Source organism: Pipistrellus kuhlii, unplaced genomic scaffold (genome assembly GCF_014108245.1).
Source record: "Pipistrellus kuhlii isolate mPipKuh1 unplaced genomic scaffold, mPipKuh1.p scaffold_m20_p_1, whole genome shotgun sequence".
NCBI classification, from domain to species: domain Eukaryota; kingdom Metazoa; phylum Chordata; class Mammalia; order Chiroptera; family Vespertilionidae; genus Pipistrellus; species Pipistrellus kuhlii.
Genome location: NW_023425404.1, coordinates 15,590,600 through 15,734,100, shown reverse-complemented (window position 1 = coordinate 15,734,100; position 143,501 = coordinate 15,590,600). Strand labels below are relative to the sequence as shown.

Genomic DNA, 143,501 nt, shown 5'->3' with positions numbered 1-143,501 from the left:
TGAGGTGTGTGGATTGGGGCTGGACAGAAATTCTTGCTCACTTTTCCTGGGCGTGTTTTTGCTGAACCTCACCTTTCCTCACTATGGGAGTGGTAAGTAATTTTGTGAATTCAAGAGAAAAGAAAAATACTGGTTGGCTCCTTCATGGAGGCCTCCGCCTACCTTTTCTCACAAAGGGCAGCTTGGTCCACCAAGGCAAACAAGCTTCTGCAATAAAGGGTTTGCGTTTCTCTGCCCTGTGATGGGATAGGGCTGGAGGATACAGGGTGTCTAGCCGGATACTGCCATTCTGTCCTTACCCTGCTCCCACCACACACAAGTGACCTGCCCAAGGTCCCACTGCCATGAAGGGTAGAACTGGGGTTGGAACCCAGCCTCTGGACCCAGGTTCCTGATTCTTCTAGGCTTGGCACAGGGCCAACCCTGCATGGGGAGGATGGTCCTGCAGCCTTCAATATTCTGTGAGGTGCTTTGCCGGTTCCAAGTTCCTACCTGAGCTGCACACTCAATTATCAGCTTTCCTGCAGTGGCCCTGGGAGACAGGGTGGCCTGCCACTGGAAACAGCGCCCACGGTCTGACCATAGCTGTCACCCAGCATGAGCTCAAGTCCCTGGGAGCTTCTAAGACTGCTTGAGGCAGGAAATTATTCTATATCTAACTTCCCTTCCCTCTCCTCTCCATCCTTCTCTGTCCTATTCCCTTTTATCTTCCCTTCCTTCCCTCTCTCTTCCCATCCATTCACTCAAATCTAAGCAGATGGATCCCTGTGGCAAGCTGTCTGTCTTCTGTAGGATAAGAAGGATCAGAAACTGAATACTTCCCCTGAGTTGTGCGCCATGCTGAATTATTCATAGGCCAAATCCATTGCAAATTGCAGAGTGATTTTTCTTCAAGGTTGTGGTTGTGAGGCTATGAGGTGAAAAGATTAATGAACACATTCATAGAGTTTAAAAATGCCATCAGAAATCAGGCAGTCCAGCCCAGCTGGCGTGGCTCAGTGGTTGAACGTCCACCCATGAACCAGGAGATTGCGGTGGATTCCCAGTCAGGGCACATGCCCAGATTGCAGACTTGTTCCCCAGGGGGATGGGGGATGTGCTGGAGGCAGCCGAATAGTGATTCTCTCGCATCGTTGATTTTTTCTCTCTCTCTCCCTCTCCCTTCCTCTTTGAAATCAATAAAAATATAAAAAGAAAGAATCAGACAGTCCAAGGTCTCCGTTTCATGAGGCCCTGGGCCAAGGACAGTGAAGAGAAATTATATGTGCAGGGACTCACACAGCTTTGACCTTGCATGGATTGAACCCTGGTCTTCCTGAATTCTTTAATCTGTGGATTGATGAATTAAATACACCAGCAGGTAGGGCCTCACCCGACCCCTACTCCTGCGTGGAATCCGTCTTCCTCTTAGCTGGACCATTTGAAGAGAACCAGGGGAGCCAGAGTTTTCTGACGGAGACTCTAACTGGAGGTGCTGGCAAGGCTGAGCAGCCCTCAGGCATGCTGTGGGAGGGGCTCCATCTTTGGGTGGGAAGGGAGATATCTATGGATGATCCTTCAAAGTCATCCTGTTGATCAGCTTGGGAATCAAGATCATCCTCACACCTGAGCATCTTGAAATTCTAGAATGCAACTACCTGTACTAAGAATAATGTGGTCTCAAAGCAAAATCTGAACTTGGATTCTATTAGACTCAAAAATGGTTGGCTATATCAGAAGTTGCTTCTTGGATTTACCTGGCGGCTCTTATCAATCCCCTCCCTGCCTCCTAGTCTTCGTTTACTCCCTGCATGCCCCAGTGTTGGCACCGTTCTGCCAGAGTCTCCCATAGCCTCTCCTACCCTCTAGGTGGCTTTACAGAGAGGAAGTGCAGCCTTGTGGAGAGACCAACAGGTCTGGAGCTGAGTGGACTTCGATTAATATTAGTTCTACCATTACAGCTGTGTGACCTTGGAAAAATCACCTAACCTCTCTGATCTTCACTTTTCTCTTCTATAAGATGAAAATGGTGACACTCATTTTTATTGGATTACTAGAGGCCCGATGCACAAAATTCATGCAAGGGACCCAGCCCTTGCATCCCTGGCTTTGTCCTGAAGATCACCTGGAAGGACATCCGAAAGGTTGTTCAGCTGTTCAGTCTAGTTAGCATATTAGCTCTTTATTATATTGGTTGAGGTTTATTTTTTTTAATTTATTTTAAATATATATTTTATTGATTTTTTTACAGAGAGGAAGGGAGAGAGATAGAGAGCTAGAAACGTTGATGAGAGAGAAATATCAACCAGCTGCCTCTTGCACACCCCCTACTGGGGATGTGCCCGCAACCAATGTACATGCCCTTGGCCAGAATCGAACCTGGAACCTTTCAGTCCGCAGACCGACGCTCTACCTCTGAGCCAAATTGGCTTCGGCTAGGTTGAGGTTTAAAGGAAATAATATACATAAAGTACTTAGTACAGATAGTGCATAGCATATCCTTCCCCGAATCCATTGCACTCTCTTTGGATTTTGCCCTCAACTGTGGTATTTGCTATTCCACAGACCATTCTCTCCTTGCTGTGTCAGAGCTTTCTAATTTCTCACAGTGTCCATTATCCCTTTAGTTTTAGTTTGACACATGGCTACTTAGCCAGAGGCTACAGTCTCCAGCCACACTGGCAGCCAGAAGTGGTCACTGGCTAAGTGCTGGCTGGTGAGATGGAAACAAAAGTGATACATGCCACTTCTCCCTACAAGAGGAAATGGCTGGCCCCCTCAGTCCTCTTTCCCCCTAGAATGTAGACGTGGTGCTGGAGGGTTAGCTTTGATCATGCAAATAAAGAAAACGCCCTAGAAGACAAGGCAAGAGAGAAGGAAGCTGGGACCCTGGACAGCCTTGTGCCGTGGGACCATCTACTGAGCCTGGACCACCCACCTACCTATGGACGATCATGTAAAAGAAAAACAACCCTTCTCCAGCCTTCTGCCCGCAGCTTAAATATCGTGTTCCCTATGAAGCTCTCTCTGACACTCCTAGGACCAGCACTACCTGTGAGCTTTTTAATTTTATTTTAATTAAGGTATTATATGTGAACATATCTTACTAATTCTCCCCCCCCCCTCCACTCCCATACATGCCCCCCCCCCCCCCCCCCGAATTTTGCATCTATTAGTTAGGTTATGCTTATATGCCTATGAGCTTTTATCCATGTCCTCACTGGAGCACATCTCAGAGGGTCCTGTATAGGCAGCCCCCACCAGCCTGGGAGCACCTTGAGGCAGGGCCCACAATATCACCTGCCTTCTCTTCTTAGGGTCTGGAATATTGTAGACATTTAATAAATGTTGAAGAAATCAATGGTAGTACCACACCCTTGCAAACTGCCTTGGTTCTTGCCTAGGTCTGTGAGGTGCAGCGGGAGTTACCCTCACTAGTTTATTTTTGCCTTGAAAACCTGGGGAAGAAAAGAGCCTCTTGGTGAACAGTGTGAGGCTGGGGCCAGGGGGAGAATCCATAATCAACTTTAATTAAAAAGGTGTGCAAACTCCTTTAGCACTTGTTTCTAATTTATATATAGCCATGGAGGTCTGTGTACAGTCTGGGATGGGGCCGTCTGGTGCATTTCTCTGGTCACTGTGGAGGGGGAACTATGCACCGTCCAGTGGACCAAGGCCTTCGCAGCCGACGCCGAAAGCTGGAGCTCTGGCCCCAGGCCAGCTTTTCCTTGAAGACACTTCCCAAGAGCATTGGCCTTGGCATCCGTTGGATGCTGCTGCTTTTTATTAGCGCTTCCTTCTCTTTGGCCAGATCCTCCTTTGGGTTTCTGTGTACAAACCGCAGCTCTCACAGAAGGCAGGAAGTTGAGAACAGCAGTCTGCCTGCCTCCCCACCCAGCAGTCCCAGCTTCGGGGACGGAATGCACAGCACCATCCATACCCCCAAACCGACCTCCAAACACACACGGTTGTGATGCCACTGCTCCGTGGGCTCAGAAACATCGTCCGCTTTCCTTGGGGCTCAGTGGGCCCAGGGACCTCAGCCTGGGGTATAAGTAGGTCTGTAGGAGTTTGAGTTTGCCCCCAGAGTAAGGGGGCTGCATCCTTTAGCCTCCTTGAGAAGACTGAGGCTGCTGCTTTTGAGAAGATGCCACCACCTGAGAGCAGAGCATTCAACCCCCACATTATATAATTTTGCCCAAGGTGGCCCAAAGGGCAGGTGTGTCTGACGCAATAATTTTAACCACTAAATAATTTTTGCAAGAGGGCTGATTCTCAATGAAATGGGCAGAAACCAGGCTCTGCCACTTTGGGAAAGGCTGTGTCTGATGGTCCTAGAAAAACACTCCCCAACCCTTGTACTTGTGTGTAGGGAAGGAGCTGAAGGGGAATTAGATAAAGAAAAACAACAAATTAGGGTGTCTGAATTTCATCTGGCTAATATGAGTCTGGCTTTGCCACTATGAAAGTTCAAATTACTCTCAAAGTTTAAAACTCCAGAAATTTTATCTCCTGATGTTTGGCTACAGCCTCCTCTACCAGGTACAACGATTTGGACCCTGGGCTCAGAAGGGTCTTGTGCTTGGTTTAACGCTCTGTCTTGACATTGTTAATGATTTTTTTAATGAGAAGTCATGCATTTTCATTTTGCACTGGGGCTGCAAGTTATGTAACTGGGTCCTGTAACTTCGGAGATAAAAATAACCCTTTGTGACATAGAGTAGCCACAGCCATGAATTAGTTACCCCAGAGCCAAAGCTGACATGCATCCCTTGTCAATTCTGTGTGGAGAGTCACTGACCACAGAAAGCAACCCAAAGGAGATGGCTACCGCCCCACCCCGCAGTGAAAGGTGGCATTGATGTCAGAGCAGGAGCTCAGCGTTGACCCCATCAGAAGAGTAAAGGGGAACCAGATGAAGGGAGCCCTGGTCCTATTTGAAAATCCCAGGAGAATGGGGATACGTGGCTCAAGGCACCTTGAGATTGGATTTGCTTGATGCCTGGACTGGTGGCAAATGGTCTGATTTCAATGCCTCCGATGTATGTCCTTCTCATTCCATGGAGTTGAGAGCCTTTCATGAAACCAAATAAATCATTGAACCACCAACCAGTGAAGAGGGCTCTGTTTAAACAAGTGGAGTGGCCCTAACTGGTTTGGCTCAATGGATAAAGTGTCTGCCTGCGGACTCAAGGGTCCCAAAGGGTACCAGGTTTGATTCCGGTCTAGGGCATGTACCTTGGTTGTGGGCACATACTCAGGAGGTGGGCAGGAGGCAGCTGATGGATGTTTCTCTCTCATGGATGTTTCTAACTCTCTATCCCTCTCCCTTCCTCTATGTAAAAAATAAATAAAATATATTAATAAATAAATAAATAAACAAACAAACAGTTGGAGTGAAGGCTGGAGGCTGGGAGGGGGTGCAGTACGAGGAGGGAGGGAAGCCCCTGAGGCCCTGCTTCTCAGTTAGTCCTAAAGAAACTAAATGAAAGGGCAGAGTTGGGAAGGAAAATCAGTGTCATCTGGTTTGGCTCCTGTCTTCACTTCTGTTTCCAACTCACAGATAAGCCCCTACCTCGCTCCTTTGGCTTTCTCATTTGTTTATAATTTCCCTTTTTCCTTTCTTTTAAAAAAATTGGTTTTAGAGACAGAGTAAGGGAGAGAGGGGGGAATGGAGAAGGACAGAGAGAGAGAGAGAGAGAGAGAGAGAGAGAGAGAGAGAGAGAGAGAGAGAGAGAGAGATTGGTTGGTTGGTCCAATCCACAACCTAGGTCTGTGCCCTGACGGGAATGAAATCTGAGACCTTCCCACACACAGGATGGCATTCTAACCGACTAAGCCATCCCGGCCAGGGCTGTGTCTTTAATTGATGACCCACACACACTACTAGCTACACGCTGCCTCCTACAAAGCCGTGGGTCTTAAGCAGCATCTCTGCTGCCCGACATTCTGTGCAAGGTTACTGCTGTCATCCAATATTAGGGCAGGGGAGGAGAGATCCCGGTTCACAGGCTCTGGCCACGTGAGATCAGCTGCGGCAGGGAGTGAAATCAGGGGGCGGAGGGAGGCGACATCTGTCGAGACACACCATCTGGACAATACTTGAGATTTACAAAGACCCTGCCCATCACAAAGCACTGGCAGCCCTTTAACAACCCGGGTCCTTCTCTTCTGTAGCCTCATTATTCCCACCTTTTGTTCAGATGCAAAACGTCATTTAAGAAACAAGAGAAAGCCCAAGCTGCTCTGGACTATTTGGCTTCTGTGCTCACGTCAAGGTTTATGGATTATAATTGTTGGGCATCTGTACACATGTACTCACTGTTTCCCCAGAATCTGGGGCAGGTTAACCCCAGGGCTGCCTTACTGCTGAGGCCATTTTGGCATCTCCAGTTGCTCTGTGTTACCTCTGTGTTGTCTGCCCCCAGGGCCATTCACTGACTGGCTCCGAGCTGGCAGCCTGCGGTCCTGCGTTGTCATGGAGAAACTTTTAGAATACATGTTGTTGAATTGTGGGCTTATTTCTACCACCTGGAAACAAGTGGGTTTGCAGAAAAGCCACAATGGATGGAGATGAAGGGCTTTTAGAGAGCGGAGCTGGAGCTGGAGCTGGAGCCCCCGGGGAGTGGCTGCAGCAAAGCTGGGAGTCTGCTTGCTGTGTGCTGTTTGGTATTCCAGACAGGCAGCAGCTGCTCATCAGCTTGCTTCCCGCAGGCCCCATGGGAGCGTGCATCAGGCAGGAGGCGACAGCCTCTGCAGAAAAGTTTGCAGGTTCTAGGGAAATGAACTAACTGCCCTTCAGCTCAGTCTGTGGGAGAGACCAAGGGAGCTCCTATTTAGATGCACTAGCATAAATGTATGTGTCACGCAGGCAGAAAAGCTGCCCTTTGCCTGTGCATGCCAGCAGGCTGCCCTTGACCTGTCTGTAACAGCTCCCTTATAGGACATCTCTTCCCACATGAGCCTGGATGCCCCAGCCTGGACAGCTCCCTCCTACCCCTCCCCTCCCCCTTCCTGCAAGGGCTTCAGAGAATTCATTTAGGGCACCAGTCACCCCATGGTCTGCTGGTTTTTTTTTTTTAGGTCAAAAAACAGTTGTGTATCAACAATTTCATATCGTTCAGCCTAATTGAAAGTTTCCAGTCAATCTGGCATCTTCAGGACTAGATGAAAAGAACACTAAAGAAAATCAGTACCAGATTTTTCTCTTGCCTGACAAATATAGCCCGAGTCATTCTCAATGTTAGCATTGTGTGTACAGTTTAGGTCACCTTCCCAATGATGTACCTCAAGGTCACAAAGCACATTGCCTTTCCCTTGAGCTTTGTATATGTTTTCTGCTACTTGAGGCAGGCACCAGGTCACTTTTGGTGCCCACAGAGAGAGGAAATATCTTAAAAGTACCTTCTTGTAGATTTCATGGATTAGTTAACTGGTTTAATCACAAGCACAAGAGACTGTATGTTTTTGTTACTTTTGTTACATTCTTTTTTTTGCTAGGAGTTTTGGTGATGTTTAGAAAGCCCCTCAGAGTCAGCTTGCCTACCATTGTCTATGCCAGGGGTGAGGAATGTCAGCCCATGGGCCGAATAAGGCCCATGAAACCATTTAGTCTAGCTCTGCCGAGGCAGCCAAAGGCAGGACTCAAAATTCGATAAACCTAGGCGCTTTTCATAGCAACATCAAGTTATATTAAGTGGATTACATTAAGCAAATGATACGATAAACATCCAAATGGCCCTTGGCAGGAAAAAGGTTTCCCACCCCTGGTCTATGTAGACCTGACACCCATGGACTATGATCACATTTTGAGTCTCTCTCTTTCTCCTAAGCTCCAAGAGCAACTGTCAGTTTTTAAAGCGTTGGCTCACTTTTCTCCTCCCTGGACCTTGCTTCGGCCACCTCAGGGGGCTGCAGCCAGGGGCCTGTCGTTCCTCTGCTGAGGCAGTGACTTTCTCAGCCATGCTCATGCGCTCACAACATTCATATCCCGCCTGAAGTTTCCTGTCTAAGAATTCATCCTAGTATCCCACAGCTTCTTTCTCTTTTCATTCCCCTAATTTATGCGTTCATTGCATTTTCTCCTTTCTTGGACATAATAATGTTTTTACTTACTTTAATAACCATTCATAGGTCACCCCTTCCCCTTCCCAGGGAAGTTCACTTCCCTCCCTCCCTGTCATTTGTTTTCACTTCTTTTAGCAGCTGTGTGGTAAGCAGTTAGACAGACAGGAGCTGAGCAGGAATGACGGGCCAGGTACAGAAGGTCACCAGGGCAGAAAGCCCCAAGTGAGTGCCCAGCAACACGCAAAAGTGGGAAAATTAGGACCTGGCCCCCAGGGTAGCCTTTCCTCACCTAGCATGTCGCTGGTTATAGATTAGGCCCCTAATCTTTCATACTGATGGTCATGTGGTAGACCCTTGTGGAGGAGAACCAAGGGGCTGAAGAGTGGTCTCATAATGCTGGAAGTTGGGGCATCATTTAACATCAGTGGGTCTTGATCCAGCATCTAGAAGGGTTCTGAAATCTGGAGTAAGGCTGTGTAGATTAAGTAGGAGTCCAGAGAGGAAATATAATTTTGAAAGGCATTGGGGGTCAGAGGAGCTTTAGCTAAAGGAGCTAAATCCTCCTTGTCTCAGGACCCCTTGCTTTTTATTAACACAAATTGTCCTAAGGCAAGGTGGAGATACACTTCAAAGGGTAGAGTTTTATACAGAAGCATTGCCAGATTGGGGAATTCCCTCCGGCTGTTTAGGTGTTTGGCCAATAGGAGGCAACAACATGTAGATTAAGAAGCCCTGAGCTGTCTGGCAGTAAACGATCAACCTTTTCAGGTTTGGGGGAAATGCCTTTAGCCATTCCAACAGGTGATAACATATGTGACTCAGCCCTTATTGAGTCCCCAAGTTCCATCAACCTTTTGATAAAATTCTTGCAATTATGACATGCTGGAATTGGCTTCCAGCAGCCTCATGTGACTCCTATATGGGTCCTTATATGATGACTCCCTTAACCCCTAGGGATAGCATCCAGGCCTCAGTTGCTTTTCAGCTCCAGATCCAGAAAAGCAGAAAAAGCAGACAAGTGATGCCATGGCTGCCTCAGGACCAGCTACATTGACTATGACCCCCCAGTGGAGACTATGACCCTGAAAGAGCACATCTAGAAAGCTGATGAGTATTCAATTGAGATCTCCCCTAAAATCTTCCCTTAAAAGCCCTCAGGACAGAAGACCCAGCATGGCCCTCTCTATGGAGCATGCCCTGTGCCTTTCCCTACTCCCTTCCCTAGGTGTTTTCTTTTCTTTTCTTTTCTTTTCTTTTCTTTTCTTTTTCTTTTCTTTTCTTTTCTTTCTTTCTTTTCTTTTCTTTTCTTTTCTTTTCTTTCCTTTTCTTTCCTTCCTTCCTTCTTTCTTTCTTTCTTTCTTTCTTTCTTTCTTTCTTTCTTTCTTTCTTTCTTTCTTTCTTTCTTTCTTTCTTTCTTTCTTTCTTTCCATTTTGTCTCTCTCTTTCTCCTAAGCTCCAAGGGCCCCTCTTTTATTTTATGAACCCATTTCTTCAAAGGCTCACTTCTTCTACCTCTGAAACTTTCTAAATAAACTTTCTCTTCTAGTTTGAGTCTTGGATCTGAATTATTTCTTAGCCAGTACCAAGGTTGCTGAATTGAGGTGTAATACCTGGTGCTGTTTTGTCACCAACAGCTGCAGGAAGTGAGAACCCAGGCAGAATTCTCAGCTTACCTATGGCAATGGAGGCAGACTATGAACTGTAAGGCCAGAGCTTTTGGCTGAGCCAAGTATACTAGTTATAAGCATTTGCTATACAGCCGGACTTACTTGAGTCCAAGCCCAGTTATCCAAAACTAGGTGTGTGAACTTGCACAAGTTACTTAAACTTGGTGCCTCAATTTTCTCATCTGTAAAATGGGAATGAACATTTTACAGATGAGAACCTACTTCATAGAGATCTTGTGAGGATTCAGCTCTTAAAACAGTCATCTGCACAATGTAAATGCTTAGTACACATTAGTTATTATTAGCCCTGCAATCCCAGCATTAGCAAATCGCTCCCTTTGGCCATACATTTTGCTCACCCTGTGAGTTCTCTTCAAACAAGCCTGTTTGTGGGAGGCACAGTCTGCCTACTCTACTATTTTTCTGAGGGCTCAGGAGGCCTCTAAGGTTCACTGGGGCCTCCTTGTAGGGTATCCAAGGGGAATAGAAAGATGACAAAGCAGGTGAGCTCCTGGAATCTTGTCAGATTCTGAGTCCTCACTTCTCAATGCACAGTGAGAGCTAGCACAGACCAGTTGACCTGTTCAGTACCTCTGTGCATTGATACATGCCCAGAGTGGAAAACACTCTGGACATGTATCAATTTTACAAACCCCAGTCCTGCAGCTGACCTCCATGCGGCTGTTTGTAGGCTAGGGGGTGGGGTGGCAGGAAAGGAGGCTGGGGCATTTTCTCAGCCTTCTCAGAGGAAGTCATTTTTTGAGGATGAAGTGATGCTGCTGCACACTTACCTCTCCTTCCTGCTCTATTATCTGTTCCTACAGCGAGCCCATCAGCACTTTCCCACAATGGGCTTGTCGTGGACCTTCTTCCTCCCATGTGGTCATAGCTGCGATGGCTGCTCACCTCAGATTCCCTGTCAGGTGCCACATCCTGCAGTACCACAGCCCCCAGAACAGTGGTTCTCCCACAGCTTCTCCCACTTGGTTCTGCTAAAGATGCTTTCATAGAATTTGGGTCTCACCAGGACAGAAACACACCATCTTTCCCCCAAGAAAGATACGCAAATTTTAAAATTTCCTGCCATTTTAGGCTTCGTTTCAAATATTATAATCAGATGTCAATGTTATTGCCAAACACTTGGTAAACAAGGTGCGCCCTTCGCTCCCCCAGCCACAGACTACAGCACATTCCTGGGGGCCCATTTCTCCAGATCCCCTTCCTCTGGAATGGCTGGGGGAATGCCACACTGCCAGGGATACAGACAACCACAAAGGCTGTCATCCAAGCCTGGTGTCCACCAATACCCCCTGGTTGAAGTTCCACCTACTCCATTCCTTCCCTTTCCACCCTCCTAAGTTCAGAATAACAGTATCCACAAATTGAATGCTATCTGCCAGGACTGTGCTGCTTTCCGGGCATTAGCTCATTTAGCAACTCCCTACCATGTAGGATTTATTGTCCCCATTTTACAGACGAGAGGGGCATGTGGAACAGGCAGTAATCGATTGAATACATCAAGACTCTAGCTCCTTTGCCAAACGCTTTGCCTTGGAGGTATGGTGACCCCATGGATTGGGTTTTCAGAATTTTGTAGACATTAGCATTCTGTCACACTATGTTCGGCATTTTGGCTGTGAAATTCCACTTCCCGGCCAGTCTCTCACACCAAGTAGAAGGAAGGAGAAGTGTGGCAGCAGCATGAAAAGGCTTTGTCACCCATGTGGCTCAAGGTCGGGACTTGGGAAATATAGATTCCATGCTTATAGGCCAGAGCCGGAAGGGGCCTTAGGGCTGGAGGTAGGTGAATCAGAGGACCCCCACCAAGGGACAGCTCAGTTTTATCGGAGCTTACCATTCCCTGGGAGGATAAGATGGCCACAGGCATCCTCTCTCTTCAAGACTGCTGATGCTGGGATTGGTTCTTACCGATGTGTGCATGTGTGTGCGTGCATGTGCACGCTCAAATATAGTGGATCTAGATCATCTTTCTGCCCGTCCTGTGACTTGTGCAGGTGTCTGACAAAAAAAAAAAAGTGCCTTTGAATGACACCTAATTTAGTTAGAAATCACTTTGGACTAGGTTTTTATGCTCCCATGGAACCAATATTTGATGAATCACACTAGGAACAATGACTACTAGTGTTCCTCAGAGAGAAACCACTCTCTCCTTCTATAGTATGTCCTAACATACGCTGCTAACTTCACCCTGTTCCAGCCTGACCTGTGTGAAACCAAAGCTGCACCAGGCTAGGGGAATGTGGTGGTGGTGGAGGCAGGGGCTGGGAAGAGGCGCATGTGGAGACCGCCTCAGAGCTCCGTGAGACAGAGCACACACGTGAGCAGACAAGATGCTCTTCTGCAAAGCACATGACCGGGTGTAATCCTGTAGGCGCTGCATCTGACACCCAAAGCCGAATGCGTCACAGATAAGGCCTGCACAACAGTTTTAGATCTGTGAGTTTTCTGTTGGGTCCCTGAAAGCCCCTATCCAGCCTGTGCCAAGAAATGCCAGGTTTCCTTATGTCCCTCTGCCAAATGCGTCAGGGGTGGAGATGTAGTCATACGGTGAAAAAAGAGGCCGGCCTCCATAGCAACCTATGTGTCCCCCCCGTAACCTGGAAGCCTGAAGAAGCAGGGTATCCTGGTTCGCTGAACTTTCTCCTGGATTTAGTATCTATCAGAAATCTTCTTGTTGGGACTTTAAAACTGGAAATCCTTCTGAAATGTTGAGTTTCTTGTTTCAGCGAGAACAGCTGAACAATGGCTCTGATCCCGTTTTGGTGACGCAGGACTTTGCACAGCCTGAGATGTGGTTCTCAGGTCTATTTATGCTGCCCCTGCTAAAGGCAACACAGACCAATGCCCTTGAAGGTAATTAATCTATCTCTTTTGACTATAATTTAAAGCTTATGTACAAGACCTTATGGATTTGATTTGATTAATCAAGGTCTTTCTGAGGGAAAGAAAACAACAAAGACTTAAATGATGGTTGGTAGGCAGATGGAATGTTCTCGGGAAAGTGAAAATGCTTGGAATGAGTGCTTTAAGAACCATCTGGTCTGCCTGTAAATGGATACCAGGATGGGAAGGTAATTAAGCCCAATGGGGAAATAAAGGTGTTTGCTTGTGACATTGCAGCCTAAATGGTTCCTGGGGTCAATGATCAGAGACTGTCTCCCCAGCAACAAGACTAGTGCCTGGCACACAGCAGGTACTCAATACAAATTTGTTGAATGAATGGAGGCCTGTCCACGTGATCTATTTTATACAGAGTTACCCTGGTCACCATTTTTTTGTTTGTCATCCATCTATCGTCGATCCCTCTCCCCATCCGGTATTTATGTGCTTACCCTGTGTGAGTGCTAAACCGTGGCTACAGGGGAATAAATGGTAAACACGACATAGCCTCTTATGAAGAGTCAGTCACCTCTGTGTTCCAATGGACTTTTTAAAGGCGGGGGAATAGCTGATACCGGTTTGGCTCAGTGGTAGTGTGTCGGTCTGCGGACTGAAAGGTCCCGGGTTCGATTCCGGTCAAGGGCATGTACATTGGTTGAGGGCACATCCCCGGTAGGGGGTGTGCAAGAGGCAGCTGGTCGATGTTTCTCTCTCATCAACAATTCTAGCTATCTCTCTCCCTTCCTCTCTGTAAAATATCAATAAAATATATATTTTTAAAAAGGCAGGGGAATAAGCAGTAGGTGTGACAGAATGGCATGAACACACGCTGCATTCTCATAGGCCTTTTAAATACCAGTCTCTTCGCCTTTGGCAAATCCTGCTTACTGCTCCCATTGAAGACTCCAAGTTCATGTGCTTCCGAAAGCAAATTTCCATCTTCCTGTCCGGATGTGGTGGTGGTAAGAATTGTTCACTGCTTGGGCTAGCTTCATGTGTGTCTATCTGAAACAGCACCCGCTTGTTTCTTTGGTAATGAACCCAACTAAAGCTTCTTCCAACGCTTTCCATTCCTCCTCACCTCACTTCAGGATGCTCCAAGAGGGCTAAGGTGAAGGTCGTGGGCCACTTCAAAGCTATGTGGTAAGAACTGGATTGTAAGAACTTTCAGCATGGTGCCCCGAGGCAAATTCTGGGCACTTGTTACAACGGTCACATCGGGAAAAGCAAGCCATCCTCCACCTCCAATTTTCTTCTGCTGGTTTTGAGAATAAGAAACAATTTTCCTCTCTGGCATAATTTCAAAGAGAAGAATATAAATATCCTGGCCAGTGTGACTCAGTAGTTGAGGGTAAACTCATGAGCCAGGAGGTTGCTGTTCAATTCCTGGTCAGGGCACATGCCTGGGTTACAGGCTTAAACCTCAGTGGGGGATGTGAGGAAGCAGCCAATCTATGATCCTCTCACATCTTTGATGTTTCTATCACTCTCTCTTCCTCTCTGAACTCAATAAAAACATGTATTATAAAACTTATAAAAGAATATAAGTAAAGGGCCCAACAAAGAATCTTGGAAATTGCTCCTCCTCAAAGAACAACAGGACCACTTATTCCAGAATACAGAGATGGGTCTGTAGTCTAGAGCAGTGGTCGGCAAACTCATTAGTCAGCAGAGCCAAATATCAACAGTGCAACAATTGAAATTCCTTTTGAGAGCCACATTTTTAAACTTAAACTTCTTCTAATGCCACTTCTTCAAAATAGACTCGCCCAGGCCGTGGTATTTTGTGGAAGAGCCATACTCAAGGGGCCAAAGAGCTGCGGTTTGCTGACCACAGTTCTAGACTGGTGCTTCCCAAAGTGTGGTACACGTACCCCCAGGGGTACGGGAAGAGTTTGGTGCGGAGATGCACTGCACCGTGCTTAGCTGCGCCTAATTCTACGTTCTCCTGAGTACGAGGGGTACTCAGCGTCACGAAAATTATAGAAGGGGTACACATATGTCAAAAGTTTGGGAAACACTGTTCTAGAGAATCATCTGAAATTTGGAAGAACCATTCTTTACTATTTCCAGGTTTGGTTTCTGTGTTTGCTTTAATTCTACTTAGCTATATGGTATTATTTGTTTTTGTTTGTTTTTAAGAATCCCAAAGTTCTTTCCTTTACACAGTGCTTTTCTCTACGTGCAAAACTTTGGTGATATCCAGACCTGGGCCTTTGCATCCCATGTGACACTATGTTCTGCAACGTGCTTTCCAAGACCATTCCTCTCTGCACTAAGTCACAACACTATAATACATTCTCTGGGAATAGTATGGTCACATGATTCTCTCTCCCTTTATAGTGACTGTACCTACAATTCTGCAGTCATACCACTGAGAGCACCACTTTGATTCTGACTCCTCCTCGCAGTGTTTGTGTGAAACCAAGGCACAGAGACGTGATCTACCCAGTCACTCAGTAAGTCAGAAAACAAACTGAATACAGGGCCAGGTAAGATCCCCTATGTATCTTCCAGTGCCTTATCCAAAACACCAGATTGATCTTCTCATATGATTACAACCACTTTGGAAGTAAGTAGTTTTAGGTAGAACCTCCTGTTAAGTTTTCAAAAGCCCTCTTGCAAATCAGGAACCACAAGGTAATTACCAGTATCACACCAACATTTTAGTTAAATGCCCCCGACTCACAGATAATGCCAATAATTACAGCTCACTGACATCCTGGTCATTGACAAGAAGAAAATTTGAGGGAAAAATCCACCCACTCAAGAAATAAACCTTGGCATATCTCCTTTCCTGGTTTCATAACATCTTAAGTATAACACTTAAGCACAGCTGCCTTCTGCACACTACTCCTGTACCTGTTGGCACGTGATTAGCATTGGGGGAAATGACAAATTGTGTGTGAGTGTGTGTGTGTATGTATGTGAATACCAGACATTTTAAGGACAATTCTGCTCAGCAGAATATACGTGATATATGCCTACCCTGATTTTTTTTTTTTGGTAATTTTTATTTCCTGATTCTGGTTTAATGTAAAAAGTAATCGTTCCTGATGAAGGCAGAGTCATTATATGGGGGTACTGCTGGGGGCTGATTTTGGCTTCATGGAAGGGAAACTCTCTAGGGGTTTGAGTTGTCTGAAGACAACCGAACAGGACTTTTTGGACCAGGGAGCAGCATGGTCATACAAGTATTTCCCCCCTAATGACCGTCTGTGTGGGGGGCACTGCTTCTTCCTTCCAACACTAGGCATCCATTTTCCCAGAAACAGACCAAGCCAACAGCAGCCCTCCTGCCTCCCAACTCCAGGTCAAAAAAGGCACAAAGAAGACCAACAAATAATACTGAGGTGGTGCTTTGGATCTGGGAAGCCTTGAGGTACCAGGAGAAGAATACTGGCTGGTGGGAAAGGTGAGGCACAGAGAAACTAATCAAACTCTTTCAGTCATAGGTGAGACGGGATTTAAAGGAGGAGGAGAGACCGGTTTGGCTCAGTGGATAGAACGTTGGTCTGCAGACTGAGGGGTCCCAGGTTCAATTCCAGTCAAGGCCATGTACCTTGGTTGCGGGCACGTCCCCAGTAGGAGGTGTGCAGGAGGCAGCTGACCAATGTCTCTCTCTCATCGATGTTTCTAACTCTCTATCCCTCTTTTCCTCTCTGTAAAAAAATCAATAAAATATATTTAAAAAATAAAAAAAATAAAGGTAGAAGAGGAAAAGATACACTGCTAACCCCAGTGAGCACAACTCTCAAAAGCCAAGAGGCAATTCCAGCTCTCAGCCACCACATGCCCTTAGAGTCATTGCGGTGATTCCTTCACAGAGGGAATCCTACAGTCTGAACTCCTCAGGGCCAACCCTTGGGGCTGGAGATTTAGGCAGGACTGGCCTGGGCAGGCACATAAGGCAGCTCTGCTTCTTAAGGCATGGCTGCTGTCTGAGAAGTGAGCTCCACACCAAGAAGTGGGCATCAGACCCTCCTCCCCTGAAACTACCCTGCAAGAACCCTTAATCCTGTGGAACCCCGCTGCCTGAGGAACCCGCCTCCCCCAGGCACTGGGGGCTTCCGCTAAAGCTAAACAGCGTTGCCAAGTCACCTGATTTGTGTGTGTGTCACTTGGGAGAATGAGAGAGAGGGGAGCAAAAGACAAATTGATTATTATTTGTAGATGATTGTCTAACTAGAAAATTTAGGGGGACAAAAAATCTATCAGGACAAAGACCAGAATTTGCTCTTAGTGGCAAATTCAAAGTCAAGCATACAAAAATCAATAGTTTTTTTTTTGAGTCACTTGGGTGTGGCCTAACACCTTCCAGTTGTTGTGCTTTTCTGTGGGCCTCTGAGCTTTGTGAAACTTGCCATATTTTAAAAGATGGAGGAGCCAGGGAGATGCCCCCTCAGCTGCAGTAAGGGCAGTGGCCTCAGACATCAATGTACAAGAGGTGCCTGGGATGACTGCTGCGTCGAGGAGCAATCATCCCTGCGCTCTCTCCCAGGGACCCTCCCCCCCAGTCCCGACCCAGCCCCTGTCTCCCAGCTCTTTTCTATTCCAACCAAAAAGACACACAAGATGATAGCTTGGCAAAAGCTGGTGCGGGAGCCACTACAAGTGGATACGGCCAAAGATTGTGCTTTTGTCATTTCCATACGAAGTCAGTTTTTAAAAACAAAGGCTGCGAAATGACAGGTCTGGAGTGTTAGTCCTCTTATTGCCTTATTGGTCGGGAAGTTCGAGAGGTGTATGTGCTGCGACCCAACGGAGGACTCCCCAGGTTTGGTCCAAGTGGGCCAAGGGATGCCCCGCGGGGCTGAGCGTGGCCGTCTGGCTCTCGCCGGGGTGCCGGTCATTTGCGGTCCAGGCTGGCGGTCAGCTGGGCCTCGCGCACCATGCGGTCGAAGGAGCGCGTGTTGGTCTCCTCGCGCACCTTCTCGCGCACGTGGAAGGAGGCCCGGGCCGTGGAGCGCGCGCTCTCCAGCGCGCTCCGCCGCTCCCGCGACAGCTGCTCGCTGCGCTCCAGCTTGCGCCCGATGGCTTGGAGCAGCTCCTGCCGGCGGCAGTCTTCATCCCTCTCCACCTTCTCCTTTTTGGCACGCTGCGCTCGCTCCTTCTCCAGACGGCTCTGCCCCACGCGCCGCGCCTTCTGCTGCACCGCCTCCTCCGCCACTTGCGTCGCGTGCTGCAGCCGCCGCTCGCCGGCCCGGGCCAGCGCCTCCAGATGCGCCTGGTGCTCGCGGTCTTTGCGCTCCGCCGCCTCCTTGGCCCGCCGACCCTGCAGCTCCTCCCTCCGGGCCCGCTCCCGCAACTCCCGGGCGCGCTGCTCCACCAAGTGCTCGTAGTTCTCCTGCGCGCGCCCCAAGCTGGCCTCCAGGGAGCTCCGCAGGCCCTCGCGCTCCTCGTGCTCCTGGCGGGCCCGGCCCTGGAGCAGCGCCTGGTGGCGCGCCCGCTCGGCCCTGCTCAGTTTCCGCTTCTCCCGCTGCACCTGGCCCTCCTGCCGCTGCTTGGTACCAGCCGCGCGCTGAGCGCGCTCCCTGCGGACTTGCTCGGCCCGCTCGCGCCCTTCCTGCAGGCCCTCCTCCCGCTGCTTCAGGTTCTGCTCCTGCTGCAGCTTGCGCAGCCGGTCCTCGCGGGCCGCGCGCTCCGCCCGCTCCCGCCGCAGCAGGCTCTGCCGCTCGGCCAGCTCCCGGCGCCGCTCCTCGCTGAGCTCGCACTGCTGCTGCCGTAGCCGGGCCGCCTCGCGCTCCTCGCGGCCCCGGCGGCCGCGCCGCTCCTCCACCTGCGCGGCCCAGGCCCGGCGGCCCTTCTCCAGGGCGCGCTGCTTCTCGCGCTCCTCGCGCTCCCGGCGCCGCTCGGCGCACGCGCGCTGCCGCTCCCATTGGCCGTGGGCCGCGGCGCGCTGCTCCAGCAGCAGGCGCTCCTCCTGGTGCCGCGCCAGCATCAGCGCCGCGATCTTGCGGTCGCGCTCGGGGACCCCGCGCAGGCCCCGCTCGGCGCGCACTTGGCGCACGATGCGCTCCACGTGCTTGGCGGTCTGCGGCGAGTGGCTCAGGTCGCCGAGGCTGAAGCTGCGCGCCGTGAGTGGCGCCAAGGCCAGGGCCGAGGGGCGGCCCAGAGGGTGGGGGGCCGAGGACAAGGAGCCCGCGGGGCAGCTGTTCCGGGCGGACGCCCGCGGGGGCCAGCGCATGTCCCGCAGGCTCTCCCCGCTGTAGGAGGAGGACGACGCGCCCGACTCAGAACTGAGGGCGCCCTCCCGCTGCCGGCGGGACAGGGAGTCCAGGGAGTGGCTTTTCCTACCGGCCCGGGAGCCCGCGGTCGCGGGCGCAGGTTGGGGCCGAGCCGGGGACGGACTGGAGGAGGCCTTGCGGGCCGCACGCGGCGCGGGCGAGGCCGGGAGGCTGGCGCTGCTGCAGCCGCTGCCACTGCCGCTGCTGCCGCCCGCGCTGGAGGCCGGGATCGGGGCCGCGGCGGCCGCGTGGCCCAAGGGCGTGAAGAGGCGCCGCTTCTCCTCGCGCACAATGCGCTCGCGCTCGGCCCGGCATTGCTGCAGCTTGGCGCGCCGCTCCGCCTCGTAAGCCTCGTACAGGCCGGTGGCCACGCGCATGGAGCGGCCTGGGGCCTCGCGCACCAGGTCGGCCAGGGCCCGCGGCAGCAGCTCCACCGGTTTGACGGCGCAGCGGGCGCAGGCCTCGAGCGAGCGGGGGCTGGTCAGCACGTAGCGGCTGCCCTCGGCCTCGGGACAGTCGAAGTTGAAGAGGTCGAGGTGCAGCAGCGGGGACTGCTCCCGCCGCCCGCCTTCTGCTGCGCATGGGACCTCAGCCTTGCGGGGCGCCGCTGCCGCCGCCGCCGCCGCCGCCACCGAGGCCGAGGCGGAGGCCGAAGAGGCCGCGGGCTGCTCGGCCCCCTGGGCGCCGGGGGGCACGGACGCGGCGGCTCCGGCTCCTCCGGAGCCTCCAGCCTCGGCTCCCGCCTTCTCCTCTGCAGGTATGGGGTCCACCATAGCGGAAACGTGTCCTTTTGTGGGGTCTCTGCGAATGACATGGAGGGATATTGTGGGGTACATTTGAGAGCAGGCCCCCCCCCCCCATTCATATCCATCCCATCCCACCTTAAGCCGCTTTGGTATTAGGTCTAGAGGCCCCATGGAACGTAAATCATAATTAGGAAGCCCTGAAAACCCAGACAGCCGGGGGGAGGGGAATACTGATGCACAGAGAGCAGCCTCAATCTCCCGGAGTGCGGGTAGAGGCGGTGGCCAAGCTCCCCAGGGCGTCTGGCCCGTTAGATGCTTTTTCTTCCTGTTGCAAGTTAAGATGGGGGAAAAAAAAAAAAAAATGGAGGTGCAGGCAGGAGCCGGGCAGGGAGGCCGCTGGAGGATTCCCGGGAGGATTAGCCTATTTGTTTGTAGCTTAGGCGGGCAGCCGGGGATGCAGCTTTTCAAGAACAAAAAAAAGGAAGAGGCCTGTCCATCCCCCACAGTGCACTGCTGCGAAGACCCCATCTGCCTAGGGGAGAAGTTATGGTTGATTTCTCGCTGCCAAAGGAGAGCCAGGCATGGGGTCCAGAGGTGATGGAGGGGCTGAGAGAAATGCCTCCATCTCAGAAGGCCGCTCCGGGAGGGGAGATGGATCTCTCTCCTGCCTCCTGGTTAGGTTTGCTAGGAGCTGTGCCCCCCTGCATCCCCCCACTGCCACCCCCGTGTTTGCCGGGGATGAAGAAGGTCCTCCCAGTTGCACCTGATCCCCTCCAAGTCTGATGTGCTAAAGGTATCCTCCACCCCCCCAGTCTAGGCTCAGACACCTGCCCCCAGATGCCCTCCGAGTCCCCCCACTCCCCCCCCCCCCACCAATCACACACACACCGTATCCCAGCGAGGTGGATTTAAGGGGGTCTCGTAGCCCCTCCGCCGCTCCCGTCCCTGAGCCGGTCCACTCACCGCACGTCCCGGGATCCGGCCCCGCGCGGAGGGCTTTTGTTCGCAGCTCCCCGCGCCGCTCAGTCCCCGCGCCCGCGGGGTCGGATTACTGCCGGCTGCAGCCTCAATGGGAGCCCCCGCTGCCGCCGCAGCCGCCACCAGCGTCTCTCCATGGGGCCCGCACACCGCCTACTCGCGGAAGGGGGAGAGTGACAAGGCTTCCCTAAAATAACGCAGCTCCTCTCCCTTTCCTCTCACCGATTCTCAGAAAGAGAATTGGTTCCATCGCTGCCGCATCCACCGCCGCCTCTCCAGCCATGAAAGTACCGCAGGTTTTGATACGCCTAGCGCCTCCTGGTGGACACTCGAGAGTGTTGGTTGGTTTGATTAGGGGGAAGAAGAGGAATTCAAACGCGAACACACCTTTTTTCCCCCCCCCACACATTTATATATTATATACTAATTCCGATACTTTAACTGGGGAATGGTTTGGTGTATTTCTCATGGGGATTATTAAGAAGCGAAATTGATAGTGAATAATGGGAGGGAGATATGGCTCCTGATCCAAACTGTGATGATATTTTTTTAAGAAAAACTAAGGACATTCCGATAGGTTTGAGGCAGACATAAGATGTGACCAGTGTTTAATGCAACATCTTAGGACTTCCTGACTCAAGATAACACAAATCAGTGAGTATTAGTACCATTTAGTGAGTGTTGTTTTGAGACACCTTCTCCCTCCACCCCTATTTTGAGTGATAGTGGCCACAGGAGTCAGAAGGAGTCTTAGAGGGGGAGGGGTCTGGAGGTTGAGTAGCATATAACAGCAGGGTGAGCCATGTTGCTAATAACCTTCGAATTGTCAGGCTGCGAGGAGCAAGTGAAAGGCTTAAAGCAGGGAAATGATTTGAATGGATTTACATATTAGGGATATAACGCTGACAACAGTGCAGTGAGTGCTTTAAGTGGACGGAAAGGAGGCAGGAAGCCCAGTAAGCTGGACATTGCAGTCACGCCCAAAGCAGCAATGATTGGGACCTGAAGGGGAACAACAGTGTAGGAGCAGCGCGGTGAGAGTAAGGGGTACAGCTCCCTAAAATAGAGAGTAAAGCAATACTCAACGACGGCTGGGCTCTGGGGTGTGAGGAGCAGCGAGGGGTCAGGGCTGACAAACAGGAGCAATGAGGTGTCTGGTAGTATCACAGTCTGAGAGCGTGGAAGCAGGAGGGAGGATGTGGCGGTTGGCACGGAGGGCCATGGACAGATGGGTCCCTTTTGGACCACTGGAGGTGGAGGTGTTGCTGCTCAGCAGGTGGCTGGATCAGTGGTGTCAGAGGCCTGGACTGGACCTAGAGTTTCAGGCATCATCACTGTGCTTGAGGTTCCTAAAACCAGCAGTGTGAGTCAGAGCACCAGGCAGGGCTGTGGAGCCATAGGGAGGCGGGCAGGTCACTGATGGGGCTGCTCAGGGACCAGGAGGCCATACAAGGGACCCATGAGGGCAGACAGGAAAGCATGGCCTGGTGGAAGCTCATGGCAGAGCACTTCAGAAGGAGGGTGTGGCCCAGGGCTAAGGCTGCAGAGGTCCAGGAGATGTTGCCTGGAATCATATATCCACCAAAACTGGTGGTCAGAGTGTCTTTGGTGACATCAGTATTGTGCTGGGGGCTCATGCCAAACCGCAGGAAGCTGAAGTGCCACGAGAGATGAGAAAGCGAGTTTTTGTTCCTTGACGTTTGTGTGAGAGTTTTAAAGACCGAAGGGTGTGAGATTGTGTACTACTTGCATGTGAACGGGGTCATAGATGCTGGCAGTAGACATGAGAGTCTTGGATCAGAAACAAGGAACTTGGTGATGTGTGGTACAGCAAGCGGCATAAGGGTAATGTTTCTGTTGGTTCACCTTGCTCTCCAAGTCCCATGGAGCAATGAAGAGGTGGGCTCAGATAGATACTGCACGTAAGGTGTGGGTGGTGTGTCGTAGCTGAAAGAGCCTAAGCTTAGTAAACACTAATCTTTTCAAGGGGGTTTAGCCCTAGCTGGTTTGGCTCAATGGATAGACTGTTAGCCTGAGGACTGAAGGGTCCCAGGCTTGATTCTGGCCTGGGTTGCGGGCTCCATCTCCAGTAGGGGGTGTGCAGGAGGCAGCCAATCAATGATTCTCTCATTGATGTTTCTATCTCTTTATCTCCCTTCCTCTCTAAAATCAATAAAATATATTTTTAAAAAATAAAAGCAAGGCAGACAACCCTGTGGCTATAAGAAATAAATGGACATTAGGGAACTATCACTTCCTTAAAATAAATAAGTAAATAAATAGATAGATAGATAGATAGGTTTTAAAGCATACCTGTTCAACCTTTTCTTAAGAGGGAGGCTTGCCAAAACCGGTTTGGCTCAGTGGTAGAGCGTCAGTCTGCGGACTGAAAGATCCCGGGTTCGATTCCGGTCAAGGGCATGTACCTTGGTTGCGGGCACATCCCTGGTAGTGGGTATGCAAGAGGCAGCTGGTCGCTGTTTCTCTCTCATCGACATTTCTAGCTCTCTATTTCTCTCCCTTCCTCTCTGTAAAAAATCAATGAAAATATATATATTTTTAAATCAATTATTAAGAAAAAGAAAAAAGAGGGAGGCTTAAGAGTTATACACACTAGTTGTTCAAATGCCAGCTCAGCCAGGCTATGTGTTTTGAGGCAAGTTTCTTAGATCCTCTGAGCCTCAAATTCCTCAAAAGAGGAATGAATAATATAGATAGAGATATACTCCTAAAAATAACAATTAAGAACCCTCTTAGATCCTTTAATATAATAGCTCTCAGTCAGTTTGGGCTGCTGTAACGAAGTATCATGCACTGACTGGCTTACTAGTAGATAACAATTTCTCATAGTTCCAGAGATCGGGAAGTCTAAGATCAGGGGGTGGGCAGATCTGATGCCTGGTGAGGACTCACTCTCTGGTTCGAGGATGGCCATTTTCTTGTTTTATCCTCACATGGAGGAAACCAGAGAGAGCTAGTTCTCGCCTGTCTTTCTTGGACAGGACACAAATACATCGTGAGGGCTCCATCCTCATGACCTAGTCACATTCCAAAGGCCCCATCTCCAAATACCACTGCATTGAGGTTCAGGGTTCCAACATATATATTGGGGGGAGGGGGGAGACAAACATTCAGTCCTTAGCACTCACTTATTTTAGGCAAAAAAACCCCCACCTTATATAGTGTAGGCATTACTGTCATTTAAATTTCTTTTGATCAGCCCCCACCACCCACCTCAGTTCTGTGCACTTGTCTTCCATTCTCCTTCCTCTCTCTCTCTCTCTCTCTCTCTCTCTCTCTCTCTCTCTCTCTCTATATATATATATATATATATATATATATATATATATACATACGTATATATATTTGTTTGTTTTACAGAGAGGAAGGGAGAGGGATAGAGAGTTAGAAACATCGATCAGCTGCTTCCTGCACACCCCCTACTGGGGATGTGCCTGCAACCAAGGTACATGCCCTTGACCAGAATCGAACCCAAGACTCCTCAGTCCCCAGGCCAACGCTCTATCCACTGAGCCAAACCAGTTAGGGCCCATTCCCCTCTTAATATAATTCCAGTCACAGAATAGAGATGATTCACTCCGAAGTTCTAAATCAGAAGTTGGTAAACTATAGGCCGCATCCACTGGCTGTTTGTAAATCAAATTTTATTGGAACATAGTCATGCTTATTTATTTACATATTATTTATACTGCTTTTCATGAAGAAAAAAATAGTTTTGACAAAGATTGTATGACTCCCAAAGCTTATAATATTTACTATCAGGTTCTTTACAGAAAAATATTACCAATACCTGTTCTAATTACTGAGAACTGCTTGTGGCCGTTCTCTATTTTCTTACACCTCCACATTCACTCTTTACCTGCTCTGGGATAAAGGATTGTAGGCGATTTCTACTTGAAAATGAGCACGATGCTAAGGTTGGCCAGTAGAGGGAGCTGAAGGGATGTTGCAGGAGGAAGGTCCTTCTCTTCTGGTTCCTGTGTGCTGTGCTTTTTGCTTTTTCTTGCTCCTGCTGCATGATGAAAGGTGCAAGTGTGTGGGCACGTCCTGTAGCTCCTACCCCAGCTGCGTGCCTAGAGCAGTCTCTTGGTAACCTTGCAGCCCAGACCCAAGCCTAATGAGCACCTTCCTCTCTGAGCCTTCTTGAGGCAGATACCACATGCTCTAAGCCCGTGGTTGGCAAATACCACCTTCTTGAGGCAGATACCACAAGCGGCTCTTTGGCCCCTTGAGTGTGGCTCTTCTACAAAATACCACGGCCTGGGCAAGTCTATTTTGAAGAAGTGGCATTAGAAGAAGTTTAAGTTTAAAAATTTTGGCTCTCAAAAGAAATTTCAATCGTTGTACTGTTGATATTTGGCTCTATTGACTAATGAGTTTGCTCTAAACCTTGTGCGGTGTCTCCCTCTCACCAGCCTCATCCCAGCCTGGAAGATTGTTTTCTGCTTGCCTGGCAACTATGGAACAGCTATGCCCCAGACAAAATTCTGTGCTTCCCCTGTGCGCTGCAATCACACCTTCTCCAATGAGTTCTGAACCTTTGTGAGGGGCTCCCCTTTCAAGTCAGCAAGTTTGATGCTCTAACCATTAAGCAAACCAGCCAGGGCTCTTTATATATATATTTATTTTTGCCATTATTATATATTTTCTAGTGATTTCAGGTTTGGAAAGCATAGAGAGATTACCGTAGACTAGTTTTTAAATATTTTGTAATTTCAGAGAAGGAGAGAGAAATTAAAACATCAATGATGAGAATCATTGATTGGCTACCTCCTGCACACCTGCTACTGGGGATCTAGCCTGCAACCCACAACCAGGTATGTGCCCCAACTGGGAATGGAACCATGACCTCCGGGTTCATAGTTTGATGCTCAAACACTGAGCCACACCCACTGGGTGAGAGTTCTCTTTTTAGCTTTATATTAAGCAATGAACTCTCGGTTCATAGCTTAATGCTTCTTTGCATTAAGCTTCCTATTCTTAAATTACTGTGTTGTTTCTGTCTCCTGATTAGACTCAGAATAATACGTGGCGTAGAGTATAACCATTCCCAGTTCTTGTTATTAACACCTTCAGAAGGGACTTAGGACACAAATCAGCAGATAAAGGTAATATTTGTTAAAAAATAAAGGGTTTTAGCTCAGTTGGCATGGCTCAGTGGTTGAACATTGACCTGTGAGCCAGGAGGTCACGGTTCAATTCCCGATACGTGGCCGGGTTGCTTGCTTGATCCCCGGAGTGGGATGTGCAGGAGGCAGCCGGTCAATAATTCTCTCTCATCATTGATGCTTCTGTCACTCTCTCTCCCCCTCTCTCTTCTTCTCTGAAATCAATAAAAATATTTAAAAAATAAAGGGTTTTATTTAGTTCTTTATTGAAGTAATATGTGTTCATTACAGTAGGAAGAAAAAAAAGAAGGAAAAAAATCACCCAAAGACCACCAGGTTGGTGTGTAAGTGGCAGGGACTTGGAAGCTGCAGAATAGGGCTGTGCCTGTTTCTGCTCACAGCTGGTGAGGGCCCGGTACATAGTAAGCCCTCCAGCTGAATGCATCAGCGAGAGGGAATGGGCCTGGTAAGTGTGACTTCCCCCACCATGTGCACCATGCAACTGGCCTTGTCAAAATATCTTGAGCCATTAAGCCACTTTGAAGAATCCTTAGAGCCAGGCATCACATGCTCACGTTCTCAAACTGTCTTGTGGGACACGAGACCAACCTGCACTAAACTGTGGAGGTGCATCAGCAAGGGAATCTAGAGGGAATCTTACAATTCACCTAATGGGAATTTTCTCTCACTTCTATACCCCCCCCCCAAAAAAAAACAAACTCATTTTGTCTGATAATGTAGAAGTTTCTTCATTTCGGAATATACTACTAAAACATGCATTGGAAAAAATGAAAGAAAGAAAAAAGTAGTAGTAGTAAAGGAATCAGTGAACAAACAGTTCAGTTTCCCCAGATCTGAAAGCTGTGTTTCCAAATTAAAAACAAAACAAAACAAACACACACACATAAAAAAACAACAACATGCATTGGAGCTGCTGCCTATGCATTTGTCTCTGAGACATGTATGGGTCTGCTCGGCAGAGGGGCTGTCACTCGGGAGCCAGACTTGTCTCCAGGTTCTCTGCCTCTCTTACTGGGTCATCTGCCTCTGGCACGAAGCCGCCTGCCTGCTCAGTGACTTAGGTCCCTTCTGTTTTCAAAAGGGCTACACTCTGAAGTTACAGCTCCTGTTCCCCAGAGGCCTCGTCTCCCATTACTTGCCAACACACACACACACACACATACACACACACACTTTTTTAAAAATATATATTTTATTGATTTTTTACAGAGAGGAAGAGAGAGGGATAGAGAGAAACATTGATGAGAGAGAATCATTGATCAGCTGCCTCTTGCACACCCCCTACTGGGGATGTGCCCGCAACCAAAGTATACATGCCCCCAACCGGATTCGAACCTGGGACCCTTCAGACCGCAGGCCAATGCTCTATCACGTGAGCCAAACCGGTTTCAGCCACACACACACTTTAAAAAAAAAAAAAAAAAAAAAAGAGACAATTCCAACCTCAGACATGCACGCCATTGCCCTCCATAATGTCTTAGACTAGTCACCAGTCATCCAGATGTTTATATGTGGAGGTTCAGAGATAAGTCACATCCTATTGCTGGAGATGGTGGCCCCTTTTTGGTATGTTTTCCTTGATGATCAGGAATCTGCCCTCGAGCTCCTTTTAGCCTTTCAAATGTGTCAGTCAACCATACAAGAACAAAAACAACAAAATGCATTGGAAATTTATTGTTGAAGAGCACCAGGCTTAGCTCAAAAGCCTGGGAATACCGAGAAGAGTGAGGTAGGGTCTTTGCCTGAATGCCAGTTGAAGTAAAATATCCAAACGTTCAAGAAGTTAAATATTAAAAGAGTTAAATCAGTTATAAGAGTTGGTATACAAGATAAAAGAGTGATGACAAGGCAGAATGTGACTAATGTATTACTTATTAATTATTACTAATTAGTACTATGATTACCAGCCAGTGTTGGGTAAGTTCTTCAACCTCTGAATCTGATTTCCTTTCTAGCCTACTGGAGCTGCCATAACAAAATACCACAGACTGAGTGGCTTAAACAACAACATTTATTGTCTCAGAATTCTGAAGGCTGGAAGCCCAAGATCATGGAATCCATGGGTTTGGTTTCTTCTGTGGTCTCTCTGGCTTGTAGATGGCTGCCTTCTTGCTGTGTCCTTACGTGGTCATCCTTCTGTCGGTGTTTCCTTTGCCCTAATCTCCTCTTCTCATAAGCATGTTAGTCCTAATGGATTAGGATCCACCCTAATGGCCCCACTTTAATTTAATTACCTCTATAAAGGCCCTATGTCCAGAATCATTCAGAAGTACTGGGGGTTAAGTCTGTAACATAGGACTTTTGAAGGGCCACAATGCAGCCCCATAACAATGGCATGAAAATAATGATTCCTGGCTATTTTTGATCAAATATTGATTTAGTGCTTATTGTGTGCCAAGCACTCAAATCAGACTGGGTGGAGCCCTGTCATCATGCAGTCTACACTGGGGAGACAATTATAAATCAGTCACGCAGTGCTGGGAAGAGGGACTCACAGGAGATCATGTAATCAGGCAGGAGACAGTCAGGAACTAAGGCAGCAACAGTGAGGACAGCGACCATACAAAAATGTTGGAGATATTTATGAGAGAGAATCAACAAAACTGGTGAGGTATTAGGTCTGGGGTTGAAACTCTTAGGTTTCTGGCTTGGGCAATGGGATGTGGCAGTGGGGGTTAAGGAGTTGAAGAATTTACTCAACATTGGCTGATGATTACTAATTAAAAATTAGTAATACATTAATCATATTCTGCTTTGTTATCACTCCTTTATGTGGAATGCAGGTGGAAGAGGAACAAGTTTTGAGCAAAGATGAGGAGTTACTCCTTGACGTTTAATGGCTATGTTCATCAGGTGTCTAACCCAATGTTTGAGAGCATGAGCTTTTGAATTCACACATCTGGGTTCAAATCCCAGCCTTTACATGTTCTGGCTGTGTGATCCTGAGAGAGTTACACAATCTCTCTGAATGCCATTTGTTCATTATAAAATGGGTAAAATAATACCTCCTTTATAAGGTTGTTGCTGAGAATTAAGTGAGGTAAGTATGTTCAGTACATAGTACAGTGTACCCATGTACATGGTGCATAATAAGCACTCAAATAATGGCAGGTCGCCCTGGCTGGTGTTGCTAAGTGATTAGAGCGTGCCTGCGCTCCGGAGGGTCACTGGTTCAGTTTCCTGTCACATACTTGAATTGCAGGTTTGGTTCCAGCCCCCAGTCGGGGTGTGTGGGAGAGGCAACCAATTGATTTTTCTCTCTCTCACTCCTCTATCTCTCCTTGTACTCTCTAAAAAATCGATGGAAAAATAGCCTCACTCCTTGGGTGAGAATTTACAAAAAAATAAAAGGGGGGGAGCAGCTGGTGTGGCTCAGTGGTTGAGGGTAGACCTATGAACCAGGAGGTCACGGTTCGATTCCCAGTTAGGCTCAATCCCCAGTGTGGGCATGCAGGAGGCAGCCGATCAGTGATTCTCTCTCATCATTGATGTTTTCTTCCTCTCTGAAGTCAATAAAAGTATGTGAAAATAAAAATAAAATGGCAGGTCGTTATTAATCATTATTAAATCTGAATGAAATAATGAGCAAATCTAAGCTTTCTTTGGGTGATTTCCTATAGATCATGTCTCTAACCTGGATTGTAGTTCCTCTGCTCCATTTGGAACATCAGCCTCTACTCATTTTACCTTTTGTTCCTGGAGATCAAAGGATTTCCCTGATGCTCAGTTCTTTGATGGTAGAAGGCAGGACTATTTTGTTTACCTGAAGTAATGTTGAGAGGGGAACTCAATGCCTACTCTACGTTCTCACTGCAGGTGGCGCCCCTGCTCTGCATATCCGCCTGTGGTGCTAAGCCTCTAAGGTCAGAACCCAGGTCTGAAAACACCAAACCAAATCCCGAAAACCCAGAGGAGGGCCCAATGCACCTGAAGGACAATCTCACAAGGAAACTTGAAGAAAATGTCTTCTACATTTTGGCTCTAGGAATTGACTTTGCACATATAAATCTCTAAGCAGGCAATTCTGTCTCATGCTTCTGAATCTCTCTGCATGTGCCCCTTTGCTGGCAATACTTGTTCCATATGACTCTGCCTCATTAACTCCTTCTCATCTAGCAAAACTCAGCTCAGATGTCACCGCCTCCGTGAAGCCTTCCCTGATTGGTCTTTTAGTTGGGGTTGGGTGGCTCTCCTCGGCATTTTCAATATACCCTGAGCATTTCATTTGGATGGAGCTACAATATATGTTAAAACATTTTATTATAGAGAACCTCAAACATAACAGAGAATAAATGATCTATTATAATAATGCCGGTCTTACAGAACTGTAATTTCTGATTTTCGTATTCAGTTCCCCCATTTAATAGTGACGTCAGTGGACTTAGGTGTTATGACATTTTGTCCTCGGCCCCTGTGTTTGACATAGACACTCAATAAAGGTTTGAGGAATAAGTGGAAATGCGCTGGGTCCTATTTCTCTATTCACATTTCTTCCCCCGCTTTCCTCCTTTTGGGGGGAGCTGTCCTCATCTATACCTATGATCTTTGATGAGCAGCCATGGGCACTCCCCGCAGCAGTGAGGACTAACTGTGGCTTACCATGGCACCCGCCTTCACCAAAGTTTGGTGTGTCCAATTTTCAGCTGTTGGGTTGTTTTTCCTTTTCATGGACATGACAACATATTTAACATCTCTGAGCCTTGGTTGCCTAAAACGTATTTGCTTTGCAGAGCTGTTGTGAGAATTAAATACAGTAAGATATCCCATTGCGTGGCACAGAGTAGGTGTGCAATAGATGCTAGTTTCCTTTCCGGTTGGAAATAAAAAGTCTATTCTAGGAAAATGACTTCATCCCTGGGGAAGAATGGCTGTTATTCATTATGTGGCTGGAACAATGACAACATGGGTCTTTGGCAAACACTGGCTTTCCCTGCAGGGCACAGGAAATGGAACATCAGCCTCTCTGCACGCCCATACCCTCTGATTCTGATAACAGGCCAGCCTGGCCAAGGTAAAATGACAAGGGCAGCAGGACCCCTGCCCTGTGCCTCCCAGTTCTATTGGTCAGTTCCTCTATTCACTCACTCATTCATTCATTCATTCAGCACTCCATATTTTTAAAATATATTTTACTGATTTTATAGAGAGAAAGGGAGAGGGAATAGTTAGAAACTTGAGAGAGAAACATTGATCAGCTGCCTCTTGCACACCCCCACCCTTGACCAGAATAGAACTTGGGACTCTTCAGTCTGTGGGCTGATGTTCTATCCAATGAGCCAAACCAGTTAGGGGCAACACTCCATATTTTTTAGTGCCTTCGGTGTGCAGGCCCGGGGCTGGGTGCTGGAGCTCTGTGGTAGACAGCTTGTCCCAGAGCCTGTGGTGACTGTGGGTGGGGTGAAAGGAGAGACAGGTGCATATTGCAACAAGGGATAGGCTATGAATGAGAAGTGTGGCTGTAAGAGGGAATAACGGGGGCTGGGAGGGCTTCCCTGAGGAAGTGATCTTGAAGATACAAAGGTACATGGGAATTAGCAGACCAAGAGCCTGGGGAGAAGTCAGCCCTTTCATCCTTCCATCGCAGTTCATCTTCTTTCCCTGCCACGAAGCTCTACCTGTGGCAGCCCAGCTCCACTGGTCCTCTTCTCAACTGACTGCAGGAGCTAGAGCCTCCTCCTCACCAAGGAGGTCTCTCTCAGGTGGCAGCTGAGAAATGTGTCCCTTTCAAGGAGCACGTGCCTGCTCCTCAAAGATGCATACAGAGGAACTGTGTCTTTAAAGGAGATTCCAAACCCAGAGACTCTCTGGCACCTCCTTGGCCGTGTTTTGGGGAATCACAATGGCTGCTGGCTCGATCCCGAGCACAGCCTTCGGGCCCACAGGGCAGTCTTTCTTCTCTCCCTAGTCCCTGGACCCATCAGCTTCCCCAGACCAGAGCGATCCAGCAGCAACACCCAGAGTCTGTCCTTCCTGCTTTGGCAGAGGCCAGGGTCTGGGGCGGCCCAGGGGACCAAGAGGGCACACAGGTGTTTGGTTGCTGAGCAACGGGTGCCCAGCCCAGACCCGGGCAAAAAGTGAACGTGACATCAGCCCTGGGTGAAATCAGCCAACAGATGGCCCGGGAGCCTCCAAAAGATAAAGAAGGCTCGCCAAGAGCGGAGCCAGGCTGCTTTCATTTCCTTCTTATTAACCTTTTTCATTTCCTTTTCTTGAGCAGGCGGCCAGGTCAGGGCAGTGCTGCCAGATACACTTTGTGGATGGGACAGGGAAGTGTGTTCCGGCTCAGACTATAGCCAGGTGGTGGTGTCTCTAGTGGCAATGTTGTCCCAAATGCTGTGCTGTTCAAGGGTTTTACCCACAATTTGTATGTAGACAGGGTGGTCAGAATGACATTAATGTGGGCAGAGAGAGAGAATAAAAGCAATCGTAGCTAGCATTTATACGCCAGGCATATTTCACTTGGTCACATTTTTTTTTTTTTAATTAACGCCAAGAAACCTATGGCATTTCTTTCTTTTCTTTTTTAAATATATTTTTTATTAATTTTTTACAGAGAGGAAGAGAGAGGGATAGAGAGTTAGAAACAGCGATGAGAGAGAATCATTGATCAGCTGCTTCTTGTACACCCCCTACTGGGGATGTGCCCGAAACCAAGGTAATGCCCTTGACCGGAATCGAACTTGCTCTATCCACTGAGCCAAATCGGTTTCAGCAGGCAATTATTTTTTACTTTTTATGTACTTCTCATGGGGATCCAAAGAAGTAGGCATTATTTCTCACGCGCCCCCAGTTGAGGGGTTAAAATACTCAAGGTCACACAGCTAGCAAGTGCTCAGATGGGCTTGGGAAACCATCGAAAGCTCTTTACCAGGACTGACAAACTTCATTCATTCATTCATTCATTCAATCAACAGCTAATTTATTGAGCTCCACCCATGTTCTAGGCAATGTTTGAAGTAAGGCAGATAAGATCCTGCTCTTGTGGAACTTATATCCCAGAGAAGAAAACAGGTTAGAAAAATCATTTTCCTAGGTAGAGAAGATTTAGGGAGGCATGTAAGCTGTCTCCAGAAAAATCTAGGATATATGGGAAGGAGTTTTAAGAAATTTTTTTTTCCTGCTGAAGAAATGAATATGTGCAATTTGCCATTGTTACATCTGATAAGGGCTTAATCTCTAAAATTTATAGGGAACTTGTCTAACTTAAAAATAGGAAGAGAAACAATCCAATCAAAAAATAAAATGAATATGTGCAGACATTTTCTAAAGTAGGAAAATAAATTACTTTTAATCCCATTATCTAGAGGCAACCACTGATTACATTTGGTAATTGCTAAATTAGAGGCTGTCTCTGGAAAGATATGCAAAAACATCTCTGCAGTTGTCTCTGGGAAAAACAGGTGTGAAACTGGTTTTACTTTCACTTTGGTACATTGTGAATTTTATGCCATGTACATGTAATATAAAAGTATAATTTTATATAAATAATGGTAAAGAGCAGGCTCTTTGAACCATATAATAAATCACTAGTCATTTGGACTGTTGGGTACATACAACATATGGTTTTTTTTACAAATTAAGTTTATCCGTGTGCATTTAAAGTATGTTTATAAAACTTTGCCGCCTGGCCGGCCATGTCTCTGTGGTTGAGCGTCCACTTATGAACCAGGAGGTCACGGTTCGATTCCCAGTCAGGGCACATGCCCGGGTTGTGGGCTCGATCCCCAGTGTAGGGCATGTGGGAGGCAGCTGATAGATGATTCTCTCTCGTTATTGAAGTTTCTGTTTCTCTCTCTCCCTACTTCTCTGAAATCAACAAAACAAACAAACAAACAAACAAAACAATAACTTTGCCTTAAATACCTCCCTGGAGCAGACCTTGATCTAAGCAGGCACTCCTATATTGTTTCAATGTGACTCTGGGCACCGTCAGAGCAAGTTGGACCCCTGTAGGTCTCTTTTCTTTTGCACTTGCTTTGGAGTCAGAAAACTGATATTTCAACTCTGGCTTCACCACCTATAGCTACTGACCTTGAGTGAGTTACTTCTCCAAGGAGGAAGAGCCTTGTTTAACTTAGGTATATAAAGTAGGAGAGCGGAGATTGCTAATTGCTTCCCCAATATCCTGCTTAACACAGAACCCTGGTTAATTTTATTGGGACTACAAATGTGCCCGGCTAAAATATTCCACTCCCTAGCAAATAAGAGTGGCCAATAAGATGTAATTGGAAGTGGTTGGTGGGGCTTCCAAGAAATCTCCCTATTTTCTTCTTACTGCCTGGATGTGGATGTGATGGCTGGAGCTATGGCAGCTACCTTGAGTATGTTAAAGTCAGGGTAGTTACATCTCTGTTAAAGGTGGTACTAACTCAAGCAATGGTCTAGTACAGTAGTTGGAAAACTGCGGCTCTCGAGCCACATGCGGCTCTTTGGCCCCTTGAGTGTGGCTCTTCCACAAAATACCACATGCAGGCGCACATGTACAGTGCGATTGAAACTTCGTGGCTTGCCGAGACCGGTTTGGCTCAATGGATAGAGCGTCGGCTTGGGGACTGAAGGGACCCGGGTTCGATTCCGGTCAAGGGCATGTACCTTGGTTGCGGGCATATCCCCGGTGGGGGGTGTGCAAGAGGCAGCTGATCGATGACTCTCTCTCTCATCGATGTTTCTAGCTTTCTATCTCTCTCCCTTCCTCTCTGTACAAAATCAATAAAATAAAAAAAAATAAAAAATAAAAAAAAAAAAAAGAAACTTCGTGGCTCATGCGCAGAAGTCGGTTTTCAGCTCTCAAAAGAAATTTCAATTGTTGTACTGTTGATATTTGGCTCTGTTGACTAGTGAGTTTGCCAACCACTGGTCTAGTAAAATTGCCTGAGGACTTACAAATGTCATAAAAGCTCATAAGAGCACACAAAAAGAGATGTGGTACTCATGGAGATGTTCTGATGATGTTAAGGACATGCCCAACAGGAAGGAGTGAACTCGCAATCCCTGGGCTTCCATTAGAGCTTGGGCCCTTGCCATGGAAAAGAAGCACTCTGGAGTCTTCTAGCTGCTCAGTTTTCTAACCAATGATGTCAGTTTCAAGGAGAGAGAGAAGGCCTCTAGGTGTGGGTATAAGAACCTAGGAGGGTCCTGAACCCTACAGGTCCTGGGAGAGCCAGTCCTGCAAGGCTTGGGATGGAGTGTGTGTGTGTGTGTGTGTGTGTGTGCGCGCGCGCGCGCGTGCGCATGTGCATGGGGACAGAGGAACATTGCTGAGAGCCTTGGCTCTGAGGGGCCCTGGATGGACTAGACCTCTAGAGGGCTAGGGTTAGAGGGCTGGGCCCAGGCAGGCTATAGGACAGCGCGTGGTGGGGCGAAGCCTGAGAGATCCTAGGATGGTTTCCCAAAGTGGACACTTAGTGCTTCTAAAAGGCTACAGAGGACCCACTGGGAAAGAGCAGAGGGCTCTGGGGCTGGAACTGGGTAGAGCAGTCTCAAGGATTTGTGGCAGGGCGCTGAGGCCAGAGACCATGGGGATCTTGGGCCCCTGAGTTTGCTAAATTGTTTGTTGCAAGTCACTGGATTGTTAATTAAGCAGACTCTGTTTTTCTCTGCAAGATTGCTGTGACCTCTGTCAAACTGTCAGTTGTTTTTGAGCATCTGTGCCATCACTTGTTACAAAAGCCCTGTGCTCTTCCCCGGGCGCATTATAAGGAGCAATGCTTTCCGGTAATCTGCGAAGCTGGGGACCCCAGAGAGAAGTACTGCGGAAAGAGGGCTATTGTTAATGTGATCCCAAAATATCCCAGTGCCCCATAACCAGATGAAAAGGTGCACTCCCAGACATCGCTTTTAACTCCAAACCCCACCACGTATCACCAGAACCGACAACTCTTTCTGCCTGAGGGTTGGTATCAAAATTGAATGTTAAACATCTAAGTCCCATCTGTCGGTCCCCTCGGGGCTGTACACAGCCTTCAAGGCCCCGGAGCCTGGAAGGAAGGCCTGGAGCCTGAGCAAGTGTGTGCAGGCCTCCTCCTCCTCATCCTTGGGCCTCCTCCCTCCATCCCCAGGCCTCCCAGCGCCAGCTCCGCGGAGATCAAAGCCGCTCCCTAGACCGTACAAAGCCATTGCTGGAAAAGCCACAGAAACGCTGCGGCTCTTTGCTGGGAGCTGCGCCAGGCCAGCGATTTTTGGAAGGGAAGCCTTCCAAGTGCTAGCGCGAGCCTCTGGAGCAGATGTTGACCGTGAGCCGCCAGCATTCAGAGGGCTGTGCGGGCAGCAGGCGTGGGCTGGGATTTGGATAGCTCACAGGCCGGGCGGACAAAGGCCTGCAGACACTGCGCTGATGTCAAGGCCGAGGCAGGGTCAGCTGTCAGGAGTCCCTGGGGGAGCCTGCTCAGTGCCAAGGGCCTGGAATCAGTGAGTCATTTCAGACGGAAAGAAAGGGCACAGAACAAATGTCCCCTGGAGACCTCCCTGACACCTCTTCCGCGCAGCGCTCTGTGGATGTTCTTTCCTCTCCCAGCTTCTTGTTGTTAATCCTCTTCGGAGAATATTTTTCCATGGATTTTTTTTTAAGAGAGAGTGGAAGGGAGGAGTAGAGACAGAGAGACAGAGAAACATCAATGTGAGATAGACACAGTGATTGGTTGCCTCTTGCATGCACCCTGATCAGGGCTGGGGATCAAGCCTGCAACTGAGGTACGTGCCCTACCAGCATTGAACCTGGAACCCTTCAGTCTGAGGGGCCGACGCTCTGTCCACAGCCAAACTGGCTAGGGCTCCTTTCCTAGCTGTATACTCAGCCTCTCCATTTTATTTTATTTATTTTAGTTTTTAAAAAAATATATTTTATTGATTTTTTACAGAGGGGAAGAGAGAGGGATAGAGTTAGAAACATCAATGCAAGAGAATCATCGATCAGCTGTCTCTTGCACACCCCCCACTGGGAATGTGCCCGCAACCAAGGCACATGCCCCTGACCAGAATCGAACCCGGGACCTTTCAATCCGCAGGCTGACGCTCTATCCACTGAGCGAAACCGGTTTCGGCTAGCCTCTCCATTTTAAAAAATGGGAACAACATAATTCCTGAAATTTGCAAACAAGTCCGGCTTTGAGAAATGGTAGAAATAAGCCAGGTTTTTGCACACACAGCCCAGAGACCAAGACAGACCTGATCTCACTACCTTTGAGAGGAGGTGATTTGAGGGGCCAGACAGGCCAACTGGAGGACATCTCTCTCCATGGGCATGTGACAGAGCCTGAAATTCCACCACTGCCCGTTAGGGGGCGCAGTCAAGGCAAAGAAGAAGAGCAGAAAGGAGAGGCCAGGAGGCCTGAGAAGACCTGGTGAAGGATGCACTTTGCTGAGAGTAGCAAAGAATATTGGGTTTGGAGTCAGGCCAACAGGGTTTGAATCCTGGCTCTGACACTTACTGGCTGGATGACTTTGCGCTGGTTACTTGACTTTTCTGAGCCCCCATTTCCCATCGTGAAAGCAGGTTAATGGTTCCTGCCTCACAGGGCTGTTGTGAATGTGAACATGCTTTTTTACTGAGACCTTGTGCGCCCATGATTTATTGCTGCTCTCACACCAGTTCCTCTTGACTCCAGCTTTTTCTGTCCTCTTCCTTCTCTGTCCTGCCCCCTATACAAATTTGTCTGGGGGCAGCCCCAGGTCTTCCTTGGTGGTAAGAAATGCTTCTTACCACCCTCCCCGGCCATGCGCTCCCCCCGCGTCCCCCCCCCCCCCCAAAAAAAAAGCCATGGCCCCAAAGTCATCCCTGCCAGTGCATCTGGGGCTGAGATGTTCTATCAGCGAGCAAATTTCTCTCTGCTGACATTGTTCATCTCAGCCCAAACCCCAGGCTTGTTCTGGGGCCATTACTTCAGAAGCCGAGGCTGCGACACTCCCTGCAAGCTGTTAAGAGGCTGGAGGTTTGGATTTCACTGAAGGCTTTAAAAGGTATTTGTATTCTGAGGCCAGCTTCCCTTTGTCTTTTTTTTTTTTTTCCTATTGGTTCTTGGCCTTTGGGAGAAGGTTTTCATCTTTCTAGCTCCCCTGAAATGAATCTCTCTGGAAGCATTTCTTACCACCAAGGAAGACCTGGGGCTGCCCCCAGACAAATTTGTACAGGGTGGGGGAGGACAGAGAAGGAAGAGGAGAGAAAAAGCTGGAGTCAAGAGGAACTGGTGTGAGAGCAGCAAACAGTGCAGGGAGTTAGGGGTGACCCTGCAGGTGACTGACACAGGAGAGTCACTCCCTAAGTAACTGAGGGAACCAGCAGTCCCCATGGAACTTCTTTTTCCCAGGGACTCCTGTCCCCGCCAGGATGCAGAGCGGCCTGCCCCAAGAAGCTGTGCAGGGGACGCCTCTGCGTTGATTCTAAAATCAAAGCCACGTTTACCCATGGAGTCCTCTGCTCCCGTTTCCATATGCCCCCCAGCTGCCTCTGAGAGGCCTCCGATTCTTTATGAAGGCCCATCGCATGCACTGCCTATTGCTACCCAGTGCAGGGCAGGCTTCCATGTGTGCCCTCTGTATGACTGTACAAGGTCCCATGCCCAGAAGGACTCTGCCTTGGTTTAATGTTGTCATCATCTTGAAATTCTTAATAATTTTAATTTTGAAATAGGCAAATGTTTTTTAAGAGAAATCCAATGGACCAATGGAACATGCATGAGTTAATAAGGCACATGGCAGGGCAGGCAGCAGGAACACAGAGCAATGGGCCTGGTGGCCCTGTACATACATGCGTGCCTGGGACAGTCGGGGGCTCTCCTGGATCCCAATGTGTCTGGGTCAGACCTGGGCTCAGATTGGTGGCAGCGACAGTGGTGGCAGTGGCAACAGCAGCAGCAGCAATCACAGGAGAGTGGAGGGGCTCTACAGGAAGGCAGCATTAGGACCCTGGGAGGGAGGACCACTTGTGCCCCTGGAGCCCATCCTTGCAACGTCTGTACAAGTAACTCTTGGCCTGAGCTTGTGGACATGAATTGATGGCCTGCAAGCAGCAAACGTTGTCAGTAAATTATCCTATATAATAAAAGGCTAATATGCAAATCGACTGAAGTGCAAAACAAACGGTTGCTATGACATGCACTGACCACCAGGGGACAGATGCTCAACGTAGGAGCTGCCCCTTGGTGGTCAGTGCACTCCCACAGGGGGAGCACTGCTCATCCAGAAGCTGGGCTCATGGCTGGCGAGCACAGCAGTAGTGGTGGGATCCTCTCCTGCCTCCACTGCAGGTGGGTGGTAAGGTGCGAAGGGTCCAGGACTGTGAGAGCTCCAGACTGCAAGAGGGATGTCTAACTGCCGGTGTAGGCCCAATCCCTGGAGTGGACATCCCCTGAGGGGTCCTGGGCTGCTGGAGGGCGCAGGCTGGGCTGAGGGCCCCTCTTCCAGTGCACAGATTTCATGCACTAGACCTCTAGTAAGTAATAAAATATTTCTAATGGCAAAAGCTTTATATTCTAGTACTTTGAGCAGCAACTTTTTTCCTACTCTTTGAACAAGGGATTTTTATTTTGCACTGGACCCCACACATCATGTGCTATGCCCTGCCTCTGTTCCTTGAAGGCTCTCTAGTTCCTAGCAAAGCGCATAGTCATATAAACTCTTAGATTTGGAGTTCCTCTAGACTCCAAAGCAGTAGTTCTCAACTGAGGGCAACTTTGTCCCTCCCCCAAGAGACATGTGGCACTCTCTGGAGACCCTCTTTGTTGTCACAACTAGGGGGCTGCTACTGGCATCTAGTGAGTAGAAGCCAAGGATGTTGCTACAGGACAGTCCCACTACAAGGCATTATCTGGTCCAAAATACCAACAGTGCTGCAGTTGAGAAAACCTGACCTAGAGTCTTCATTGTGGTTTTGGGCTGGCAGAGCAGCATCACGGGAGGGTTGTTTGAAATGCAGACTCTCAGTCTCCATCCCGGACCGTCTAAATCAGAATCTGCATTTTAACACGATCCCCCAGGTGACTGATGTGCACATTGAAAGTCTGAGAAGCACTGAGCTAGGGAATGTGAGTCTCAATGGTATAGTTCAGATGTGGGAGGGATCCCTTCTCCGCCTCTTCAGGCATGCCAGCCCTACAGGGTCTCCAAGGACTACGCTGTTCCTGACACTTTCCTCGTGCTTCTTGCTCATCTCCCAAGCACCCTTTCCCCCCACCCCCACCAGAGGCATGTGACAGGCAGGTCCAGGCACAAGATGACTGTGAGTACTCTCTGACAGCACTTCAGTCCTGGCACTCTCTGGTGTTGAACTTGTACCTCTGTCAAGCAAGTATGCAGAGAAAAGACAGCAGACCTGGGAATGTCAAAGCTCTGGCCCGCTCCCAGCTGGCCCCAGGCCTCCCTCCCTCTGGTGTGCTGGGCTTGAGGACGCTGTGCTGTGCCTCCACACACCAGGGACTGGTCCTCCAGCATGCCACTGTTCTCAGGGCACAGCCTCTGAGCTTGCCATTTCCCTCCCAATGATCTTTCCCACTTCACCTGCCTCTGGCTAAGCCTTCAGGACTCACTTGTCTGCCCCTCCTGGAAGCTTTCCGTTTTCCTTGGGGCCCTGATAACAAGGCAGACAGATCTGTGACCGTGTCCCCGAGTTCTGGGGTCTTCTTGGGAGGGAAAGTAAATGGTCAGGTGAGAATTCCGGCAAATACTGGGTTCCTGACCCTGTATGCAAATGCAGGCCCAGTGTTTTAAGTCTTCTGATTTTCAAATACTGGCAATGAAAAATTAAAACAAACAAACCGCAAGGCGGACCAAACTCCTCTGCAGGAGGCAAGGGCCTCCCATAGACAGTTTGCTGCAGCTGGGCTGGGTAAACACTTACCATGTCGTGTTGTCACTATTGGTGAATGTCTCTGTCTCCCCACTCAACCTGGTTGGTCCTAGAACAAAGCAGTCCTCAGCACATACCTGATGACTGAATAAACGGATGAGTGAATGAATGCGTTTATTTTTCTGCCACGTGTTGTAAGGTTAACCAGTGGGTTCAAAGCCGTGGCTTGTATTAGGCAGTGTCGCCCTGTAGGGTTGTTAGGACACTTACTTGCAGGGTTGTTTTTGGTTGCTGATTAAAGGCACCATTGGCATTTAGTGGGTGGGGTGTCAGGGTGATAAGAATAATATCAGGCATCTATTTTGTGCCCATTGTGTGCCAGGCTCTGTTCCAAGCACTTTATTGAAATGAACTCATTTAATCTTAATTAATTAATTATTATTTTTAAAATTTATTTTAAATTTATTTTTTTTTCAAATTAAACTTCTGGGCTTGCAAACCTAAACAAACCCTTAATTCTTTTTTTAAAAAATATATTTTATTGATTTTGTACAGAGAGGAAGGGAGAGAGATAGAGAGTTAGAAACATCGATGAGAGAGAGTCATCGATCAGCTGCCTCTTGCACACCCCCTACTGGGGATGTGCCCACAACCAAGGTACATGCCCTTGACCGGAATCGAACCCCGGTCCCTTCAGTCCCCAAGCCGACGCTCTATCCATTGAGCTAAACCGGTCCCGGCTAATTAATTATTTTAGAGAGAGAAAGGAAGGAAGGGGGCTGGGGGAGAGGTTTGTTGTTTTACTTTATGCATTCATTGGTTGATTCTTGCATGTGCCCTGACCAGGGATTGACACTGAACCCTTGGCGTACGGGAACGCCATATGCCATACAGCTAGGGCCGTTTAATGTTTACAATCGGTCTTACAAGGCCGATGTGGCCATCATCCCCATGTCAGTGAGAGTGTTGTTGTGGGGAGGGGCGCTGGTTGGCCTGCCACAGACAGGACAGCCCCACACAGCAAGGAACCGTCATGTGTTCCACAGACTCTTGCCCCACTGGATGTTTATGTCGAAGGAAAAAACCTGCTTGTAATTATCAGAAATACAAGTATCAGTAAATTACAGGAAGAACGTGCTTCATTTTTCAGCACTCTCGCAAGAGCTCACCATTTCAGGAAAATCACACAATAGGCAGCAACATTGCTCAAGGCATCCAAGTCACTAAAACCACAAACCTACATCCATCTGCACTTAAGAGTTGCCAAAGTCATGTTGATTTTAGGTAAAAGCATTGGATCGATTAATTTTTTTTAAAAGTAAACTCTTTACTGAATAACTACATACTTTAAAAAGTGAGTCATTAAGTATTAACCTCTATGAACTTTTGCAAAGGGAACACACCCCTGTGTAACCAGCACTCAGATTAAGAAACAGAACATTCTCAGCGCCTGGAAGTCCCCTGATATGCTCTTCCAGTCACAATCCCCCATAAAGGTAACTACTGTCCTTTGTACCACTCCTAACGCCTTATATTAATTTTGTCTGCGTTTGAACCTTTTACCCGTGGAATCACATAGTGTGTGCTTTTTGTGCGTTTGGCTTCTTTCAGTAAAAATTATATTGTGAGTTTGAAAGATGAGACAGGGGCTGGAGAACCAGGACACAGGCTTTATTGGAGGAGAAGACCCCTGCCGGGCTGCCTTCCAGAGGAGAAAGAGCGTGTGTGCTGGGGTGAACATGCCTTTTTTTTATTTTTTTAAAAATATTTTATTGATTTTTACACAGAGAGGAATTGAGAGGGATAGAGAGTTAGAAACGTCGATGAGAGAGATATATCGACCCCCCTCCCCCCCACTGGGGATGTGCCCGCAACCAAGGTACGTGCCCTTGACCGGAATCGAACCCGGAACCTTTCAGTCCCCAGGCCAACGCTCTATCTGCTGAGCCAAACCGGTTTTGGCTGAATACGCCTTTTGAGGGGAGGAAAGGGAAGGGATGGGGCTTAGGTACTCGGCACACGTTGATTGGTGGTTTCATGTAAGGCACATGATTAGGGATTTAGGAATCGGGAGCTTAGGGCAGTGTTCCAAACTTTTGACATATGTGTACCCCTTCTATAATTTTCATAACGCTGAATACCCCTTGTACTCATGAGAATGTAGAATTAGGCATGGTGCAGTGCATATCCCCAGCAAACACCTGTGCAATGGGTACCCCCCACCAAACTCTTCCCTGGGGGTACGCGTACCAGACTTTGGGAAACACTGGCTTAAGGTATTTGGCAGGTGCTGATTGGTGGTTCAATGTACAGTCCATATAAGGTGCCTGGTTAGGTGTTCAGGAATGTTCGGACTGCAGGTGGAGTTTACGTCATTCTCCATCTTATCAGTTGGGGGAAGGGAGGATCTATCAAGATTCATCCATGTTGTTGTGTGAACTGCTGGCTGCCTCCTTGGGCAAAGGCAGGGAGGAGAAGCAGGTCATCAGGTTGGAGGGGGGACCTGGGCAGTTAGGAAGACACAGCAGGTAGACACTCTCTTTGCGACCTTGGCTCATCCTTGAGTGTAAAATAGGGCTCATACTTTTGTCAGCTCACCTGGTCTGTGTCAGAGATAAAAATGTCACTAGACTTGTCACTAGACTTCAGAAAAAGCAGGAGGGGCTGGATCACCCTCTTACACATACCTGCTGACTGACTGGGCATTGACAGGTGCACATTTTCCAGGGCTGGGCTCGGAATTGGGGTGTGCAGGGAATCATAGTCCCTGTTCTGGGCAGCCCTGCTCGGAGCTCGAGCTCTGCCAAGCCTTCTCAGACCAGTGGCCAACAAGTGACATGTCAGAGGAGGGGTGTTCCAGGTGATGGCTCAGGCCCAGGTATTCAGACAACTGGCTGAGCTCAGGATCTTCCTCCGAGGAGTGGAAACCGTCTCTCAGGTGTGCTGGCCCCACCCTGCAGGTCCACCCGTCACGGACTCTGACTTCCTGAGGTGACATGGCTTGAATACTTCCACCTCTCCTGGGGGTCAAGCAGGTTTATTTGTTTACTTCCTTGTGGCTTTGACGGCTGCCTAAGGAATCGTGAATCAAAACAAGGGACACACCATGCTCACTCCTGTTTGAGGCCAGACAAGCCAGTCATCTTTTTGGTGCCTCAGCTTCCTTATACTTAAAACTGGGGACTAGTAATGTCTAATTTTATAGGGATGTTGTGCAGATAAAATGAGCTGGTGTGCAAGACATAACTTTTTGAAAGATTAAGAGACGTGTAATGATAATTTAGGTCTTTATTTGCTATTTTTATTGGGGGTAAGAGAGCCCATACATTTATTTGAAAAAACGTGTGACTTTTGGAACAAACAAGAATGAATTCTGGTTTTGCAACAACATACATGCTATGCAGTTTTTGGTGTTATAAAAATCTCTCCGAGCCTGTTGCTTCATGTATAAAATGGTGTTAGTGATACTTTGCTTGGAGGGTTGTCGAAATCAACTGTGAATAATAAAGTGAAGAGATAAAATGGAGTCACTATAGTCAAGCTGTTAGATACTAAAATCGGGTAGGTTGAGGCATAAGGAAACAATTCTATTCTTGCTTTACCTAGCTTGGGAACTTAAAACTTTTGGACTTTCTAGACCTACATCAATGCCTGGATATGTATCAAACCTTAAAATAACCCTCTGATGATCTCCTGGAGGAATAAGTAAGAAATGTGCAGGTATTCAGACCACAGGTCATCTAGAACAATGGTCACCAACCCGAGGTCTGAAAGGTTGGCGACCACTGATCTAGAGGATTACCATCTCGGACCAATCCACAGTCTAAGAATTCATAACTGCTTCTCCTCAAAAATGTACTTTTTACTATAAGAACTCTTAGCTTTTCTTTCTTCTGAACACTCTGGATATGGCCCAATTGTGTTTCAGGTTTATAAACCCTCCGACTTTTATAATTTATTTCTAGGCAAAGCCTCCAGAATCTTTTTGAGTTTGTTTGACAGTGGTTACATGTATAAAAGTCCTTACCTAGTGCTTGGCACACAGTAGGTGCTCAATAATATATTCTATCATTCCTATTGTTACAAGTAACTAGTGGCCCGGAAATTAATTGAAAGGAAATTAATTAGAAGAAATATATATATATATATATATATATATATATATATATTTATTTATTTTTTTATTGATTTTCTTACAGAGAGGAAGGGAGAGAGATAGAGAGCTAGAAACATCGATGAGAGAGAAACATCAACCTCTTGCACACCCCCTACCGGGGATGTGCCCCCAACCAATGTACATGCCCTTGACCAGAATTGAACCTGGGACCTTTCAGTCCACAGACTGGGCGCTCTATCCACTGAGCCAAACCAGTTTTGGCAAGGTCCACCATTTCTTACTTCTTTTCAGTTGAGTCAAGTTTCTAAACTTTCTAAATCTGTTTTCTGGCTAATGAAAAGAAAATAGGATTCCACCAAGTTTCCTGTCTACCTACTCCAGGACTCCTGTGAGGATCAAATGAGATGAGGCACAGGAAAATGCTTCACAGACATTTGGTTTTAGTGTGAAATGTTTGCACCTGGCCATAAAGCAAATCGTGTTCCAGGGCTGAAGAAACTGCAAAGAGGCTTAGTCCCCACTAGGGAGAGGAAGCTGGGTAAAGTCATTACCCAGATGGTTGGACACTTAGCATGTTAGCCTTTCATATATACAGATGATAGCAACAGAGATACACTATACTGATTCTGAACCTTCTCTCTCTTGCACTTTCAGAGAGCCAGGCTCCTCTCTCCTGCCCCCTGCGTGGTACAGGCACAAGCTATCTGTTAAGATTCCTGGGAGAGAGAAGGAATACTGTGCCTTATGACATATCACACGAATGGCCAACTTAATCTGGATTTGCCCATGACTGGCCTAATATTAGAACTGGAAGTCTTAGTTCCTTGAAATCCCTTAGCCCCAGGCAAACTAGGATGATTGACTTCTTTACAAGCTGCAGCAAAGAGGAAGGCTGTCCAAATGCAGACGAAGGCATTGATTCTCAAGTAAGAGTACCTCAACATTTAAGAGCACCCTCCCACCCCCATCCCAGACAGGCACTGTACAAGGCCCTGGGGCACAAAGATAAAAAGTCACAATCTTTGAGACGAGGAGCCACAAGACCTGTAAACACATCGGGGGAGAAGTATTGTATTTATCTCTTAGGATTACCAATACCTTCTGTAGCCACAGTGCACAAACGCCTCCTATAGCAACGTGCTGGAAAATAGCCTCAGGCGGCGAGACTCTGGACGGGAAATAGAGCTAGCAGTGTGGCGGGGTTCCAGCCCAGCTCTGCCTGTCCTCACACTTAGCTTCGGTTTCCTCAACCTTGAGCTTCGTGGTGTGCTTTTAGCGTGCTGAGGAATCACTTAGGAAGGCTCATTAAAACAGACCCCCCGAATCTGACCCTAGCTTTACAGAATCGGAAAGATTGGAGGTGAGGCCCCCAAATCTGTATTTTTACACCCACCCCACCCCTGGGAACAATTTTGACGTAGGCAGGCTAAGTACTGCTTAATAGGGAGATAATGACCTGCCTTGGTGATAGGTTTGGCGAGTGATTTAAAAGCTAATAAGGCAACAAGCAAGAAAGTGCTTTGAGAACTTGAGAGCAAACCAGTTCTTTGCAAATATTAATAATCCAATAACCCAAATAATATACACAAAAATCTAAATAATGATAGTAAAAGAGTTGGAGGACCCACTGCAAACACGACACATTCCGAGCCTGAACTACTGCCCCATCCACTCCAGCGCAGTCGAGGTGACTGTCCCTTTAAGGGTCTCCCCACCACCCTCACCCCCCACTCCGGCTCACCGTCCCGGGGCATGCGGCCCGCCGCGGCGCGTGCGCGCTGGCAGCAGTCGAACGCCTGAGCCTCCCAGTGGGGCGGACGCAGCGGCGCGACGCCGGCGCTTGTTGCGTGCGCGCGCATGGCCCCGCCCCTTTCCCCTCCCTTTCCCCTCCTCCCTCCCCGACCTCCCCCGCCCGCGCCGTACAGCTGGGCTAGTGACGCGGAGCCGCCGCCGCCGCGTTCTATTTTCTTTTTTCCTCCTCAGCCGGCAACAGCCTGCGCCCTGTCTCCCGCCGCCTCCTCGACCCGCAGCGCCGGCCAGCTGCAGCCAGACAAGGGCACGCGGGGCACGCGGGGCCTCGCCTACACCCGAGAGGGCTGCGGGCGCGCGCGGGCGGCGGAGCGGATCCCGGCGCCGCGGAAGCTGCGGGCGCCCCCCTCCCGGAGGTCGCCGCGCCGTTCCCGGGGTAAGTTGTCACCGTGACCGGGGAGCGGCGGCGTTCGCATTGTGTCCCTGGCGCGCCCGGCGGGCTGTCAGGGGGCGCGGAGTGGGCGCGCACCGCCCCGGAGGAACGCTGGGGAGCCTCGGCCGGCCGCCGGCGTCAGCTGCTCGGTGCTGTCTTGCTGTCACCCGGCGTGGGCCAGCCGGGCCCGGGGCCGGGAGGGCGGCGGGGAGGCTGTGCCGAGGCCTCGAGGAGGACCGGTCGGCCCGTTTTGCAGCCGGGAGCTTAGTGGCGGGGGTCGGGGCACGCCGCCCTGGCCTCGCCCGGCGTGCGGGGTCGCGCTCGCCGCCGGGGAGTTCAGGGCGGAGACCACAGTTGGCGCATCGCTGGAAAGGGGGGAGGCTGAGGCCCTCTTTCTATTATTATTATTATTATTGTTATTGTTATTGTTATTGTTATTATTATTATTATTATTATTATTATTATCCCCGCCAGCCGACTCCAGCCGGGCGTCCCGCACGGGGGCAGGGTTTGCTTAGCGGCAGTGGATTTCCTGAGCAAACCTGGGAGTTCGTGTGAGCCCTGGAGTTTTTCTGCAGCCCCGGCGCTCCTTCTGGTCTTTAATCTCAAAAACTTCTCTTATTATCTGGTTGAGACTCACCGAAACCATTTCCTGTTTATATATGTAGACTTTTTTTTTTTTTTTTAAAGAATTTTTATTCGTGTAGGTCTGAGGGTCAGAGGATTGTGGCTGTGAGGTTGCTGAGAGTGGAAAAGGTTACCTGTAAGGAGACGAGGAGGGGGGGGGGTGGTTTGGGGAGGATCGTAAGACCCAGGAGAAAGAGGCGTCCAAACCAGGTCCTTGGCTGGTTCCAGGGAAGTTCATGTTTTGGCAAAGAGGCCTAAAGCTGTTGTTTCCACAGAATGTTCTCTCGGTGGCAGGCGACTCATTGGGCTTTGTTGCTCTTGGTAACTGGGCTTGTGTGTGCTTTGTACAGAGGTGCAATAAAACTCCTCCTCAGGTCAATTAAACTGTAGGCATTTACTCCCTTTCTAGGTCTGCAGAGGTGGGAAAGTGGGTCTTTCCATCTTCCACAGTGGTTAATTCATTTCTTGCTCTCTTCATTCCTCTGGTTTAAAATGTAGGTATGAATGATGTATACACACACACACACCCTTTCTGTTTTGGGAATTCCACACCTAAATTCGCACCATCTAGTAGAGACTAGTAGAGACATGTGCTTGGCATTGAGTTCTGAATGTATGGGCTTTGCATTTTCAGCTAGAGGCATTTTCAAACAGAAGTGAAAAATTTTCAGAGTTAGGGAGGGGCCCTCTACTTCCCCCTCTGTAAAGGAAGTATTCAATAAAGCAACAATAATAGCAATAATAGGGGAAAGTTCTTGAGGATTTAGTATGTGTGTTTCAAGCCTTGTGCCAAGAACTTTGCTTTCTTGATCTCATTTAAATAAACAACAAACTTCTTTGGTAAGTATTGGTAGTATTCCCATTTTTTTTTCAGTTGAGACCAAAGCTAAACAAATAACCTGACCAAGGTCACAAAGATAGCTTGTGGTGGAGCCCACACTGTAACTACTGGATTTTACTGTTAGTTTCTAGTTTGCTTACTTTCTGGTAAAACCAGAGTCATTATAGAGTCTTTTCAATAGCACTACTTCTTGAGGCTATTTTTTAAATCTTGAACACCCTTAACTTTTTCTCCAACGTATGTTTGCACAGCGTTCATTTGTTCTTTTATTCTTCCATTCAGTACTCACAGGTATTTATGTGGTACAGAGTGTAGGTCAGGCACTGTAATAAGTAAGACAGAACACTCACGGAGTTCACAGTCTTTAAGTCAGTTTCATTTTTGTTTATGTTGTTAATTTTCATTGGTGACCATTTGCTGCTTAAGGAACTTTTGCCCGATGAATTAACTAGAGCAGTGGTCGGCAAACTCAGTAGTCAGCAAAGCCAAATATCAACAGTACAACGATTGAAATTTCTTTTGAGAGCCAAATTTTTTAAACTTCTTCTAACGCCACTTCTTCAAAATAGACTCACTCAGGCCGTGATATTTTGTGGAAGAGCCACACTCAAGGGGCCAAAGAACCGCATGTGGCTCGAGAGCCGCGGTTTGCCGACCACAGAACTAGAGGCCTGATAGGTCGGACTTCCCTGTACATACCGCGACTTTTTGGATACTGTAGTAGATATGGCATGTGATACAGGTCCTCACCTACAGCTAGACTGGAACTGAAAAACGGTGCTCAGCATCGGGCCTGCCCCAACCTCTGTTCTGCAGTGTTTAAACCCTGAGAGCAAACTCCCTCTCAAATGGTGGAGTTCAACTTATCTGCTGAGGTATGCCTTCTCAAAGCCCAGAATTTGGGCTGACAGAAAGAAGAGGAAGAAAGGTAGAGGAAGATGTTATTAACAAAAACACAAAACAAAAAAAGAGGTTATTAATGCAGTCTGGCAGATGAAAGGACCTTAACATTTTGCCTGGTTTCCTGGTTGGTCTCCGTCTCGTGGTGATTGAACGTGTGTGCTCTTATGCAATGGTGCACCTCCTGGCAGGGGATTTCCAGCTTTGCTATTGCTGGGGCAGCAATTCCTACAGCTATCCTCCCCCTCCATATGCACATATGCAACTTCCAAAGGTAGTAGTAAGTCACTTGGCTTCTTAAAAGTAAGAGCTTGCTTGAGGTTTATTGATACTAAGCATTGTTTCATTTTCTTCATGCTTTTCCATCCACCAGATGAAAAATTTACTTATGTTTTACATCTTGCCTTGTGCTCTTTGTCCATGTCCTTAGCTCTTTTGACAGCCAGGTAACTACTAGTACCTGTTTGTGGGGTCAGAGAATTACGATATCTTCTTAAACAATCACAGAGTCGCATAATTTTACTCATTTTTCTTAAGTAATCTGGGAGAGTCTTTAGCAGAGCTGCTTGTAGGCAGAGGAGGAAGGTCAGACAGCACATGTGCTTGTCTTTTTCCTCTAGTTACCCATTTACCAAGAGGTAGCAGCAGAGCTATAATGCCCTTTTATAGGTCTGAAATGCCTACTTGGAGACCTGCATGTCAGCAGACCCATTGGGCCAGGTTGTGTAAATTGCATGCATGAAGCATTTTACTAAGCTCCTGAACTGACATGTGATCCCCAGTTGAAGCTGACAGGCAGTATTCATTTTCCCTTTTCTACTTGCCTGCATAGTTAGAGGTGTCTTATTTAGGGGGCATTCCATCAAGCAGTAAAAGAAAGATGAGAAGAAACGAATAATAGAAGAAGCCCAGTGCCTTTAAAGAACAACAACAAACAACAACTTTGGAAGCAAATATTGCTCTGGTGCAGACTTGAGGGGTGAGGGTTAAGACAGTTGGGTTAAGGGTATAAGCATTGGGACAAATGCATATGTGATGGTACAGACTCACCCCCAACTTCTGTCTGGGGCCACCCACATACATACTCCACTGTAGTGAGATTTCATTTAACGGAATGCTTTTTATTTTTTTCATTAATATTCTTAAGTTAGGTTGCCATATCGCAGGAAACTTGAAAACCACAGCAATGAGAAATAATGCCTGTAATGTGGGAAGGCTATTTTCCTATTGGTGGGAGTGAAGGATACCATTTGAGGTTGGGGCTGGGGGTTTTGTAATGAGTATTTGAAGCTGCTAACAGCTGTGAATCTGAGACCAGTGAAGCAATTTCAGGAAAGCATTGGTGTGACTATCCTTGAGCATCAAGATCTGATTCAAGGCAACAGCCTTTGTTCCCTAGGGTGATGGTAAGTCCCGTAATGTGTAAAAACCTTTATGTGAAAAAGTAGAAGTGGAGAAAGAATAACCTTTTACAAGGCTTAGGCTTTAGCCCCGGAGCCTGTCAGGCACCTTGCGAGTGTTTCCTTTTCCTAGTGCTCATGTGTTTCTGTGATGGTGTCCTTTTTCTTTCACTTCAAGTCTTTTGGCTTGGAAGCAGCAGGGTTCCTCTGTTTGTTCTCTCATCCTTTGATTCTTACCTGAGTGCGGAAGTCTCCACTCTGCTGGTAGACCTGTAGTGGCGCCAATCTGGTTCACTTCAGCCATGAAAATCCACTTGTGGTATTGTCTGGGCTGGGGGACAGTGGAGCCCCTGTGAAGGTATTGGTATGGCAACAGCAGAAAATGTAACTGGAGTGAAAACTAAATGGGTTTCACAGACTCTGGTGTTGCCTGTGATGTAGTCTCTGTCCCTGGCTCATACATCTCAAAATGGGAAAATAGCCCCCCTTGAAACATCTAAAGGCTATATGCCAAGAATCAGAAGCCGAATATTATTGAAGTTTTTTTTTTTTCCAAGCAGAAACAGATGCAGTTTCCTGTTACTGTCCGCAGTGTTAGTAAGTCCTTAAAATTACCTGATAGCTATCTGCCCTTAAATGTCCTACCACCTCACACACACATATATAAGTATAGACTTTTTCTTTCTTTTTCTTTTTTATTTTTGGCAGGGCCCCTTTCCGTGACTTGGGGAATGTTAGCTTGGGATTCCTGATGACAGTAATAGGTTCTCAGTGGGTTTGCAGGTGGCAGTGTTGGTAACTGACTTTTTTTTTTTTTTTTTTTAATATATTTTATTGATTTTTTACAGAGAGGAAGGGAGAGAGAGAGAGAGAGCTAGAAACGTCGATTAGAGAGAAACATGGACCAGCTGCCTCTTGCATAACCCCTACTGGGGATGTGCCCACAACCAATGTACATGCCCTTGACCGGAATCGAACCTGGGACCTTTCAGTCCGCAGACCAACGCTCTACCACTGAGCCAAACCGGCTTCGGTGGTAACTGACAATTCTTTATTACTCAGAAGAGGATCTTCTGTGGTGAAAATGAAATGATTCAGGGTTCTTTTCTCCTGTAGTTGGAGATTGGGCACAAAATATCATAAGAAGAGACACAAATAGGGGCTCTGTCTCAGTTTTTTACCATCTTTTCTTAGGAGGGGGAGCGTCCAGACTTTCCAAGTCCAAACTCCTCCCTTGCAGTAACTTGCTTTCACCCACAGAAGTTTAAGATAAGGGCGTGGAATTCCTCTGTGCGTACTCTCCTTGCTGAAATTGTGGCTACACTAGGGTCTGGCTTCTGAAATAGCCAGTAAAATGAAACTGACTTCTGGGAATGAGATAGGAGTGTTTATCCCATTTTCCTTCTTTGGGCTGTTCTGAGATGATCTCAATGCACTAAGGAGGTGGAGGTTTAAGAATGGGAACTTGAAAAAGAGAGCAAGGTGGTTTTGCTTATTTTGCTTTTTATTGTTTTTTAATATATATTTATTTCAGAGAGGAAGGGAGGGGGAAGACATAGATAGATAGATAGATAGAAGCAGCAATGATGAGAGAGAATCATTGATCGGCTGCTCACTGCACTCCCCCTACTGGGAATGGAGCCAGCAACATGGGCATTTGCCCTGATGGGGAATTGAACTGTGACCGCCTAGTTCATACACTGACACTCAACTACCAAGCTTCATTTAGATTGTAGCTGGGCAAATTTTCTGAAGGAAGATAGAGGTGTCTGTGTGTGTGTCTATCAGTACACTGAGACAGTTTTACAGAGAGCTTGGAAAATAAAGGAAAAAAAGTCACCATAATTCTATCCAGACATCATTTCCATGTATTCTGGTTTTTTTTTTCTTTCAATTGGTAATCTGAGTACATTCAATTTTGTATTTTTTTTAATTTAGCACTATATCATAAACACTTTCCCATGGCAGGTAGCCTTTTGTAATTATTTTAATGGCTTTATAATATTCCATCAAATAGATATTTTGTGATTTAAATATTATCTTTTATATACATAGATCATTTCTAAGTTTATTCAAGGAGAGTTTTTTCAGAGGGATAATTTGATTTAATATGTATCTTTTTTAAAACAGCTTTATCGAGATCATTTATATATCATAAAAGTGACCCATTTAAAGTGAACAACTCGATGGATTTTAGTATATTTACAGAGTTGAATAACTATCACCACAATCTTAATTTTAGAACATTTCATCACCCCGAAAAAAAAAAACCCACTAGTAGTCATTCCCTGTTCCTCTACAATGCCTCTAGCCCACAGCCACCACTAACTGATCTGTTCTCTCTATAGTTTTCCTATTTGGACATTTCATATAAACAGAATCCTACAATATGTAGTCTTTAGTAATTGACTTCTTTCACTAAGCATAATGTTGAGATTTATCCATGTTGTAGCATGTAATGGTACTTTATTTTGCTTTACTGCTAAATAATCTGTTGTATACACCTTTTGTTTATCCATTCATCAGCTAATGGACAGTTGGGTTGCATGTTTTTTGGTAACTAGGAATGATGTTGTTATAAACATCCAAGCATAAGTTTTTTTGTGGATATGTATTTTTATTTCTCAGGGAGGTATTTTAAAAGCTGCACTCAAATTTTACTTTGAAGTTTCCATTGTACTTGGTTATGCAGTTTGTTTGGGGAAGAACAGTGTTATAACAAAATCTCTTGGTGTTGGGGATATTGTCCTGAATTAAGAAAAGATGTTATACACACAAACACAGAGAACCTTTTGTTTATGAAGTTTGAACTCCCCAATAGCATTGTTTCCAACTCTTTGGTGCAGAACTGTAAACAGTAGTGAGAGTTGAGAGATGCAATAGTGCCTAAATTCAGTGCACATGTACTGCTGCTTTTTCTTTTTCTTTTCTTTTTTTTTTAAAGAGGATTTTCAGCATGAAGCCTCAGTTCTAAATCACATATCATTGTGTTTTATGGAGAGCTTTACCATGAATTTCACAGAGCTTCCCTTATCTAATGTAATTTATAGTTTTCAGAAGCATTTCCTTTCCTTATGAAAAATCCCATGCCAGGGTTTGGGCACCTGCTTGGAGGCTTCTGCTAGGTTGGGGAGTTGAAAGTTTACTGAATAGAGAGCCAACCGTTGATGTAGGGGGTAGGGCTCTTTTACTTGTGGACCTCATTTGCACCGGAGGTTAAAAATATAAATCATGCCAGACACAAAGAGGAACAGATGGTGCTGCTGGGAGTGTCATTTCCTCTGGGATCCACCCTTGGGTGATTTTACATTTTACCAGCCATGTTACTGAAATAACGAAGTAGCTGGTCTTGCTTTCTCTACTCCTAGGTCAAACGTGCATATGCTGGCCACCTGAGTTTTTTATTAGGGGGTCAAGATGGTTCCACCCCAGAGAACTATGTGGTTCACAGGGTATATGTGCTTTGTCCAACAAACAGGACAGAAACCAGGAACTTGAATTATTTCCTCTTATACCTGTGTTAGGTTTCTGTGCCTGGAGCCAAACCCAAAGATCATTTTCAGAAAATTCCTCTGTGTGTGTGTGTGTGTGTGTGTGTGTGTGTGTGTGTAAGTAAATGTATGTGAATGCAGTCATAGCTTCCCTGACACAAGTCATTGCCAAAAGTTTGGATTCATGCAAATTCTATTCATAAGTCCTAGGAGTCTCAAAAGGCTGAGTGAAGAGAGACAAGATTCTTATCTGAAGATCTGAATTATTAACTATGGTATCCAGATGTTACTACAAAACTCCTTGTGTAGCAGAGAGATTCTGTAGGCTCATGAGATGTTGGAGTTGGAAGGATGGGATTTTGGAGGCCATCTTACTCTACCCCTCACTTCATAGAAGGGAAAATGAAAAAGCTGACTTCCCTGATCAGTGACAGGTCCAGGAGAGAAGTCAGAGCTCCAAATTCCTTGTTTAGTGTTCTTTCTACCCCAGGTTGTTTGACATCTTTTCTCTGGGCCTGTCCCAGGAAAGGGGATTAGGAGTTCAGCATAGTGTGTGATTCATATTGTTAGAAACAAATTCATGCCCCTTCTGTGATTGTGCTTTTGAGTCTAATAATGAAATTACAAAGAGTACTGAGTCTTTACTAGTAAGGGTATTACTGTCCTTAAAATGGGCACTGTTGTTCTTAGGTTGGGCCTGCTTAACTGTTTTATCTCTGTACTGTGCTGCTTTGCAGTTCGAAAACATCTGACTCTAAGCCAATGAGATGTATCCTCTGAGTCATTTCTCACTCTGGGTCTCTCTTGCCCAGCTTGGGACCCTGACAGGAGCCGGTGACATCCTAGGTGTAGTAGAACTGCCCAATAATTGAGAACATGCCGTCTGGGAGGGCTGGGTGCTCTCTCCCTCCCTCCCACCCCATTAACTGGAACCCTTCATGGCTGTGGTTCTGATTTCCTCAGGTTTATATTATGTAGGGCCAGCCAGCCATTCAAATGCAATGTGACTACTCATCTCTAACTGTGTCTCTAACCAGTCAGGAAGGAAATAAGCTGCCTGGGCTGATGTCATTCTATATAATAAAAGTGTGGTATGCAAATTGCTCCCTAGACTGGGAGTTCTTCCAGGAGTTCGACCAGGGGGCGGGGCCTGCCAGGAGGTAGGGGGGGAGGCCCTAGCTGGCTGCCACCAACTGCTAGGGACCCTGCCAGTTCATGAATTTTGTGCACTGGGCCTCTAGTATATGCTATAAACTTTCCCCATCCTGAAAACCATTGAGCAGCTTTGTTTTCACTGGGTGCTGCTCTTTCAGTTGGCATGTTCAAGACATTTCCAGAGAATTAAGAAATGGTATGTTGGCTGGTCCACACCTTTATCAGTCCTTGATTCCCATCCGCCTCCAGGTAGAAACTCTGCCATGGGAAGGCCATCTACCTCCTTGTTTCAATCCTGTGGGGATTTTGCTCGTTACACAGCAGTATGACAAGAAAAACAGGTTCTGGGTTTCAGAGGAGTTCATTGGTCCATCTCCCTCCCTTTACTTGCACCTTGAAGCCATAATAATTTGTGTGCTGATAATCTGGTTGGGTTTGACATCAAGCTTGTGGGAGGTGGGTACCTGATTGCTACAGAAACAAAAGGATGTAAATCTAATTATTTGTTTGGCAGGTATTTAGTGAATACCTGTGGTCGGTGCTAGATATACCCACCTGAGCTCTTGGGTGGGGTTGGGGGTGGGGTAGTAAACAGATAACAAAATGGACTCCATATTTGCCTTTGAGGAGTTAACACTGGGGGGATACCCATGGATTATTTAATTTGAGAGTAATATTGGAGGAATGTGTTGTGTACAACTTTCAGCTTGACTACTCTTAAGGAGTTGTTCTGACTTTCTCAGTGACATCTGTGCCCCAAACCAATAATCACCCTGAAAGGGAGAAGGGCTTGAAAAATATTCTTGGAGAATTCTTTCTGAACTCTCAAGCAAATTGTCTCTCACTGCAGTGTGAATTAGATCTAGGAGTTTGGTCTGGTGTGAGGATGCCTGTTTTCTGGCTTTACTTAACCAATCAGCTTTTCATGTGAGATCATTTTCTGACCCTGAAATAACTTTTTTTTTTTTTTTTTTTTTTAATAGAAAAGCAGGTTTGGGTTCAACAGTGAGAAATTGGGAAAAGAGAAAAGAGAAATGGATAGATAGGATATTAGCATGAATTCCTTAGGAATCTTTTTTCTTTCATCTCCTCAAGCCTCAATTTTTAGATGTAAATGTTGATTTGTGATATCTCTTATCTTGATATATCTGTGTCTTTCTAACCCGCTGGGGGCAGTAAAGCACCTAATACAATACTGACAAAAATGAGACTAATAAACGAACATACCCATACGTTTTACCTTTATGGGTAGCCATCTCTGTACAGGTCCAGGTTCCAGGCTGAGATTGAAAGTCCCCTCAGGTCAGTTACTGTTTCATTAACTTCTTTGTACTCAATTCCTGGATTAATTTGTTCACTGATAAGTGAGTGATCAGGTGTAGACAAAGTAAAAGGTGAGAGGGCAAGGTAATTTTGAGGATGTGAGCCTTGATGAGGAGGAATCAGAGTGGAGGTGTTAATGAAATTCTGAAAAGAGACATTTGGGCCCGACCAACGTGGCTCAGTGGTTGAGCATAGACCTGTGAACCAGGAGGTCACGGTTCGATTCCCGGTCAGGGCACATGCCCGGGTTGTGGGCTCAGTCCCCAGTGGGGATTGTGCAGGAGGCAGCCAATCAGTGATTCTCTCTCATCATTGATGTTTCTATCTCTCTCCCTCTCCTTTCCTCTCTGAAAATCTATAATATACACACATACATTTGGAGGGAAGTCTGCTTTGAATGAAAAACTAATATAAACTAGGAGATATTATAATGCTGTTAATGTTCACCAAGTTCACTGTGACTGGTACCAGGAAAAGAAGACAGCTCAGGAACCACGGAGATGGGAGGAGGTGAAGGAAAGAGGGAGTGTTGGAGGTTGTTCAGAATGTTTTAACAAGGTCAGTCATAAACAAACACAGGACCCCTTAAGAATTTGGTCTTAAGAGCAGAAAGTATCCTTGCTAATTTGTTTCTAGAACTCTATCATTCACTTAGAAGTCTCTGGAGGCATTAGTCACGACCTAAATTTAATTTATACATGTGCATCTTAGATTCGTCTTATTTACATATATTTTTAGCATCCACTGTGAATCCAAAGTAGTTAACACAGGATGGGTTGCTTCTGTTTGTTCTCCAGAATTGAGCTCTTTTGGGGGTAGTTATATTATTTCTGGAATAATAAAATATAATGATGTGGGTCATCTTCTTTAAAGGTCTGTATGCTGTTGAAAAATCACATCTTTGAAAGAAGGCTGCTCTTTATAAATGCTGACTTCTTTTTTGGTATATATGTGAGTAACAGTAGAATAAACAGATTTCAGAGGCTCTGGTAAAACTTTCTGTGAATAGCACCAAGGTAGGTATTTCAAGCAGTGCATCTGAATGCATTTATTAATTGAACAAATATTCATTGAATGCTCTTTGCCATATAATCACCCATGGCCCCTAGGAATTCTTTTCAACACACAAGTTAACACATTTTTAAAAATCGTTGTCCAGTGTTTTGGTCAGTCTCTTTTATCCTTATAGATTTCAAACCCCTTAAGGAAGAAAAGGGCGGTTTACCGTAAGCTTCCTTTGCAGGCGGGGTATCCATATTAATAGCAATAAAGAGTTTTTTCATTTTACAAAGTGCTTTCAGATAAAACATCATATAATACTGTGAGGAAGGTTTTAGTCCTATTTTACAAATGGGGATAAAAGGTCTGTGATAACCAGTAGCATTTATCATCCTCTGTACATGTAAATACTGATGCTGGGTCAGTTGGGGCTCAGGCTTAAACATTGGTTATCCCATGCAGGGAAATAGGAAACCTCCTGGAATTGCAGACTGGATAAATTTTAACTTCCTCATGAAAAGCAATATAATGACTTATTTCCTGTTCCCCCACCCCCATCTCAGCATAGGTACTCAGTGTCAGAATGTTTTTGTGTACTGATGGGACAAAAATGTGCAAATATACATAATTTGAAAGGACAGCTTTCATCTCCTATGGAAAAAAGCATCTTCATATAGCCCAGGGGCTTTTATTTTTATTCTTTGGAGGAGAGGAGACCGTAGGGACAAAACCCTGGCATCTAGAAATTCATACAGTTTTTCGGTTTTTAGAGTGGTCCATTTGGGGATATGCCAGAGCAGAAATTCTGAGTTCCTTTGGCTCTAAGGGCTCTGTGATGGGGATTTTGAGGGGCTCTGCAAACTTACTCTGTATCATGCCTTGTTGCAGTCTTCTTTCTATCTTTCTGCAGGTGTGTTCTGACTTCAGGGAGCAAAGGTGGGTCTGGGCCCTCCTTTTTTTTTTTTTAATATATATATTTTATTGATTTTGTACAGAGAGGAAGGGAGAGAGATAGAGAGTTAGAGACATCGATGAGAGAGAGTCATCGATCAGCTGCCTCTTGCACATCCCCTACCAGGGATATGCCCGCAACCAAGGTACATGCCCTTAACCAGAATCGAACCCAGGTCCCTTCAGTCCCCAAGCCAATGCTCTATCTATTGAGCCAAACCGGTTTCGGCTTTTTTTTTTTCTTTTTTTTCTTTTTTTCCTGACCCAGAGACCCAGGCTCTCCCGTAGGTGAGGCTTGACCTCTTCCCCATTGCCCTGCCTTTGTTTTCAGAGCCAGGTGAGCTTTATGTTGGCCATGAGGAGGTTAGAGGTGAAGGTTCTGCCTCACCCATGACAGCTTAGTTGAAGAAGCACAAAGCAGTGCTAACATTACTGGGACAGGGTGTGCTTGGCCAGCTCTGTCTGTGTTTTCATTTAGTTGGGAAAGTGGAGGAGTAAGACTGGCTTGTGGGCCACACATAGTTGGTGAATGGAAATGACCGATAGTTGTAAGGAGTGGGTACTGAGTGGGAAGCAGTGGAAGACAGTTGGACTTGGAACCAGACTGATGGTGCTTTCTGCCTCAGCTCAGCCACTTACCAGTTGTGTGTCCTTGAACAAATTTAACCTCTGAACCTCAGTTTTATTGTAAAGTGGAGATGATAATGTCAACGTTACCTGTCTCTAGAAGGGTAGCTACCAAGATATTAAGGATTACCTGGGCTGGGGAATTCTGAGGTCAGGAAAGATAACAGGAAACTATAACTTCTTAAACTTCCTTTTTGTATCATTAAACTTTTTTACTGATATGTCTAACTTAAATAATTAATTAAAATCATGTTTAAAAGTACTCCCTCCTGGGAGTATTGTGAAAATCAAGCCCTGGCCAGGTAGCTCAGTTTGTTAGAGCATCGTCCTGATGCGCCAAGGTTGCGGGTTTGATCTCTGGTCAGGGCACATATAAGAAGCAACCAATTAATGCATAATAAGTGAAGCAACAAATCTCAGTATGTCTGTCTGTCTCTCTCTCTCTCTCTCTCTCTCTCTCTCTCTCTCCCTCTCTCCCCCCCCCTCCCCCCCCCTCCCCTCTTTTTCTCAAATCAATTTTAAGAATAGAATAAAATGGGATATTTAGAACATATAAGTACAGTACCTGACAACCAAAAGATACTAAAATGGCAGTTTATTTGGGGAAGAAGTGATATTAATTAGTAGTCAATCCTTGCTCTTGTAGTGTTAGATTTTGTGTCTAATTTGTATGGCTTTGGATAAATTTCTTTGTTAAGCCCTAGCTTCAATTGAAAATGGAGGATTACAATAGTATCTACTATGTATAGAAGGTTTGGAAGAGACATGTAAAGCGATTGCCTGGTATCTGGCACATAGTCATTGCTCAGTAAATGTAGACTGTTATCAGCACTGGCCAGGGCCACAGATGTAAAAGGCACCACTGATCTGGATAGAGGGGATTATCAAGGATCACTTTCGTGGAGCTGAGTGAGGTAGAGAGGCCAGCTTCGGACCAGGTCCTTTCTCCACTCCCCATGGCAGATGGACCACATGTAGAATGACAAAAGGGCGGTGCTTGTTTCCTCTCTCCTTTCTTCTTCATCCTCCTGGCTTGGCAGGGGGCAGACTCCTTACTACTGATCCTGAAGGTTCCTGTCTCTCCACTCCTTCAGGTCTAGTCTCTGTTAAACTGCCCTGCTGTTGTCGTCTACACTAACATCTTCACAGCTCTGAGTCTTCTCTTTTCTCCCTCTTTCATCCTGGAAGGCCTTCACTGGGATGGGCTCAGCTTATCTAGGGCAAGGCTTCTGTCCATAATTTCCCACCTGCTGTGTTTGTGGGATACAATTTGCCTGTTTGTGGGTTGAATGGTTGAGTTGTAGCTAGACTTGATGGGAAATAGATTTTGAGTTTTGCTGTGGGGTACTGCTCTGTATAGTCACATTTTGTTAGGAAAATGCTGAGTGATGACAGCCCAGTATTGTCTATAGGGAGTGAGAAATTCTCATCTCCAAACTCAGTTGTGGGGCCAGAGTAGATTATGCCCCCAGTTTCTCATCTTGGGTTTGTATGGTACTTATACTTCTCATCCTTACCTTTTTGTTTCTCTCTTTACCACATTTGCCTAGCTCTCTTCTTCACAGGGATCATGAAATACTTACCAGTTGGTAAAAAATATAGGTGATGTAATCTCAAAAGTTGTATCTATATAAGTTTGGCTACTGGCCTGGATGAAGGAGTGTGCATATTTGCACTTGATAATTTTTGTTTAGTTCAAATACACCTTTTCCCAAATTTTGCAGTTAGTGGTGGTTGGCAAACCTTTATTCCATTTTTCTTTGGACTGCATGCTTGGTATTGAGATCACATTTTATAATTCCTTATCAGGATGTAGACAAGTTGGCTATGATGCTCAGCCTGGTTTATTTTCCTTATTTATGGCATCAAAATGCATCCTGATGGCTTGGCAAAAGGAAGGTACCTGGAGGACCTTGAAAGGCCTCATGGAAAGGACCCTCCTACTCTAGCTAATTGCAAATTAACACTCTTCAGTAGAGAAGCCACCCTCCCAGCTACTTTAAGAAAACCCCTCTAAAGCACAAGTTGCTCAGGCTGTTTATCATGTTTCTGTAGTATTTATCCAGTTTTTGAAAATAGACTTGCTTAAATTCATTCTGGTTATAAGGATGATGCCGGGAAGTTTTGGAGAGGATACTTATAAAAGAACCAAGCTCTAGGTTTATTTCAGGCCTAATCATGAACTTGAAGGAGCAGCTTTAGGGCACCAGGAAGAGAGGAATGGCACACTGCCTTGGATCTGTAATCCAGGATGCCAACCTTTTGGGAATTGTATTGTAGGTAGTCCTTGGCCTATGTGAAGTGAAGCCTGGGCATTATCAGAAATGAACCAGATGGTATTTCTAGTAAAACTGGTAGATGTTTTTGCTATCAGAATTAATTTTAAAAATTTTACAAGTAAATATAAACTTGTGGAAATCTCCCTTTTGGGATTCTAGTGCTGCTGTTGCCTTTATTTATCCCTTGCTTCTGGCCAGAAATGACTTTCAACTCTGTGTCTTCCCATCCCCTTTGTTTACTTTCATCACTAATGGGTCATTTGTGGTGGGGAGGTAAAGATGATTAGTCCTCTCAGTGTAATTTGAAGGTTATTGATGGGACCATGTGCCAGAATGTATCTGCTACACAGATAACATTGGTGATGAAAATGTTCATCACTTGAATTATTCCTGTGGATTAAGACATTTGGATATGGCAGGTATGATACCTACAATGAGTGACTGTATCAGGGTCCCAGAACCCAGAAAAGAAAGAAGAAAAATCCTTAGGTCAAGGCAGGAGTATGGAGTGCATGCGTTGTGGTAGATGCTGTACAGGTCAGAAAATCAGGCTTAAAAAATTAAGTACTATACTTTACTGGTGGGAGCTAGAACCAAGGTTGGAGTTGCTACATAGCCTGTGTTTTTTTCATAGCAGATAAAATATATGTGGATTAGGAAATTGGGTGGAGAATGAGATGGTGAGGAAGACAGGACAAATGCCTAGAGAGAGGAGGGCAGGGCCATGTTGGAGCTGCAATGGGGGGGGCAGGGAGTGCTTGGGAGTGGATGGTCCTGAGTGAAGAGTTTGTTTGTGAAAAAACAAACTGAAGGGGAAAATAAGGTGGGTTATCACTTGGGAACAGGTATACCATTGGTAGGATGGCAGCTCTTCTTTAAAGGAAGCTCTGCAGGTGGCAGTTGGGCCCTGTAGGAAGCCTTTTAACCCTGGTATTTATAGACTGGCCTGTGCTCCACTGAAAGGCAACTCCCATTTCAGCTAAGGCAGCATTATCTGCCTTTGACACACTGCATTTATAGATCCTCATTTGGCCCAGCTGGAGAGGCTGGGTGATATCCTGTTATATTATCATGACTCCCTGCTGCCTCGGAGGTTGTGCAGGGACAGTTCCCTTTAAGTGACCTCTGCCTGCACCCTTTCCTGCAGGTGCTCCTTTTCCTCTCAGGAATGAGTTGGAGTCAAGACGGGAGAAGTAGCCTTTTGTGTCTGTGTTCAGTGTAGCCAGGAATTCCCTGGGATGATGATTGTGATTTATTTCCAGTTCCTTGCCACAAGGCTGGGGTTGCTCTGCCCTACATGCAGTCCAATTCAACACTGATTTATTGGCGTGTTAGTATGTGTGTGGGGAAATGGTATACAAAGATGACTAAGACAGGTTTCTGACCCAGTGAGGGGGGTGCTGAGTAAACAGCTCCAATGGTAAGGCTAGTCCTTTTTCTTATAGCAGGAAATGTTCACAGACTCTCAGTTTTGTCTAACTTAAATAATTATTGTGAGGCTTGATTATAGTAATAATGAATTGAAGACTGCTTTGAAAAATAAAAAGCTCTAGATACATGCAAAACTTTCTTAATATTATAAGGAAGATTTGTAATAAAAATATAACACATATTGAGTATTTTCTATGTGTCAGACACTGTTTTAAGTGCTATATTATATGAATTTATTTAATCTTCACAACAATTTTGATGTAGCTTGCTTATATTTATACTCATTTTATAGTGGTGAAAAATGATGCCAAAAGAGAATTAAAAACACCCTTCTAGGATGCACAGAATGGTAAGTAATAGCAGAACCAGACAGTCTGAACTCTTATTACACCTTTTGGCCTCTGTAAAGACCCTGGGGAAGTCAGAGAATGGAGAGGGGATTCTACCTAAAGGACAGGACCTACCCTCAGAGACCAGAAAGGAGCAGGGAAAGGTCAGGCGGGTGCTTGAGAAAGCATTAGCATTTCTGCACAACTTAATTACTGAACTGGTTCCGACTTGATGCCATATTTCTTGGGTAGTAATGCAATTGAAATGGACAATTGAAGTCAAGCAGGAAGGACACAATTGATGAGCTTACATAGTTTGTGGATGGACAATTATTTATTCTGAGGCAAAATTTTAAAGCTAGTGCTTCTTTAATCTACACACCAGTGCAAAGACCCAGGCAATGTGCTTTATTTGGGACTTTGAAAGAACACACATTAAAAACACACACAAAATTCTTCCTTTCAGCTTGGTGCTGTTGAAGTTTCTACTAAGAATATCTTTGTTTGATCATGAATATGCACTGTATCCATCTTTGGCATTTATTTTTCAGAGAAATCATGCTCCTTTTTTGAGACAACTTCTAGTTAGGTTATTTCCAATGTGGGAAGATTGGGGAAAACATTTATGCAGATGATAGAGAAGGCAATCTCTTCATCAGATTCATGTCATAAGGTCTGAGAATTAAGGTCTCTCAATTCCTGTTTCACTCCATTCCATTTGTCAGTAGCTTTTTTAGGTTGTGGTCTCTGTGACCGAAATATCGGTCTCATTAGCAGTTAAAGGGAGTTAGCCATCAACGTCTCATGACCTAGTTTCCAAATCTTGCAGTGGCTTCAGAAGTTTCTTAGAATACCCCAAAGCAGTGTTTCTCAAAGTGTGCTTTAGAATCACCTGGCCTACCCTGTATGGGAATCAGGTCCTTTGTGGATGGGACCCAGGTATCCAAACACGCTTGCTTTTACTCTGGTTCTGACATAGAGCTGGGAAGCCAAGCCCAAGCCCAAGCCCACCTCAAGAAGGTGAATATCTGCAAGGAGCAGCATGAACAATCTTCAAAGCTTCCTATTTTCTTTTTATAACGAATGTGAATTTTGCCTCCTGTTTCATAATATATCCAGGATAATTTTAATATTTAAAATGAAATATTGCCGAAACCGGTTTGGCTCAGTGGATAGAGTGTTGGCCTGTGGACTGAAAGGTCCCAGGTTCGATTCTGGTCAAGGGCATGTACCTTGGTTGCGGGCACATCCCCGGTAGGGGGTGTGCAAGAGGCAGCTGTCGATGATTCTCTCTCGTTAATATTTCTAACTCTCTATCCCTATCTCTTCCTCTCTGTAAAAAATGAATAAAATATATAAAAAAAAATAATGTGAATTACATTAATATGGAATAAATTCGAACTTCTACCAAGAGTGCATGCTTTTGGGGTCATTGCTTAGTTTATAACCTTGGCCTCATTAATTGGTATCTGTGTGACCTTGGACAAGTTTAACCTCTTTATCTTGCCTAAAAATGGAGATAGTGATAGTATCTACCACCTAAAGTAGTTATGAGGATTAAATTACATATTAGATGGAAAATATTTAAATCCAAGCAGTCAAGAGTCAGTTAATAATGATGCTATTGCCGAAACCGGTTTGGCTCAGTGGATAGAGTGTCGGTGTACAGGCTGAAGGGTCCTGGGTTGGATTCTGGTCAAGGGCATGTACCTTGGTTGTGGGCACATCCCTAGTAGGAGGCAGCTGATTGATGTTTTTCTCTCATCGATGTTTCTGACTCTCTGTCCCTCTCTCTTCCTCTCTGTGAAAAAGCAATATTAAAATAAAATAAAATAAAGACAATACCAAGCTAAAATCCTTTAAAAAAAAAAAAAAAGATGATTCTATTGCTGTTATCCTGAGGTTTCATGTTACTGCGAGTATAACCACCCATTACAGAATCAAGTCCCGCAGGATGACTTAACACCCGACTCCGCATTGACCAGCAGACACAGGCTTATAAAAAGACCTTTGCCACTCATAGAAAGCCTCAGCAGAACACTGGGAAAATGCTTTTTGATAATAGATCATCTCAGTCACATTCAAGTTTTAGTTCTCTGAGGACCCTGTGTGAAGAGTATAGCGTGACTGTCCTCTGTCATAGATAGGAAGGAAGTACTTGTTTAGAAAATGTCAGACATTATACCAATTTGTTTTAACTACCTGTGTTCATTCAATTTGCATCCTCCCTTATCCCCAGTTATTCTTGTTTATTGGTTAGGAAAGAGGGTTGATTGTACTTTTCCTTTGTAAAGGTACACATGTCAAATTCAATTTCCCCATAAGCTTGTTTTTTTAAGTTATATTTGTTTCTTGAAGAAAGATTAGGAAATACAGCTTACTCGCAGTCATGCTATTTCCCTTCCAGAGCTCACTCACTGTTCACTTGTTATTTTGCTACTTCAGTCTGGGAGGGTCAGAGATGGCAGAGTGGCTCCCAGTGTATTAGAGGGAGGTCCTCCTGTGGCTCATAGCCTTATACTTCGCAGCCCCACTTTGGGACAGGCACTCAGCAATACTTTTGTTTCTAAGTGTTCTCCCCGCTTCAGAGCAGTTAGTGTGGTTTCCAGTGATGCTGCATACTCAAGCACTAGTTCTGGTTCATGTAGACTCTGTTCTCCTGGTTTGTGCTCATATTCACATAGCCAAACAGTGAGGGATCTTGGGCCTTTTTTCTGTGATAGGAACTAGTACTGCTTCTCAGGGTTGATACTTTTCTGTCTAATCCCTCCTCCTGACTAAATGCAGCTGGGAAGGCTCTGTCTAGGATAGGGGTGTCGAACTCAATCAGAGAAGGGGCCAAAATCTAAAATCCAGCCTAAATCGCGGGCCGAATGGTTTACTGAACAGTCATAAACTGTCATTGTGATGGAAATGCAGCGGAGTGCAGTGATGACAGCGCGGTGCAGGCCACATTGCAAGGCCTGGCGGGACGGATTTGGCCCGCGGGCCTTGTGTTTGACACGTGGTCTAGGAGGAAAACTCATTGGGTAAGAAGAACACTGCCTCAAGATTTTAAAAATGTAATGCTTCCTCCCCCTTTTCTTTTCTTCCCAGAATAAAAGCTGCCAGTAAAACTTCAGTGCAGGACTATTGAGATGTATTTATTACTGTTGTGATGGACAAAGGAATTGTCAACTCTTTTGTATTGATCCCCTTTACCCCCTTGCAAATGGGAATTACAGGAAATCACAACTAGCATGAAAAACCTTGGTGTTCGGTAAGGATAGAATGTGTAACCCATTCCCAGGCAGAGTGGCCAGGCCGACTGACCTTAGCATTTGGTGGTCAGGGAGCCAAAGCATGGCTTGAAGATAATGTCATCATCTGGGAACTGAAACCCGAGTCTTCCTGTCCTCTAACTTTTATGTCATCATCACTGAGCTTCTCCTTTTCAGTCATTATACACCCCCTGCCAGTTCTTTCTTCTGTAGGTTTCTGTCAGCATCACCACCCTGATCAGTTCTTGTCATCCTGCCTGGCCTCCAGGCTGCTTTAGTCTCCCTTGTCCTGTGAACATGGTTCTTGTCTCAGGTGAGACTAGGTAAGAGACTGAAGAAGCCCTGTGCATGTGGGAGGTAGTATTACCAGCCCTTCCTATGGTGACATACTCCTTGAGGGTGAGGACCATGTATTCTGGTTCCTCTCACATAATAGGCCTTTAGTAAATGCTTGTTGAATTGGTCGAGTTTCCTGCTCAAGACCTTTCTTTGGCTCCCTACTGCTTAACTGATCCAAGACTGAATTTCTCTGCCTGTTTTTCATAGCTGAACAAACTGGCCTTACTGAAAGTTGAATGCTTAATACTTTGTGGAATAACCAGTCTGCTATGTGATAGATACTAGGTAAACTATAAGAATTGTCTCTTGCCCTGAAGGATCTGCCCTTATTCTTATCCTCTCTTCCCCTCCTTTCCCCACCTACCCCTCCATTCCCAACTCACCCCCCCCCCCCCCCCCAGTTTATCATGCTTAATTACTTCAGCCTCCAACTCCATAAGTTTTCTCTTTCCTTTTCTATACTTACTCAGTATTCAAGACTTTCAGGTCAGATCTCTCGTACTTTTTAGGGACCTCTTTGTCTTGGTTCAGATATCCCCCCTCCCCCATTCATTCTTTTGCCCATAACTCACAAGTAGCTGCTTGTTCTTCCTTATTTTCTAATTATTCATATCTCATGATTTAGCATTTTACTGCCTACATGGATACTGAAATAGATACTCCTGCCTTATTGTGTGCCTTGTTTGCTGCCTGGGTATGCAGCCTCACCAACTCCATTGAAAATTTCTGGTGGCCCTGGCTGGTTTGGCTCAGTGGATAGAGCGTTGGCCTAGGGACTGAAGGGTCCCGGATTCAATTCCAGTCCAGGGCACATGCCCGGGTTGCAAGCTCCATCCCCAGTAGGGGGCGTGCAGGAGGCAGCCAGTCAATGATTCTCTCTCATCATTGATGTTTCTATCTCTCTCTCTCTCCCCACCCCCCCTCTACCTTCCTCTCTGGAATCAATAAAATATGTTTTAAAAAAAATTTCTGGTGAGCTGGGACCTGTGCCTTCTGTGCATTTTGTAAGCTGTCTATAAAGGACTGTCAGGAAATGATTATATATGGGATAGACAAAGGTGAACCATTAAAGATGAAAGGTGATCTGGCAGTGCTTTGGGAGTATGGTTCCTTGCAAGATTTTGGATGGTGTGGAGCAGAGCAGGGGCTGGAAGACGGAAGATGATCCAAGAGTTTTAGGACTGTGGGAATTAAGACCTGAGAGCAAATGGAAAGGACAGAAAGGGCCAGGCTTCTCTCTCAAGAGTTCTGTGGATGAAAAGGGGTCCTGGATCCAAGAGACAACTCACTCAATGGGTGAGGCATTGGCGGTCTCAGTGGACCCTTTACTGGATCCTAGTACCATGAGAGGTCCTGGTTATAGGGAATCTTATAGCTTAAGGGAACAACAATTAAGGGGCAATAGTGAGCAGACATGTCAGACTGAGATTTTGATTTATTGGTATAAATGACATTTGTATTGATTCCTCTGGGAAGTTTGATGATTTGATTGCATCCTGCAAATACATTTTCTTTGCTTTGTCACTGATGAGGCTTTATAGGCTTATGTTGCATTTTATTTTGAATGATAGAATCTTGCAAGAAATTAAAAGCAGTGTCTTCCTCTTCTGACTTGGGCAGCTTTTTAAGCAATCTTCCGACTTCCTCTCTCCCCCATCTCCCTTTTTTCTCAGACCCACCTAGCATGGTGAAATAGGTTAATAACATCTGTGGGCTGAAGCCAGTTACAGCCAACTAAATTCCTTAAAATACAATTTAAATCTATGGAGTACATCTATTGGAATTCTAGGTAGGAAGTGTGGTAAAGCCATTTCATTATAGCTTCTATGAAAATAAAACCAACTTGAATTTTCTGTGTACAAACTTTCTTTGAAACACCTCTTTAGATCTCTTATTTTTGGCAAATGGGTATTGGGGTGGCGGCCTCCTTACTACTGTGATGGAAGGGAATAATAAGCTGGAATCTGGAGTCTTTGAAAAATGCTATTCCTTTTGGGAAATAGTAAGAGCAGAAGCGAGGCTGCCTATCTCAGATTTATGCCCTCTTCCCATTCTGTCCTCAGTTAGTATGTTCTGCCTAAAATATGATGGATTAAATTTATTTAAATGTCTGTAGTAGTTTGGCAATGACGTTTAGCCCTTCAGTGGTGGTGGTGATGATAATAATGTTGGCATAAGAAAATGTCCAAATTTGTAGAGAATTTTTATGATTTTATTTGAGCCAAACTGGTGACTTATGCTGGGGAGCAAAATCTCAACAGATTAAGGAAATGCTCTTGAGAATCACAGTTTTATAGCTTATTTTTATACATTAGAATCAAAGGCAGAAACTAAGGAGGATTACATAAAATTCACTGGTCGATTAAAGAGATAGAAGAAAGCATTGTGGCGGGGAAGGGGGGATTCTCTAGGATTGGATAAAACGCAAAATGGAGAAACACATACTTTTACATTGGTGGGAATAGGATAGTTAACAGGTAACATGTATAGCAGGTAGAGATGGTATGTCAGGAACAAGGTAAAAATGAGTGGTTCTGTGGTGATCTCTTGCTCTGGTGCCAGCATTTGTGCTTTCCAGAGGTTGGAAAAGACAATTACTAATATTTTAAAGGTATGTTATCCTAGATGTATAAGAACAATGGACAGAGCACACTTAAGGTAAAGATTGACCTTTCCTAAGCTAGGGAAGTGACTACCTACTATGACCTGCCCAAAGTTAGGAATTTGTGACCAGATCATCCTTTATGGTTATTTTCTGTCTTTGACAAACTCATCTTTTAAAAAGTGAGAGAGAAAACAAGAAGTTCTCTCAAACAGTGAGGTTTGGAAATCAGAATTGCATTTGCCTTTCAGGAGGGTAAGTTCTAAAAAGTTGTTGTTTGGGTGAAAAAGAAGGAAGTCTGGTTACACCCCTGAGTGCACACCACACTCACACCCTCTGCCCAGAAGTTCCTTATGACAGATGTGAAGAAGTTTAGGACAGAATGTGCTCATTATGGCCCCTTTGTTGTACTAGACTTAACATTGCTTTTCATTCAGTTTTTCTGGCAGGTCACTTGAGTATCCATGGGCTGGTGTTGGCCCTGAAGACCAGGACCAGACTATGATGATTGCATTAGAGTGTAGGGTCAGAGGCAGCATCTGAGAACATTTTGGGCAGGAAAGAGTTGTGATGATTAGGATGTTTTCATCCTACCAATGCTTCAAGGCCTTGGAGCTGAGGTTCACCAGGCATTTGGATGAGTGTAGTAAATGGGCTTAATCCTAATGCTCCTTAGCCTCTTGACGCTGTTTTAACCAGCTAGCTAGTTGTTGATGTGCATCTTTGTTTTGTTATGAGCAGAGGAGGAATTCTGCTTTGCAGTTTTCTGTTCAGATTCTATAGAGGTTACACTGGAAAAGCTAATGAGCACTTTCTTCCATTCTGCACACACTCTTATCTAGAGTGAGTGGCAGGCTAGAGTCTGGGGGACCTTCATAGAGCAGGTGCCATTGAAGGTGAATACTGAGGAGACAGTAAGGGAGCTGTGCCTAGAAACGCCAGTGGCTTGGCCCCCTGGCTTATGGCCAATCAGTCCCCTATGGCTGGGCCAACAGGGAAGCCTGCAGCTTCCCAGAAATGACTGTTTCTTCCAGATTGGTTAGTGTGACCAGAGAGAGGTGGTGGGCTTCCTGGAGAAGAGGTTGGAGGACTCTTATTTAAGCAATAACTCAGACTCACCTCCTGTTTCTGTGTTGGCTGATAGTTCCCTTCAGCTCTCAGAACAACCCATTTTTGTTAAAACACACACACACACACACACACACACACACACACACACACTATAATCTACCTTGAGTGTTACTGAATGTGCCTTCTGCCTCCTTTCCAGAAAAGGCAGGTGGTGGCCACTCTTATTTTTTTAAGAACTGCTCCTGCCATGTTGGAGTTCCTCATCTGACAGGGGCCTGGACCTGAGCCATCCTTTAGGTGCTCAGAATGGATGGAGCAGAGTGCAGAACAGTGCTGGGCTGGCACTCAGAGAGAGCTCAGTGGTCAGATTCTGATTGGGAAATATTTGAGCAAATTTTACTTATGAAAAGTTAGGAGGACTAAATTCTGGTTGAGTCCCTTACAAGCCCTGTGTTCCTGGGCAGGTCATGGTCTATCTCTAGGCATCAGTTCTCCTCTTAAAAAGGAAAAAAAAAAATGGATTTTACAAGACAAACCCATGAGGCTGCTCCTGATGAAGGTGACCAGAGACATCAGAGGCTGGGACAGAATTTCCCGTTCCTAGTTCTCTGTTCCCTCCAGGCTTTTGCATATACTCTCGGAATATCTCATCCTCCCTTTATTCACCACTTTCTGCTCTGCCTGGCTAACACTTTCCTAAAATCAGTGTCAGCTTAGACTACTGCCTGTACTGGCAGGAGTGCTGCTCCTTTGTGCTGCCATATTGTCTGTGCTCAGCACTTACCCCCCTGTATTACTATCTGCTTCTTTGTTCTTCTTAACCCTTTTGTGAGCTTGCAGAGGTCAGAGACTATCTGCTATCACTACTGTATCCCCAGCTGGCTGGTGCATTGCCTAGAATGTGAGATATATATATATATATATATATATATAGATAGATAGATAGATAGATAGATAGATAGATATAATTTTTTATTGAATGATTAAATGACACCCCCCGCCAAGGCCAATATGTTCTAGTCTGCTCTGGCGGTTGTTCTCAATCTTCCCCCAATCCCCAATTCACCAAGGCCCCTTTTCTGATAAACTGTGTGTGGTGCTGGAGAACCTCGGATAATGCTGAGTTGTTTTCGAGGTTCTCATTGTGGCAAAGCATCAGGTGATGTTGCCCTGTGCTCTTTCTAGGTGTAGCTTCCACCTGGGATGGATCCCAGACTTTGCCCTGCATCTGTCCATCTCCAGCCCTGGGGGAAGGGCAGATAGGCACGTGCAGATTGCTGTCTCAGCCAGCTGCTTGGGGCTGGGCCATCTGTTGCTTGTGACAGCAGGTGGAGTAAGGGGTGAGCAACAATCTAATCTCCTTCATTGCTCTGACAGCTTGGCAGGGTCCAGCCCCACTTCTTTCCACATTCTTTCCTCTATTCCCAGGGCTCTGTCAAGCTACTCTTAATCACGTCTTGCTTTTGTTTCAAGCTGTTTCCCCACCACTACCACTTGCTGTGATTTTGTTTACTCTGTGTGTGCTTTGCCCTTTAGCCCAGGCATCCAAGAATCTTTACGTAATAAGGAGAGCAGCAGCAAAAACCAACAACCAGCTTTAGATATGAAACTTTGCACCCCTATTGGTCTCTGTTCAGATGCAAATTAATGAGTCTCTCTTCATCAGAGTTTGTATGATGGGTTCACCACTTCTTTTTCACCACTCTCCCTAGGGAATCTGAGTGGCAGGGTTGGGTGGAATTACTCTGAAGAGCTCTAATTTTTCTTGTGCTTCAAGCTTTGCTTTTTTCTGGCCTTGTGTGAACATAGGAAAGAGGCAAGGAGAAAGTGAAAGTAACCATTATTCTTGATGTCTGTGGATTTGCAGACCAGGGGAGAATATGGACAGTTTTAAAAGTCATCTTTACCAAGTGAAGAGATAACAAAGCAGGGAATAGAAGGACAGCAAATCCTAAACCAGGACTTCTCAAACTTTGATAAGCATATGAATAATCTAGATACTCTTACTAAAATGCATATTCTGATTCAGTACATCCAGGATAAAGGGTGAGATTCAGCATTTCTTTTCTTTTTTCTTTTTTCTTTTTTAATATATTTTTATTGATTTTTTACAGAGAGGAAGGGAGAGATATAGAGAGCTAGAAACACCGATGAGAGAGAAACATCGACCAGCTGCCTCTTGCACACCCCCTACTGGGGATGTGCCCGCAACCAATGTACATGCCCCTGACCGGAATCGAACCTGGGACCTTTCAGTCCACAGACCGACGCTCTACCACTGAGCCAAACCGGTTTTGGCAGATTCAGCATTTCTTATAAGTTCCCTGGTGTCAGTGCTGCTTTTCCATAGTCCATACCCATACATTGACTAGCAAGTTCCTAGTTTTCCTCCTCCTAACACCGATTAAAAAGATTGACCTGGGAAAGTCAGGAGGGAGACTAGTAAGGACTTTTATATTTTAAACCCGAGAGCCTGGTCTGGTCTTTCAGCCAGTGTTTACAGAGCTCTTTTCTGGGTCCCTGGTTTCTTTGGAGCTCCTCTTGCCCCAATTTGCTTTCTCACAGTATAATAACCTCTGTCCTTCACGTGGTGGAAGAACTCGTAAATCATCTTTTTCAATCCTATTTTACTGAGGAGGAAATAGGCCCAGAAAAGTTTGTGACATGTCCAAAATCAAATAGCTAGTAGCAGAGCTGGGATTAAAAGCCAGATGTCCAAACTCCTGAGCTTCTCCTTCTGAGTTAGGGACAACTGGAGAATTAAAATGTTATTTTGATGACTCGAGGTGGAACAAGAAGACTTCCAGTAGTGTGAGGGAATTTGTACTACATGCTGCATCTATTGCTGCAGCTCAGCATTCTTTCACTTAGGCCAGGATTCTCAACTGCAGCACTGTTGACATTTTGGGCCAAGTAATTTTTTGTTATGGGGTGTGTGTGCGGGAGGCTAGGTTTATCCTGTGTATCGTAGGATGCATAGCAGCATCCCTAGCCTTTACCCACTAGATGTCAGATCCCCTGCTTAAGTTATGACATTCAAAAATGCCTCCAGATGTTGCCAGATATCTTAGAAAGGGGTGTAAAGTTATCCCTAGTTGAGAACCAGTAATTAGACAAGTAATTTGGGGAGAGGGGTGCCTCTTAGGCACTTATTCTTGTTTTGTTTTTAATGTTTCTTGGTCTCAGCGTTATAAAGAAAGCATAAAACAGATGGAGCTCCAGCCTTCCTGGGACCTTACAGTTTAGTTTACTATTTAGTGAGGAGACCAGACCAACCAATGCATGGAACAGATAAATTGCCATCTTAATGGTCCCTCCAGGATATAGAGCTCAAGCTGGACTCTGAAGAATGGCATACCAGCTCAGGGTACTTAATGAGGAAGAGATTTTGCTGCCTTGGGAGGTATAGCTAAGAATTGAGCAACTCTCATATTTATATCTTGAGCTATACTTTACCTACTTATCAAGGAGCATTCTTCCATTCTGAAAAACATTTTATCTGAAGTTGTAGAGGTCAGCCAGACACGTAGACCAATAGATGTTTACACTTGAAGAAATGGAGGCCTACTTAAATTGGATGCTGGTAAGGCTAACTCATTCCTTACAGAGATTTACTTTATTTCTAACTTGATTTTCTTCTTCTTTGGAAGGAATCCTCCGACAGACCTTTCTTGTATCTTTTCCAGTATGTTAAACAATATTGCCAATAAGACTACTTAAGAGCTACAGTCTATAATCTTCTGAGTACATGAAACATGGGTAAATGACTCTCTTGTGAGCCTAAGAAAGGGTCTTTACCCCTTTTCACACTTCATAGGCTGTTTGTACTTACAAATGTTTTTAAGGTTGTTGAGACCCCCACATGCCTCCCTGAAAAATATTATTCCAGATCACAAAAAGGAGTAGTGATGGGAACTTCATAGTTCCTGTCAACCTTGCCTTAATCAATGTGAGAACAATTTTCCCCCAATACTTTAAACATGATACTCTATTGCTTCCTGGGTTGCATTATTTCTGATAATAAACCTGCTATAGTTTTTTGTTCCTTCCCATGCATTATGTCTCTCCTTACCCTCCCCTGCACCGTGGCTGCTTTTTAAAAAAAAATATATATTTTATTGATTTTTCACAGAGAGGAAGAGAGAGGGATAGAGAGTTAGAAACATCGATGAGAGAGAATCATCAATCAGCTGCCTCTTGCACACCCCCTACTGGGGATGCGACCCTAACCAAGGTACATGCCCTTGACCAGAATCGAACCCGGGACCTTCCAGTCCCCAGGCCGACGCTCTATCCACTGAGCCAAACCGGTCCCGGCTACTTTTAAGACTTTTATTACTGTTTTTCAGCATTTTGATTATGGTGTTCCTTGTATTTTCCTTTTGTGATTCTTTTGTGGAACTGTGAGTTTATAGTTTTCATCAAATTTGAAAAATTTTCAACCATTATTTCTTAAAAATATTTTTTTGTGTACCCAGGTATTTTTCCTCCCATTATACATATGTTAGGCTTCTTGATATTGTGCCACTGCTGACTGATGTTCTGTGTTTATCATAGCTATGTTTTTAAGTTTATTATTTTTTTCTTCTGTGGTGTCTAATCTGTTAATCCTATCTCATGTATTCCCCCCCCCCCCCCCCCGATATTTGTATCTTTCCCTCTAGAAATCCAGTTTGGGTCTTCTTTATGTTTTCCATTTATTTCCTCATCATGTTCATCAAACTCATGCCTTCCTCTTCTTTCTTGAGCACATGAAATATCTAATAGAGATTTTAATCTCTGCCCACTAATTCTATCATTTGTGTCATTTTTTAGGTTTGTTTCTATTATTTTATTATTCTGGTGAAGGTCTTTTTTTATTCCTCTTTGTCATGCCTGTTATTTATTTATTTATTTTGAAGCTAGACACAGTGAGTTTGAAGCTAGACATAGTGAATTTTATGCTCCTGAGTGCTGGAACTTTTTATGGTCCTTTAAATAAATTTTGGGCTTTGTTCTCAGAAGCAATTCCAATTACTTGGAATTGGTTTGATCCTTTAAAGGCTTGCTCTCTAGTTTTGTCAGGAGAGGTCCAGAACAGTCTTTAGTCTAAGGCTAGGATGGTTCTATTACTGAGGCTAAACCCTTCTGAAAATTCTGTTGATGTCCTGTGTATTGGGAGATTTTTTCCACTTTGGCTGGTGGATACATGAACTATTTCTGGCTCTTTATGAATCCTGGGGATTATGCCACCTACTTCTTTCCATTGGTTCTTTCCCTACCTTGCTAGTTTTCTCATAGGTTCACAGATCAGTACTCAATTAAAGACTCAAGAGGATCCCTCTGCAAATTTGGAGGGGTTTTTTGTTTTTGTTTTTGTTTTTTGTCTTTGCAGCTCCCTCCTTTCGATTACTTTTTCCTGAAAATTTTAGCCACCTTAACTGCCCTAAGTTCAACTCAGATTGTTGGACTCTTTCAGGTTTCTTCTCCTTACTATGTGGCCTGGAAACTTCTTAGGGCAGTGCTTCCCAAAGTGTGGTACGCATACCCCCAGGGGTACGGGAAGAGTTTGGTGGGGGTACGCATTGCACAGGAGTTTGGTAGGGATATGCACTGCACCGTGCTTAGCTGCGCCTAATTCTACGTTCTCATGAGTACGAGGGGTACTCAGTATTACAAAAATTATAGAAGGGGTACACATATGTCAAAAGTTTGGGAAACACTGCCTTAGGGAATTAGCTGAGGCACTAGAAGGGCTCACTGCATTTCTTTCCCTTTTCTCAGGATCGCTGCTCTGTGCTGCTGCCTATGGTTGAATGTTTGAAAACTATCATTTCATATATTCTATCTAGCTTTCTAGTTGTTTAAGGAAAGAAGGTAAATGTAATCCCATCATGAGTAGAGGTAGAAGTTCCTTATACCATTACCTTAGACCCATTTTTAAAAAATTGAATTTATTGGGTTGACATTGGTTAATAAAATTATATAGATTTCAGGTATACAATTCTACAGTAAATCATCTGTATATGTGTTGTCTTCCATCCCAAGTCAAGTCCCCTTACATCACCATTTATCCCCCCTTTACCTTCTTCTACTTCCTCATCCTTCTTCTATCAATCACCATACTGTTGTCTGAATCCTTGAGTATTTTGTTTTTGTTTTTCTTTGTTTAATCCCTTTGCCCTTCTCATCCAGTCTCCAACTCTCTCTCCTCTGACAGCTGTCAGTCTGTTCTCTGTATCCAGGACCTGTCTCTACTTTGCTAGTTTATTTTGTTCATTAGATTCCACATATAAGACCAATTTTTAACTTTGGATGACTTTTTCTTCCTGTGTTCACTTGTTGAAAATAGGACCATTGAGAAATCAGCCAGGTTAAGGTCAGATCAATTTTCCAAACATTTATTGAACCACATACTGTGTTCGGAAGATTAGCATGGTTCAGTATTACACTGTACATGGTATATAACTTTACTTATATTCCAATGCTGAAATTTTAGCAGAAGGCCTGGCATATACTTCCAGGTGTTATCTTGTCATGAATATGCACAACTTTGAGCATCCTTCCGATACCTTCTGATCATGGTCGCACTGAACTTGGGCAACTCATTGAACTGATAAGTAGAGTTGATGGACAAATAGCAGATGCTTGGCTGCCTTTCAATTAATTAGGCCCAAACAGCCTTGTGGGGAAAGGAAGGAGAATTAGTATTCTATGTTACTCTTCCATCTTACCTAGTCTTACTCTGTGCCAGATACTGTGTTAAACTCTTTAAATGTGTGAATCACTGACACTTTGAAATCCTGTGAAGTAGGTATTGTTACCCCAAATTTATAGGTGACAAAATGGAGGCTCACAGCAGTAGCAATGCACCTAAGACCTGTAAGAAGCAAGATACAGAGTGAGGATTTGAACTCCCTTTTGTGTGATTCTAAAACCTACATTGATTGATCCTGTCATCAACTGTTTAATTTCCCTCTTCTGGGTTCCAGCTTACTTTCCTGTTTGTCTTTGATGCTTTGGCTATATATCACCCATGTGTTCATTTCCTAACTCATATTTTTAGTTATTTGTGTATGTCTTTTCTTTCCAACTTTACTATAAACTCTTTAATGACAAGTACTTTCCTTCATCTTTTATGTTTTATGGAATCTAGTTTATGTAAATGCTCAATATATTGTTGAATGAAGCCAGTGAGTTCCTTAAGGAAGATATATATTAGAAATGAGTCCAGAAGCCTTGTCTGAAGAGAAATATTAGACTTTCTCATCAATAATTCTTTCTCATTTGCTTTGTTTATCATAAGCCCTCTTAATATCATCCAGGATGTTATCTGGGCTTCATGAAGTTTTTCATTTGGTGCCTCTGCCTCAACTTTGACTAATTTGAGATTACTTTTGGAGTCTCTTTGGGGATTTAGGGAATATCCCTTGTGAATTAATCAAATTCCTTTCTTCTAGGGTCCTGATTTAGAGCCTTACATAGAGAGAGCTAAAACTGTGAAGCTAGAACTGGAGGCTTTGGTGTAGGAACTCAGTACAATTCGAAGATTATGTAAGGAAGGGCACAAGTGGGGGTCAGGGCATACAATTAATCAAAAGGGAAGGAATAATGGGCAAGTTCCTGCTTCTCATTTTTGCTTGCGGCCTCACAGTGCAACCTTGACAACTCACAGGAAGTTTGGGTAATTTGTGAGAAAGAGGACAGGAAAAGTCATGGTTTGGTTATAAATTAGGAGGCTTCTTGGAATTTATGCAAGATGGAGAAGATAGTGTCTGTTTGGCTTAAGTGCATACCTCATTGGGGCTGTTAATCTTCAGTAGATGGAGATGAAGAACATGCTCTTAGAATCCTGAACCTGAATGAACCTCAGGAGGAAATACTTGGGTGACATTTGAATAGAAAGGGGGGAAATGGCAGAAACTGGGACCATCAAGAAGTCTTAAGTCCTTGGTTAACTGAGAAGATACAACTTACAAGATATAAATTCTCTCTAGCTATTATCCAGCCTTTCTTCTCCCTTCTTTTTCAACTCTCTTCCCATCATCTAATAGTTTTGCCCTCTTTGAATTCATTATAGAGTCAGTATGATCTGCTTTTACCATTGTGGATGAAAAGGGGCCACAATGCTAACCTGGCTAACTCAAGGAAGGCCTGCATGGTGGTTTTGTAAACTCAGGAGACCTAAAGTAACCACAAAGGATGGTCTGAAATTAAAACTTTAATTAAAAAGCAGTCTGTGTGGGTAGGCATGTCCCAGGCGAGTATCTTCTCTGACAAAGATAACTAAGATCTTTACTGAGCCTATTGTTTTTTTTGCATTTCAGATAACATACCTATGGAATGTCAGAGTAACTTGTAACTTCCCTTTTTCAGAACCTCTTAGGGTACAACCAGTGGCGCAGAGGAGCAGACCACAAATCCCTTCTTGTTACTGTTTTTTTTTTTTTTTTTTTTTTTAATTGATTTCAGAGAGGAAGGGAGAGAGAAAGAGAGATAGAAACATCAATGATGAGAGAGAATAATCGATTGGCTGCCTCCTCCATGCCCCGCTACTGGGGATTGAACCCACAACCTGGGCATGTGCCCTGATCAGAATCGAACCATGACCTCCTGGTTCATAGGTTGATGCTCAACCACTGAGCCATGCTGGCCAGACCCTCATTGCTTTGTTAACTATCCTATGCCCACCTATGTAAAAGAAGCATGTGCTTATCATTTTACTTTTTATCCAATCTCAGAGGTTTCCCCGATATGCTTTCTCCCACTTCCTTAATATTTCACCAGTGGATTGAATGTAATCCACTTATGTCCCCACCTTTGATGGTAATTTATAAAATAGGTGAAAAGCTGCCATTCTTCAGAGCATTATCTCAATGCCTTGTGATTCTGCTTCCGGGCAATTATTGATTGATTGGCTCAGATAAGCTCAAAAACATTTTTTACAGGTTCGAATGTTTCTTACATTAACAACACTCTAATGAAACTGCTCTTAGTAGGCCACCAGTGATCTCCGGGTGGCTGGGTCCCATGGGCATTTTTTAGTCTTCATCTTACTAGACCTTTGCTGTATCTGTAACTAGCCCTTTCATCAAGCATGTCAAACTCAAAGGCTAACTTGGACCAAATATACAAGGTTTAAGTTTATGTGGGCTGCAAAAAAACCAAAAGCTTTAATTTGCATAGAAATCTTGGTTTATTTCGATAGACACATGCTGAATACAAAGGGCTGAAATAAATGAGTAATTGTTAGCATAAAATAATATAACATTTTAATATTTTTTATTGAACAATAACTTACCAGACACCGAATAACTGCACAAATTAAATGTAACACAAACCTATTTTTCTTGTTCTCCAAAAATGAAATATTTCCTTTTGCACACATCAAACAAGTCAGTCCAAGACTAATGACGTGGCAGTCAGCTGCTAAAATATTTGCTGCTACCCTGTTTACCCAAAAATAAGACAGTGTCTTATATTAATTTTTGCTCCCAAAGTTGCGCTAGGTCTTATTTTCAGGGGATGTCTTATCTTTCCATGTGCTAGGTCTTATTTTCGGAGGATGTCTTATTTTTGGGGAAACACGGTAGTATCAGTGGAGAGAAATGGTGTGCCTCTGCGTAAGGCGTGTGAGGGAAATTAATGCAACACGATTATAGTAATCAGTCATTAGCAAACATTGTAGTTTGTTATCAATAATTATGTATAACAGGATATTGTAAAAATTAAGTTATGAAATTGTTATTAAAACGTTTTTTACATACCATTACTGTATTTTCTGGCGTATAAGACAACTTTTGAACCAAAAAAAAAAAAAAAAAAAAAAAAGCCTGCTCAGATTGGCCAGAGTCAGAGAGGTGGTCTATTAAAAAAAAACAAAAAACTGGTATTGCCTCGGAAATGGGGAGTAGTCTTATACAGCGAATATAGGCCTAAACCTATGTTTTAACTGTAAAATTAGGGGGGGAGGTTGTCTTATACACCTGGTCGTCTTATACGCTGGAAAATACGGTATATTGGCTGTGTTGAAAAAATATTTGTTGTGGGCTTCATGTGGCCAATGGGCAGCAAGTTTGACATTCTTGCTTTACATCCTCCTTGAATCTCTGAGTCCTTCCCTTGACTGACGCACCTGATTTCTTTGTATTTTTTGGAGGAGTGTCTTTTTCAAGGCTCTCCTTCCCATATGCCTCTTTAAAGAGTTATAGAGTTCTCTGGATTTTGTACTTGATTCTCTTCTCTCTCAACTCTCTTTCCTGGGTAAGATCTTCTATTTTGCATGATTTCAACTACCACTCACAGACTTATAATTCTGGGCTATATCCCAAGCTCTGAGTAATCTGCAGTTTCATATTCATTTCTAATTTGCCCGCTAGACTTTTCTCTGGATCTTGTTCAAGTAGTACCTGTAATTCATCTTATCCAGGAATTACCTGAATGAAATTCACGACATTCCTCAGCCAAATCTGTTTGTCCACCTGTGTTCTTTTTCTCGCGGTAGCTTTTCCCATTCACAAAAACTTAGGCCTCATCTTTATTGTTCTCACTTATCCCATCCTATTAGTTTTTGGCATCTTCTGTGTTTGGAACATTATGGACATTGAATGAATGAATGAATGAATGAAAATGTAATTTCATCTGAATTTATGTAGCACCTTGGCTTTGATAAGGTTGAAGACCTCTTGTTATAGGCTAACTTTTGGGAAGGATGTTTGATTTTTGGCAACATTTATATTAAGGAAAAGGCACTTACAGAAATACTTTGTGGAAGGATTAGTCATTAGAAATGTGTGATTGCCCACTGTGCTATCTTTTAGGGCTGCTCTAAGGAGCTGTGGACAGTTAAGATGAAGTTGGTGAAGTCAGTTTGTGCTGGTCCAGGAGGACATGGGAGTAGAGGTAGTGTATTGTGAGTGAACTTGCCATATACTGTTGGTTTAATGCAAGGATTAGACTAAGACTTTTCCATTGAGGAAGGTAATATGCACTTTTTCTACTTACTGATGAATTTCCTGGTTGTATTCTAGTGTTTTAACAAGTGTGTGTTCAAGTGTTTGTGGCTGTCATGTTTTATCAAGTTTATCTCCTTTTCCATCCAGCCTCCTAAAGAAAAAAGCAAGAAAGAAAAGAAACAGAAAGTGACTTAAAGAATTATACAATAGAATTTTTGGAGCCAGAGAAGCTCTTTAAGTAGCACTCATCTATCTAGCTCAACTCTTACATTTTTAGAGGAGGATGATGATAATGATAGATGGTGATAACTGTAATACCTACTACCATTTTTGACAACTCATTAAGTATCAGGTATTATGTGAAATGCTTTATAAGCATTTCCTCATATAATATTTAAAGTAGCCGTATGAGGTATGTTATTAGTGCTATTTAATTTATTTATTTTTAAATTTTATTTTATTGATTTTTTACAGAGAGGAAGAGAGGGATAGAGAGTTAGAAACATCAATGAGAGAGAAACATCCATCAGCTGCCTCTTGCACACCCCCTACTGGGGATGTGCCCGCAACCAAGGTACATGCCCTTGACCAGAATTGAACCTGGGACCTTTCGGTCGGCAGGCCGATGCTCTATCCACTGAGCCAAACCAGTTTCTGCTATTAGTGCTACTATTTTAGAGGTCCAGAAAGATTGGATAACTGCGTTGGTATTAAGAGTGTGCTGAAGCAGCTATGGGCAGAGAGGTGAAGCATCTTACTTTCTCAAGATCAAGTTTTCCAGTTAGAGGCAGACATGCACTGAATCCAGATCTTCTGACCTTGAACTCAGTGAGCATATAATTTTGTTTTGACATGAGAATTCATTCTCTGGTCATTTTTGTCTCATTTCTTGCCCAATCTCTTTTTAATTTTAGTGAAATTGAATGAAATAGAGGAGGAAAGGGTGGTTTAGAATTGGGGATTTTTGGTGAGGTTTTAAAGTTTATTTTTAAATAGGCAGTCTTCCCAGACTGACTGGGAATGTAGCAGAAGGCCTGAGAACCAGGAAGTGACACAGACCTGTTTATGCCATCCCACTTGCAGGCCTTTGGAAAGGATCCACAGAGATGCTAAAAAGTAAACATAACTGTACCAGCCAGTTCTCTTAGGTTCGCTATTTTTGACCTGGAGGAGGTGTTTCCTGCACAACTCTGAGTACTTTGAAAACCAAAATGTAGCACTTAAACATCCCCTTGAGTAAGCACGTATATAGACATATTTATTTCTTGTTACCAGACAGCAGCATTCCATGGGTCTTGGCAGGCAAAATTATTAACGCACATCCCTCCTCCCCATCCTTTTGGTGAGTTGTTCTTCCATTTTCTTTTCTGTATAATTAGCACTGTGCATGTAAAACTGCCCTGAGACCTCACTAAATATATTCTCAATATATTTATGATCTTCAAGGTCCAGCTCAAAGCTGCTGCTTTCACCTTCCCTCTACTTCTAATCTAAAAATAAATTCTTTGTTTCTGTCTCCCCTGTGTTCTCATAACACTTTTTAAAACCTTTTTATTGAATCATAGTAACAATTTCACAATGCTATACAGATAAACATCTAATTCCTCTCATGTGGATTGTGAATTCCTTCAGAATTATTCCCACTTCATCTGTGATCACCCAAGCCTTGCACGTAAGACAGGCAGTAAATATTTGCTGAATTGTAGTATAGTTGCTGCAAACAGAGTCCTAAGAAGTCAGCTTTAGTACATTAGCTTTCCAGACATATTTGCCAAGTGAAGCCTGCTCCAGTCAGTTCTGATGGAAGCCAAATAGAGGGGTGTGATGACACATAGATACATCTCTGGGGTCTATGGACCAAATATAGCTGCTACTGCCAAGCATCTGTTTTGCTACTTGGCCAAAACTTTAGGATTTTTTGCCCTTCTCTTTTAAATCTCCTGCTATTTTGCCATCTGGTGTTGCCTACACAAATTGTCTTTTGTAGTTATCTTTTTTCTCCCTTCAGAGAACAAGTAAATGTTGAGTACCTTGGGGGACAGGAAGAGGCTGAATTGGTGGTCTCTCTGGGGAATTTACTGCTTGTAGTAAATGCAGCATACAACAGTTAAGTAACTGTGAGTGGATCCTTGGGAGGGATACGATTGGTTGTTCCATTCATGGTCCAACCAGTTCTGCTAAAGGTTTAGAAGAGCATTCATGCTTGTGGATGGAATTGATGAGTTTTCCCAGAAGAGAGGCAATTAACTTGTATTTGGAAAACAAAAGAGCAGGGAGCCCTTTGCAATAGAAAAGCAAGAGGAAAGACTTTTAGGCTCCTTGGCTTCCATTTATCTGTAAAGTGGGGGTAATAGCACCTATTTAATGAAGTAACAACTCTGCGTGTGTGTGTGTGTGTGTGTGTGTGTGTGTGTGTGTGTGTGTAAAACACACATGTAAACTCCATCCCCTCATTCTTCTCTACAATATATTCAGGCTAGAAAACACCTACGTTCCCTGAGACAAAAATACTACTTTAATATACACACTTATTTAACTTTTGGGGAGGAATTGCTAAGTTCTTTAAAAATATTTTTATAAAGCCATGGGAGGGAACTTTGGCAGTTCACTTGTTTAACCTGTTGGCTGTTCTTTTGTCTAACCTAACTTTGTGTTTTGAGCCTAGTCTCAGGGCCTATATTTCCAGCCCAGCTGAAAGAGTGCCCTGGGGGAGTCAAGGCTGTTAGAACAGGGAGGGGCCCTTAGCCAGCACAAACTTAAGGGCCCACTGTTCCAGATACTGTCCTGAATCCTTCATGTTTACCTGATTTCTAGCCAGCAACAACTCAGCGTGGTGGGTATTGTTTATCCAATTTATAGATGGTTACTGAAAATAACTTGGCCTAAACCACCAAACAAATAATTCCAAGCAGACCAGAAATTCTGGCCCAGTCTGGCAGCATCATTTCACTATGGCAGCCTCCCTGAGAGATACTTAGTTGAACTGTTTCATTTTACTGAAGAGGAAGCAGGCCTAGAGAGAGGAAGGGATTTGTCCTAGATTTAGCCTATCGGTCCTTTATGAAACTGGGCCTAGAGAAGTGGTGGGTATCCTGCCTTCGGGGATGGACATTTATGCCTGAGCCAGATTCCTCCTTGGGGGCACTTTGCCTTCCCTCTCCCTTTTTCTGTCCTGGGTGAGTCTTGTTTTGTTCTCTTTTGTCCTCTCTTGCATCTTTTCTCTTTCTCTCTGGGCCACTACAGCTCTCCAGTAACCTAGTGTGTGGAGGCTGGGGGATTTTTTTTTTTTTGGTGGTTTGTTATTTTTGCAAAAACAGTTTAGGAACATTGTGTACAGATGGCCTATACAAATGTACTGATGGATTGATAAAGCTGTAAATGGGAAAGTGAAATCTTTTTAGTTTGCTGCATTGCAAAGGAAGACAGGTGCTAGGATGTGTCTTGGGAAATGGGGGGGGGGGGGGGCAATAGGTTTTGCAGAATAAAGAGGCTGAATTTCACGTTTCTTCCTTCTAGTCAGAACTTTATCGACTTATGTTTTCAGAGGAAATACTTCTGGGCCCCTCCTATTCCCTAGAAGACATTCCAGATTTCTCAAAACTGAAAGGGCATTTGGGGATCATCCAGACTCCCCCCACCGCACCTCCACCCCGCCCCTACCAGTACTAGGAAGAATGATGTACTTACTTCTGATTCATTGTGGTTGGTGGAACTGGGAGTTAGGGCTTCCTTCCACGTTCAGGTCCATGCTGCAGTCATCCTGCAGTTAGGTTCTAGAAAAGAGAAGTTGGAGACTTAAAAGAGGCTTAGGGAAAAGCCAAGGGTTATTTGTAGGCAGAGAATTTTAACAAGCATTTGATGTTTGTGTCTTTAGGCTTTGGAACTGGAGATTAAAAGGAAATGGGTAAGGTAACCATTCTGGCACTCACTGACCTCAGGCCTACTGAAGACTCTGCCTATTGAAGCACTCAGATAGTGGCACAGAAGAAGGGAGAAGATATAGAGATTAGCAAGATTGGAAGGAGACATTTGAAGCACTCAGATAGTGGCACAGAAGAAGGGAGAAGATATAGAGATTAGCAAGATTGGAAGGAGACATTTATGGGGGGGGGGAAATAAATGAAAGAGATCTAAAAATAACTTAGTTTTATCATTGGGGGCTGGGGAGAATGGGAGGCATTAGGATTTGATCAACATGTAGATACCTTTTGCTGCTGTGGCCCAGACACTTTCGGGGTAGTGGGAGTGAATAGGGCAGAAAAGGAGAGGTAAGGGGGAGGCTTCCTTAGTATGTTGGTCACTTCTCTTATTACACTTATCCTTATACTCTGAAATGTAATTAACTAGTTAAATTCTGTTCATACTTCATGAACTATACTTTGTATTCCCCATCATATGGAAGTATAAAGTCAGGGAAGGTGAGTAAGCAAAGTAATAAATTTCCTTGGTCAGAATCTCTACCACCACCATCCCCTTTCTGGACTAGTTTGAGATAAGAAAAGAATTTATATTGGCTTTACTGATCCAATGCCCTCTCCTAACTAATGGAGAAATGGGCCAAGGTTTAGGAACTAATTTATCCTAGGTGGGGTTCCCTCACAGAACTGTAGGGAACCCCACCTAAGATCTGGGAGCCAAACTTGACAGTCTGGACCATTTGCCTCCACAGAGGAAAGCTCGATGAGTGTGACTCAACCCTGTCCCTCCAGCAGAACTGTGACCATTCTCTGCAGGGCAGAGAATCAGGCACATGGCCTGAGGAAATCTAAGCCCCAGGGTGTCTAGGGGACAGGGTGTCCTTTCTGCTTCATTGCTGGCCCCACCTACTGCTGCTGCCTCCCCAGGCTGTGAGCCATTTTTGAAGATGACTTCCAGGACACCTTTAATCTTAGCAGGCTCTTTAGCTAATCTGGAAGCATCTATGGCAACCACAAGCAAGCAAACCGTGTGAACTTTGGGCTCATGTTCCAGGTTCTCCTTAACATTATAAACCTGCCCTATTAGTCATCATCATTTTTATGATGAGAAATTTCTCAGTCCTTTGCTGTCATGGCTTCTGGTCTTAGCCTGTAATAGACCTGAATCTTTTCCACTTTACATAGTAGTCCCTCATATTGTGTCTCTTTGAGCCTCACTAGAGACCAGAGAGATATTCAAAGCAAGCAACAGCCCCAATTTACAGATGAGAAAACATAGGGAGAAACAAGGTAAGCGGCTTCCCCAAGATCAGAGCTGTGGCTTAAGGGCAGTTCTTCCTCTTGGAGGGTCATTGTGGACAGGAAATGAATGTTAGTGACATCACATTCAGCAGAGCACAGTCACCTGGTTTTGGTGTTCTGGGTTTATAGAGATGGGAAAGGCCAGACCCTGCCCTTGAGGGGCTGACAGTCGGGATCTCCCTTTGCCACATTCTATTGGGACAGCAGCTCTAGTTCCAAGAAAGAAAATAAGGGTGAACGCAGATTTTCCATGACTCCTCACCCTTTGTTTCGGAGGGGGGAACTGGCTGTTGGAGGAAGAGATGGCTTCTACAAAGAGAATTTTGGAATGTAGAATTCTTGTGGCTGAGAGAGAACTTAGAGCTTTTTGAGATGTGGAAATGGAAGCCAGAGATATGACCAGCTATTTAGTTGGTGGCAGAGGTGGGACTAACTGTAGCCCCAGAACCTCCTCTCTCTTCTCACCTCTTAAGTTTACATGTTATATGCCTTGTTAGGATGGGTGAGTGCAGGCTTTGGAAATGAAGCTGAGTTCCAGGTCCCTCATTAATCCTAATCCCTCCCCCCCCTTTATTTTAACTGGTAAAATATAAAGTAAAATCGACCATCAGTCATTTTTAAGTGTCCAGTTCAGTGGTATAAATACAGTAATAATGTGTGCAACTATTACCATCATCCATTTTCATAACTCTCTTCATCTTGCAAAACTGAAAACGTATACCCATTAAACAATATAACTTCCTATTCCACCCTCCTGATAACCACTATTTTATTTTCTGTTTCTATTTAATTATACTTCTTTTTTTTTTTTTTAAATTAGGGGAAGTGGTCCCTAACATTCCAAAGGAATACTGAAGTAAAATGTATTCTCTTATTTTTCTTAAGTTTTTGCCCATTTGTTTTTCTAGGGATAATGAATACTTAGTCTTAATTTGTTCTGAAGTGTTTTTCTTTTGATTTGGTGTAAAGCCACAATTCAAGGACAGGTCTGCCTGCTGCTGCCTGCCTCCCTCCTGGCTTCTCCTTCCTCCCTCCCTTCCTGTGTTCAAAACAGATTATTTTTTAAAACTATTGGATATATGTTGTGACCCTTTCTCCACAGTAGCTGGAGTTTTCTGTTGTGGGGATTCATTTTTCTCTATTATTTCTGAAGTACTGACCCTTGGCTCAGACTTGCATGTAAAAATACACCATTGACTGCCCTCCATTCATCTTCTCTCTCTCTCTCTCTTTTTTTATTTTGTAAAGCCCCATTTTCATCATCCCATCTGTTGTGCACTTGATCAGGTCTTAGTCTTCGTGGTGGAATTGGTCCCTTGGCAGTAAGAAAGGAGCCAGCTGTTTCTTTAAAACAGAACAAAACAGGAGCTCTTAAGTGTACATCTTTCCCCCAAGTTATACTGGCTTTTCCACGTGCCACCATAGCCTGTGACCCTACCAGGTAGTCGCCATTTCCAGGCAACAACCAGTGGATCATCAAGAACAACACCTGCTGTGTCACACACAGCACATACACACAACACATATTTCTGTAGTGAATGGATGAGTCCAGTCAGAGTGGCGCTTTGGGAGGAAAAGGGGTTTTAGTTCTACGAAGGGAGTAGGAAGACGGTCCTGTACTGAGCCCTGACAGTGACTATATACCTGGCGGAGAGAGCAGTCAGGTTTATTTGAATGTCAATTTGTTGAGGGAGGAAACAGATGGTCTACAGGACAGCCTGGCTACATTAATTTTATTTATATTTTATCTGTTTGAACAGATAGTGCATGCACAAGATAAAACACTTAAGGAGATGTACATTATCTTGTTCATTATACCAGAGAGATTTTCTTCACATACTAATTTTGGAAGTCATTCCATACTACTACAGACTGAACTTCCCAGTTCTTTTTTAACTACTGCATAGTATTCTATTGTATTGCAACTTATTTAACTAGTTTCCCTTCAATCTTTTGCCAGTACAAATAATGAAGTGAATATCCTGCACACATGTGATTTCTGAGGAAAGATTCTAGAAGTAGAAGTGGAATTTTGTGCATTTTCACAGATTGTCCAAGGAGTTTTACATTAATTATAAAATACTAAATTTAAGATTGTTTACCACTTAACATTTCCTTCTGAACCCCCAGTCCTCTAAAATCCCTGCCAGAGTGAGCTTTCTAAATGAATTTGGTGTTATAACTTCCCTGTTTCTAATCCTTATAAGTTCCACATGGTTTCAGGGTACAATTTAAATGCCTTAGCCTCCCCTCTGTCTCTAGCTTCTGCCAGGAGTGTTGTGCTCCCATTGCTTTGATCCGCTTGTATGCGGTATCTCCTTTTACCCCCTTCTTTTTCATTGGACACATCCTTTTGCAGTGAACCTAGCAGCACTTCCTCTCTTGCACAGAACATCTAAGCACCACTCTGATCCAGCCTCGTCCATTCACTGCAGAAATATTTGTTGTGTGCATGCTGTGATGTCATTCTCGGGTGTCATTCCTGATGATCTACTGGTGTTGCCTTAAGGGAAAGGTGACTACCTGGTAGGGTTACCGGTTGTGGCTATATGTAAAACAGCAGCACCAGAGGGCCCATTGCTAACTGGCTGGTGGCCCTGGGCATGTCCTTTAACCTCTTTAGACCTTGATTTGGTATCTGTCAAATGAGGAGACAAAGCCTGATAACCTCCAAGGTCCCATGGCTCAGATCTATTATTACTGTATCAACAGCTGGCAGAGTTTATTGAGGACTTGAAAAGTTTGGGCATTGTGTCAAATACTTTTTCTAATCCTAATCCTTACATCAAACCTATGAAGACAGTATAGTTACTGTCTCCATTTTACAGAAGAGAAAACTAATGCTTGAGAGAGTAATTTGGCTATAATAGAAGCAACATTTGAATTCTGGCATTCTGACTCTATGGTTCTTAGACACATAAATGTATACACATCCCACACATTTACATACCCACAGTTTTGTGTACTGTTTTGGGTCAGTCACAGATTCCACCCCTAGAACTCTCCACGAACCATCCTGTTCTAAAACTAAAAAGGCATAAATTGGAGTCTGGGTAAAAACTGGCAACAAATGACTGCAGTCACAAATATTTGTGGGTAGTGGGTAGTGGGTGAGGACCCAGTGGTTAACTCTGTTCTTAAACCCCTGGGTCTTACTCATTGAGGATATGACAGATGTTTTTTCTTTGGACTGAAACAACTCATTGCTGTTTGCAGTAACACTCCTTTCAAAAAATTGGTACCCAAGGATATGTTTAGAGAGAGGAAGAGGAAGAGTGAGCGCAAGCGAAAGGAAACAGAGATGTGAGAAACATTGATTGGTTGTCTCCTGTATGTGCCCCAACTGCAACCTAGGTTTGTGCTCCGACCAGGAATTGAACCCAAGCTTTTGGTGTACAGGATGATACTCCAAACAACTGAGCCACCTCGCTTGCGCTGCAGTCGCTTTTTATAAGGGGAGCATAGGTCTTTTTAATGGAGATGGAGGTGTGTATGGAATTAAAATTTAAAAAGAAGCTTAATCTTACTTTTGGAATACCTATTATAAACTAGGATAAATGAAATCAAATGAGTTAAGTAAAATATAAGATCCATATAATAATGTATCATCAACCCAACTGCTTCCCTGAAGGCATGTAGAAAAACTCTCTTAAAGTGTCATGCTCAGTGGTTAGAGTGTCAGCCTGGGAACCGAAGGGTTGCAGGTTCGATTTTGGTTAAGGGCATGTACCTGGGTTGCAGGTTCCCCACTTCATTGGGGCATGTTCGGTAGGCAACCAATTGATATAGCTCTCTCCATCGAAGTCAGAGTCAGTCAGTCTCCCTCCCTCCCTCTCCTCTCCTCTCCTCTCCTCTCCTCTCCTCTCCTCTCCTCTCCCCTCCCCTCCCCTCCCCTCCCCTCCCCCTTCCACTTTTCCTAAAAATCAAAGGGAAGAATATCCTCCAATGAGGATTAACAACAACAACAACAAAAAGTAGAAGTCTTGTACCCTATTTTTTTTTTTTTAAGATGCTGATTTCTACTCTTCTGAAGTCTTTATCTGAACTAGAATGGATGGTAGGACTAATTAATAATTGTAGCCATCCTCTCCCACTCATTATCAGGTATAGCCAACAAGTATGGCCTCTGGGATCACAGGGTGTTGCGTGAGCTGTTAAGTCAGAGTCAGATCCTAGGGCTCATCCAGCCTCAGGCAATACAGAAGGCCAAGCTAGGGGCCCTTGGCTGCCATTATTGCATTCCTTCTCTAGGCAGTGTAGTTCTCCCTTTAAGACACGTGTTCTCTCTATGTTGAACTTACTGAGTCCAGGTGTCAAAGGCAAAGCCACGCTCCAGTATAGCAGCTCTGTGTCAGCTGCTGCCTCTCTCTTTCTGTGTGCTGGAGCCTCTGAGGCAGGCAGCCAAGCAGAGCCAGGGCAGTCTCTGAAAGCTTTGCTGTGACACAGAATCTCCAGGTGAGCCCATGCTTGTCTCCTTGTCCTATCGTAAGGATCCGGCTCCTAAATGCTGATGCTGCTGGCAGCTTGCTGCAGGCCCTGGTATTTCTCTAGGAAGGAGTTGAAAAGCCACCTATGTGCTTGTCTCTTCTTCTGAAAGCATGAATTCAGTTGCTAGAAATCTTTCAACTTTGTATATGATTATGGCTTCTTTAGAGCAAAGGGCCTACTTGTGACATATGGGTAAAGTTTTCACCTCACTTATGTCTTGTTTTTTTTTGTGTGTTTTTTTTTCTATAGGTGAATCTACACCTGGCTGACTTTAGAATTCTTTTGGCTTTTAATTTTTTTCTTTTTAAAATAACTTGGACGGATAAAAGATGTGCCATGGCAGGATAGCACCAAAGAGCACCTCAGCGTCTGCCGTGGCCTCCGTGGGACATGGAGCGTTCCTTCCACTGGTGATCCTTAGCACCCTCCTTGGAGACGGACTTGCCTCAGGTGAGTCCTGGCCTTCGGCCGTCTGTCTGTGGGAGGGAAAAGACACAATACCCTTGTTTCTCCTAAAAGCTGGGATAGGGTAGAGGTCTGCATACCGAGGCTCGCGAGCCACATGCGGCTCTTGGGCCTCTTGAATGTGGCTTGGCTTTAGAACCGCTTCTTCAATTGGGAGGAACAATTAATGATTCTTTGTTATAGCTTTCTTCACCACACACACAGATTTCTTCTGCTGATCCCTCTTATTCTTACTTTTAACCCAAACCTGTCCTATAAACCTGAGACTTCATTGTCTGAGGAGCCCCTGGCATAAGCAAGGGGGCCACAAATGGTTAGGACATGATGGTTATATGAGATTGCAAAGGAACAGAAGGCCAGCCTACACCAATGTGCAACAAAATGAAGCATGGCCTATGTTCATAGGGCCATTCCAAAGCCAGAGGAGACCTCTAGAATGGTAGTCATAGAGCCATAGAATGTGGAGACCCTCTCTTGTTCACCACTGTATCTCTAAAGCAGGAGTTGGCAAACTGGTCCATGGGCCAAATCCTACCTCTTGTCCATTTTTCTATATGGCCTGTGAGCTAAGAATGGTTTTTATAATTTTAAATAGTTAGGAAAAAAGTAAAAAAAAAAATACTATTTCACAATACATAAAAATTGTATGAAACTTACATTTCAGTATCCATAAATAAAGTTTTATTGGAACATAGCAGTGTTTATTTGTGTACATATTGCCTGTGACTACTTTTGTGTTATAATGGCAGAGTTGAGTAGCTGTGACATAGACTAAGTGGCCCCCAAAGTCTAAAATGTTTACATTAAAAAATATTTTGCCCTTCATAGAAGAGATTTGCCATCCTACCCCAGTCCAGAACAAATAGTATTCAATAAATATGTGCATGAATGGAATGGCTTATCAGAGCAGGAAGGGAGGAAGCTAGGACTGGTCAGAGCTAGGACGGACTTTAGAGGTTGTGCACTTGCCCAGAGTCTGAGAGCCAGCACCAGAATCTGGCCTAGTGCCTGCTGCACTACCGTGACCATCCTCTTCAAGACTCCATTGGGGAAGCTGTCTCAGCTTGTTACCTGGCAGTATTAAGGTCTTTCTTCTGTGTCTGAAGTCGTCGTTTCCTTTTATTTGTTAAGGCCCCCCCCCCCACACCTTCCTTTTTATGGGCTTCCCTCCTACCTCCTCCCACTTTCCAAAAATTCACACCATTTAAAGTTTCCATCCAAAGTCCAAAGTCAGTGATCAGAGACTGATGTTTCCAGACTGGCTGGATAAAGGGATTATTCTCCAGGGTGGAAAAATGTGTCTATAGTGTGGGCTTAGCCCAGAATGGGAAAGTTACCTCTGTTGTTTTCTACCTCCTTGCTCCCATCTACAAAGAATCCTTTCTCCCCTGCCATCCACCCTCCAAGTCTTTCTAATCCCCATAAAACATGTGTATTGGCATTGAGCAGGGTGCATGCAGGGGAAGGCGTTTCACCGTTTCTTAGATCTAGTGCATGAAGTTGCTGTCAATATTTCTCTCTCTCTCTGAAGTAGTTTGTGGAGGAAGGAGGTACTTACTCCTTGGCCTGAAACCTAGAGCACACCTGTATGGCCAGGCCTGCCATGAGCAACGTGGCAAGCAAGCTTGCCAAGAAACTAAGATTCTCAGGTACTCTGAAGTCACGGGAAAGCAGTTAGTTGAGGAAAGGTCTCGTCTTCGTCCTGCATTTCTTAACTTCTGTAGCTACCTTCTGAACACCCATTCTAGAGGCATTTTAAATGAGGTGCTTGTAAACTCACAGCCTTGTTATCCAGTGGGTTCTAGTAGACCCTGAATATGTTAGTGTCCATGTGCATTCATGACTGGAGATCCAATTGGACACAGGTAAGCGTGCATATTCTGGGGGAAATTTTGTCTGCATAGTCTCTGGTCATAAATACCATAGTCACTCATTAGTCTTGGTCATACTTGCTCACATTTAGAAGAAAGGAATCATGTAAAGAGGCACTTGAGAGTTCTAGAATAAAGTTACATCATGTTTGGGTTTAAATTTTCCATCCTAGTTTCTCTTATCTATAACTCAGAGTTTATTTATTGTTATAAAGGAAAAAGGTATAAGAGAGTCATTGGATCTAGATTCCACCCAGGTCATTCCTTTAGCAGAAAGGAGAGAAATGATTGAACGTTTCCTTTTTAAAAGTGGCAAAAGGAAATATATCTTATTCTTCATACCTGGTCAATCATCCAGGGGAAGATTAGAATTAAAAATAAGATTTATGCACATACTACTCAACTTGCCTTAAGGGTGGTGGGCTAAAGAGGAATTAGGATACCAGTTAATTTTGCAGCCTCTCCCAGACCTCACAACTCCTTTCTTTTACCTGTGATCTTAAGAAACTTGCTATATGACTTTAGGCAAATCACTTGACCTCTTTGTCTCTTCTATAAAATAGAAACAAGATACTTAAGGATGCTAGTTTGGTGGTGTGTAGACTAATAAAAATGATTGGAAAGCACTTGACATATAAAATGTGCAGTGTAATTTCCAAATAACTACAACAGAAATCGTATGTGACCTACTGTTGAGTCAGTTGGGCAGGATACTTTATTCAGATGACATAATTTACTGTCTTTCAAAAACAAAATTGAAGATGCAAAGTCACTTTTTGGTTCAGAGATAAGGTGTCAGACTTGACCAGGAAGGATGAAATACTTCTGAAATCTCCTTTGTCTTCTATGTTTGCATAGTTGGATGGTCTCAACCCAACTGGCTTGCTGACCCATATAAAAAGCTTTTTTATTTTACCCTACCCCCTCAGCATATTTACTGAAGAAACTCAGTATTTTATTAGTTTATGAATTTTTTCCCCTTAAAATGTTGCCATAAAATTTTAGGCCATGTTAAATATCACATAAGTACCTAATGCAAATTTAAAATGGCAGGAAAAGCAACCGTCTGTATTCGTACGTGGCAGAGAGAAAGCCAGGCACTTAGTGTTCACTGAAGATGGAAAATGTTGAGAACTAGGCTTTCAGGGGGATGGTGTGGCTGTGGCCCTTAACAGTGCTGTGGCAGAAAGATGTTGGCAGGTGGCCCTGGTTCACCTTCCTGTGTCTGAGGAACCTGGAGTCAGAGATAATGGACACTGAACTAAGAGAAGAGAACAGATAGGAAACTGATGCATATAAAAAATTATTTGTCAGGCTCTGTGTTATCATCCCATTTAAAGCTCTCAAAGTGTGTTTGAGTTAGCTGATCATGCTTCCATTTTACAAATGAGAAACTCAGGCACAGAGGGGTTAGATAACTTGCTCAGAGACAGGCAGTTGTAGGTGAGACACTGGTTGGGATTTGCCTGTCTGTCACTCTGTTGTCTTGTGGTCTGCTGAGAGCCATCCTGTGCTGAGTTGCAGGCTCCTCTGAGATCCATTCCTTATGGTGCTCTATTGGAGTAATCAGCTCAACTTTCAAAAGAGTATTTTGACAAATAAAGATACCATCTCTTTTTTCTTCTGGATAAAGGATGTAGGATTTACCATGCTTCCCTCTGTGGTTGTTTCTGTCCTCATTTACCATTGCTCTTGGTTGTTTGGTTCCCAGTTTAGGCACAAGATTTGCCAAGGCAGTTCTATTCCTGGGAAGGATCAATAGAGGGACCACAGCAACCTGTTTGGTAAATGAGGATGTAGTTCCCAAAACATCCACAGAACATCTTCCTGTCAGCTGCAACCCTGCTGACAAAGTGACATAATCTCTCCATGGTGTAATTACCTGTGACTATAAAAAGATTTGAGGAATGTGGTAGGAGGATGTGGATAGATCATTAGAGGGCTTGTTACACTTTGGTGTCATGAAAAAACATTGAGAAATTACCCTCTGCAGGTTAATTGTTGTGCCATGTTTAGGACATTGCAAATGCGTGATACAAACCTTGCACTGTAACTTTTGAAACAAAAGAAACCAGGAGTCCATCAGCCTGAAACCTGAGTGGGTTATGGCCCTCATTAAATACAGATTCCATTTGCCAAGCAAAGGTGCCCTCTATCCTGGGCTAACTTTAGAGCTTGAAATTTACCCTTCCTACCCTTTCTACAAAAGTAGGACACGGCGCTAATTAAAAAAAAAATAATAATAATAATAGAAGAACTAGGGTTTAGCACTCAGTCTTTATTTCTAGGCAGATTTGCAGATCAACTCTTTTTAGCACCTGTTACCCATTGAAAGCTTTTGTCCTCCTCATCACTCAGAAGCATGAGCCTGCAGAGGGTTTGAGCAACTCTCCTAGTCCAGGTGGCTTGTATTGGTGTGGCTGGCTGCCTGGACTGTGGTGAGATCAGGAGTAGTGACCTTGGCTCACCTCATGTTTAACTTTGGGGCCTAGAGCAATAGCGGCATTTAGAGACAACCTGTGGGGTGAGTGAGATAGGTGCTGACTGCTGGCTTCTTCCAGCCCTGTTCACCTACCTCACCATAAGCAAACCTAAAGCATGAAATGTGAATTCACTGGAAGATGAGGATGAGATTATAACTACTGAAAACCCCTAGGGTTTCTCTTGTCACTGGAATAGGATTAAATTAATAAATGGCAAATGCCACTTGCAGTTCTTATGGAGCCACTGAGGTCACTAGGATAGCTGAGTATAATAACAAGCTGTCATTATGCTCCAACCCCATCCCTTGGTTTTTAGAGAGGCATGTACTCTGATTAAAAGCATGGACTCCAGTCAGAGTGCTTGGGTTTGAGTACTGCCTATACTCCTAGCTACCGGTGTTACCTTGGATAATTATCCTGACTTCACTACCTTTGTTGCCCTAGAACAGGAATGATAACAGTGCATAAGATTGTTGCAAGGATTGAATAAGATAGTATATATATGTAAAGCACTTAGGATAATGCCGGGCATACAAGGGAATAATTCTCAAGTTGGAAGATCAAATTGTAGCACCAATTGGTACAGCCTATACTTCTGACATCACAGCTAACTAGTTAGACAGACTTGGGGTTGGAAATGTTCCTTGTTTCTTCTGTTATCTCTTGGAGTCTCTTGGATTTGATTCAATACATCCTGCATTCTGTATGAGTTATTCATAATTTGTGTTTCTAATTCTCAAATGCCACATCTTGGCATTCCACACATGAAGACAAATAGAAAAAGAGCAGTAATGCTGGGGGGTCAGCTAGGTAACCTCAGAGAAAGCCATTCCCTTCAGTGAGGCTGTCTTATTGACATTTCAGAGCCAGGTTCCTTAAAGCTGCTATTTGTTAGGCACTTAGGAATCATTTTGAAACCTTATAAATTTGAGAATGCTGTCTGTTCTTTCAAAGACATATTTCATTTCATCAGCACCAAGATGTGATTGAAGGATTACATTTCAAAAGATTCCTAAACACATCTGGAAGAATACAACATTAGAATTAAAAAATAAGAACTTTTTTTTCTCTCTCTAGTTGGTAGTCTTTTTGCCTTCTACTTCTCTTAGTGAGATTTGACAGCATTCCTTCTTTTAAAAGCCTTTCCCACCTAGATTCATTTGCTTCCTCAAAGGTGGATATTTCTCCCTTGTTTAACTTCTTTGACTTACTAGCTTTGCCAGCAGCCAAATGTTTCAAAGTACAATTGCTTAATCATTCCAAATTCTGGATGTAGCCGAAACCGGTTTGGCTCAGCGGTAGAGAGTCGGTCTGCGGACTGAAAGGTCCCAGGTTCGATTCCGGTCAAGGGCATGTGCGTTGGTTGCGGGTACATCCCCAGTAGGGGGTGTGCAGGAGGCAGCTGGTCGATGTTTCTCTCTCATCGACGTTTCTAGCTCTCTATCTCCCTCCCTTCCTCTCTGTAAAGAATCAATAAAATATATTTTAAAAAAACACCAAAAAAACAAAAAACAAATTCTGGATGTAGTACAGAGAAGATAAAAACAGATCCTCTTTAAGATTTTTTTCTTTGCAAAGCTTTTTTTCTTTTTCTTTTGAAATTCACAAAACTATTTTAGGCATTTCAATCCAGCAGAGGAAATGTGTTTCAGGAAGTTATGGCCAACTACAAATAGGGTTATAAAGTAATTCTGCTGAGGCCTATGTTACTGTGAGTAACAAACGACACTTTATTAAATACAAAGGGCCTGATGATCAGTGCTTCACGTGTAGTAAACACATGTCTCCTTGGGAAAGGGCAGGACCTGTGTGTTTATTGTCACTGGCTTGTGTTCTGACAGTTTGGCCTTGTTGACTTTGGCAGTGGTAGGTGGTACAAGAGATTGTTGCTGGGATTGTCACACAATGGATAAGGACTGAGTGGGCGTGTGGTGCTGCCTGTCATTGTTTACTGAGCACTGAGCTAAACACAGAAGTGTGGGACAGATGGGAGAAGCCTTGGATGCTTCTGCTTCCAGGTTGATCTCATTACTTTTGAAGGCCAGAATGCCCAGGACCCTGTGGTGCTTTGAACCAATGCAGCCACACTAAAGCTCCTGATAACCAGCTGTGGTTGGTCAGGATTACTGATTAGTGGCCTGTGAATTTAGCTGGTGATTTCAGTAGGCTGTGCGGATCTCTTCTTTACACCCCTCATTCAGTAGACACCTTTACTCTTTGATATTTGAGGCCTTCTCTTATATTCATGTGTTTCTCAGGCTTGGTTCTAGTTTTGTGTTCTTGGTTTCATGTTTGCACATAAGCTTCTTGAAGGCAGGGACAAAGTTCTTTATACTTTGCTATAAGTAGGCCAATGATCACCCCAGGTGGACTCAACAAGCACATCCTGGAGAAAATACTGGGGTGAGGGGGTCACTCCTGACAGGATTGTGCAGAATTGTGGCCTGTCCTGTATGTGAGGATGAGCAGGACAAGTCCACAGCCCTGTGAGTAGCAGCTGCCTGTGGGGCCTCCCCTCTGATGGATGGTTTCCCATAGAGTCTGGGAAGTTGAGAAGCATGTGAAACTGTCCCCATGCCTCAGGAAGCAGGTGGTGGGGCCCTTCTGAGAGGAAAGGAGCGAGACTGGCAGGCTGCCCAGAAGAGTTTATCATGGCGTGTGCTAACTTTCAACTTGGATGCAGATCTTTGAACCCAGGGCAGGTCTCCTTAGGTCATGAGGACGGAGGAAAAGTAGACCTTTATTGCCCGTGAGGAGTGAAGATTACGTGGAGGAATGTATGTAAAAACCAGGATGGCTCTAAATCCTATTCTGATGCTAGAGAGGGCCAGAGAAAGGCTTGGATGGTTGGGCTTCCCTTTCTCACCCACAGCTCCCTTTAGCTTATTCCCTAATGTCAAGGCTAAGGAGACTCCTTTTTTACCCTTTCCTGAACATTAGCACCTTCAAACCTATTCTTACCCTGTTCTTCCTGTGGCTGGAGTCCTGCCTTCTCCCATCTCTGTCATAATTCTCTTCATCCTTTAAGATCCAGTTCAAAGTCCCCTCCTCTGTGAGACACTACCCATCCCTTTACTCCTAGAATTAGCAGGGTCTGAAGGAAGGAGAGTAGGCTTTGTGAGTATTTTCTAAATGGAATTAGCAGGAGCTCCTGGTCTCAGTTCTTTCTTTTGGGAAGATGTCAGAGATGTTTCCTATAAATAGGATTCTATTTCCAAGAATCTTGACTATCTTTAATTTGAAAGGATTGGACAGCTTGTTAAGATTTACGGGGCCCTGGCTAGTGTTGTTAAGTGGTTAGAGTATTGGCCTGCCCATGAGATAGGTCTCATGTTTGATTTCTGGTTAAGGATACTGACCTGGATTGCAGATCAATTCCCAGCCCCGGGTTGGGGTGCATACGGGAGGCAATCAATCTATGTTTCTCTCTCCCTCTTGCTCTCTTTTTCCTTCCCCTTTCTCTCCCTCCCTCCTTCCCTTCCACTCTCTAAAAAAATCAATGGAAAAAATATCCTTGGGTAAGGTTATCAACAACAACAAAAGACTTCTGGGAATTGCAGCTTTCGGGAACTGGAACCCTTTGTTCTGCAGACCATGATACACAAATCCTTTAGACTTGCTCCTAATGACCACCAAGGGTTGCCAGGGTTGCTGTGGGACAGGTTTGGTTTGGTATTTTCATACATGGCACTAACTAGTTTAGCCAGTATGACTTGACATAAGGTGGACAGGGAGTTCAGCAGGAGATACTACATAATGCCATGGAGAGCTTTCTGGGACAAGATATTGGCGTGGATCTTGATGGAAGCTATTACATGTAGTTTGGTCTTTGTGGTCAGCCTGTGAGAGGAGGGCACCCAAGCGAGAAACAGTGCTCTACACCAGGAAGAAACAGAGCTGACAGTTTAACACTGTGATTTATTCAATTACTTGTTGAGCTTCTGCTGAATGCCAAGACTGTACCAGCTATGATCAGGAAATCATTGAGCCGTACTGGAATACACATCTGAGGGGCTCCTGACTCAGATTGGGATGGACATGGAAGACTCCTGTGAGGGAGAGAAATGTACACTGAGACCTGACAGCAAATTAGGGGCCAGGAAATAGGAGAGACAAGATGGCAGAGTAAGATTAGGAATGTAGTCTCTTTGGCCAACAGGCTGGTTAGAATCCAAATTCTTCCACCAACATGTTGTGTAATTTTGAACAAGTTTCTCAAAGGTGATGTCCCTCAATTTTCATATGTGTGGAATTGGGGTGATAGCATACCATATAGGGTTGTGGTATAATCATACTTGTTACTCATGTGGTACCACATCAGTGGCCATGTTGGGCACAGTCAGGAGGGAGGAGAGAGAGAGAGTGTTAATGTCTGATCTGTTCCCCATTGGCATTCCCTTCCTTTGTAACTTGCCATGTCATTTCTGTTGAAATTTTGGAAATCCAATATACTCTATCCCCCAAACTGGTTTGCCTCTGGCCCTAGTGGGTAAATGAGTGGCCTTCTCTACTTTGGAGTAAGTTGTAAAGCTGGCATTTCAAAAATGAAAGATAAAGTCTAGTCTTAGTCCAAGATTTCAGAGAATTAGGCTGAACATCACCAAAAGCACAGTTTGAGGGAAGCACCCAGAGGGGTGAGGTGCTGCTGGTGGAGGCAGTTGCCTTTCCTGAGTTGTCAGAGTTTTGGGGGAGGGAGGAGGAAGGAAGAGGAGAGGAGCAAACTCCCTGTGCTGGAGTGTCCTAAAGATCACAGGGTTAAAGAAAAAACAAACACCAGTTAATGGATTAAGGGTTGAATGAGTCCAAACAGGGAAATAAAGAGGGCTGGAGGAGGGTGTTGATTTTGGTACAAGTTATGGAGAAGATTGGGGATGAGAAGAATGTCAGTAGAGCTCTTATTTATTTACCCAGGGGAACAGGAAGTGACTGGCTAAGTGAGGCTGCCTTTCCAGCCTGCCTAAGGTTGCTTGGGGGAGAGACACATTCAGGGCAGGCCCCTCATCCTCTGCCTCAGCCCAACAAGCATGTGGGAGGTGTGTCTGACAAGGACTCCTTATACTTCAGCCAGTCTGACACACCACACAGGATCCTAAGTAGTCTTAGATGGAGTCACAGATTCGCAGGGAGGCCTAGAGAGTGTGGGAGGTTCCTAATTGACTGGGAAGGAAGAAGAGGGAGGAGCAGCTGGCATCTGGGGCAGGTAGATGTATTCCTGGACTCTTCATCTTGGATCAGGTCAGGGTAACTGGAGACATTGGGGTGAGGATTGCCTGTGATTTGAGGTGCAGAGAACTGTTGTGACTTCCAGCAGAGGTGTGTCTCAGGTTTCCTTAGAGTGGCTTTTAACAGAGGAACCTGTTCTCCATCCTATTGTTTTCAGTACCATGTTGTTAGGCAGTTTAGAGGCTTTGTAGTCCTTTCACTGGCATTCAGAAATTGGGTTGCCAGTTGGCAGACCCTGGCTTTGCAGAAATGATTAAGATTGTGAATAACAGGATTAAGTGAGATATGTAAAATTGCTGGGTCAACAATAAAAGTCTATTTCAGTGGAAGGGATTATTATAATGCTCTATTTTTTAGTATCTCTTCTGAATTGCTCAAAGCACTGCATTAACACCTAACCGGTTAATCTTTCATTTATCTCTAGGCAGAAGGCTGACGTTTAATAGCCTTCTTTGTATACAAGATCGAAAACTAAAGTTTTCAACAACAGAGTCCCAAATCTTGAGTTTGAAGCCCAAATCTGTGGAGTAAACCTCTGAATATGATACCGCATTCCTGAGAATAAAGAAGGTGGGAGGAGAGCATTAAAAAAAAAATTGTTTTCTCACAGACAACTGGTCATGCCTGACAAGGGTGTCACAGTCAGGATTTTGAGGGACCTGGAAATATGACATCCCTTTTTCACTGAGAAGCCACAGAGTCCTAAAGGGAATGAGGACCTGGTATAAACTGGAGAAGCAGAGGGCTAAGAGCAGGTTTGGGACAAAGACAGAGAAGCAGAAAGGGACTGACAGGGTTCTTAATTCTGTTCTGTTGGTTGTGGTTGGTGGTTCCTGAGGTGTCAAATTCTGCACCACAGTGCCAACTTCCTGGTACACAGCAGTGGAAACCCACCTGCCACTCTGATGTGCTTCAGAAAGTGTCAGTAGGACCCTCAAAAAGTGCTTGTTATATTCTGCAGTTCCTATGGTGAAACCCCTTGGAGGTGGATTCAGGAATCTCCCTACCTGTCTGTCTGGCTCAGGTCAGTTTTACTGCAGAACAAGCACTGCATTTATCAGGATGGCATCTGGACAGATTGGCTTCATGTCAACCTTCCTGTAAGGGGGAAGCATATGCCTGTTGGCCCACCATTGCTCCTTCTAAAGACTGGTGAAGAGAAGTTCTGCCTTTTTCACTTTAATAGATGAAAGATGAAGCCCATAAGGGTCATCGGGACCTTTTTTCCTTAGCCCATGCTTTCCTGCCTCTGGTCAAAGCTTAAAGGACAGTTTGTGTGCATTCTTGCACAAGGACTTGAACCTTGGAAGCAAGAGAAGGATATGCTGAGTTGGGATGCTCCTCCTTCATCCAGCCTAAGCTTGAAATTCTAGAGGTCATTCAAGTGTGTCTGTTAGTAGTCACATACTTGTAAGAGAATCAGCAGGCTGAACCTTCTAGGTTATATGCTCCACTGGGTCTCGAATTTTAGCGTGCAGTAGAATCCCCTAGAGGAGCCAGATTGCTGGATACCACCTTCAGAGTTTCTGATTCAGCAAGTCTGGGATGAGAACTGAGAATTTGCATTTCTCCTGAGTTCTTACATGCTGCTGCTGGTGACCTGGGGCCCATGCTTTGAGAACCACCAGTTTTACATTTGGAGTGAATAAGCCCATCTGACCCTTTTCAGAACAAGTTCTGTTTGGTAAGGTGGGAACAGAAATGGAGTGGTCTTAAACCCATTGGAGAGAGAGGTGATTCAGAAGTAGGATGCTTCAGATGGACCAACTGAATTTGAAAACGGAAAAGATTAAATTATTAAGGGTGATGCTGGCTGGTGTATCTCTTTTCTGGGCTGGCTTTGGTCCTTGTCAGTTATCCTACTGAGAGAGGAGCCAGACTGGTGAGTCCTTAGCTGGTCACCTTGGGCATCTTCTCCTTCCACTCATTCTGCCTCTTAGGCAGCAACGAACTCTGAAAGTCTGCATTTTAGGAAATCTTTCCACAGCTTGGGCTCATGGTATGAAGAGCTGGGCCCCGAGCTGGGGGTCCAGGCATGAGCCCCAGTACCATCTCTAATGAGCAGTAAATAACGGCCCCTCACTTTGCTCAAGAGTGAAGGGTGGTTTGGACTAGTTCTCCAAGGCCCTTTGAACTCTATTTCCTCTTCCAGGGTCAGGAACTTTGCTTGCTTATTACTTGTTCTCTTATTTTTTATGTGTGTGTGAGAACTGTTAATAAGCAGTACTGAATCAGAAACCCATCCAGAGACTGACTGACTGAAAGTGAAACTAGAGAAACGTTTGGGAATTGAGTAACTTTTCCTTTAGAAAGTCTCTGGCCTCCTTTCAAATTAGTGTTTTTGTTTTCTTCAGATAAATACCCAAAAATGGAATTGCTGGATTGTGTGGCACCTGTATTTTTAATCTTTAAATGAATCTCCCTTCTATTCCCTATAGTTGCTATACTGACTTACAATCCCACTAACAGTGTATGAGGGTTCATTCCCTTTTCTTTATATTATCAATTTATTTTATTTTAATGACTGGCTTTGACAGTACTTCCAGAAAGAAAATAATACTAATCAACTGTAAAGCAGCAGTGGTTCTCAAACTCTTTGTTGGCAGGTCCCTTTACACAATTGAAAATTTTTGAGGACCTTCAATGAGTTTTCTGTGTGTTCGTCACATCTATTAACATATACCACAGTTGAAAATAAAACTAAAAAAATTTATTTGTAAATTCATTAAAATATTAGAATAAATATCAGAGGGAACATGTACGTACACATCAGTGAAATAATCCATGCACAAAAGGCAAATAGCACCTTAATCTATGTATATAAAAGCCTAAATGACCAACTGACCACCAGGGGGCAGACACTCAATGCAGGAATAGAAACCACAGGCATGGAAACATGGAACAGACTGATGAATCTGGAGGGAAGTGAGGAATGGAGAGGGCAGGAAGAGATTAACCAAAGATTTTACATGCATACTAGAGGCCCGGTGCATGGATTCATGCACCAGTGGGTCCCTCATTTGGCCTGTGGGGATCAGGCTGAAACTGGCTCTCGAACATCCCGAGTGGTCCTGGATTGTGAGAGGGCACAGGCCAAGCCAAGAGATCCCACTGGTGCATGAATCTGTGCACCAAGCCTCTAGTATTAACATGAAAATAGTTTGAACCTCATCAATCTCCTAAAAGGATTTTAAAGACTCTAACCTCTGCCATAGAGAAAGTTCAAAAAATTTACAAACTGGGAGGAGATAATCAAGAAACGCAAAATTAAAGCCACATTGGGATTCTATTTTATGTTCATGAGATGGGCAAAAATTAATACCTAACAATACCATTTGTAAAGCATGTGGAGAACTAAGAATTTTTTTTACATCACTACTGGTGTAACTAATATAACTAGTTTGGAGAACTATTAGAAAATATGAAGAGTTGAAATTGTGCACTCCATAGTTAGAGATGTATATGCTAAAGGAATCTTACATACCTGCTTAGGATACATGCACAGGATGTTCCTTACAGTATTGTTTCTAACAGTGAAAAACTGAAGTCACTTATTTACCCATCAATGATTGAGAATGGTTACAAGTAGTTTGGTATGCTAATACCATGGAATGCTATACTACAGGTAAAACTATCCTGTCAACATGGCTAAATTAAAGAATGTTGAGTGAACAAAAGGAGGCTATGGAAGATTCCACACATTTTAAAACATATAAAACACTACTCTATATTGTTTAGGAATCCATTTTTAGAGATGTAAAACCTATAAATGTAAATACACATGTAAATGTGTAAAAACATAGAAACATGGTTGGAAAGGATAGGTATCATGATACACTAAGGATACTAGTTACCCCTGGAAGAAGAGATCTGAAGCAAAAATGACAAAATATTAATCTAAGTGGCAAATATTCACATATGATGTTAGTCTCCATATTATGTAATGAATGAAAATTTTCATTGAAAACCTGAAATAGATTTAAAGTGGCTACCTTAACACCCAAAAAAAATCAATAAAGAAAAAATGGGCAGAGGACCTGAATAGACATTTCTCCCAAGAGGACAAACAGATGGCCAACAGACATATAAAAAGATTCAACATCACCAATCATTAGGGAAATGCAAATTAAAACCACAATGAAATAATACCTCACAGTTGTCAGAATGGCTTTCATCAATAAATCAACACCTATCCTTATAATAGACTTTTTGAGGGAGGGGGAAGAAAGTGTGAGAGGATGGGGGAATGCTAGGCAGGGATTTTGTCACCTTCTCCAGATCCCTTTTGTTCAAGAGAGCTTCCTAGCATTTCTCCAAAGACTTTCCTTGAAATGGTGTATACTCTCATGTTGGATCCTTGAGTTCATTGGTTCATTGCAGCTTGCTGTCCAGAAGATCAGGACTTCCCAGGGATGGGGATTCTGGAAGCACACCCCCTCTTCAAAACCCTCATTTCCACTGGACACTTGAGTTTCTGTTAGCATAAAAGCATCAGAGCTCTTCTTCCCTGTTGTGTCTGTGCTGGCCTGGGTAGGTGGTGGCAGTGGGTGGGCAGCCAGCCATCAAGTTAACTGCAGTCAGGCATATAAATGACGGTCCCTCCAAGAAAAAAGTAACACTGCTGTACCCACATCCTTCTACTCAAGTCTGGCTTCCACCCTGCTATCACAGCAACTCAAAACCTTAAACGCTAAGCACGATACTCCTCTCTTTTAAAAGGAAACAAACTCGGGGTTCTCTATAAGGCTTATATGAAGGTCCATATTCCTGAGCAACATAACACCCATCTGTGCTTTCCGCTTGCTTCCCAAACACTTCCCTGTTCTGTGCTCTGTCCTGGGACCTTAGGAATTTTATCATTCTCATGATACACCATGAAATGTGCTTCGCTGCCTCACTTACATAGTCTCTCCCCACCCCCCACCCCTGCACACTCAAATGTTCTCCATTTGCTTGTTAGAGGGCAGCCTTTTTGACTCTCAGATCCCACAAAACACAATAAGTATGAATGCAGAGAGGATGATTCTCTTTTTTGTTGTTGTTGTTTGTTAATGCTCACCTGAGGATATTTTTTTTCTATTGATCTATAGAAAGAGTGGAAGGAAAGGAGTGAGGGGGAGAGAGAAAATTGATGTGAGAGAGACACATTGATTGGTTGCCTTGTGCACTCACCCTTTCCAGGCTGAAATTGAACCTGCAACCCAGATACATACATGTCCTTGGCCTGGGAATCAAACCCATGACCCTTCAGTGCACAGGTCAATGCTCTGATCACTGAGAAACACAGGCCAGGGCAGAGGGTGATTCCTTTTTCATCTTGGTCTCCCAACTGATTCAGCCTTTCCAAGTAAAATGAAGATTGAGAGTTAATTTTTATTAGTCTTTGCTTTACTTGTGGCTTTGTTAAGGGACAAATACTATGTCTACATCCCTTCCCTACAAGTTCCTTCGGCATAAATTCTATTTACAGAATTCGTCCCAGTAATTTTTTAGCCCAGTTCCTTTAGTAGCTGCAAGAGATGGGGATTTCTTTTCTGTGGTTAAGGAGATGATACATAAGTCTGATAGATTCTCTTCAAGTCTGGATGGAAACACCTAACCCCTCACTTTCCCCACCACCAATTCAGTTATTGCTCATTTTGAAAAATAAAGAATTGACATTTATTTTAAACTGGCTGGCATATTTCAAAAGTGGTGCATGAGTTGCATGTATGAGTTAATGCTGCCAGCCCTGCTGGGGGAAGAGTTCTGCATGGTGCTGCTTTCCCATTTAGCCTCACCTAGCCTCCTCCCTCCCCCTTCAGCAGCCTAAAAAATAAAATTTCACAAACCCTTGAAAAATTAAGTAGATTAACTTTTTTTTTTTTTTAAAGCTTTATAGCAGGAACCCACATGGGTATGGATAAAAGGGGCTCCTGCTTGAAAGACTGTGGGCAGGCCCAAGAAGCTTATAATGCAAGGGTTGGGGTAGAGAACTGAGAATAGGAAGTCTCTGCGGAAGAGTGAGCGAGGACCAAGCCAGAGACTACAGGAACCTTTTTTCCCATCATTATTACATCTGAAAACATGTACTTTCTTTGCAACCTGTTTATGGCACTTTTATTAGTCCTTGAGAATGATCACTTCACTAGGTAGGTGGGGGAAATAAGACAGCAAAGGGGGAAAGAGTTATTCCTTGGCTCATTGCTGATAAGGGCAAAGTTAGGATTTGATTTCTTGCAAACAGGCTAGGTGGATATGAATTCTCCAGTTCAGGAGAAAGAGAAAGAGACTATGCCAAAGAACTGAAGTCTGAACACTCAACAAATACTATTACTAACTTACATTAGTTTTTATTCTGACACGGACTGAGAGCTTTTCTTTGTGAGTGATGCTTTTCTTTGTTCTTTTTTGAAGAGTGTGGCTAATGTTGCTTAATGTTTGGTTAGTCGTAGTTTTAAAAGTGTAATGTGAGAAGTGGTTATTAGATAAATCTTGCAGATCACGCAAAAGGATCTATCTTAGTTTTCCCGTGCCCTCTCCCCTGAAACCGAGGCACTTTAGAATAAGTGACAAAACAATCCTCGTAATTAAACCAGATGTATAAAATAGAAAATTATACCCACCTGCAATTTTTAAAAAAGCATTGTTATTACAAAAGGATTTTACCATCCACCAAAGGAATCACTGCAGTTGTTTTTGAATAGCAAGTGACCTGTGTATATAAAATATGATTTTGTTCGTACCCAGGTTTTTAGGATCACATCTGTTGTTTAAGGTGGGTAAGAGAAAGAGAAGGTCAGGAAACACCTCCTGGCACCTTAGGCAGTATCAAATGAAGCATTCAGTTGGGCCTCCAACTCAGAAAACTGCTGAGTTCTACATCTGGTCATAAGAATTTATCTCCCTCCCACCGCACTTTCCTCCCCCTGCAATTTTCATCTCTCCTGTGCCCTGCACAACAGGCCCCTTTGCCAAGGATGAAGAGCCTGGATGTCAAATCCTTTCTCTGTCCTGGCAGGGAAGCGATTCTCTTTGTTTTCCGAGAAGCCCTTTTGCACTTGGGGAATTTTTTCTTGCCTCTTTTGGGAAGTTGTTTCATCATTTCCCAAAAATATACTGCACCTCTTGTTTAAACAGGGTGCCCTTTAAGAGCTTTGGAGCTTGAGGGGATATGGGAGTGTTGTGAAATCCTTTGTCTGCCCCTTGACTCTAGCAGGAATGCTGGCTGAATGCAGGCAGAACTCTTTGCATTTGCCAGGAGTGGAATACGGAGAAAGACTCCATGGGATGCAAGAGCTGGGTGGAGTCTTTTTAAACATTTAGTCAGTCCATATTGTAAGAGGTTATCAGCCCTTTTGGACACTGGCTACATCAGATATTTGTCCCATGCCTTAAATGTGCCCAGGCTGGGAAGGGTGGGTTCTCTGCCCTTTGAGATGCTCATGGTACCCTGAAGGATCTGGACCAGCTCACATGTGGCCACAGTGGATAAATGATATGTAACTGTGTGACCATGGATACTTAGTTCAGAGTTATAAATTCTTATAGAAGAGAGCATGAAGATTAGGCCTTGCATTATGTGTTAGGTTTGCGTTCACAGAGGAAAAAGTGGAGGATATTGAGAGGGGAAAGAAGGAGTTGAAAAGAGCCAGAAGGCTCATCTCAGGTCGTAATCATGAGTGAGTGAAGTCTGTGGGGGTAGCCTACTGGGACTTGATGGAGAAATGCAACAAGTCAAAAGAGCCTTGCATATCCAGCAGAAACGTTTTTAGACTTGTAGGAAGTCACTGACATCCTTCTGACAAGGGAGTGTCATTAGGGAAAATGTATTTTGAAGGAACATTAGCCTACCAGAGTAAATTGGATTTGCTTCCAGGTGTACAGAAAGAGGGAGCCCTACTCCATCCATAGTTCTTGAAAGGAAATTGTGATGTTAGGTACTGGTGGGAGGAATGGCTTGGTAGAAGGCTTCTTCTGTCTTGCATGAACATGGTTCCCATTATGTGTGGCCTATGGCTCTCTACAACACTCCCTCAACCCCCTCCCTGGGCAGGGCACAGCAACTCAGACTCTAAGATTGTTGTTGGCTGAGTAGGACCAGCCGTTGAATGCCACCCTGAGTAAAGCTTTGATCAGCCCCTCGTCAATGTGGAGGTGATATTTCCTGGTGAGTCCAATGGGCCCAAGCATAATAAGCAGTAGGTTCCAAACTTTCAGCTGGTGACTTTAGAATGTGATTGGCCAGTCACCACACCTAATCAGCAGTGGAAGAATGCTATTTCCAAAACCCTTGCCCATGCTCAAACTTATCACCTTCCCTGTGAACTATATCTCCTTAATAATTTTGAATAAGGAATTTGGATCATTTTAGGTTATTAGTAAAATCAAAGAAGACCGGTAGTATATCTATATACTTCTTAACGGAGTACCTAATTTAGAAAATAAACTTAGGTTCTATCATTGGGGTGTTATGCTTACCATAAGATCTATTAATTTCCAGTAGGAGAGAAAAATAAATGATTGCCATGGGAGGTAATGCCCAGGTACCGGAAAATTAATGACAATTTCAATACCAGTTGCTATGCTTAGGCCAGGCCTACCACTCTTGGTTGACCCACCCCAAACTCCCTGGCATAGATCCACAGCATAGCCAGTGCAAAACATAATGTTTGCAGCCATGGGTAGCAAGCAGTTCCTCTTTGGAAATCAGCCCAGCCTGTTGCCAGGCCAAGGGTATAGGCCATGCAGAGGCTTCACCGCTAGACTCTGCTTAAGGGTTTGGAGCCCCTGCACAGAGGAAGTGCTAGGGAGGAACATCTAGCTTGGAGCTTTGAATCTTCAGCTTTTGCCTCATGTCACTGCCTTTAAAGACCTGTAGTTTCTTTATCTTTTCCTGAAAGCTATAGGCCCCGATACTCTGTTCTAGATGGCTGGTAGGTAAACTAAACTCTTTCTGAGTTTTTGTTACAGTTGAGTAACAGGGTGGTTCCTAAAAGAGAGCGTGAGTTTCAGTGACTCTACCCACATTTGCAGAAAGCCCAGTGGTCTTTGTGTTTGTTTTTCTCTGTCCCTCTGAGAGATGAAGCTAGCTGAGAAGATACAAGGAATTGGTAAGGGGAGAAAGCAGCAGACACAGAATCAGCTGCTCTGGAACTTCTGTGTCATTTTGGGGAATATGCTTTCATTTGGTTTTGCAGAAGGGCTGTAAGTACAAATGGATTAGCTCTAGAAGACACTACCGTCTTGCACCCAATATGTGAGGCACACTGATTCTGTTTCCCATAGGCCAAGTTGCTCCCAGTTGGGGAAGGAACTATTGTTCTACCAACATTATTCTATTGTAAGATTTGGTTGGAGGCATCTGATTGCACAGGTGACAAGCCTTTTCCATCAACTAGATTTAGAGGCTGGGGAAACCCAGGATGAGCTGTCATCCTGAGTAACAGGCCTGTGGCAGGTGCTGACTAGCTTGACTTCCCTCGGTGCAATGCAAACCTCTGAGCCCTGGATGCAGTCCTGGCTTCTTTGTATAATGTACAGTAGGTGTGTGTTCGTTGCTAAGTGCCAAAGATCCTTTGTTCTGGACACATTCTTCATTTGTATGTGGGCCTATCCTATCTAATAAAAGAGAAATATGCAAATTGACCATCACTGCAACACATAAGATGGCTGCCCCCATGTAGACACAAGACGGCCACTACAAGATGGCCAGCAGGGGAGGGCAGTTGGGAGGACCAGGCCTGCAGGAAGGCGGTTGGGTGCGATCAAGCCTGCAGGGGAGAGCAATTAGGGGTGACCAGGCAGGCAGGGGAGGGCATTTAGGGGTGACCAGGCAGGCAGGGGAGGGCAGTTAGGAGCAATCAGGCTGACAGGGGAGTGGTTAGGGGGTGATCAGGCTGGCAGGCAAAAGCAATTAGGGGCAATCAGGAAGGCAGGCAAGCGAGCAGTTGGGAGCCAGCAGTACTGGATTGTGAGAGGGATAAATGGGAAGTCGGACATCCCTTGAGGGGTCCCAGATTGGAGAGAGTGCAGGCTGGGCTGAGGGACACCTCCCTCCCCCATGTACGAATTTCATGCACCGGGCCTCTAATTTAATATACTTTTTCTGGTTTCACCAAAATGATTCTGCATCTTTGGAACTAGGGGAGTGAGGAGGCAAGAAATACAGACTTGATAGTTCATGAGGTGGTTCTGAAGCAATACTGAGTAGTCAGCTTTTAAACATTTGTCTTAGGAACAACCTGTATTCTGATATGTTGTAAATGGATACCCCAGTCACCTTGTGTAATGAATTTTGACTTTTGTGTAGCAGCTGAGAAAACCTCTTGAGCAGTCTTGAGGTGTGGCTGCCTGCCAGCCTACAGCACACTCTGAGCAGTGTCCCCAGGGCCATCTGTAAGGCCATGGATGCTGGAGCAGTAACTTGAATTTTGGGGCCTTTATCTTGTAAGGATGAGTTGAACATGGGAAAATGACATTGCTGGTGGTAGTTGTAAGAAGGGTAGGTTTTCTAAAGTTGATTGAGGGAAAGATTTTGAAATTCAGTGAGCATGGGGAATCATTAGTGTCAGTTGAACACTTGCTGACTCACTAAGACAATAGCCCTGCACAGTTGTGAAGACAAAAAAAGACTTAAAGAATAATGTATAAAATGCCCAAATTATATTGTACAAGAGTGTATCTATAAAGCAAGGTATAATTAGGCATTTTACCATCTTGTTTGGATTTCTGAGAACATGACTTTCTTATATAAACCTATTATTTGATTTTGGGGGGCCTTTTCAGAGAAATGGGAGGACTGACTACCTATAACCAAGAGTTGTGCAAAAACAAAACCCTTTTTGTTAAGTGTGCAAGGCCTTTCCAAAACTGTGAGAGTCTGTTCTTTGGAATACATTCTGTGTTGACCTGGTGTGTGTGTGTGTGTGTGTGTGTGTGTGTGTGTGTCTCTCTCTCTCTCTCTCTCTCTCTCTCTCTCTCTCTTTTAATATATTTTATTGATTTTTCACAGAGAGGAATAGAGAGGAACAGATAGCCAGAAACATCGATGAGAGAGAAGCATCGATCAGCTGCCTCCTGCACACCCCTAACTGGGGATGTGCTCGCAACCAAGGTACATGCCCTTGACCGGAATCGAACCCGGGACCCCTCAGTCTGCAGACCAACGCTCTATCCACTGAACCAAACCGGTTTCGGCTTGACCTGGTCTCTTGATGTAGTAATGCCTTTCCCCTGCATTGTATTGTACTTATTTATATGGTAATTTCTGTCACTTTTCCATTTAGATACATTTTTAACCTATGATTTAAAGCTGTAGGGTGGGCTTCTGTTTAAAAGGCTAGGCTGCTCAAATATTGCTAGCCTTCTCTATCTGTTAAAGCCCCAAATTTGGGGAGATAAGAGAAAAAAAACCCACCAACAAACTAGCTCCTATATTATAAACTTCGTGTTTCTCAATCTCAGTCCCTAATTAGTGGATACAGAGTTGTTGTATGTTGGTGCTTTAAGCAACTTAAGTTTTTAAGGGGGGGGGGGGGGGGGCGGCGCGGGGAAATCCCCATACCAGGGTACCATTATAATAGGAAGAGAAAAAAACTCTTAATTATAGCAGTGTTGCAGGCTTCTCCCATGCTGGCTGGCCAAAGCATGGAGTTGCTAAGCATACAGTGTCTTTCATACTTGCATTACAACATGTTAATTAAGAGAATTCAGCTGTGGCACCAGATGGGGATGTCTGGCTTTGTGAATGATTGCAATTAGATGTTTTATTTTCTATTTTCTTTTTCCCCTTTCAACTTTGGTGGAATGCCTTTGAGTAGGGGCTTTTAGTCTTAGCAGTATAAATACTTTAATGTGCCTAATTATGTAATCATACACTTACACTCCTCTGTGTACACACATTATTTCATGGATTTTTATCCCCTTTTCTTACATGAAACATCCAGCCTGGAGTGTTTTTTGTTGTTGTTGTTGTTGTTTTGTGTGTGTGTGTGTGTGTGTGTGTGTGTGTGTGTGTTTGGTTGGTTTGGTGAAGCCAGACTTCGTGCATTGGGCAGGAAGAAGAGGAAGACCAGAGGAGTTTATTGATTTTCCTCTGGTTATATCTGCCCCTTTGCTCAAAAGCCTCACCACCGTGACCTCTTATGGGCAAGTCCTTTATCTCTCAAATTATTAGCATCTCAATAGCTTCCTAGTAAAATCAAGGTAATTTAAATAAAATTGGACTTTATAATACCATATCTTCCATTAATTGGCAACTGCAGTCTTTCAAAGTTATGTAGTGTTATTTTCCCCCAGTCCTCTGTTCCAGGCAGGCAGAGGGCATGAGCCTGGATATGAGAACTCATGCATGGAGGCACAATGGAACCTATTGATTTCCGGCATTCAGCTAGTGCAGAGAGGTCCTGTGACCCCAGCTGTTAGAATCAGCTGCTTTTTGAGATTCAGTCCTCCAGGGATAGGCCATCTGCTACCATGTGAGGGAACCCTGGGAAAACAAATTGTGCATAAGGTGTCTTTATATTTCTTTCCTCTGTTCCAATCTCTCCAGTTCTTTCTTGACCCCTTTCTCCTATATAAACTTTTTAATTTATTGATTTGAGAGAAAGAAACATTGATTTGTTGGTCCAGTTATTTGTGTATTCATTGGTTAATTTTTCTATGTGCCCTGACTGGGAATGGAACCTGCATGTTGGCATATGGGGATAACGCTCTTACCAACTGAGCTACCCAGCAAGAGCCACTCCTAGGCAAACTTCAGAAGCATGATGAATCTATCTATTCTTCCCCTGTCCCCAGGCAGGTTTCTTTAGCTGGATTAATATTATAGGATGGACTTTTACTTTCTTATAAATAACATGACTTTGCATTTTAATATTGGAAAGGTCTTTAAAATCTCAATTTATGAAAGAAGAAACCAAGATTTTTTATTCCTTATCCTTGTATTTAGGGCCCTCCTTGTTCTAGTGCCGACCTAATTTTCTAAATTTCCAGCTTTCTCCTTTTAAACCTTGAATCATTTGTTGGTTCCCATACACTTACCACCTTTTTTTGCTTCTCTGCCATTGCTCCTGTCCTTATCTTCTCTTTGCCTGTTCTCACTCTCCTTTATCATAGGCACAGTCTCATAGTCACTATCTTTTTTTTTATATATATATTTTTTATTTTGTACAGAGAGGAAGGGAGAGAGATAGAGAGTTGGAAACATCGATGAGAGTCATCAATCAGCTGCCTCTTGCACACCCCCTACTGGGGATATGCCCCCAACCAAGGTACATGCCCTTCACCGGAATTGAACCCGGGACCTTTCAGTCCCCAAGCTGACACTCTATCCATTGAGCCAAACCGGTTTCGGCGGTCACTGTCTTTTACATGGTCACAATCCTACTTCCCCTCAAAGTCTGATACATTGACACATTGCTGGTGCTCAATAGATAATTGGTAAACTAATTTTTATTAGGAAAGTGGAACTCAGAATAAGAATCAACACTTAATATACATTTTTTTAACTTTCTTCTGGGTAAAAGTTATTAAACCCATGTTTTGGAAGACAAAAGCTTACAGTATATTTTCTGTTCAGCTGAGTGACATTTGAACATGGTTATCTATTGTTACAGGAATGGGAAAGGCTGCATCATGCAACATCTTCACCAGGAATTTGTACTGACAGTCAAAAGTGGCTTGCCAGAGTTAAGAGTCCAAAGACAGAGAGAGGAAGGAAGAGTTGAGAGTTTACTGCTGACTGTAACCACATCGAGGCCCAAGTTTTAGTAATGTATTTGTTTTGAGGTTGCTCTGTTTAGTGATTAATGTATCTCAACAATATGCTAGAGCCAGGCTGATAAATACACAGGTTAAAATCAAAGATGAGCAAGTGTCTGGCCTGAGGGAAAGCAACTTAAGGGCCAAGTGCCCTGCTCTGGACCTCACAGCAGATTTATTTGGATTCCTGTTGTTTTTAAAGTTTCTTTAAAAAGCTTAAGTAAGGCTTTCTCAGAGAAAACTATGGGAAGAATTCACAGGAAGGGAGAGGCTCTTCCTTACTGAGTAGAGGAAAGGGATCTGCCAGGAGTACTCAGTGGCATGCAGCCCTTTGATTGACTTTCATTGCTCCATGTAGTCCAGATCTTTAGAAAGACCCAAATGTTGGAAGTAGGGAAGAGCAAAAAACAAACACGCACGCACACACACACGCACACACACACACCACCACCACCACCACCACCACCACCACCAACAACAACAAAACTAACCCTGGGTGGCTTTGACTCATCCCTGCCCTTGATCAGCTGATCATAACACAGGTTGATAAGTTCCCCTTCTAGGAGATTTCAAGGAGGAAACTAAGACGTGACAAGCTGCTTTTCCTGTGGTGGCTGCATGGGAAAGGGTGATTTAAGATGTGTGCTTTAAAGAGACAACCCCATCCCCCACAAGATGGAGGAGTAAGACTGTCCAGATCAGTGGCCTTTGTAACTTTTGACTGACCTTGCTCACTTGTCAGTGTTTCTTATCCTAGTTGTTTCAGAGGTGATAAAGGCAAGACCAAGACCCTTAGCCCTGGCAACTTCATTTTACATAGCCTTTCCCAAAATCCACATTTTCTCTCCCGTTTTATATTTCCTAGTCTCTGTGTCCTGGGGAGATCAGGTCCGATACAAGCACCCATAGAAAGTACAGGGATCACTTCATGGCATAGCTTAGTATCATGATCTGTTAGATATACCTTGTTTGTCACAAGGAGACCTAATCACATCTCTTCAGAAAATTCCATTTGGACCTTTACCCTTCAGTGACTGGTAAGTGTTTTTTAAACAGCTATGGTGTTTTGCTGGATTTAGGCTATCACTTCAGCAGATTTCTGCAACCATCTGTAACTAAAGTTTGCCAACTATTTCCTTTCATTCTTTGCAGCTGTGTAGGCTTTGGTGCAGAGCAGTGGCCTTTTGAGCACCTGGGAGAAGCAAAACACTGCCTAACTCACTTTTTGTTGGTTCGTGGCAGAGGTTATTTATTTTGGACTTTGGTAGAGATGCTTCAGTGACCTTGTATATTCTGGGCAGCTGGCAGAAAAATAACTCTCTATATAAGTCTAGGTCGCATCCTTTTCATTTTTCCCTCTTGGAAGACCAGTGTTCTCAGCTGAAAATGCTCTCCTATACCTTTCTCACTTGCAGCTTTGGTATCCATAATGCTTGAATAGCTCCATTGTTTGTAGTGCTCAGAGATTAATGAAGGAAACTGTCTTGCCTTCCCTCCACAGCCCAACCCCTCTTTCCCCTCTCCCCCCCTTCTCTGGAAAAACGTGGCCCCACTTGAGATATGAGCTGAGTCCTCTGGGCTCAAGTAAACTCACCAGTCCACATTCTTCTCCCAACAGGAATCACTGCAACTTTTGTCCAGATTTACTCTACCCATGTTACACTTCTGTAGGTCTTGGGCTAAATTTTTTAGTGGCTTTCTAATCACAAGGGACTTTCCTATCATAGAGTTTGTATTTAGATTCTTAATACTTAGGAGCCCTATAACCTCAGGCCATTACTAAGTTTTTCAAAGCCTCAGTTTCTTTATCTGAGCAAATTGAGTAATTATAGCACTTTCCTCTAAGGGCAGAAAAATTAAATAGGATGGCAGTTTTTAAAGTGTCCAGTGTCATGTCTGGTAATAAATGTTAACTCTTTTCCTCATTTCTACCCTGTTGAGCAGCAGACGTCTTTAAATTTATTTTTAATTTAAATATGTGTTTCTTGGCACTGGATTTGGCATTAGGAGTTAGTTAGATTGTAGAGTTGGAAATGAAACCATAGCTGTGACTTTTGTACCCCAGAGTCCAACCCTGTTTTAAGCTCCAAGGCAGATTCCTAAAGTTATTATCACCTGCTCACCAGTTACCTTTTGAGGTTGGACAGTGCCTCAGCAGCTGACTGGAGCCTTCCTTCGGAGGAACAGCATGCATCCTCCTGAAGGTGGGGATTCCAAGGGGAAGAGCAAAGACAATTGCAGCTTAGTTAGATGATATGGTGAAGGAAAGAAGACCTACAAGGAGCAAGTGCTGATGAGGAAGTAAATAAACATCATTTGCTTTCTCTTAATCCTTTAGCTACCACTATCAAGGGGAACATAGTAATGTTTGTTAATGCACATGGAATGGCCTGGCTTCTTCCTCTGCTGTCCTCCCACCTACCTAGGGATTAGACCGGGGAACAACGATAGGCTCTGCCCTGTAGGTCACTGTGCTGGTGGGTGGATTTAGACACTCAGTGACCCAGACCTGAAGCAGTCAGGTGAAAGAGAGCGGTCCTCTCTGCTTGCCCTTCTTTTTATTTAGTGGGATTGGCATGGGGCAGGGGAGGGCAGTGCAGCCCAAGCTGGCAGCCTGCTCCTGAGCTTTGAGAACAACAGGAGGTGAAAGGGTAACAGGCCATATGGAAGCCATTTGTCAGCCAAGAGCAGTCTGTTCTGTTCTGCAGAGAAGGGGAGTAGGGAAAGGGGCTGGCATATTACTGAGCTGGAGCAAGAAGAGAGAGCAAAGCAAGATTCCCCAGTGTCTCTCCTCCAATATACAGAAATTTCTGTAACAGTCCTTTTTCTTTTCTTTGCCCTACCCCATTCTAAAAACCATAGGAGGGGTTGGTCTGCTATGAGAAAATAAATGTACAAAAGTTATCAATGCCTGCTGTCAGGCATGGTGCAGGACACTTTCAGGTTCACAGTTTTTTATCTGTCCTTACTTAGAGGGGAGTACTGGCTGTTAGAGAGTGAGGCTCAGAAGAGTTCAGACAGTTGACAGGGTTGCAGAGCAGACGCCCTGTTCAAACCCAGATTCATCTGTTTAATGCAAAACCATGCTTTAACACCCTCCACTTCACCCACCCTCACCCTACTGCCTTGATCCTGGGGCCTCTTTGCTGTTATCTGTTCTTGAAACTTATCTCAAATCAGAAACCCTGTGATCATTTGCAGTTGGAAATAAGACAATGCCTTGAAATGTGGGCAAAATTTTGCAAGTTAAGTAGTTTTTTTTTGTGTTTTTTTTTTTTACTAAGCATCTACCCTCTGTCAGATTCTGTGCAAAGAACTGGAGATACAAAAATGAGCAAAACAACTGCCTACAGTGTTGGTGGGTGGAGGTTAGTGTTGGTGGGTGGGGGTTAGTAGACAGGAGGGGGAAGGACTGATCTTGAGAAAGTAATTTCAGAGGTAATGTGGTGATAGTTTACAGAGAGGAGTGAAGAAGATGTTTCTAGAACACAGAGGAATAATAAAATTACAGACCCAACACCAGGCACTTTACTTGTGGTTAATCTGCACAGGAACCCTGTGAGGTGGACACCTTTAGTAGCCCCATTTTACAATGAGGGAACTGAGGAGCAGGCCCAAACCCATACTGTGGGTAACTGTCAAGCAATTCACACCTGGCACTCTCACTTTAGGCCCAGACTGGTAAAGCTGTACCTTGTGCTGCTTAATTCTCTCTGGCAGTTCTCTGGGTTGGTTTGCTTTGTTGGTGGCAGACAGTTGTGAATCTTGAAAGATGGGTGGGGTTCCAGCTGACCACATGTGCTCTCAGATTAGGGTTTCTAGGCTGAGGAGAGAAACAACACTTCTTCCAGAATGACTAAGAACTTTGGTGGCTGCTTCCAGGTGACAAGTTTTCATGTTTGGGCCAGGGCCCAGTAAAGAAAATGTTCTTATTGGCTCTGAAGCTGCTGGCTGGCATTTCCCCTCTCCTGTGAATTGGAGGGTTTAGGAAAGGGGGGGTGGGGCGGAAGAGAGCGAGCTAAGAGGAGCTGCAGGGGGCGCCCTGAACCATGGGTAATTTCTCCCTCTGTTTCCCCACCCCTACCCCAGGACCACACCCTGGGAAAGGCTGGCCCTCCCCCACCGTGTGGGAAGTTCTCGTGAGAAAAGAGGTCCTGGCTGGACAATGGGCTTCCTGTTTCACTACTGGGAAGATTTATCTGAGAGAAGAGGAAGATTGCAAATGGCATGAGAAATCATCTTTTCTCTCTTGCTGCAGCCCATTTTTAGACTTTTGACTATTTGAGTTGGAGGACCAGGAAGGCAGAAAGCCAGGGAGAGCCATGGACTGAAGAGCCCGTGGGCATCTTTTGAGAAATTGAACTCCTCCTGCCTGTTTCCCTGCTCCTACCTGCCCTGACAGATGCAGTAGCTTCTGTATGTGATGCTTCTCAAATCTCTGTCACCCTATGCTCATTTTAAAAATCACAGTAGAACTTTTGTAAAGGAGCCCCAAATAGATGTGAGACCAGGACAGCCAAGACACCCACCCAACTTGAGACAAATTTGCAGATCTCAAAAGAGACCACTGAGTCATCTGGTTCAGTGCCTTCATGTACTGAAACTCAGGCCCTGAGAGATTCGTGTATGCAGGCAGTGCCCAGATTGTCTTTGTCACTGGGCTCTTACTGTAGCTCCCTTTCCAGGATGTGAGTGTGGGAGAAGCTGGGCTTGGAAATTGTTATTCTCCACTGCCATTATGACCATGAGCAAGTACTGCCCCCTGTTGAGTGACTGTGGGCAAGTTTCTTTACCTCTCAATTTGTTCATCTGTCTAATGTAGGGGTGTCGAACTCAATCAGAGAAGGGGCCAAAATCTAAAATCCAGCCTAAATCGCGGGCCGAATGGTTTACTGAACAGTCATAAACTGTCATTGTGATGGAAACGCAGTGGAGTGCAGTGATGACAGTGCGGTGTGGGCCACATTGCAAGACCTGGCGGGACGGATTTGGCCCGCGGGCCTTGTGTTTGACACATGTGGTCTAATGTTATAATGTGTGTGTGTCTGTGTGTGTTTTTAAGAGAGGGAGGAAGGCAGAGAGAGAGAGAGAGAGAGAGAGAGAGATCGATTGATCAATTGCACCCATCCCCATACATGTCCTGACTGGGAATCGAACCTGTTAGCTTCTGGTGCACCGGACAATGATCCATCCAATTGAGCCATACTGGCCAGGGCTGTTGTAATATGCTTTTTACAAGGTGTTTGTTTGTTTGTTTTTGTAAATATATTTTTACTAGTGGCCTGGTGCACAGATTCATGCACATTGAAAGGAAATTAATTAAATATTTTAATGTCACTTTTCACCCTTTCTTTATAATAGAACTATCAACCACATTCACAATTGACAATGACAGATAGAAACACACACGTCTGATTGGCACTAGCGAGAGCTTTATATGTATTGTGCATGTGCAAGTCAACTTAGCCTTTTATAGATATAGAATAAACTTGCTTAATTAGACCTGCTTTCTGATGTAGCTGAAATTTTTCCAGGCCAGTGAAGCACTCTAACTTCTCTTTCAGGTAATGGTCAGCAACACAGCAGTAAATATTAACACAAAGCAGATTATTATTGTAGATCATGCAGGGAGAACAAAGGGTAAAAAGTGTTTGACTGTGTTCTGTGCAGTGAGAAAACCTGAAGTAATTTTCAAGGTCCACCATTTCTTCTTTTCAGTTGGTTCAGTTTCTAAACTTTCTAAATCTGTTTTCTGGCTAATGAAAAGAAAGTAAGATTCCACCAAGTTTCCTGTCTACCTACTCTAGGACTTCTGTGAGGATCAAATGAGATGAGGCACAGGAAAACGCTTCACAGACATTTGGTTAAAGTATAAAATGTTTGTACCTGGCTATAAGGCAGGTCATGTTCCTGGGCTGAAGAAAGGAGGCTAGTTGTGCGAGGGAGAGGAAGCTGAACGTTGCTACATGACGTCATTACTCGGCACCCACAGTGACCATTGCTGGGCTGGGCTGGGAGCTGCATTTTCCGCCATGGGTCTCAGCAGCATCGGCTGCAATTTGGTGGGGTATCACTCCAGAATGGTGGCAGGGCCTGTGCCCCACTTGAGGGAAGCTGAGTGTTGCTTTGTGGGCGCCAGGTCCCGATGCCAGTGTGCATCACAGCAGCTCCTGTTTGATCCCCAATTTTCTGGTCTAGGTGATGCAGGAGGCAACTGATCAATGTGACTCCTGTGTTGATGTTTCTCTCTCCTCCTTCTCCCTTTCTTCTACTCTGTCTAAAAATCAATGAGAAAAATATCCTTGTGTGAGGATTAAAAAAAAAAGAAAAAGAAAAGCACATCTTTGAATGTTTCCTTCTTTGATTTACGTTGGACTTGGCTGTGTGCATGTCTGTGTCCTCCTTAGATAGTAAACTTTTTGAGGACATAGTCCTGTCACATGCAGTTTCAAGGCCCTCCTAGGGTATCTCACGTGGAGAAGTCTGCTTTAATCATTTTGTGGAATTACAACCAAATAGGGACATTTATGATACTGCCTCAACTGTGTCCCTGATGATTACAAAGCCATTTTGGGAGCTGGGTTTGGAGAACCTCTTTGTTCTTCCCTAAACTCCCAGGAAATCTTTCTGCAGTCAAACTTTTATTCAGCACACTGTTGCTGTGTGCCCAGGAGTTCTACCACACTGATTTTGTCCAAAACTACATTATTTCAAACTTGTGAATGAGCGACTTCTTAAACCCTCCATCACTGTGTTCAGGAGTGTCGTGTGTTCTTGATAACTGTCATCAGCCTGAAACCTCCTTTACTGAGATTTTTCTAAAATGCACTGGGTCTTTAAACGTCTGCTTCCCTTCCTCAAGCTAATCTACACTTCATTTTGAAGGAACTCAAGTATTTCTTCAGTTTGTTAAATGGAATATTGTGAATCCCCACCATCACCCCCTGTTGCAGTCTTCCCTGGAGCTTGTTTTGATTTACTTTTTAAAAAAATGTATTTTTATTGATTTCAGAGAGGAAGGGAGAGGGAGAGGGAGAGAAACACCAATGATGAGAATCATTGATCAGTTGCCTCCTGCAGGCACCCTACTAGGAATTGAACCCTCAACCCTGGCATGTGCCCCTGACTGGAATCGAACCTGGGACCTTTCAGTCCGCAGGTCAGTGCTCTATCCACTGAGCCAAACCAGCTAGGACTTGCTTTTTATGTAATCTTACGAAAGTTTGTTTTCTTTTAATTTGCCTCTTCCTCCTAAAAAAGCTGGTCTCCAAAACAACAAATGCAAAAACGTTGAAGAGCAGATTGAGGGTTGTTCTTATTGATCTCTGCTGAGGGTCTGAGGCTGCAGGCACATTGAGGTAGATTGTTTTGCTTCTCTTCTGTCTGCACACTCACCAGCTGGTTGGATGGTCTGTCACTGAATGACTGCTGTGCATTGGGCACGCTGCCGGGGGGGCCCCCTTGAAGCATTATCTCACCGTTTCCTGTGCTCACTGGCAGCCTAAGTGATAGTGAGAGATAATGGAAAGCAGAGAAGAAAGCTAAGTAAAGAGAATTGATTTTTTTTTTCTCTGTAAAATTTCTATCTTCTGGCTTTCTCACTCTCTTTTTAAAATTGTGCAGCTTTGCCAAATCAGATGAGTTCATTCACTTCTTGGGGTTAACAACAGAGCTTGAAACTCTCTACGGACCAGGGCTGTTAGAGAGTGAGCCTGATGCTTAGCTTCTTGCCCAAAACAGTAGTTTCAGGAAGCCACGAAATGATTTATTTGCTATTTCTGATCTTTTCTTTCCTGTTAACCCCAGGCGTCACTGAGGGGTCTGCTCCCACACCTGCCCTTTGCTGAGACTCTCCCACTATGCTCTTTGAATTGGCAAGGGGCCCATTTTCCCCCTTAGGTTCTTGTTGTCTTGAAATACTTAAAAAAAAAAGTTTTTTTTGTTTTCTTGAGTCCTTCTTATTTCCTTCCTTGGGCCTGGGACAGTTTTTTTTTTTTGTGATTGTGAACCTCATATACTCTTGTTGCCTTTGTACGACCATAAAAGAACTTTGGTATTATTTATTTTACCCTTTAGGGTAGCTGTATTGTTGACTTACTGTAAAGGCTTTCTCTATCTCTGGTCCATCTTATATCAAATTCAGCTCCTCTTATAACGCTGCCTTTCTCAAGACCCTGCAGAGGCTCCCCTTTTCCTTGTAATACAGTGCGGACATCTCCCGTTGCCATCAAGGCCCTCTTCAAGATGGTTTCATTGCTCTTCACATTTTTGGGGGACAAATTTTTTTATTATCCAATCCAACTAATGTGGGCTACTTGATGTTGGCTGGGCTTAACAATTACACTTTCCTGCATTGCTTCAAACTTTATTTCCCAAGGAAATAAGGCCCCATATGAAATGCTGCCTTTTCTCATCTCCCACACAAGGTATGATCTCTCCTGCTTTGAGCTCCCTCTCTTGTGGCACCAATCATATTCTTTGACATGTCTTGGAATAAATCTGTGTGTAGAATGTTTTAGGAAGAAGACTCATCCAGTGCCTTTGGGGGGAGGAACTGAGTGACTAGGAGACTTTGTGGAGAGGAACTGAGTGACTAGGAGAAGAGCTAACTTTTGACTCTATACTTGTGGGATCCCCTTTCACGTCCTACATGGTTCAGGGTCCCAGTTCAGGGCTCGGGTTCTGGAGAAGGGCCACACACAAATGAAAAGAAACTAAAAGAAATTTTATTTGGCGATATGGGGGGCCAGGCGGTAGTACAACTCTAGTGGGAGAACTACTCACTGATCTGGCCCTGCCATCCCCTTTTATTGAGGCTATAGGGAAAACACCCGTAGTGCTTAGGCAGGAAATAAGAGAAATTTACATAGGACAAACAGAGGTGGAGGCTGCTTCAGCTAACAATGTCTCAACTAAAGGGTGAGTAGTTAGAGCAATTAATGTTGTTGACAGCCTTCCTGGCTTCCTGTCCACATCTCTCTATTAGTGAAACAGTAATTGGTTTCCTGCATATACTCATCTTAGTTTTTAAATTTTATACCATGTATAAATTCTTACTATGTGTTTTCCCCCTGTAAAGATATTATTTGCATAATGAAGATCCAATCTGTAAATTCTGGAGAATATTTTTATAATCTCAGAGTAGAGAAAGTGTCCTTAAGATACAAAACCCAGCCGAAACCGGTTTGGCTCAATGGATAGAGCGTTGGCTTGCAGACTGAAAGGTCCCGGGTTCGATTCTGGTCAAGGGGCATGTACCTTGGTTGTGGGCACATCCTCAGTGAGGGGGGGGGGGGGTGCGCAGGAGGCAGCTAATAGATGATTCTCTCTCATCGATGTTTCTAACTCCTTATCCCTCTCTCTTCCTCTCTGTAAAAAATCAATAAAAAATATATATACAGTATATAAAAGTGTTTTTTTTTTAAAGATACAAAACCCAAGAGCTAGAAAGAAAATGACTTTCAAAATATATGCATGCACTTATTTGTCATATTCCTATTAGACTACAAGTACCGGAAGTGCTTTTTTTTAAAAATCTTTTTATTGATTTTTTTAGAGGGGGGTGGGGAGAGAGGGAGGGAGGAAGGGAGGGAGGGAGGGAGGGAGGGAGGGAGGGAGAGAGAGAGAGAGAGAGAGAGAGAGAGAGAGAGAGAGAGAGAGAGAGAGAGAGAGAGAGAGAAACATCAATGAGAGAGAAACATTGATTATTTGCCTCCTCTACGCCCCTACTGGGAATCAAGCCTGCAACCTGGGAATGTACCCTGACCAGGAATGAAGCTGGTGACCTCTTGGTGCATGGCATGACATTCAGTCAATTGAACTACACTGGATGGGCGAAGTCCTTATGTTTTTATCCTTTTTCAGAGCATAGCACAATGACCCTTACCCAATAATCAGTAAATATTAGTTGAATTGAAATGAAATTGAATTACAAGCCGCTTCTTTGAAGACCTCACTTTTTTTACTTATAAAAATGAGTGCTGGGTGACCTTGGGGATCTCACTCAAAGATGCTGTGAAGATACGGGCTTTAAGAGCATAAATTCCCAGCAAAGCAGGAGCGGCTTTAGAATCAGCTCTTCCCTGGAGACCATCCTTCCCAACACACTGGACCTGTGTGTGGGTCTTGTCTGGTTCAGGAGCTGTCCTGGGATGCTCAGCATTAATTATGCTGAGGAAATGAACCAATTAGACAAGGTGGAGGAGAGCCGGAGGCATCTGTGGCAGGCTTGTTGCCTGAACAAAAGGGGTACAGGGTGAGGCAGTTTGCTGTGGCTTCTTTGGAAATTTAGCTGGCCAGCTCTTTGAACTCTTTGGCTGAAGTTTAAAGAGGCACCAGCAGGAGTGTTTGGTGTCTGCCTGTGTCCTGATGGCTTTGGAACAGCTTTGGGAAGGTGTGTCCTTAGAGGGGACTGAGGATCCATGTGGGCTCATCTCCTAGTTTCAGACTTTTCCTCCTGACCCCAGCTTTGTTTTAGTAACAACTCTTTTAAAATGGAGCTTGCCCCCATCTTAGTGATAAGCAACCAGAGATCAGGGAGCTGTCTTCTCCTTTTAGTCTTGATATCCATCCTCTGTCCTCACCAAGAAGAGCATTTGTAGGTTGAAGGGAAGTGGTATTTAGTGAGAGGCTGTAAGGGCACCTCTGAGTGAGAGAGCGATGGGTGGGCCTCTGAATGGGAGATCACCATATCTGGGACAGACAGACTCTAGGTCTGTTAGAGGAAGTGAAAACAAAACAAAACAAGAAACCCACAGTTCCTGTTCTCAATACTGATGTCCTTGTGGTATTTGAAATAGGGGCAGGGTGTTAGTCAGCAAAATTGAATGTCCTTTGGAAACTTATTTTTCTTGCATTCGTAAGGCTTTGGAAAGTTGAAGTTTGTGGGGGACTGTTCATCCGGGCCAGTGGGTCTTCTCCCTCAGCTTAGTCTTCCAAACAATGATCCCTTAGTGCCCACGCTGTGCCCTTCCTATTTTGGCTCAGTATACCACTTAATCCACTTCCTGGGATTTCAGTTCTGCGGTGTCTGTCCAGGGTCAGAAGGGCAGGCCCTGGAATCTCTCCTCCAGGCTGCTCAGACCTCCCACCTACCAGCTTCTGTGACTGATCATTACTGCAGCTTCTCTACACTGGGGTTCCCAGTGTTTGAATGATACACTTGACACTTCTTAAAGGCCCACCTAGCTAATGGGGCAGAAGCAGTGTCGGCTGGTGTAAAGAGCATAGATTTTAGCACCGGAAGACTTGACTCTCCTCCCAGGTCTGCCATTTAATCTACATACACTTGGTTAAAAGTTATTTAACTTTTGTGGGCCTTGGTGTCCTCATCTTCAAAGGGGATGTCAGAACAGATCCCTCACGGAGTTGTCAGAACGACTAGGATAGGAGACAAATTGCCTTTTTTTTTTTTTAAATATTTTATTGAACTTATTGGGGTTACATTGGTTAATAAAATTATACAGGTCTCAAGTGTACAATTCTGTAAAACATCATTTGTATATTGTATTATGGAAAGTGCTTTTAAAACTAGACTTAACCCCAGGAAACAATGTAAGATTTACTATGGGCTGGAGACAAGTGACAGCAGTGACTATTATAGTCAGGAAGTGGGAGGTGCTCCCAGGAAATCCAATAGAAATCCCCTCTGCCGCCGAGAAGGCTATTTTTTAAATTACCAATACATTTTTATTGATTTCAGAGAGGAAGGGAGAGGGAGTGAGAGACAGAACCATCAATGATGAGAGAGAATCATTAATCAGCCGCCTCCTGCACACCCACCCTGAGGAATCAAGCCCACAACCCGGGCATGTGCCCTGAACGGGAATCAAATTGTGATCTCTTGTTTCATAGTTCGATGCTCAACCCTGGAGCCACACCAGCCGGGCGAGAAGGCACATTTCTATTACACAATGGAGCCCTTTCTAGTATTGATGCTGGAAATAAGGCTAACATTTCCCCCCATGCAAGAGTTTTTTTTTTTTTTTTACCACCTTTCACTGATTCATTGTGTGTTTCAGCAGGTGTTATTAAAGCCATATTATGTGCTAGATCTCCATAAGTTCAGGACTTGGCCAGTCTACCATTCACTTGTGGGAACAGTGGGGAGAGGAGTGTTGGAATCAGCCAAACTAAAATCGTTGCCAGCGCCCTCACTCTCTCAGCAGCAGCCTGCATTTCCACATTGGGCCAACAGCCTCTCCAAGACACTGGCTCTGTGCTCCTTGTGTTTCTTGTTGAAGCCTTTGGAACTGTCCTCCGAGTCACCGAGAGGACTCCCGCTGGAAAACCTCGCGCTCTCTTTGTCTTTGCAGTGTGTTCCCTGCCCCCGGAGCCAGAGAATGGTGGCTACGTCTGCCACCCCCGGCCCTGCAGAGACCCCTTGAGCTCGGGCAGTGTCATCGAGTACCTGTGTGCTGAAGGCTACGTGCTAAAGGGCGATTACAAATACCTGACGTGTAAGAATGGCGAATGGAAACCAGCCATGGAGATTAGCTGCCATCTTAACGAGGGTGAGTTTGGCAAATGAGAAAGGGGTTCTGTTTTAACTCAAGGGAAGTGGCACCCGCTTCTTCCTGAGCATCCTGTGCCGTGGGGCAGTATGGGCCCTTTGATGCCCTGCAGACTCCCTTTTTTGGGATTTCATGTCTTTGTGAAAACATTTGGGGTTGCTGGTGTGTGTCCCTCTGTGGTTCAGCTGAGCCACCGAGGGCTCAGAAGCTTTGCTGAGGCATCTGTTCGGCTGTGTAAGGTCCCTTTGATGCTCCTGATCTTTTGTTTGCCTAGCCAAGTGCTGGTGACCTTTGACCGTGCTCTGCTAACACATGAGCACCATGCTAACACCTTCTATAGTGTTTCTTTTATGTTATTATTTTTGAATGGTAATGAACTGTTTTGTTATGGAGCTGTAGTCCAGCAGGCAGAAGACCTCCCCCACTCCTGTCATGCATGACAGGAAAATCCAGCTGCCTGCAGGAAAGTATACAGCCATCTTTGTGTTTCACACTTGGGCTCAGAGGCCATCACATCCCAGGGGAGGGTGCGAACCAGCCTGAGAGTTACAACTAAAGCTGCAGGATCTCAGAACAGGGTAAGGTTATTATAGCCCAGTTCTTAAAACTTCTCTGCCACATAGGGAAAAAGATATGTGGGACTTAAAAATGGTGGGCTGATGTGTTCATCTCAATGATTGCTGTCTACCAGCTGGCTACTGGTTAAAAGGTAACTAGTAGGTTACCATTTTAAAAGGTAAGATCTCTAGGTGAGTGAGTTTAGGTGTCAGGTGGTCCTCAAAGGCCCACAGAGAAGGGAATAATAGCTTCAGGATAGGGAATGGTCCCTTTTCTTGTGTGTATAAACTACTTTGCACTGTTACTCCTAAAAATGGCCTTGGCCAAGGTATGTCTCTGCACAACACTGGGCAGGGGGTCTTTCATAAGATCAGCTGTGGGGCTCATGTATTTGTCTGGATACAAATGCCTTCTGATGATGGCTTGTTTCTGCAGAGAAAGACACCAAGACATCACTTGGGGTCCCCACACTGTCCATCGTGGCTTCCACTGCCAGCTCCGTGGCACTCATTCTCCTCCTTGTGGTGCTGTTTGTGTTGCTGCAGCCAAAGCTGAAGTCTTTCCATCATAGCAGGTGAGCACGGGTGGCAGGCATCACTGGGCCTGGCCTTTGGCTGGCATGTCTTCCTGCTGGCCTGAAGGTGCCCAGGGAAGGGGAGGGCTCTGTCATGTGCTGATGTGCCTGACACTGTGCTTGTTGCTTTGCATACATTATCTTACTCCTCATAAGATGAACTCACTGTACAATATACAGATGATGTATTATACAACTGTACACCTTAAACCTATATAATTTTATCAACCTATATAATAAATTCAATTTCAAAAAATTTTCACAGGAATATTGAAGATAAGGAAATAGGCTCAGAATGGTTAAGTCGTTTACTCAAGGTCATCCTTCTAGATCAGCGGTTGCCAACCTTTTGGACCTCGTGGACCACCGTTTGGTGACCACTGTTCCAAAGGTTCCCTTAAACAACAGTGGTTGCCCCCTTTGGAACCTCACGAACCACCACTAGTCCGAGGACCACCGGTTGGTGACCACTGCTCTAGATGATGACAGAGCTGAGATTTGAACTCATATCTGCCAATTCCAAAACCATGTCCTTTTTCCTACATCAGTAGTTCCCAAAGTGTGGTTCCAGTAGCATCAGTACCATCTGGGAACTTTTAGGAATGCAAATTTTCAGTTCCCACCCCAAACCAACTGATAGAAACTCTGGGGTTGAGGCTGAGTGACAGGGTTCCTCACTTCCTCCAGGTGATTTGATGCAGGCTAGTATTTACAAGTCGCTGCCCAATGTACCTGCTTCCCAATCTGGCTGTACATAGAGGCTCCTGCTCAGAGTAGAAAACATACAACACCTGGGCCTCTACCCCAGCTATTCTGATTTATTTGGTTTGGAGTGGGAATCTGGCACTAGTGTCTTATACAGTTCCTCAGTGGGTTCCAATGTGCAGCTCGGACTTGGAGCCAATGCACTATACCATACTAAAACAGAGGGGGTGTTTTCTTGCCTGACTTTTTCCAGTTTGAGTGCATTAGTCACATTCCAGACTGGGTGGGTGTGGTTGGTGAGGAGTGGCCAATGATGAGGAGTGGCCCCAAGTTGGATCCATTAGGATGGACTTCTCTCCCAGGCTGTCTTGGCCTCTGCAATAGCTCATTTCCTTTCTCAGGAACAGTTTCTATTCATTCAAGTCCTTCGTCAGTCACTGTTATCACTCTCACAGGCTAAATGAATGAAAGAACAGACTAAACTTCTTTAAATAAAATGCTTCTGATTTGGGATTTACAGACAAGGACCAGGCTCAGTTTAATCTTTCTGTACTGTGTGTGGTCTTTCTTCTTTTTATTTTGTTTAGTTGGGGAGGGGCATACCAGCTTTTTTTTTTTAATTCTCACACAAAGATATTTTTTCCATTGCTTTTCAAAGAGAGTAGGGGGGGGGGTGGAGAGAGAGAGAGAGAGAGAGAGAGAGAGAGAGAGAGAGAGAGAGAGAGAGAGAGAGAGAGAAAGAGAAATGTTGATGTGAGAGAGACATCAACTGAATGCCTCCTGCGCATGCCCTGATGGGTTCGGAAGCAAACCCGCAACTGAGGTATGTATCCTTGGCTGGGCGTCAAACCTTTTATCCTTCAGTGCATGAGTTGATGCTCTAACCACTATTTTTATTTTTTTTATAAGTTTTTAAAAAATATTTTATTGATTTTACACAGAGAGGAATTGAGAGGGATAGAGAGTTAGAAATGTCAATGAGTGAGATACATCGACCAGCTGCTTCTTGCACCCCCCCCCCCCCACTGGGGATGTGCCCGCAACCAAGGTACATGCCCTTGACTGGAATAGAACCCGGGACCTTTCAGTCTGCAAGCCGACGCTCTACCCACTGAGCCAAACCGGTTTCGGCATCTAACCACTATTTTTAAAGGTTGCTCAGCAATTAATAGAATAAAGAGGGTTTGGAAGGGATTGTTTACTTAAAGGAATCAACTATTTCCACATAAAGTCAACTGCATTTCATTTACATTAGGGAGTTTTCCTTTTTGCAGTTAACTAGTAAGTCTGTTAAAGGTAACTAGCTGATTTTGCCAGATTTGAGTGGAAGGGAGATTGGTTTTCATTTGAGACCCTGTTTGCATTTTGTACTGTGTATGTGCATTACTTTTTAAACAAAAAATGTATTTTTAACATTTACAGTTAAGCACATGCCAGAATATACACGGCCTTCTAATACCACCTTGCCACCAAAGTGTGTCTTCCTTCCAGGTACTCATAAGTACCTTTATGAAGTGCCACTTCTGTCATCCTTACAGTGTGGACTTTATTTGAATTGAGTAGCACAGATTTTATCTCCAAGTACAGATGAAGAAATTGAGAACTAATAACAGCCTAGTAATAATGCTGTCCTGCATAGCCCATATGTCTCTGATTGTAATGCACTGAGGACACATCACCTATGGGTTCTAGTAAAAAAAAAAAAAAAATGGCCTGCACATAATCCTGAAGAAATTAGAAAAGTCCAGAATGTGGGACTAAGAGACAGCTGGCCTGAAGTCTAGAAAAAAAAATTGTCATGAAAGAAAAGGTGCAGAGGACTGTTCTAGATTAGAGGAGATAGGAAGAGAGACAGGACAGTTAAATGCAGTGCATGATCCTTAAACGGGTCCTGGGTGAAAACAAACAGCAGCTGAAATGGATATATTTATGGGGGAATTTGTGTCACAGTATTATACCAATGTTAAACTTCTGGGATGTAATGATAATTGTGTTTATATAGGAGACAAGGTTCTTGGGAGGTATGCACTGAACAATGTCTTCAACTGTCAAAATGGTTCAGATTTTTCTTAAAAAGTATGTATGTGTGTATATTCATTACAAGTGGTCCTCTAAAAAGCATCTGCATGAACAAATCTCACAAACATAATGTTGAGTGAAAAATAAAGTAGATAAGAACCATTTTATGAATATACTTTATATATATGTATAGTATATGTGTATGTATGTGTGTATATATATATTTTAATATAGTTTTATTGATTTCAGAGAGATTGGGAGAGGAAGAGAGATAGAAACATCAATAATGAGAATCATTGATTGGTAACCTTTTGCACACCGCACACTGGGGATTGAGCTCACAACCGGGGCATGTGCCTTGACCGGGAATCAAACCATGACCTCCTGCTTCATAGGTTGATGCTCAACCACTGAGCCATGCGGCCGGACATGGAGATATATTTTACACATCATTCACTGTATTCATTTACACATACAGGCAATGGTTTTTAGTTTTATTCGCAGGTGGCAGCCATCTTTTTCTCACTTCTTATTCTAGCTGTGCTGAAGGAATGGCTTTATTTCTAGGTTTCCAGTTTTGCACAGGACCAGAGGGCTAGATTGCCTGTGTACCCAGAGGTTTTAAGAACACAGTTTCTGGAAGCAGGTGGAACTGGATTTAAATCCCAGCTTCTTCCCTTACTAGCTCTTGACTGTGAGCAAGTTATGTAACTTCTCTGAGCCTCACCTGCATTGTTGGTGAAGCTCTGCCAGAAAGAACTCAGATGAGGATTCAGTGCGATAAAGTATATAAAGCACTCAGTGCTGTATCAGGCGCATAGTACGTAAGTGCTCAGAAATGGTTAGTGTTGTTAGTACAGTATTATGGTATTTATTTGTGTATTTTAATTCTTCCTTTGTCTTTTCCTCTCCGGATGCAGGCGTGACCAGGGGGTATCCGGGGACCAAGTCTCCATCATGGTGGATGGAGTCCAAGTTGCACTACCGTCATATGAGGAGGCTGTGTATGGCAGTTCCGGTCACTGCGTGCCGCCCGCTGACCCCAGAGTGCAGATTGTGCTGTCAGAGGGGTCTGGGCCTAGTGGGAGGAATGGGCCAAGGGAGCAGCAGCTACAGGACCAGGGGGCCTGCTCCTCTGCAGGTGGAGAGGAGGAGGCCCCGGGCCAGTCTGGACTGTGTGAAGCCTGGGGCTCCCAGGGCTCAGAGACTGTGATAGTGCATCAGGCAACCACCTCTTCCTGGGTGGCCGGCTCAGGGAACAGCCAGCTGGCCCACAAAGAAGCCCCGGATTCAGAGAACAGTGACATACAAAGCCTCTTATCCCTCACATCGGAGGACTACACAGACGGTAGGTGGTCTGCACCGATCGTGAATTGCTAGCAGCTCCTGGGAGTAAGGAAGGATGTGAGCCTCTCTAATAATTGGCGTATTGGGCGAAGCGGGGAGACAAAGATAATACCTGGGGTATTAGCCTGCAAAATAGGATTTTACCCTCAGTTCTAGGTGGTTCTTTGAGCTCTTTATAGGGAGACTTTCATTGTGGTCTGTGAATTTTGGTAGTTTGGAGTCGCCAAAATTATTCATGGCCACAGGGCTGTGCTACATCAAAGGGTAAACAGCTGGTTGGAGGTGAGGATGGGGTCTGTCCTCATGTAATTTTATACTCCTGGAAGGTCAGGGATTATGGGGAGTTGTGTGGGATCATGTTACAGAGAAAACTGGTGCTGTTTCTTTTCCATAGCATTCAGCTGCTCCGTCTTATTAAATAGGAGTATGCCAGGGCCTGTGCTAGTGGTTTTCTTACACTATCTCCGTTAGCTTCACTGTGATCCTGAGAGGTAGGTGTTACATGCTACTGTCCTCATTTTACAGACGAGGAAACTGAGGCTCCAAGAGGCTAAGTCACTTGCCCATTGGTAATTGGTGAGCTGGGATATGAAGCCAGGGGGATCAGTTCCAAAGCCTGTGTTTTATGACCCATGGTGCCATGCTGCCTCCCAAATGACTCCCAAGTCCTTTATGCAAACCAGTTGTAGAACGAAATTGCCACTTCCTGACACCTCTGCTTTTGCCAGGGCCTTGAGAGTTGAATGTTGGGATTGACTCTATCACTTTACATGAAATCCCATTGTGGTTCAGGATACAGACAAAACCTAGATGTTTCCCTTTTGACAGCGAGTACTTCTGCACTTACAAACCTCCCCCGCCCCCCGAGAAAGCTTTATGCTTTTATCCCAGACACAATCAGTGTCTAATGTTTAGCATATCTGAATGCAGATCATGTTTATGGAGTTCCCCAATGATTAGCAACATCCCTTTCTTCTTTAGAATAAAGAGCTAGGAAAGGTCAACTAAATCGTTGACCCCATGGGCAGCCAGCCACACATACTGTCTATCAGTGCACACACACTGTGTGTCCACACAGAGTGACAATGCCCAAGTGCAAATCTCAGCCCTTGCCCTTCCTAAGGAGCCACGATGGTGCCAGCTCTTTCCCTTCTTGCTACCTCGCTTTGTTCCATGTACCAAACAAGCATTTTTTTTTTACCTAATGTTTAGATAACAAGCTATTTAATATGAAAGCAGAATGTACTGCCACAATGTGACAGAAGTACAGCTTTATCCATAAACCCTTCACACAATGATTCATTAAATGCTATTTTTATTTAAGCAGGGCACCCTACTTGTTCTAAAATATGGGATGTGCTACCCCACTGAAAAAGCGAATGAAGGAACTTAGGTGTTTTCCTATCTAGAGCTGGTTTAAATTCAAGTGAAGCCACTAGGTCCTTAGGGACTGCTTTTGAGATGTCACTTCACAGTTTGAGACTAACACCCCTAATGTTTACCCAAAACCAAGAAAGGGGGTCAGGGAAGGGGGATGTGTTCAGACAACAATTAAGTTGAGACTAGAGCCGAAGCCGGTTTGGCTAAGTGGTGGAGCATCGGTCTGCGGACTGAAAGGTCCCAGGTTCGATTCCGGTCAAGGGCATGTACATTGGTTGCGGGCACATCCTCGATGGGGGGTGTGCAAGAGGCAGTTGGTCGATGTTTCTCTCTCATTGGCGTTTCTAGCTCTTTATCTCTCCCTTCCTCTCTGTAAAAAATCAATAAGATATATTAAAAAAAAAAAAAAAAAAAAGTTGAGACTAGAATTCCCTCCTAAAGCACACAGCCAAACAAGCATTTTGAGAGTCCATCTTGTGCCTAGTGCCAGGTTAGGTTTCAGGGTGTATACAGAAAAATAGAAAACATTCTGCCTGTTTGGATTGGCAGTCACTTGGGAAGATGGGGCTTATACTCGAGAAATAATGGAACCAAGAGTCATAGGGTCCATGCCAAAATAAGGGGTTCAGGAAACAACACGTCGGTTATCAAGTTTGTTGCAGGCCATGCCCAAACCGTCTGGGACCAACAGCACCGTAGGAAGCCAGGACCTTGAAGTGTCAGTTATTCACTGTCACACAGCTGGACAGTGACGTGAAGGAGGAGGTGGGACTTGAACAGAGCTCAGTACTATCACAGGGTGAGATTAAGGACAGAAAGAGAAGCAACCAGACAAGCAGTAAAGGCAGAGAAGGGAAATCAGAAGGGGTTTGAATACTAGATGTTATCACATAGGCAGGGGAGAGATGAGCCAAAGAGTACTAAAAAAGAGACCAGAGATTTAGACTACCTAGAAGAGTATGAGTAATGCATTTTCTTTCTCTAAATTAAGGGCCCCTACAGTGGTATCTGATGTGCTACAGAGACCCACGTGGATAACCACTGTGCCTTCCTTCTCTTCCTACAGACATCCCGCTGTTGAAAGAAGCATGAGGTTTGCCACCGACCTCTCTCCTCTGCAATGGTCCTCTCTGCCCTTCTTCCCTCTCCCTGTGCCCGGCTATCTGAGCTGCCACCTGTGGATCTCTGAGGGCATGCAGGCCCACCTTGCTGGAAACTCAAGGAAGATTCTTGCCATCTGCCTGCTTGACAGCTGGAGGAACTGGCTTTCTGCCTGGTCCAGCCTTCCCATCTGTGTCGGGAACATGTTTGAATGTGCCGGACTGAACCCTTCCTTTCCCTGAGGCCTCTGGGAGCCCTCCAGCCAACTCTGGCGGCCGCCCCACCAGCCCATGGGCCAGAGAACCTCTGTGTTTACTTGTGCCTTCCCCCTCCTTGTCCAGGTTCCCTGTCACGCAGGCCTGTTGCTCTCCTACAAGCCTTAGTGGCTGCACTGCTGCCCCCTGCCACACAAGGGGTGGGCCTGAGTCTGGCTTGTTTCCTTGGAGGGCTTACCAGGAGCAGATCCAAGAGGGACTCTTAACTGGAGCAAGAGTGTGGGTCCCTGGGCCTGCCCTTGGTTGACACGGGTGGCACGTTTTCTTGGCTGGGGCGGAGGAGTGGGGAAATCCTGCCAAACCTGACCCAGCACCCGGCTGTCAGCTCAGATGCCAGCTCCTGGCCCTGCTGTGTTGAGCTTCCAGGAGATCCTGGTTGTCTTCCTAATATGCAGGTTACACCTCCTTCAGCGTGGCTTCCTGGCTTCCGCTTTTCTTTCCCTGGAGCATAATGGGAAGCTGCATGCTGCCTCCTGGGGTTTATACGGGCAGCCTGCTACCTTGCTGCCCACAGAGTTCTGAGGGGAGTCATCCCTGGGACAGGAGCTTGTTGAGATGCCAGGGACTGCCCGTCTGGTCACTGACAGGGCAAGTTGCCCGTTCTGGGTTCGTGGTGACGGAGGGGAACCTGAGAGGTACAGACGGAGTCCCCAGGCAGCTGCAGGCAGCGCCAGCCCCAGGCCTGAGGGTCCTCCTCACCACAGTCACGTGCCTTAGTAAATGGTCCAGGAAGCGTCCTGCTGCTTTGCTGCACTGCTGCTTTTCTTACTCTTGTCCTCCCCTGCTGTCCCTTCCCGCTCACAGCTGATAGATGGCTCCCTGGTCGTCCTGGGCATGGGGGAGGGGCTGAGAGGCAGTCCTCACCCCCACAGACACACCGTGCAGGCTGCCTGTGGGTGAAGGGTTGCAGAGCAGCCTGGCACCTGGCCCTGGTGGTGAAGGAGTGGCCTCCCTGCTCCAGATGCTTCTGCTCCGGCTCTCAGTTCTCTTTTAGCCACGTCGCGAATGCTGACAAGGCTGGGTGGCAGAGCTCAGGCAGGCTGCTTCCATCTTTAAAAGACGTGGCATTTATTTTTGTTTCTGAAACATTGGGGCTAGGGAACTTCAGAGGTGTCCACTCCCCCATGCTGGCCTTCCGCTCCTTCCCCGAGCTCTCGGGTGGTAAAAGTAATGAGGAGCCCAATATATTTTCAATAGCTGGCCAAGCAGGGTAGCTCCAGGAGGGGGTGGCCTGGAAGATTAGGGGAATGGCCTCCTCTCAGCCTCCTGCCTCCACTCTCACACGCACTTTACTACCCGCTCATTCCTGGCCTCTTTTTGCCCTGCTGTCTCCCTTTCTCTCAGGGTAAGGGCAGTGCCTGCTGTGCCTGTTAGCCACTCCTCCCCACCCCCCTCCCACCCCAGAGCCTGCGAGTTCTGTGCCTGAAGCCCAGGCCAGCATGGTTCGGCATGGAACAGGTTGTCAAAGGTGCCAGAGCCAGAGGTCAGAGTGTTTGAGGGAGATGAAATGTCCCAGGGGGCTGTCCTTCGCCTCAAAAGAGGCCATTTCCAGCAGAGTGCCTGCCAGCAGTCGTGGGCTCTGGGCCCATCTGGAGGGCGAGTCCCTCATGACCCAGCTGCCTCCCCGTGCATAGGCTCCCCTTCCCCGCAGGGGTACCCTTGTCTTCCGCCAAAAATAAAGCAGGGCACATGGTGTGGGATTTGGAGTCTGCTAAGCCTGCTGATTTAGTCCCAGTCATCTAAAACCCGAGTTCTAGCTGAGGTTTTTCTTTTAATGAGAGATCTTGCCCCTTTTTTATAGCATTGCTCTGGCATTTTTCCTCCCCTAAGAGGTTGCACTTTTTGTTTGGGGATTGTTCAGCCCCATGGGTTACTGGCTCCAAACTTGGAAAGATGAAAAGCCTGCCTTCTGCAGCGTTCTTCCAGCCAGCCGCCGCCAACACTGTCCTGGTCACAGACCCAGGTTTGTGTGCCTGGCTGGGGAGAAAGAAGGGTAAATGGGGGCCTCCCGTTTTGGCCCCACCTCTCCTCACCCTGCCCTCTTGTCACGGACACGGATGAGGCCCACTTCTGTGGGTGCGGGAACTAGGCTTCATCCTGCTGGCATCCACCACAGCTGTTCGTTCTCTTTCCCTGAAGCAATTTCTTGCCGTCAACCCTTCGCTACTATTCCAGGAGCTTCTGGGTTTTGTCCCCTGCAGGGGATTAGGGACTTTACAGCTGCCTAAGTGGGACTTGACTAAGACAGGATGGGGGCTGGTGGCAGGCTGCCAGGAAGGAGGCTGTCAGGAGCCCAGAGCAGATGGGGAAACCGCCCACAGCCCTGCTTGCCTGGGCTCACCTCTAGGGGAGTGAGGGCTTGGCCAGGACAATGGTCAGCACCAAAGGACTTTCTTTGAAAAGGTTTTTTTTTTTTTGCACACCTGAGCTAACTCAATGCAGGTTTTATGTCCTGGCAACTTGCAGTTACAGTCCAGTGACTTACAAGGGCCAGTCTCCGGTGAAGATCACTTATATTTCCATCCCTTTCCATGCCTTCGTTTAGCAAGTAGGCTCTATCTTTTGCCATTTCTGGATTTTGTGTGCTGTGCTCCCACTTCACTCAGTGTGGACTGTGAAATGGGCTGAGTCCTGGCCAACTGTGAGTTTTTGGGTTACAAGGCATTTCAGTGTGTGTGCTAACACTCCATTTGCAAATAAAACTATAACTAATGTTATCTTGGCCCCCCCCTCCCCCCCAGTGTTCTGTGGAGAAGCTGCATGACAAGACCAACAAAGGTATCTTCTTCCTGCCTCGCGAGTGGTGGCACAGGGACAGTAGCACTCGCCTCTCCCTCCTAGTCTGGGCTGAGCACTCCGATCACTGCTTCCCCCGTAACAATGTCCCCTCCATTCCCAGGTTACAGGCTTACATCAAGAGCGGAATATGCTGCAAATATTTCTACATCCTTGCTCTCTCTCTCTCTCTCTCTCTCTTTTTTTTTTCCTCTTAAAAGAGAATAAAGGACCCAGAAGGGAAGTGGTTTGCAGACTTTCCAGCTGAACCCCAGATGTGCTGGCTGGGAGCTTCTCTCGGGGCCTCCCGGGGCTCGGCACAGGGGCAGACATTGCTGATGATCAGTGAAGGGCTCAGAGGGACTTTGCTTGGTGGGCTCAGCTTTGCTGGGAAACTCCTCTTAATCTCCAGTTGAAAACCTAGTAGAATTTTGAAAACATCAAAGTTAAACCCTGCACCAGGCCACAGAGCACTTGGATTGCCCGGCAGGAAGGAGAGAGGGATGCGGGTTGTGTGGCTGCCTGCCACACACTGCCCTGGCTTTTCACACCACTATGGAACCTTGCAGAATGGTACTCGTAATGGTTTAAAACAACACTTGCATCATAGACTGTGCAGGATGTCAATCAGTTTGGGTTTGCTTTATTTTATATATATTTTTTGGTATCCTGTACATTGCAGTGGGTGTGAAGATAGTATTTTAATATTTGTACAAAGTTTAATTTAATTTTAATTCTATGTATATAACTGCATTTCTAAATAATAAAAAAAAGTTCTTATGAGACAGTTGTGAGAGATGCGATCCTTCCATAAAATGCTCACAGGGACCCTCAGTGGAAAGATTGTGTGTGGGGAGGAGCTCATGGGAGGATGAAGCCCCAGCCCTGGGGAGAGGCGCCTGGCAGGTGGAGAGGGGACAGGGAGGTGGTACATGCCACAAGGAGGAGAGACCACAAGCATACGTGGGAATACATTTTTCTTTAAAACGCTCTCCGTGTGCCAACTGTTTTTATGCTGGGACTGAGGAGTGAGCCAGACCTGATGGGTTTCTAATGAGCTGGGAAGGCAGGCAGTTACAACGGTTCCTGATGACAGCGTGACCCGGGAAGTGGAAGGGAGCGTGGACAGTCAAAGCTCCTTTCGGACTAACTGGCATTTAAGCTGAGAGGTGAGGGCCCGTACAGTGAGGCTAAGGGGCAGAACACTGTGTGTGTGTGGGTGCAAAGGCAGCAGAGGAAGCACAGCCAGTTAGAGAAACAAAGGACGAGTGCTGCTGCCTGGCAGGGCTGAGGGGAGGGGCTCAGGGTGAGCTGAGGGAGAGGGCCCTCACCAGTGGCGCTGGGAAGCTTCCCTTCATCCTAGGAGCAGGTTTAAAGAGCAGATTGATTGACTAAGCTCTGCTTTTTCGGGGAGAGGAAGCGAGACTTTCGGGGGATGCACCTGGAGACCGTGGAATAAGTTGTAAATCCTCTGAGATGGAAGACCTGTTTGGGGGAGGGGAATGTTGGAATGGCACGCAGAGGTGAGGTCATTGCCAGGCGGGCCTGCTGGCAGTAAGGAGCCATCACAGCAGGTGATAAGGGTGTGAGTGGAAGGGTGTGCAGGGCACCTCGGCTGTGCTGACACCTGCTCCAGGTGAAATGGTCGAGGTGACTTGTTTCCCTGCCTCGCAGTGCTGGGTGTGAAAACATTTTCGTCTTAATCTCGGTGGCACCAGTCCTCCACACAAACATAATTGCTGTGGTTGCAAGGAAGGTGAAGAACAGTTTACCAGCTCTTCAAATAGTGGTAATAGCTGATACTTAAAAACCATTTACCGGTGCCAGGCACAGTTGGAAGCCTTTGGCGGGGAATCCACACAGCAACTTTTATAAGGCAGGGCCCCATTATCACCGCAGCCCCAGGCCACGAAAAACAACTCCGAGGCACCTGCGTGAACTTGCCCACAGTGGAGCCAGGATTTAATTCAAACCCAGGGAGTTCTAAAGGGACTCCCACCCCCTACCCCATCAGACGCTCCTGCCTCTCCAGGCCCTCACCGCCTTCTTTCTGCCTTTAGAGGCTGTGCTAACCAACGAGCTTCAGGCAGAAACCTGTCCCATCAGGTAAGGAATGCTGGGGAAGAAAGACGTGTCAACACGGGGTCAGTGCTGGGGTTGTTGCCTTTTGATGGCAGGTGGTGAGTGGGGACAGATAACAAAGCCTACAAGCCTGCAGGGCTGCTGGGGAAGGGCTGTCTTTGAAGTGGAGCCTCAGGCTGAGAAAGGTGGATGGGAGCAGAGAGAAGGAATTTCCTGCTGCTAATCCCATCTCACAGTTTGGAAAATTGAGACCCCTACAGAGCAGCAAAAGTAGTAACAAAAATGCCTTTAGCCCGGCCAGTGCTCAGTGGTTGAGCGTTGACCTATGAACCAGGAGGTCACAGTTCAATTCCCCTTCAGGGCACGCCCAGGTTGTGGGCCTGATCCCCAGTGTGCAGGAGGCAGCAGATCGATGATTCTCATCATTAATGTTTCTATTTCTCTTCCCCTCTCCCTTCCTCTCTGCAATTAATAAAAATTATTTTTTAAAAACTTTTAAATAGGCCAAAGTAATACTTTTTTATCTCAGTAGAAAGAAAATTAAAACTACCCATAACACCACTTCCTACTGGCAATCTTCTTTTTTTCTATGCCTGTATTTTGCTCTTTAGAAAGATCCCTTTTTAATAGTATTTTTTTTTAAATGTACAGTCTATTAGCCCATAAAACATTCATCTCCCTCATATTAAAGGCTGCAAAGTTTTCTATCATATTGGAAATTTGGACTTTTAGTTTGCCTTTTTTTTTTTAACTCTTATGTTCGATAACATTTTAAATTATTTTCTTAGGATAAATAGCTGGAAAGAAAATTGCTGGATCAAGAGAAATGCACATTTTAGGGGCTTTTGATATACCTCAAATTGCCCACAGTGAAAGTTATCCCAAATCACATTTTCATTGGCAGTGTTCATTCTCCCACAGCCTCACCAGCATGGCAATTATCAATTTAAAATATATACCAGTTGAAAGAAAATGATACTGTTTTGATTCCCAGTTGTTTTGTTAATTTTTAAAATATATGTTTGCTTAACTCTTTAACAAAAACGTATTGGAAACTGTCCACGTTTGATGGCCAAATACCCATGTTTGAGAGGAAAAGTCAAAATTGATTTCCTCTCTGAATTACATATGGGTTATTGGAATATATAAAATATATGGCTCATTTAACTTAGAGGGGGCATCACAGTTTATATATATATACATACATATATATATGTGTATATATGTGTATATACACACACATATATATGTATACACACATATATATGTATACACACACATATATATGTATATACACACACGTGTGTGTGTGTGTGTGTGTGTGTGTGTGTGTATGTATAGCCTGATCCCCTGTGAGAGGAGAATATATGGGATTTCATCTTCAATTCCTGAGGCAAGGAGTTCATCTGAACCTGGGCAGGAGGTGGCGCGTTCCCAGGGCAGCCCTGGCCCCTCCTCCACGCCCCCTGGTGGAGGGGCATTGCAGACATTGCGGGGCTTGGGGACAGGCTCATCCCACAGGGAGAGGTGAACAGCTGTTCAGTGTTTCCTCTTTCCCATGACACCCAGGGCCCCCAGAGAAGGAAATGTCACAACATGGGAATGTCCCTGAGCAGCCCATCTGGGGCAGCGTGAACTGTCTGGGACCCGGGCAGGAAATGATTCTCAACTTGGCAGGCAGCGCAGAGGGTTTAGCAAGTGTGGGCTCCCCCTCTCCCCCCGCAGCTTCTCTGGGGAAGCAAGTAGCCTGGCAACCTTCAGCAGAGGCAGCCTGTTTGCAGGTCAAGCCTGCTGGCTGGGGCTGAATATCTGGGCGTGTGTGTGTGTGTGTGTGTGTGTGTGTGTGTGTGTGTGTGTATGAAGACACAAACCAAACAGGCTAAGCACAGGGGCTGCTGTGGCTTCTGGGTGGTCTTGTGAGACCCTTCAGCCTCTGTGCTCCCGAGAGATGTAGAAACTGGGTGTGATGGCCTCTCTGTGGGATGGCCACTCCCGCTCCCACTGCAGTCGCTTCTTCACTCATTCATTGTAAATCTTTTCAGGATTTACACAAAGCCTTGGACTAGGTCCAGGGCACGGCCACAGATAAGACTCAGTCTTTACCCTCGGTGAGTACGCAGGAGATTAAACACCCACCTAAAACTTAAGGCAGGTTTTATAAAAAGAAAAGCTCAAGTGGAGTGCCAGCATGCCTGGGGAAGTGAGTGGGGAAGGAGCTGTGGGGTGAGACGTGGGAAGCAGAGGACTTTCTAGGCTCGAGAGACCTATAGGAACAAAAGTGCCAACATATAAAACTATCAATCATACGAAATTGCCATTTTTTTGCAGGTTAATAATAATAATAATAATAATAATAATAATAATAATAAAAAGGGCACATGTGGGCAATTTCAGCCTAATATATAACTGTCTGAAGACCTGCCCAAATTGGAAATGCCTTTCTTACAGATGTCCTTGCTTATGTGTGAAATGTCCGATGTGAACAAGTTATTCATTGCAATTTGGGAAGAAGCGAAATAATCAAGAAGAGGGGTGTGGGACTGAGGGTCCAGCACGCCGGACCAACGGGAGCCCCGACGCCTGTTTCTGGGGATCGCATCTGGGGTGAAAATAGAAGGGCTGGACTTCCACGGGCGGAGCGCCCCGCAGGGCACGGGGCCCCCAAGCACCGCCAGCCTGGGAGGCCAAACCTGGGGGGCCTCCTCGGCCTCTGCCGGCTCCCCCAGACGCTCACACTTGAGGCTGCCCAGGGCGCGCAGGGATGGGTCTGCAGGGGAGAGATCCCATGTCCTCCCTCTGACAGACAAAACCCCTTCCCTGAGAAGATCTTAAAGACGCTCCTGGGTTTGGGAGCTCGGCCCGGGGCTGACTCTCCACGCTCAGTCCCTTTTGCCAACGCGGGAGCCCACGGAGCAGGACGGCGCGGCCTGCTGGCGCCACCTGGTGTCGGGTGCGGCGTGGTCCTCACCTGGTCCGGGTGGTCCTCTGTGGTCAGGGAGGGAGGCTTAGGCCAGGCGGTGCCTTGGAAGGGAAAGTTGAGATCAGCCTGCAGTGGGGTTTTGGGCAGCTTCCCCCGCACCCTGGTTTGGGGCCTGGTACAATAGAAATGTGACCCAGGAACCAATGAGTCTTGGGCACTGCATTGGGTTCTAGGGTTGTCCTAACAAACTGCCCGCTAACGAGGTGGCTCAGAGCCCCGGAAAGTCGTTCTCCCAGTTCTGGAGGTTAGAAGTCCAAATTAAGGTGTCCAAATCTGGGGGGGCGGATCTTTTCTTGCCTCTTCCCGCTGCTGGTGGCCACTGTGGCTTTTTGGCTTACACTCATCCGTC

At 45.0% G+C, this 143,501-nt stretch overlaps 2 protein-coding genes and 1 long non-coding RNA gene across 4 annotated transcripts; 1 reads left to right on the top strand and 2 right to left on the bottom strand.

Annotated features, from left to right (window-relative positions):
• Positions 1-16,904: 16,904 nt before the first annotated feature.
• Positions 16,905-20,860, bottom strand: CCDC177 (coiled-coil domain containing 177). The gene is made up of 2 exons (XM_036433051.2): positions 20,551-20,860; positions 16,905-19,642 (listed from the first exon to the last, which is right to left on the bottom strand). Exon 2 carries the CDS (start codon positions 19,612-19,614, stop codon positions 17,464-17,466), a length of 2,151 nt encoding a protein of 716 aa, XP_036288944.1. The 5' UTR covers positions 19,615-19,642; positions 20,551-20,860; the 3' UTR covers positions 16,905-17,463.
• Positions 20,861-46,664: 25,804 nt separating this feature from the next.
• On the top strand, positions 46,665-137,111 carry SUSD6 (sushi domain containing 6). Of its 2 annotated transcripts, XM_036433024.2 has the most exons (6): positions 46,665-46,796; positions 91,309-91,509; positions 127,159-127,356; positions 128,350-128,488; positions 132,133-132,560; positions 135,006-137,111. In XM_036433024.2, exons 2-6 carry the CDS (start codon positions 91,389-91,391, stop codon positions 135,029-135,031), a joined length of 912 nt encoding a protein of 303 aa, XP_036288917.1. In that variant the 5' UTR covers positions 46,665-46,796; positions 91,309-91,388; the 3' UTR covers positions 135,032-137,111. The 2 variants fall into 2 exon arrangements, with proteins under 2 accessions (XP_036288917.1, XP_045435244.1); XM_045579288.1 differs by lacking the exons at positions 46,665-46,796; positions 91,309-91,509 and adding an exon at positions 126,097-126,223.
• Positions 111,102-138,882, bottom strand: LOC118716180. Its single transcript, XR_004987069.2, has 3 exons — positions 138,558-138,882; positions 130,640-130,642; positions 111,102-111,116 (listed from the first exon to the last, which is right to left on the bottom strand). It is a non-coding gene; the product is annotated as an uncharacterized LOC118716180 (long non-coding RNA).
• Between the last annotated feature and the right edge of the window lie 4,619 nt (positions 138,883-143,501).

What these genes read in the sequence shown, in the direction of transcription:
- CCDC177 (XM_036433051.2), bottom strand. Translation starts at nt 19,614, where the DNA reads ATGGTGGACCCCATACCTGCAGAGGAGAAGGCGGGAGCCGAGGCTGGA.
- SUSD6 (XM_036433024.2), top strand. Translation starts at nt 91,389, where the DNA reads ATGTGCCATGGCAGGATAGCACCAAAGAGCACCTCAGCGTCTGCCGTG. An exon ending in TGGAGACGGACTTGCCTCAG is followed by an intron (nt 91,510 to 127,158) that starts GTGAGTCCTGGC and finishes TTGTCTTTGCAG; the next exon opens with TGTGTTCCCTGCCCCCGGAG. An exon ending in ATCGGAGGACTACACAGACG is followed by an intron (nt 132,561 to 135,005) that starts GTAGGTGGTCTG and finishes CTCTTCCTACAG; the next exon opens with ACATCCCGCTGTTGAAAGAA.